General features: G+C 40.5%; 1 long non-coding RNA gene across 1 annotated transcript; it reads left to right on the forward strand.

The window, feature by feature from the left end:
- The first annotated feature begins 58184 nt into the window (after positions 1–58184).
- LOC125483213 lies at positions 58185–120621 on the forward strand. The gene is made up of 4 exons (XR_007262176.1): positions 58185–58415; positions 88970–89065; positions 89872–89949; positions 120320–120621. It is a non-coding gene; the product is annotated as an uncharacterized LOC125483213 (long non-coding RNA).
- The last annotated feature ends 11950 nt before the right edge of the window (positions 120622–132571 follow it).

Raw genomic sequence — 132571 nt, forward strand, 5'->3', positions numbered from 1 at the left:
ACCCTTCATCAGAAAAGCTTTTCTGATGAAGGGTCTAGGCCCGAAACGTCAGCCTCTCTGCTCCTATGATGCTGCTTGGCCTGCTGTGTTCATCCAGCCCTGCACCTTGTTGTCTTAGAAACAAAAATCTGTTAAGTATCGATTGATTAGCCCTAAATCTATTATTGGAAAAGCACTGGATTCAATTATTAAGGAAGCACTAGAAGAACATTTGGAATAATATAATCTAATCAAGCAGAGTAATCATGGCTTCATGAAAGGGAATCATGTCTGAAAAATTTATTAGAGTTTTTTGTGGAAATTTCAACCAGAGTAGATACAGGGTAACTAGTAGCTGCTGCATTTGGACTCCCAGAAGGATTTCAAAAAGGTGTCTTACAAAAAGTTGTCATAAAATAAGAGCCCATGGTGTTGGAGGTAGCATATTTGCATTGTAGAGAATTGGCTAATGGGTTATAAACAGAGAGTGGAGCAAGGGTTTTTTTGTCAGGTTAGTGACCCGTAACAAGTGGAATTCAAAAGGGATCAATGTTGGGGCTGCAACTGCTTGCAACATACATTAATGACTTGGATGAAGGAAGCAAATGTACTGTAGCCAAATTTGCAGACAACACAAAAATAGATGAAAAGGCAGTTTCCAAGAGAAATACAGTTTTCAGAGCGATAGATAGGTTAAGTAACTGGGGAAAATGTTGGCAAATGGAGTAGAATGTGTAAAAATGTGAAGTTGTTCATTTTGGAAGTGAAAACAAAAAAGCAGAAAACTATTTAGTAGAGAGAACCAGCTGAAAGGTCCAGAGTAAGAGGACTTAGGAGTACTTGTGCATGAAATACAAAAAGCTACACACAGGTGCAGCAGGTAATCAGGAAGGCAAATAGAATGTTGGCCCTTTTTTCAAAGCGACTGGAGTATAAGAATATTGAAATCTTATGGCAACTGCAAAAAATGTTTGTCAGACAACATCTGGAGTACTGTGAGCAGATTCAGCACCTTCACCTTAAGAAAAAGTATCATTTCATTGGAGGAAGTTCAGAGTAGGTTCACTAGGAAGATCCCTGGTATGGGTTGCCTTATGGACTAAGGCTCAACAAGCGGGACTCTATTCACTGGGGTTTGAAGAATGAGAGGTTATCGCATTGAAACCTATGGGATTTTTAAGAGACTTGACAGGGTAAATGCTGAAATGATGTTTCCCCTCATGGAAGTGTCTATGACCAGAGGGTATAATCGCAGAATAAAGGGGCACCAATTTAAGATGGAGATGAGGAGGAATTTGTTCTCTAAGAGGATTTTGAGCCTTTGGAATACCTTACAACAGAGAGATGTTGTTATATTCGAAGTTGAGATAGGTCAATTCCTGATCAGGAGGGTAATCAATGGCTACATGGAAAGGGCAAGAAAATGGACATGAGGAATGTCGAATATCATGATCCCATTGAATGGAAGAGAAGGCTCGAGGGACCAAACAGCGTACCCGTATCCCTGTTTCTTACGGTCTTATGGTCTGATTGCAGCTATCAGTTCAGGAGGACAAACCTCAAGGATGGGATCACTGTGTAGATTCTCTTGTAGCTGTGAGCAGTAGTAGTTTCCATCAGTGTATGAAGATCGACTCGCCATTGTGGTCCTGGTTTTCTGTATTTTATCATTGTTAGCTCTCTCACATCTAAATCAGAAGGTTATGAATAGAAGACAGACTTCTTATGACTTGGGAATGTAACTTAAGCCTTTGTGTTCAGTTCCCAGTCTAGGTTCTGATCCTAGTTACTGACTCTATCATTTTCCTTGGCAACAGTCTTAGATTAAGCCAGTCTGTTTGCAAATTTGGTTGTATATTTGATCTGGGCATAAGCTTCCAATATCATTCCCAAGTATTCACTTAGAACACTTTTCTCCACCTTATGGAGTCATAGAGTCAGTGTTATACAGCACTGAAACAGACCCTTCAGTCCAACTCATCCACGCTGACAGATATCCTTAACTGATCTAGTCCCATTTGCCAGCATTTGGCACATGTCCCTCAAAACCAAACCTATTCATGCGCCATCCAGATGCCTTGTAAATCTTGTAATTGTACCCACTTCCACCACTTCCTCTGGCAACTCATTCCATGCACGGACCACCCTCTGTGAGAAAATGTTTCCCCTCAGGTCCTTTTTAATCTTTCCCCTCCCACCCTAAACCTATGTCCCATGGTTTTGTACTCGCTTACCCTGGGAAAAAGATCTTGGCTATTCATCCTACCCATAGCTTTATAAGCCTTTGTAAAGTCACCTTTCTCTGTACCATTGTCCAACTTTGTCTCTGTTTCAGCTCGTCTTCTGCTGAAATCCTCAATTTTGCCTTCATTATCTCTAGCTTCATCCATTCCATTGAGGTCTTGCTTCATCTCTCACATTCTAACCTCGGTAAGCTTGAGGTCATCCTAATCTCTGCTGCCTGTGTTCTAAGTCACAACATTCCTGTTTCCCTGTCAGCCTTGGACTCTCTGACTTTTATCGATGCCTTGTGAAGCAACATCTTGATTTTAAAATAATTGTCTTTATTTCCAACTCCATCCATGACCATAGCCCTGTCTATAATCACCTCTAAACTCTGCAACTGATATCGCTATGTAGTTTCTGGCCTCTCATGCATCCTTGATTTTAATAACTCCATCACCGGTGGCCATACAAAAGCCCTAATCTTGGGAATTCTATTGCTGAATCTCTCTGCTTTCCTTTGCTACTTTGAGTTACTACTTAAACTCTACCTCCTTGCCCAAGCTTTCTGTCATTTAACATTAGATAGCCTTATGTTGCACAGTGTCATACTTTGTTTGAAGAATTTCCTGTAAAGACCCTTGTGACATTTTATTCCTATAAAGGTGCTATATGAATGTAAGTTGTTGTGTAACTGAGTGCCATACTGGAAGAATGCTGCTTTGTGTGAGTGCTATCTTTCAGGTGGAACTTTAAATTGAGAAGCCGACTGCATGCTTTGTTAGACATAGACAATTTCAAGAAATTTCTTTGTGACTCAGCAACTAGTTTGCCTTTGTTACAATGATAAGTATACTTCAAACATTCTTCATTGGCTACGATGGCTAAAGGGGTGAAAAGCGCAACTTCTTTCTTTCTATTACTGTCTATGATTGGCAGGTTAATATTCAAACTACTCAATCACTTCAATGACCGTATCTGAGGTGAGACTGGAAACCAGAATTACTGACTCAGAGGCAGGGACACTACATATCACTGCACAAGACTGCCTTTCACTCCAATGTGTTGTAAAAAAGTATATATAGTGAGCGAAATAGTTACAATCTCCTGAAAGGAATGATTTCTTTCCTCTGGAGGAACACAATCATGAATTCAACCCACAAAAGATCATTTTGAAATTAAGTGTTCACACTTTTTTAATTTGTATATTAACATCACCACACAGTGAATACAGTTTTGAGATTACAGAAATGCAGACGACAACACAACATCTGCTATGTGTTATGAGGTAGTAACACATAAAGGATTTAAGATGACACCATGAATTCATCAAGTTTAAAAGTGTTTCCGCAAATTAAGATGTGTTAGGTCTTGGAACACACTGTAGAGTGTTGTGTTCTGTATAACTCCTGGTAGCTCTGTAAGACTCCTGATGAGAAAGCTGGGATTTGGAGTAGGATTTTCAATATTTATGGCAGTGGCCATCTGCCCAATACAGCGATACAACAGATTTTGCTGAAGCAGTAGATCACAGAACCACTTGAGGTGAAATGTACTGCAAATATCTCTGAGTGGGATGTACTCAGTAATAGAAGGTAAATCATTTACCTCCCATTTCACAAAACTTCATCAGGTCAGGAACAAATTTGTTCCTGCTGGAAGCTTCCACCTTTCAATTATTTACACAGGATATTTGCGATATTTATTGCCTCCAATATCTCTCGCCATCATTGTTACTTCCATGATTGCAGAATGGACTGTTGTGTTATGTCTCCCAATGAGTACAGAGTACTCCTTTGAGAGAAATGCTTGTGATATCATTATCATATAATAAAATGCGAACTGATGGTATAAAAGTTTTAATCTGTATGGCATGATGGTGAGAACAAGTTACTGTTTGTAGCCAAATAGCTTAGTGCTAGCCTAGACACAGACATATGTGTGACTTTAATATATGCATATACCAAGAGCTGTAATAAATGTGTGTCAAATCTTTCAGTGCTACATTGCCCATATTTCCTCATCAGGCGCAAATATCTTGCTGGGGGCAAACTCTGATAACATGGAGGTACATTATGGACTTCTTCCTCTTTATGTCTCACAGGGAGTTTATTTGTTCTTGCTGTCATTGTTATGAAACTCTATCAGCTCTATTCTCCCATGTCTAATGGTCAGTGACCAGCACCTTGATGATGTGGAGGAATGAAGGAATTTCAGACAGAAAAGACCATAAGACTGTTAGGTGAGCATTGTACTTGAGGATATTGAGTACAAACACTAGCAGGGCATGTTGACTTGAATTGAACAATAGTTCTAGGTTTCATTTGGAGTAACGTATGCAGGTCTATGCCATCATCCCAGGAAGGATATCAGTGTCAAGGAAAACTGAATGATCAATTATGATGATAACAGCACCAAGAAGTCCTGGTAATGAAGAATGGCACAAATCTTACATTTCTTTCCCTGGTCCCCATTAGAATCAAGGAAACTAATCAAAGAAGTGCAACATTTCAGAGGATCTTGAGAGTATTCAGGGTAAACACATGAGTTGCTATGTGGGGAAGGAGGAAAAATTATCACAAGGAAAGTAAAGGGTCTAGTTAAACGTTTTTTGTATTTTAGAAGATGACATGCACTTCCCAAAAGTGGAAATTGAAGCAGAGACTTGACATTACTTACAGTCATTGAGGTAAGTATTTGAACTGGAGTATGGAATGCAAGGGGAAAAGATGGAGAAAGTAACTGGAATTGCAGTTTCTATCTGCAATATTGACATGATAGTCCAAATGGCTGCCTTGTAAATAGTGAATTGAATGACTCTATGAGTCTTTGTAACTGAGCAATAAATCTGGGAATCGACATGAATACAAGTGTTCAAGTTTTTCGCTTGGCTTAAGGTCTCAAGTGAAAACCAATTCTATACAGGTAATTCAAGCATAAATAATATCGATCCTCTCCTTAAAATAGTGGCAGGGAGTAGTTCGAGTTGATTTAAAACCACAGGATGAATGAATTTTTATTCAAGAGGATTTCTGCCCCGAGACTGGTTAACTGAGAAGCATGTTCTTCTCTCAGACGGGAAATATTGCATTGAAAGTCACAAAGTCAATAAATTCCTTGATCTTCACTATGTTAAATGTCAGCTCATTTAGTGTGTCAATGGTCTAATCATCATCTGGCAATGTAGCTTGTCGTGACATTTTCTGGATTATATCTTGATGTTGTATTTAACTTGCTCCTGGTTGGTTAAAATACTGTCCCTCTATTTCCTCTAATCACACCTTCTCATTATATTGAACCACCTGTTTTGGCCTTTGCTCTGCACATTGTCACTTCAAATGGGCTCTCACGCCACATCCCTTGGATGAATGTTGGGAAACTAAGTGAGACCACACAGTCTATATTGTTTATGAGTCTTGACATTGTTCAATATTTAATCAATGCTAAATAAATATTGCATAACATGTCCACCCAATAGCTTCAATGAAACTTGGTTTGCAGCTGGGAGTAGAGAATTGAAAACTTTCTCATTACTTGGTTGTAGATACCCAATCACCTCTTCAGTACAGGTCTTGCCCACCTGTTCAGTGGTCCGCTCCTCACTGGGGAAATAGAGGAGGTTCTTGGTGCCTAATGTCAGGCAGATATCCTGCCACAGTGTGGGCACATTCACATATATTGTACACGTTCTCCTGCAGAAGGAGGGAAGCATTAAGAGACTTTAGCATGAGTACTTGAGCACTATATCAGATGGAGATGTTAGTTTCCTAAGTTGTGATTGTCCGTGTGTGTTACTTGTAAAATGAACATGGTGTGTGTGATGTTAGGAGTTAAAGTTCTGAATGAAAGATGGCTCAATTCCATCAAAGAGCTGCAGGTGATGTAAACCAATAAAACACAATATGATGGTGAATGAGATACCTGTGAGGAATTTGCCCTGGGACTATCTTTTGTCATTGCGTTGTTGGCCAATGGAAACACTTGGTAAAAGGCTATCAGCTGTGTATTCTCTCAGTTGCAAAGAAAGGTCAGTGAGTTGATGGTATGTGAGATACTGAGTGTTGTTACTCTTTTTATATTTTGAAAACCTCCGCAGAAGTATAAGAAGCTGTGTGACTGTGATGTCAGTAGTGCTACATTGTAACTGCAGTGATATGACAGACATTGATTACAAATGAGGCATCTGATGGAGATGCCTTCATACCCATCTTCTATCTGACATTCGTGTGTAGTGGCAACCTTTCAATGCTAATCTGTACTGATAAATGCATGAAACACTGAATTTAGAATAGAACACATGTTGATGCAGTGCCGCACATCATTCAACAGAGCCAGGCTCTCTTGCCCGTGGGCACATAGGTACATGGGTGCATACTTCCATAGCCATCTCTGTCCAGGCTGTGTTTGTCATTCAGGACTACCTCCTAAGAAAAAAAATGTCCCTTCTTTCCTGGACAGACTTCAGGAAACCCTCAAGGCGGGTGGCATGATGAATGCCTCACTTATTTTTCAGACATTGGGACCCACTGTGACTTGACCACATGGATTCAGAATTGGCTTGCCCATAGAAGGCAGAGGGTAGTGGTGGAATGTTGTTTTTCAGGCTAGAGATCTGTGACTAGTGGGGTTCCGCAGAGATCCGTACTGGGACCTCTGCTGCTTGTGATGTATATAAACGACTTGGATGAAAATGCCGATGAGTGGGTTAATAAGTTTGCAGACAATACAAAAAATCAGTGGAGTAGTGAATAATGTAGGAAGTTGACAAAGGATATAGCCAGATATAGATCAGTTGCTGATATGGGTGGAGAAATGACAGATGGAGTTTAATCTGGGTAAATGTGAAGTGCTGCACTTTGGAAGATCAAATGTTCAGGAAAAGTATATAGTTAATGGCAGGACCTGAACAGCGTTGATGTACAGATATTTTTTTTAAATATCTCCCTGAAAGTGGCTGAACAAGTAAATAGGTGGTAAAAAAAGGCATATGGCATGCTTGCCTTTATTGGTCAGGGAATTGAGTACAAGAGTCAAGATGTTATGTTGTAGCTTTAGAAGTCTTTGGTTAGGCTACACTTACAGTACTTCATTCAATTCTGGTTGCCACATTACAAGAAGGATGTGGAGACCTTGGAGAGGGTGCAGAAAAGGTATGACAGGATGCTAAATAAAAACCAAAAGAACGGCAGGTACTGTAATTCAGAAACAAAACCAGAAATTTCTGGAAAAGCTCAGCAGGTCTGGCAGCATATGTGAAGAGATATCAGAGTTTACATTTCAGATCTGGTGATCCTTCCTCAGAATGAGTTCTGGATTAGATGGCATGAACTATAAGGACAGACTGGAAAAATCTGGGATAGTGAGAACTGCAGATGCTGGAGTCAGAGGTAACAAAGTGTGGAACTGGAGGAACACAGCAGGCCAGACAGCATCAGAGCAGCAGGAAAGCTGACGTTTCAGGTTAGGACCCTTCTTCAGAAATGGGGAGGGTGAGGGGAGTTCAGAAATAAATAGAGAGAGGAGGGATGGGACTGGGGAAGGTAGGCGGGATGGTGATAGGTGAGTGCATGTAGGCAGTGGTGGGGATTGGTCAGTGAGGTGGGAGTGGCGGCTAGGTGGGAGAGAAGATGGACAGGTTGTGTCAGGTCAAGGAGGTGGGGATGAGAGGGAGGATTGGTCATGAGATGAGGCTGGGGGTGAGGAGATTTTGAAACTGGCAAAATCCACGTTCAGGCCATTGGGCTTTAGGCTCCCAATGCGGAATATGAGGTGCTGCTCCTTCAGTTTGCGAGTGGCATCATTCTGATATTGGAGGAGGCCCAGGGAGTGGGAGAGGGAGTTAAAATGTTTCGTGACCGGAAGGTGTCACCTCACTGACGAATCCCGACCACTCACCTATCTACCCCAGCCTCACCCCTCCTCTCTCTATTTGTTCCTGATCTCCCTTCCCCCTCTTCATTTTTGAAGAATGGTCCTGACCTGAAATGTCAGCTTTCCTGTTCCTCTAATGCTGCCTGGCCTGCTGTGTTCCTCCAGCTCCACACTTTGTTACCTAGAAAAAACTGGGTTGTTTTCTCTGGAGTAGCAGAGACTGAGGGGAGACTCAATAGAAGTCTCTCAAATTATGTGATGTATAGACATGGCTGACTGTCAGAATCTTTTTTCTAGAGGTGAAATGTCTAAAACTAGGAGCATATATTTAAGGTGAGAGGGGGAAAGTTCAAAGTAGATGTGAGAGGCAGGTTTTTTTACACAGAGGGTGGTAGGTGTCTGGAATGCACTGCCGAGGTAGTGGTGGAGACAGATATGATCGGGGCATATAAGACACTTTTAGATAAGCACATGGATATGCAAGGAATGGAGGGATATGGACCAAAGCCAGGAAAAGGGATTAGCTTAATTTGACATCATGTTTGGCACAGCATCATGGGCCGAAGGGCCCATTCCTGTGCTGTACAATTCTATGTTCTATGACATCTCCAGGTGTGATAAGCAGAGGTTTAATGATGCTCGTGGGCTGCAAATAATAAAATGCTATCTGAGTGTCTTTTACAACCCAAAACATACCTGTGGTGTTGGAGAATGTCCTGCCTGTTTGCCTGCAAAATTTGTTGTTTATATCCCCCACAGTTTGGGTCCATGCTCATACATAGTTTTCAAAAAACAAGATTCTATCCAGGGTTTCCAATCTTGACCAGAAGTGTTGAGCCAATGTTGCTCTGAATTGCAGTACCTTAATTGAACACCACCTTGGCTTTCTATCATTTATTGCTTGACTGCTATGTGATACTGTTAAACACTCTCTGATTTTTTTTTCTTGGTTTAATTTAAGCTTTGATTTAGGTGTGAATATAAACTGAAGCGTTCAGAAGTAAAGTAAAACAAAAAAAAAATTTTACAGGCTGCTAGGAATTGTTTTTGTGAATTCCTTTCCCGAGATTTGTCTTCAGCCGTTTACCTCCTAGACCCCTTGGAGGGAAGGTAAGCAGCTGTAATAGAATCAGTCTGTGAGTTCTGATTAGACCTATTTGAAGTCAACTGCTTAATTACTGCCCCTGCTTAAACTTCAAAGCAGGTAAATTTATTCTAATTAAGCTCTCCCAAACTAAAATGATATTACCACGACCACAGGGGATTGGTCATAGGTTGACATGGAGGATATGAAGGGCCATGGGGAGTGAATAGAGATGTAGGCATCAGCGTTGACGGTGGGTGCAACAGAAGACATAGATAGCATGGTGTGTTGACAAATAATGACGATGATAACCTCAGATTACAGGAGAATGCTGATAGACTGGTCAGATGACCTGATTAGTGGCAAATGGAAATCAATTCAGATAAACATGAAGTGATGCACATGGGCAGGACATACAAGGCAAGAGAGTACATGATCATCGGTAGGACCCTGGGAAGCAACAAGGATCAAAGGGATCTTGATGTGCATGTCCACTGATCCTTTAACCTATCACAGCAAGTAGAAAAGTGGTTGAAAATCTATATGGGATGATTGCCTTTATTAGCTGAGGCATCAAGTTTAAGAACAGGGAAGTTATCTGGAACTGTACAAAAATTTGGAGTATTATGTTCAGTTCTGGAATCCATATTTTAGGAGGGATGTGATCATGCTGGAGAAAGTGCAGAGGAGATTTACCAGGATTTTGCGTGGGCTGAAGAGGTTCAGTTATGAAGAGAGATTGGATAGACTGGAGTTGCTTCCTTTGCAGCAGAGGAGACTGAGAGGGAGCATGATTGAGATGTTCAAAATTGAGAGGCAGGGTAAATAGGAAGAAACTTTCTTCCTTAGTGGAAAAATCAATTGCCAGGGAGCATAAGTTGAAGGCAAGAGGCAGGAGATTTAGAGGGGATGCAAAGAGATTTTTTTCCACCCATGGGCTGGTGGGACTCTAGAGCTCACTGCTTGTTTGGGTGGTACAGACAGAAACCCTCAGAACATTTAAGAGGTATTTAGACATGTAGTGGTGATGCCTGTTTATACAAGGCTATAGGCAATTGCTGAAAATGGTATTAGAATAGTTAGGTGATTGTTTTTGACTGGCGCATCCATGGTGGGCCAAAGGCCCTTTTTCGGTGCTTAGACCTCTGACCTTGTACTTGCTGGCTCCAACTTGTGACAATATCCATGAAAAAATCTGCAATGTGTATAATTCCAAGACAGCTATAGAATCACATGCACGTGGTAAGGTTTGTTAGTGTACTTCACTTGCACAACAGCTCCTTTCTCCTGCTTCACGTAAAGAATTGGCACTTGTATATTTCCCTGCCAACTCTTCAAAGATATGCTGCTGCCAGTTGTTAGCATACTAACCATACACAGGAGTTGGTGAAACAATAATGTGCCTTCTTTATTTGAAGGAAGATATAATATAAGATATTATATCATGGCATTCACAAGGAAACTAAGTATATTGAGTCTCTACTGCTGACAAGCTAAGTTCAAGTCATAGGACTAATGCACCTTCTGAAGTAGTAGTGATTAGCTGTTGTTTATAATATGGTTCCTTAATGGTGTAAATACATCATATCACATCAATGATAGTTGAGTATGGATGGGGGAAGCCTGAAATTGATATGTGAGGGATGCAGGAGCTGGTGAATGCAAGAAGGAGGCAGGCTTTCATGGTGAATTAGTCCAAGTACCATTGCCCCTCCAAGCCCACAGCAGTACTGGAAAGACACTTGCCTCTTCTGTACAACTGTCTTTGATTCTTTTTTAGTGGCTGGGATTTCTAAGTCTGGGAAATCTTGCTAACCAAAGGTCAAAAATTTCTTTTAGAAATCTGTGGTAAGGCAATTAAGGAAAAGGACATGGGGGAAAGGTGGTAATATCATTGAAATAATAGGAAGGCAAACAAGACGTTCAAATCCCACTGTGGGTGTCTGGTGGAATTTAAATTCAAATAATAAATACCTAGAGTTTACATGTCTCAGCAATGGCGTTACCATTAAACTATCATAAATTGTAAAAACACCTCGTTCACTAATGTCTTATAGACAAGGAATCCTTACCTGGCCTGACTTACATGTGACATCAGGCCCACAATAATGCGGTTGAATCATGGAAACATAGATTCATGCATGGTAGAAGAGGCCCTTCTGCCTTTTAAGTCTGTACCACCAAAAAGTACCCTTTTACCTACATTAGACACACTTTCCTGCACTAGGCCCATAGCCTTGAATGTCATGAAACTTCAAATGCTCATACAAGCACTTTTTAGACGTTGTAAGGTTTCCCTCCTTAGCTACCCTCCTAAACCGTGTATCCTACCACAACGCTCTGGGTGAAAACCCTTTTCCTCAAATTCTCTCTAAACCTCCTACCTTTCAGTTTCAAAGTATGCCCCTTTGTTCTTAGCCCTTCAACTAAGGGGAACAGCTGTTTTCTTTCCATCCTGTCCATGCCTCTCATAATCATATACACCTCAATCAGGTCCTCTCTCAACCTTCCCTGTTCCAAAGAAAACACACCAAACTTCTCCAGTCCCTCTTCATAACTGGAATGCTTCATTTCATGCAACATCCTGATAAATCTCCTTTGCAACCCCTCCAGTGCAATCACATCATTCCCATAGTGTGGTGACCTGAACTGTACACAGTAGCCTAACCAAAGTTCTGTACAGCTCCAACATAACCTCTCTGCTCATATAATTTATGCCTCAATTATAAAGGCAAACATCCCATACGCCTTCTTCACTACCCTATTAACCTGTCCAGCCACCTTCAGGGATCCATGAACAAGCACCCAAAATTCCTGTATTCCTCTGAGCTTCCTAGCATCTTGCTATTTATTGAGTACTTCCTTGTCTTGTTACTTCTTCCAAAGTGCAACCTCATATTTGTCAGATATGAATTCCATCTGCCATTAGGTTGCCCTTCTGACCAATCTATTTATATCCTTGTGTAACCTAAGACCTCTTCCTCACTGCCTGTCCAATCTTTGTGTCATCCACAAACTTACTTATCATCCTTCCCACAATCTCATCTACATCATTTGTAACTCTTAAATGGTCCAAGAAGCCACTCAAAAGTAAATTGCAATGGGCAATTTAGACCAATAGTAATGTGGCTGACTGTTAATTGCCTGCTAGGCAATTTGGGATGGGCAATAAATGCTGGCCTTGTCAGAGACACCTATTTTCCCAAAATATAGGAAAGAACAGAATAATCCTGTTTCCTGAGAAAGATCAGCTGCCTGTACACTGGCCCCCTGCCTTTCAACCACAATAACTTTTGACTCCTTGCCAGCCTAAACCCACCCATTTTTATGGGTTAGAACCATCTGTCTGATTCATTGCACAGAGTAACATTTTTATGTAAAACTTCCGGTGACTTTCTTTCAGTCTTATACGACAAATGTCATTTTCAGTAAAAGCTGTTGTTTTAGTGGCAGAAGCAAAATGGTTGCTGAAAAGATTTCAAAATACATTTGTGTCTTGACTTATTTGATTTGTCTGTTTTTCTTTTCTTGACTTCTCATAGCAACAGTCTTTTTAATTTATCACATTTCGAACTTCATATTTGAGTTTCATCTCTACTTCTTTCTTGAGCCAGTAGTGAATACAACAGTTATGATCCATTTAGTCACTTAAGATGTTCATGTATTCAATCTTAATATAGACAGAAAAAGTCCATATATACATATTTTCCCATTTTAATGTTTTGTTCTCCAGTTAAATCAATACACTTTCAATATTTTCACTGTTGTGGCATAAACAAAGGAAATCATAAAATAATAATGAAAAGCAAAATAAAAAACATAAAATTTGGTATATTGCTGCAAGTCATAATACCTATGTTGTATGATATCTCTTGAAATTACGCATCAATTTTTGTATCATTTGTTTAAATGTTAATACTTCCAGAATGGCTCATTAGCTGCCAAAATGAATCTCTAAATTACAATTTCCACCAAACAAAGACACATTTCTATGCAATCAATAAAGTCAAATCAACAATATTCTATGAGTGACACACCAACAAACATTGTATTGTGTCTATGACACAGCAATGGGCCATTTTCCTCCACTGAGCTTTTTTCTTCCCTTCTTCTTTTTCTCTCTCCATTAATGTATTCTTCTTTTTGTTCCTTATGTGGTTATCCAAGTTTACTGATTCACCTCAAACCTTCCACATTGTAGCACAAAATGTGTTCAAATTAGACTGAATAGCCTGTGCTCGTGTTCCTCATCTCAATTCTAAGTTGAAGATGCTTCAGAGCTATTACCCTAGAAGTCTCATCTATCCACTCTGTATCTCTCATGTTGCAAAGGATTAGTTTAAATCTGATTCACCATGTTCTTGCCTGGATTACGTTGTTTCCAACTTTAGTTTACTCTTTGAAGCAGGTTGGCACAGCACTGCCTGAAGCCAAAGTGGATTTACTTTTAACATATCATTTAAATTTCAACATTATCACTGTGATTTTTCACTCCAAGCCAGAAAGTTGCAGGATCTGGAATCAGAAGAACTGAAGTTTCTTAAATGTTTCATGGTGAGCCGAGATGAGCAGCATTGTCCATTCCTCAGAAGAATTTATAGGCTTCTCCAGGCCTTTGTTGCCATATTACTCCCATGAATCTCCCATCACTCAGAAGGAGAAAAAAATGGACTTTACATTTCAGGATATCTCAGTGTAGCTTTCAGCTAATCCTTCTGAAGTGTTCACGCTGTTGTGATGTATGAAGTGCAACAGCCCATTGCACACAACCAGCCACAAGAGAGAGTCATGATAAACAGATAATTTGTGTTTGTGGTGTGGGTTGAGGGATAAATATTGACCAAGACAATGGGGAAAATTACTTTCCTCAAGATGCTGCAATTGGATCCTTTATGTTGACATTAGAGGTCAGATGTGGCCTTAGTGTAGAGCCCAACTGCCGTGAATACCTTTGTGCTGTGCTGCAGTCTCCTGTGAGTGAGTAAGCCTTATCCGGTGGAACCAGAACTCTCAGGGTTGCAACAATGCCATGCCTAGCTGTTGGCCAGCCAGCAATATCACCCCTTTCAGTAGGGCAGGTGCTGGCAAGCAGATGAAGACGCGGTGCTGTTTTCTTCTGTGTGTTGTACTGGTTGACAAAGGTGTGCAGGTTGGGAGTTAGGAATTTGTCAATCACTTTCCTTCCAGCCCCAGAGTGACCCCTTCCAATTCAAACTGGGTTTGATGTTTCTGGAATGTATTTTGAATGCTTTGTGAATGGTAAAATAAGTACCAGCATTGACAAGATTCTGCTTCTGGCTTCTGACAGGAATATACATCTAAGAATTGAAGAAGGAAGTTGGTGGCCCCAATACACTGCCTTTCTGTCACATACTATTGAAAAATCACAGCTTGTGGATGTAAATATGAAACTCTGCTTTATGGACATTTTAGGCTTCTGTCAGATACTGCAGCAACATAAGCTGACCTGCCGACCAAACATATGTCAAAGAAAGCATGTTTTGTGGAGCAAACCATTTCACAATGGACAATAGATTGTACTACGTGAAAGCTTTGTGGTTTGATAGAGTTGGAAGACTTCTGAATGGTTTGGGACTTGACAACTCCAGTCCACAATTCTATCATGTATATGAACAGGAAAGAGTGTCACTTTCAGTGCTGAGTTATAAGGCAAGTGCTTATTCGGCAGGCACTGCCTATGGTAGTATTTTAAAGAAGATCCCTATGCCATTTCTGTGTAGTTTGTAAATATAAATCTCTGGGTATATCCTGAGCAAAGGAGGCTTTTCTCTGAGGCTGTGACTTGGGAAAAGTCTGTGATTATCTTGACTGAGCTTGACTATATTGAGTTAAAAGCAGGGCTGTAGCATGCCAGTTTAAAATTTCTTTTGATTACTATTAAGATAGGAGTGCTACAAATATCGAAGAGTCAATCATTTACATGTTTCTTTCTCTCCAAAGGTTTTCACCTTGCATCAGGATTCAGCCAATGTCCTCCACGTCTCTTGTGCGTGCTACTGATTGGTGATTTCCAATGTTTTACTTGAACTTTTCTAAATTACAGCGTACCGCCATAAACAACATACGAGATATGGGGAGAGTGCTATGTCATTTTCTTCCTTGCCAAATTATATGCTATTCCACTTGCCACATTTGAGGGTAATGGACTCCCAGGGGCTAGCTTGCTTCTTCATATTCAGTCTGTTTGACACTGATTTTTGAAATTGTTAATTGGATATCAAATTAACCACCATTTGTCACATCTTTGATTAATGTGGAACATATAATGCATATATAACATATATAACGTATAAACATATAATCGAAACAAATCAGATTTTTAAAATACTATTTTCTGTTTAATGATGCTTCCTTGTGTGATTGTAACTGTCTCTATTCTGAAATCACCTGTCACAGATACAGTGCAAGTTATATTATCTGTAGTGTTATTTACATTCTCTATTTATCATTGTACTTGAAAAAATGTTTAAATTGATATATCCTACACGTCATCAAATGCATTGAAATAAGAAAGATGCATCTTGTCTCCACTAAGTCAGTACAAAAATAACACCTCAGTTCAATTATCCTTGCTGAAGACACAAGATATTTTTGTAAATTCAATTTGTAAATATGACCATAATCTGCAGTTACTAATCTGTAGTTACAACAGTGAACAAAAAAGGCAACTTTAATCATTCTTCTCAGAAAGTGTTCTACAATTGAAATTACAGTGCAAAATGTTTTACTTGGACCCATCAAACAACATTCCTGATAGTTACAGTTCCTTCAAAATCTTTTCTATGAATGCATGAGCAATAAAGTGACTTTTAAGGAGGAAATGAAAGCCACTTAGAAAGGAGTTTGACGAGATTGCTATGGGAACTAGCATGTGGCTGAGTTGCCTAATGATACTTCACTTCAGTTTTAATATAAGGGAATTGAAAGTCTTTATAGGTTTGTCACTGAGTTAGTGGAACAGCAGTTAATAAATACATGCATCAATATTGTTAGGGTTATTAGGTGTCTAAAATGTTTATATTTTAGGACTTCATCTTTGAATTGAAGGTAAATGAAGGATATTCATGTAATCTGTGCAGAAGTCTAACTGATGGCAAGCTTGGGTTCTTGATTGTTAAAGGTGACAGGAAAGTTCAGATTTTTTTTTGAAGAAGGCAGCTAATATTTATAGTTAGAGACACTGGCAGTGTTCTTTGTGTATCCCATGAGCAGACCATAGCAAAATGCAAGCCCAAAAAGGTGTTGTAGTTATTGAGTTATAAACTGCTGTTCTGTAAACTGTCCCTTACTTTTAAGGTGAAAAGGAGTTGTAATTAAAAATAGCTAATGAGCATCTCTACATATAATCAAAGTTTAGCTTCATTAAAAATCTGTGAATATCACAGACAGACAACAAATTATTTGGGGTGGTCTGCAAACATCTGAAAGGGAGAGAAGAGGAGAGAAAGACGACCAGTCCTGCACATGAAGCAGGCAAAATGCTGACTTTATGTCCAACCACTTCAGTGGGGATTTGCACTTGAATTGAAGAGACCAAGATAGTGAGGATTTAATCAAAGCTGCAAGATTTCTTTAGCTTAAGCTGCAATAAATATGTAGAATTATGTTTATGCACTAATGCTGAATCAGTTTTGTAATAAGAAACTATCCAGCTGGCAAAGTGGAAGAACACAAGTTATTAGGAGCTAAAACTTTTAGGCTGGCTCCTGGACAATGGAATGCCTATTTATGGGACAGTGAAATGTACAACCAGAATGGAGATCCTCTATCTAACCAAAATTTAAATAAGGAAGCTTAAAGCATTAGTTACCTCCAAAATGAAAACAGTATTTAGTCAATAATGCAATTGAGTCTTTTATTCCAGTAAAGTTTTAAAATATGAAATCTTGCTGTGTTATCAGATTGTAACAATATGGAAATTGTAAAACAACATAGCGATATTGAACATTGAGGCCAGATGATTAGTGAGGCAGCAGTGGTGAATAAGAAAAACATCAATAAATTCATTGGTGAGAGGAGTGATACCAAAGGATCACAACTGTTACAAATATTCCCAGATTCAAGACCAGAATGAGAGAGAATTTACTTTTTAACGAAACCTTAAATCAAGATGGTGCTGTCCACCAGAGCTATTTGTTCCAGAAAAGTGTCATTTTGATCTAAGACTTTAACTCTGTTTCTCTCTCCAAAATTGCTTCCAAACCGGCTGAGTTTCTTGAGAGCTTTCTGTCACTAAAACAGAATTACAACATCTGTAGTACTTTGCTTTTATTGTAAAACCCTATGTTGATGAAGCTGGGAAAGCCCTCTCTGGTGTAATATTTGTTCCTCAAACAACATCAATTTGGAAATAAATGGTCATTATCATGTTGCTGTTCTTGCCTTCTTTTCATGTGCAAAAAAGCGATTAATTGTGGGGGAGACAACACTTTAAATGTATCCATTGGCAGAAAAGCATTCAGTATGCATGAAAGGCACTACAAAAATGCAAGTCTTTTCTTTTGAGGTCATTTCAAGGCTAACACGTTTGGTCAACAATGATGTGAAAAGGGCAGGCCCTGTTTAACTGACCTTATCAAATTTGCTTTGACTATAATGAACAGTAGAGTTGGGAAACTGAATCAGACATAACCATCTGTTAAGATTTGATAAAATGCCCACAGGAAATTGAGAACATTTTGAAGATGGAATGTTCTGACTGTGTGCTAAATAGTACAATACATGTGGTACGTTCCTGAAGTAATTATTTTAGACCGCTGACAAGATTACAAGTTATGAGGTTCAGCTCAAATTGGTATTTAGCTGCATTAATTGTAATAATTCTTAAAATTGTAAAGAAATGTTTCAAAATTAATTGTATTCCATGCACTCACCCATAGTCTTGCAATGTCTGCTCCAGAATGTCACTTTTTGTCCCTTTAAAAAAATATGGAATAGTCTTGGTTTCATCCCATAACCTTGTGACTTAACAAACTATCTTTGGTGTCAAGTTCACTTCTTGATTTTCCCCCATCTCTCGTTGCCTTCCCCTTTTCATTTGCTGCAAACTGCAACCTAGCCAGGCAGAGGTACAGGAGAAAGTGGTGGAGGCAAAACAGTCTGATGATAAAGCAATATTGATACTTGCAGACACCACCTGAGACACTCTATGTGGTTTAGAGGATATCTTCAAAGCAAGATCTGCATTTAATGAGAAACTCTATACGAGTGAGAGGACACCTTATTGAAACAAATAGGGTTCTTAGGAGACTTGACAAGGTAGATGCAGAAAGGTTTTTTCCTTTGCGGAAGAGTCAGGGACCAGAGGGCATAGTCTCAGAATAGGAGGTTGCTCATTTAAGACAGAAATGAGGTGATTTTCTTTTCAAGCCAACAATGGTTAATCTGTGTAATTCTTTACTGCAGAGGGTTCTTTATGGTGGGTTGGTAAGTATATTCAAGACTGAGATAGACAGGTATTTAATCAGTAAGGGAATCAGGGGTTAGGGGCAAATACAGGAAAGTGGAATTGAGGATTATCAGATGAGTCATGATCTCATTGAATGGCTGAGCATACCGGATGTGATGAATGACTTGCTTCTGCCCCCCACGTCTTATGAGTGGGCAGAAACTACAGCAGAGAGAAAGGGTAGTACAAGTGCAGCTCATCAGAAGTTCAACTTCAGGAGAACAGAAGGAGAGCTTCACTGGAATGGTGAGAAAGGCTAATGGGTATACACAAAAATGATTAGTGGATTGAGCAGCCTCCCATGGTGGTGAACCTCTGGAATTGCCTAACCAGAGGGCAGTGGAGGCCCAGGCATTAAGTTCAATACAGACATTGATGGATTTCTAATTCCTAATTATGGCAAGGAATGTTGTGATAGTGAGAAATGTGGTTTTGAGGTAGATTATCAGCAGGATCTAAAATGGTAGTGAAGTCTCATGGGGCTAAATGGCTTACTCATGCTCCTATGTTCCTAGAAATTCTGTTTTAAATGTTAAGGAGCAGGGAGGAGTCCAGCATCAACCTTGCAAAGGACTTTGCACAGAGCCAGGACCTAATCATTTCCAGTGTAGAAGTACCATCAACCCTTCCTCAGTGAAAGACAACAGCTATACAGCAACCACTGTGTAGGGGCACTCAAGAAAGCAAAGATACCCACAAAACCAGCACTGAGGCAATTAGTTGATATTTCTATGGAGGACAGAATGTTTGTTTGGAATGCCTACTCTGTGGTGACTTTTAATTCAGCATCATGACCAAGTGGAGTGGAGGGAAGGGAAATTCAAGGACTGGTCATGAATGGGGAAGTGGAGTTTTGTTTACTGGGACTGCATTCATATCAGCTGACTGTGATCAGGAGGTCAGAGACGAACATGTCTCCATCTCTTCCTATCCATCCTCAGCTATTTTCTATATCCTGGTAACAAGAACTGTGTCCTCATGATTGTGAGATTTTTTTAGGATGCAGACAATCATGACAAATCACCTGCTCTGCAGGAATTCTCCATATCAGGCTAGCCAGTGGGAATGTTATGCTGCTTATATGCAATGTTCCACTTAATGATACAATATATAGCAGCACAACCCTGTGGGCTAACTGACCACACATGAGTGGGTGGCATTCTAGAAACATAATGCAGGTGTTCAGCATATGGCATTTGTCACCCAGCAGCCACCTTCTAGTCTTTGCCAGTGATTCAAATGCTGATTCCATTCTATTCATTTATGGGATGTGGGCATCGCTGGCTGGCCAGCATTACTTGCCCATCCCAAGTTGCCCTTGAGAAGGTGATGGTGAGCTGCCCTCTTGAACCGCTGCAGTCCTCCTGCTGTGGGTGGACCCACAATGCTATTAGGAACGGAATTCCAGGATTTTGAACCAGCGACAGTGAAGGAATGGCGATATATTTCCAAGTCAGGATGGTGAGTGACTTGGAGTGGAATTTGGAGGTGGTGGTGTTCCTGTATGTCTGATGCCGTTGTCCTTCTAGATGGAAGTGGTCGTGGGTTTCGAAGTTGCTGTCTGAGAATGGTAAAGTACACAGCACACAAAACGAAGCATATGTAATCAATAGCAGAAAGCTACAACAATGCAAAAGCCTTATGCACAATCTGCTTGCTTCTTTCTGGAGTGAGATAATGCAATCCCATTCCCACCTTGGGATGTAGTGTGTACATAATTGTAATGTCAGTTTTGTTAGGAAATAGCATACTTCGTGTCAAAGAAATGGATGCTATTGACCTGAATTTTGTGACCCTCTTATGTTTTACTTTCGCAATTTCCCCAAGTTGTGTCCTCTGAGGGTATTAAACTGTTGACCCTTCTTTCGTTAGCTCCCATCCAAACTAAATGTCCCATCAAAATGGTTCTCATCTTTTGATTTGACCCCCCTCTATTTTTACCTACCCACTAGGACAGGTTCCAGTATTTCAAATATTTTCTCATAACCCCAATTTTACAAACCAGGTTTCCTCTGTAGAGTTAGGCTCCTTGCCACTGCAGTGTTGTGATAACCCTCAGTAAAAATGTAACATTAAGATTTATTTGATGATAGGTTCAAGTTAGAAGGAATGATTGGGCTGTGTTCATTCAAACTGAGGATGATTTGAAGAGCAACAAAATATCTGAAGAAACTTTATTGCACACAGATTATGCACTTCCTGTAATTGTCTCTGTTCCTGCCACTCCACCTTGCTCCCGATATTCAGCTGTCATATCCTGTGACTCAGCAAATTCTATGTATGGGAGATATATCATTGCCCCATTAAACCTTATGCTCCAGAGTCCCCAGAAGGGCCTTGCTGAGACCATATCTGGAGCCTTATGTGCAATTTTGGTCTCCTTCTTTGAGGAAGGATGTTCTGACTGGAGAGGAAGTGCACAAGGGTTTACTAGACTGATTCCTCGTATAGCAGATCGGACAAATGAAGATGGACTTAGATCGTTTGACATTATATTCAGAGATAGCAAGAACTGCAGTTGCGGGAGTCAGAGTCAACACAATATGGAGCTGGAGGAACACAGCAGGTCAGGCAGCTTCAGAGGAGCAGGAAAGTCAATGTTTCGGATTGGGACCCTTCTTCAGAAGACCCTGAAGATGGGTCCCGACCAGAAATGTCGACTTTCCTACTCCACTGATGCTGCCTGACCTGTTGTGTTCCTCCAGCTCCACGTTGGGATTATATTCACTGTGTTTCAAAGAATGAGCAGGGGTTTCACAGAAGCATGTAAAATTCTAACAGGATGAGAAAGGGTAAACACAGGAAAGATGTTCCTGTTGATCAGAGAGACTGGAACTGGGGGTCACAGTCTAAAGAAACAAGATAGGTTAAAGCTGAGATGAGGAGTAATTTCTTCACTCAGAGACTGGTGATCCTGTGGAATTCTTTGCCATAGAAAGCACGTGAGGTCAGAACATTGAATATTTTCATGGAATAATTACATATATATCTTAGGACTAAGTGGATCAAAGGGTATGAGTTGAAAATGCGAACAAGTTACTGAATTGGCTGATCAGCTATGATCAGGTTGAGCAGTCTCAAAAGGCTAAAAGCCTTACTCCCGCTCCTAGTTTGTGATAACTACAAAAAAAATCAAAGTGTGCAAATGGGCCATAATGTTTTTAAATATATTGTTTTCTTCTAACTGGATGGGCCCTTTTGGGGCGGCATGGTGGCTCAATGGTTAGCACTGCTGCCTCACCGTGCCAGCAACCTGGGTTCAATTCCACCCTCGGGCGCCTGTCTGTGTGGAGTTTGCACATTCTCCCCGTGTCTGCGTGGGTTTTCTCCCACAGTCCAAAGATATGCAGGTTAGGTGGATTGGCCATGCTAAGTTGCCCATAGCATTCAGGGATGTGTAGATTAGATGGGTTACAGGGCAACGGTTCTGGGTGGGATGGTCTGAGGTTTGGTGTGGACTTGTTGGACCGAAGGGCCTGCTTGCACACTGTAAGGATTCTATGAACTGGAGCTCCAATAGCATCAGGATATTCATTTCAAAGAATTGCTGTTTTATTTTCTAACTGTTCCTTTCCCTCTGGGGAGTCCAAAAGTGGAGAGAAGCATGGTGCTGAAACCTGTTGAGAAGTCATGCCAAAGGAAGCAAAACCAAAAGTTAAGGTGAGCTAGATTTTCCTTCTAGCTTCAAACTTGGCCCAGTGGGAATGCCTATTAATCATTTGAGTTTTTGCCGTGATTCCTGATGGGGGCTCCCAACTGGTAAACCTGTGTGCCAGTTCACTGGAAATGAATTCCTTTTACCAATTATTTTGATGCTTTCATGCTCATTGCATTCATTCATTCAGTAACCTGCATGGGGATATCCAAAATTCAATACAATCTCTTTTCTGCTGCCACATTTTGCCCACTGTTTGTAAGCTCTACAATGTGACCAATGTGGATATGGCTTATCTATTTTTTTTTCTTATCATTTCAAATGCATTGCTGTTCTAAGTTTTATCCACTTGCTGCACTAGTTTTGTTTATATATTTTGAAGGCAGTTCCCTGATTATCATTTTAAGGCATTTACTTGTACTGAGTTCTGCACTTATTTTGAATGTCCATATCAGTTTATTAACAGTTAATTTCTCTTTATTGTATTTTGTGTTACTAGTTCTTTTCTCAGAGGCAGTGTATGTCAAGTCACTTTATTTTGTGTCATGTCTCCAGTCCTCTCGGGTCTTGACTATAATGCCAGATAATCAATGAACACTGTGCTTCTCAGCTTTTTCCCTAGCTCTACAATCAAGCAATGAGCCCATGTGCTGGCGATCTTCCCTTCTCAGTAGGCATGCTCCTATATGCAGCTGCATTGACTTATCACTTTTCTTTCTGCAGCAGCATTGTCTCCCAGGAACCTTCCTGCATCTGTTCAATTTTGTGTTTCAGCAAAAGTTCTTCATTCTATGACTCCTTAGTGTTTTGCCATCTCAGTCCTTTTGTTGCTTGTAACAATTTGCTAAAGTGGGAATGGTTTGAATCCGTGTGGCAGTGATGTTTTGCCAAATGAGCAATGCCAAATGAAACCAAAGTAAACCATTTTCTTTTGATTTCTTTTCGCATCACCATGAATTCAGTGGAAGTATTTGTTCAGATTTAACAGCTACCCTCTTGTAGTGTGGTATATAATCAATCAGGAAGGGTAAGGTTTTCTGAGGGGTGTGGAGGTGAAGCTCAAACCAAACACGATGCCATTGAAGGACCAAAGAGACGGAAGGAGCTGGATGTCCTGGACCTGTCCTTTTGAAAACAAATGAAACTTGGCCTATCCCTTTTTACATAATTCTGCAGTGGTCAGTCTGCCTAATCAGTCACACAACAAGTAAGATAGAACCTCACTATTAAGAAACATTTAACTTCATTAGTAATTTACTAACTCCTACTCTTTTATGCTGAAAGGTCTCCTCTCACTATTATTACTTCCTGAGGTAACAAGATCTGTTCTGTAACTTCAAATAATGTTGAACTTACTTCGCGCACCACCTGTGCAGTGTAATCTGTATGCCTCATTCTGTCCAAGCACCCTATGGTATGTATGCCGTTGCCTACTATGGTCTGCCTGTACTACTCACAAATAATGCTTTTCACTGTACGTAGGTACATGCGACAATAAATCAAATCCAGTCTAAAAAAATAATCCACATGTGCTGGTCAAGTGAGAAATATGTCAAGTACAGAATTGCTCATGATGGTTCAGGTCAGCTGTCTTATGCCACATAACATGCAAAATGTTCTGAGGGTCACTGATAATACAGTGATTAATTCAGTATTTTGAAAGGATTAGCAAGGTTTAATCAAGAACATTCATACAAGACTCAAAAAATGTTTTGACTCATAGAATCATTAAGCATAGAAACAGGCCATTTCTCCCATTATGTCTAAGCAAACTATATTAAGCAAGCACCAAACTATATTAATCCTATCTACCCGCATTTGGTCCATAACCTACTGTGCCCTGTCATTTTACGTGCTCACCTATATGATTCTTAAGAGTACCTGCCTCCACCACCCTCTCACACAGTGTGATCTACATTTCTACCACCCTCTGCGTGAAAGAATATTTCTTCAGATCCTTTGTAAATGATTTAGTCCTCACCTTAAAGTTATACTGTCTGATCTTGGACACATCTGTCATGGGGAAAATATTCTCATAATCTACCCATCTATGTATCTCATAATTTAGTATAACTTTTCGTAACATGCCAGAGGAAATATTTAAGATTTGCCTGCTCTTGTTACTACTAATAACATAATCACCTCAACAGGACTTGGACACCCATTCCTGACCTATCCTTTCGTCTTTGGGATATCCCTTCCCAATGTGCTTCCTGTAATCCACACAGTCATGGTGACAGAAGGAGTGAGGAACTGCCTTAAGATTCTTCATGTTTCTAATAAAAAAAGAAGACCGCCAAAGTGCTTGAAGAATATGACAGTTGGAATTAAGCTCGTTGTATGTGGGAAGTGTGCCTTGGGATCAAATTGGAAAACATCCATGTTTAGAGGAGGCCAGTGACAAGGAGGGTAGCAGCAAAGCATGAGATAAGACTTTGGATTATATTCCTATCTGACCTGACTTGGATTGTCACAGTTTGGATGCTGCTCAGATAAATTTCTTAACTCAGAGGGTGGTATATCTTTGGAATTCTCGACCCGACAGTGTTCACTCATTGAGTATATTCAGGATAGCAATTGACAGACTCCTAGATATTAAAGATATCAAGGTCTAAGTGAATATAAATGGCAATGGGGTTGATATTCAGCCACAACCCAGAATGGAACAGCAGGCTCGAAGGACAGAATGGTCTGCTCCTGCTTTGATGTCCCTATGAGCTGAATCTTAGGCTTTTTGGATAATAGCAAGTTGTGATGAGCTCAATGGAATCATTCTTGTCATGATGCCAAGTGAGTTTTCTCATTGAAACTCACCAAACCCATTGAGCTAATTGGTGCTCACATCCCTGTGGGATGTATCACACCTGATTTCTGCGCCAACCTAGCACGCGCCATTCCAGGAAGAACTCACAACTCAATCGATAAGGCTGCACAGTGGTTAGCACTGCTGCCTCACAGCGCCAGGGACCCGGGTTCGATTCCAGCCTTGGGCGACTGTTTGTGTGGAGTTTGCACATTCTCCCCATGTCTGCGTGGGTTTCCTCCAGGTGCTCTGGTTTCCTCCCACAGTCCAAAGATGCGCAAGTTTGGTGGATTGGCCATGCTAAATTGCCCATAGTGTTCAGGGAGGTGTAGATTAGGTGGGTTATAGAGGGATGGATCTGGGTGGAATGCTCTGAGGTTCGGTGTGGACTTGTTGGGCTGAAGGGCCTGTTCCCACACTGTAGGGATTCTATGATTTCTATGATATCCATCCTAAGACCAGAAACCCTTGCATCCTGTTTTCATTTAATACCTGGTACTCACCTGGAGAAGCACTTGCATTTGGTAGCTATCCTGCTTGGTACTGCAGGCAGTGAGGAGACATGGCGAGATGGGGAGACTGATGCTATGCTGCTCCAAGAGAGACCTGGGGATCCTGTTGAATTGGGTGGTGTAACAAAGAGATATTCTCTTCTCCGAGGACTATTAGACCAGGCCATGCCACAAGATGATGTCAGCCCAGTCAGCGATCACCACTTGGACAGTGTAGCCTCAAGGGTGTGGAGGACTGTGTTAGAGTGCAGAAAGAAGATTAATGACCGTCTCCACTTCACCAGAGTAAATGTCATATTCTGCTCTCTGCTATCTCACACTCACTTCATCTCTGCCACAGAACTCACCTTCCCTCAATGTCCCTGTTCCTACAACCTTTCTGTTTTATGCTTACCCTCATGCGCTTGCCCGACAACCCTTCCGTCCCACACCACTAACCCTGTGCATTTCCACCACACTCCCACAGAATATCTGATTACATTGACCCACGTTCACCAGCACTTATAGCTCTGTCATCAATTTGCATCTTACTCAGCTGCCTCTCTTGTGTAATTGCAAATGAAGCCATCCCAGAACCAGGCAAAGTAACGACTGATGGGTGAGATACAGGTCCAGACATGTCCTTGCTTCTTACAGAGAGAAATTCTTTGCTTGCAGGAGAACAAACCACTTCCAGTGGGGATACTGAAAAGTCCATGTCCTGGCAGCCAAGGACAGGACAGTTGGTGCAGACTCAATGGGCCTAATGGCTTCTATTTGCGCTGTAGGGATTCAATGATACTGCGCTGTGTTGTGAAGGCTAAGAGCTTTTTGATAGATATTGATGAGATATTTAGGATGATTTAAAACTGAAACCATGTCTTGATTTTGACAGTTGAGCTATTGAAGAGAACAGATTTTCTCAATTTAATTTTGTGAAGTTCATAGAATACAAATCAATCTTATACTAAGTGTATGATCAGTACATTTTGTTTTCTCAAAAAGTACTTTTTTAAACTTGAAACCATTTCTCTGAAATAATTCAGATGTATCTTTCAATGCCAGCAAATGCAAAGTTAAATATGGAATATCATTTCCTTGCTCCTTCTCAAGCTGTGCTACAGCTAACCTACTGACAGACATATCAATGAAATCCATGAAAGCATGTACATTTTCCATTCTTATTCAGTAGTTGCCATTAAATATATAAGAAGATATTGGAGTTGCTGCATCGAGATGTAAATGAATTTTCAGCAGTGAGAGTTTTTATTGCTGAGTAACAAGCAGAAAACGGTAAGTTTATAAGTGTGGGCTCTCATTCCTTCACAATTTAATTGTTGCCAGAGACTGTCTAAAATTTAAAGTCATTCAGCTCCCTTGTGAGTATGCTGGAATGCCAGCTGGATTATACGTAAGAGAAAGCAGAAATGAAGCTCTTGAAAAGTAAAAGGCAAGACTCTTTTAGAAGTAACATTTACCCCAAAAATATTCATTATTCAAAAATACAAAAGATAAGCTTGATGCCACACGCAATTGGGGCAATCACTACTGTTTGCAAAATTCATCACAGCTCTGCCTTTTATTATCCCTGCAGCCAGATCATCCAGTCTAGTGGCAACAGAGATTGCTTGGTACAGCCATCCGCAGAAAGCAATAGTGACGAGTAGTGAAGAGACGTGCTGTCAGTTCAACATACCATCTACCACTCTCATGTACTGTAAATGTTTTAGTGAAGTTAGTGGGTGTGTGAGTGCTAGGGTAGGGCTTGAATAGCGGAGTGGGAATAAGTGGACACACATACTATAAGATTGATTTGCATTCTATGAACTCTGCAAAATTAAGTTGAGATAATCTGTTCTCCTCAATAATTTTACTGTCAAAATCATGACATAGTTTCGGTTTTGAATCATTCTAAATATCTCATCAATATCTATCAAATGGCTCTTAAACACCACTGACTGGAATATACAGCCAACATGCTCAACAAGAGCTTCCATTGTAGACTGAAAATTTCTGTTTGCACTGCAATGGAGACCGGTAGACATTGACCATCAGACACTATACCACTGTATGGTCTGTAGGTATTCTCATGGAGTTATTTACACTAGAAAGAATAGACCTCATGCGCTATGCAAAGCCGTTGGGCTAAGTTGGAGCCCGACTCCTCCACACTTCTCAGCAATGAGAAGAGGCTCTTTAAAGCCCTTCCAGTGTATCAAGCATTCCTGTTTGTATTCCCAGTAATATTTACCATTAAGGAATATTGCTTTACGGCAAGATTTTTAGCCCTATCGGGAGCAAGTATTGAGGAAGATAGGCACAGAAAATAGTTCTATTGGCTGGATTGCTGGTATTTTGGAATCATTCTGCCCCCTACCCACCCCCCTCCACATGTAATAAATTACTCTTTGAGACTCTTTGGCTTCCAGCTGCAGTTCAAGTCATCCCATGAAGATACTCACCCTTCTCCTTGAACAATGATGCCCAAGCAGTTGCTAATTCCATTTTCTTGATTCTAAATTTTAAATATTTGGCGAGTGGCTGACTCTAATTATTGGACATGACGTTTTCCCAGCCACCATCAGTTCTGAGGAAGGGTCACCGGACCCGAAACGTTAACTCTGTTTTTTCCTTCACAGATGCTGCCAGACCTACTGAGCTTTTCCAGCAACTTTGTTTTTGTTCCAATTATTTGGGCCCCTCTTTCTCTCCTCTCTCTTTTACCCAAGCAGCATCACTTTCCAAGTTTGTGGACTTTCACCTTTCCCCTTGGTTTTAAAAGCTCACTTGAAGATGACCAGCAGACCCATTGACTACTAATTCAAAAATTTGGATGAATGCATTGTTGAGTGACTGTTCCCTATGCAATTCAAGGTTGTGGCACTCATTTGACCCTGACATAAAAGGAAAAGTTCCTGCCCCATATGATTTGGCAGTCGTTTGAAATAAACTAAACCTCATATTCGGACTCAAGACTTCAATCCTGTTTTGAAGAAGAATGAGGTGTTGGGTTGCTACGCATCTGAGAATAAATTCTAGATTCTGCTCAAATTGGAGCTGACCCTTGTGAATCTTGCTAAATGCACAATTATACAGTCCTGCCCATGTGAACTGAATCCCACAATCAAGTGCTTATTACTGAAAGAACACACGTAGGCATGGGTAACACTTGCAGCAAGCTCTGTGTTCCTCTCCAATTGACACACTGGGAGTCATAGAGATCATGAAAACAGGCCCTTCAACCCAATGTACCCATGCTACCCAGCATTCACAGTTAAAACCAGACCCATTTGCCGCATTTCGTCCAAAACCCTCCATAACTATCCCATCCATATACCTGTCTAAATTCCATAGAATCCCTACAACATGGAAACAGGCCCTTTGGCCTAACAAGTCCGCACTGACCTCAGAACATCCCACCCAGACCCATTCCCCGTATAACCCACCTAATCTACACATCCCTGAACACTACGGGCAATTTAGCATGGCCAATCCACCTAGCCTGCACAACTTTGGACTGTGGGAGGAAACCGAAGCACCCAAAGGAAACCCACGTAGACACAGGGAGAACGTGCAAACTCCACACAGACAGTTGCCCAAGGGGGAGTCAAACCCAGGTCCCTGGTGCTGTGAGGCAGCTGTGCTAACCACTGAGCCACCGCGCCACCCCGAATGTTTCTTAAATGACAAAATTGTACTCACTTCCACCACTACATCTGGCAGTCCATCCCAGACAATCACCACCCTTTGTGTGGAACAAAATGCCCCTCTGACCTTTTTGTATCTCTCCCCTCTCACCTTAAACCTGTACCCTCTAGTTTAGACTCCTCTACCAAGGGGAATAAATTTCCGCTATCTACCTTCTCTATGCCTCTCGTGATTTTATGTACTTCTATAAGGTCAACCCTCAGTCTCCTATGCTCCAGCGAGAAAAGTTGCAGGCTGTCCAACCTCTCCTTACAATTCAAATCTTCCCATCCAAGTAGCATCCGAGTAAATTTGTTATGTATTCTTTCTCATTTAATAATATCCTTTCTATAGTAAGGCAACAAAACTGCATGCAGTACTCCAAATGTGGCCTCACCAATGTCTTGTATAGCTGCATCAAGGCACTCCACTTGCTTGTGTAATTTTGATCTTCAGTGATCAGATTTGACTTTGATGTCCTATGTAAATTAAGTTGTAGGTCAGAATCTTTTGACAGTTGCGAATTGAATGAGTTGAGATTTTCTATGAGACTCACAAAGCTGCAAGGTACAATCTGATAGAATGTGATACTGGCATGATAACACATAGGCTAGCTATCACACACAGAACCGAGATAAACATGACCAAGTAAAGGACTAAACACGCTTGATAAAAACTGTCCGGATTTTGATTGCTAAAGCACACCATTACAGCAATGGTTGAATTGTTGTAGTACAACAGTGAATAAGAATCAATAGGCCGGAAGGAGAGAGAATGTTTTTTCAGGAATTAATTTTAATAAGAGAGAGATAAATCGATATCATGTAACAAAAAGATGTCTTATGTGATAATGTCCTTCAATCAGATAAGTCAAAACCAAGCAGTTACCATTTTATTAAAAAAATGCACATGGGTATATTTTGATGTTTAATTAGATAAAATGTATTTGCTGATATTTCTTGACAATGCAAAGGAAGGTGGATTTTGTGTTCTCAGCCTTCCGCTACCTAGAAAATCAGACATAGCGTCATAGTCATGTGCCATTCATTGCAAAAATCATTGACATGATGCCTCAGATCAATAATCCAGCACATCATTTTAGCAGTGAAACTTGCATCGTCTTACACAGATCAGTTGTAAATATTGTACAGTGCGTGTATGGTAAATTAGAAATTACCTCCCAATCAATTGGATTGAGTACAAGGCCAAGCAATGCTGTGCACACAGATGGTCTGGCAAACTGTTCTCAATGAAAAAGTTTATTAAATTTCATATGACAGTTAATTGCCCTACTTACTGGCGAACATGATCATCTTGGCACAGCAGAATTCTGAAATAAGTGCAAGCATTCTAATGTCGAAAGACTGGAATGATTTTTCTGATTGCAACCCTTTTTGAGGATATGGTGTGAAAAAAAAAATACAAGAAATAATATTTAGGAAAAATAATTTCCACAATCCTGGCAGTTTCACCATCTGCAGCATTTTAGCTATCTATCACCAATTGGTTGTCACAGAGCAGAAGCAATTTGAGAGACTGGAATTTGTAGGCCTGCGGTTTTTGTAATGCTGTGAATACTTAAAATGTCTTCTTGAAAGTGAATAAAAAATAACAGTTCTGTATGGAAACTTATAGATAGTGGTATTCTGTAAAAGCTCTTTAAAAATGCCTAAATAGAAAATAGCATCCAACTGTGAATATGGAGAGAGAGTAGATTGATAGTTGACTGAGTAGAACAGTATTGGAGCAAAGAGCTCTTCGGAATCTGCTTTGAATTCAGGCATTAGAGATGGTACTAAAGAGCTCAGTGCAAAACAATGTTGGACATTTGAGGTCTTCCAAAGGAATTTGCTAGCTTTCTGTGTTTCATGCACAAGTATCTCCAAATTCCTTTGTGTAGCAGCTTTCTGCCAATTTTCTCCATTTAAATAAAACTTTGTTCCATTGTTCTCCGTCCCAAAATTTTTCACATGATACACCATTTGCCAATCATTTTCCCACTTACTTAACCTATCTATATCTCTATGTAAACTGTTTGCGCCTATCTCACAACTGCTTTTCTACTTATGTTTGTGTTGCCTGCAAATCTGGGTATCGTGCATTTGCTTCCTTCATCCAAGTCATGAATATACATTGAATAGAGTTGTGGTCCCAGCACTGATCCCTCTGAAACCATGCTGGTCACAGGTTACCAACCTGAAAAAGAACACCATATCTCCACTCCCATTCCCTGCCCATCCACCAGTTCTCTGTCCATACCAATATACTACCTCCAAACAGTGGGCTTTTATCTTATGTCTTAATATTTTGAGAGGTATCTTATCGAAAGCCATCTGGAAATCTAAATACAACACATCTGCTGGTTTCCCACTATCCACTCTGGTTGAGATTTCTTCAAAAAATGTTAATAAATTAGTTAGACATGATTTCCCTTTCATGAAGCTATGCTTTATTAGATTATGTTTTGTAAATTTGCTGCTATTATTTCCTTAATAATCGATTCCAATGCTTTTCCAACAATAAATGTTTGGCTAATTGGCCTACAGTCCTCCAGTACTTCTCCAAAACTCATAGTGCCCAGGGATGTTTAGGTTAGGTGGGTTAGACATGGAAAATATAGGGGAATGAATCTGGGTGGGATGCCCTTCAGAAGGGCAGTGTGGACTTGTTGGGCCGAATGGCCTGTTTCCACAATGTAGGGGTTCTATGATTCTATGAACCCAATAAGTTTTAGAAAATTACAATTGATGATTCCCTATGTCGGAAGCTACCTCTTTTAGGATCCCAGGATGCAAGCCATCAGGGCCAGTGGGCTTGTCTGTCTTTAGCCCAATTGGTTTGTCTAATTCTACTTTTCTAGTGATGGTGGTGGCACTTAATTCCTTCTCCATATTTCTTAGTATTAATGGGATATTCAAAGTATCTTCCATCATCAAGACTGATGCAAAATATCAGTTTAACTGCTCTGCCATATCCTTGTTTCAAAAAACCATCTCTATGAGCACTTTCAGATGACGAGGTTGGTCTGAAAATCTTGTGCATGCTAATATGACTGAGAGGGCCTTCTTCCTATGAGTGTGTAACATATCTCGGTGTCTGAAAATGCCCTGGATTTGCAATACGTTCATTTCTGCCACCCATGTGGATCTTCCTGCGGATATCTGAAACACCCATAGTCATGATAGTTGGGAAGGATAGGTTGTAGCCAGGCACGGTATCTTTGTACATCTGCAAGTTCTGAATATTTTGGCAATTATCCTCTTAATGTAAGATCCAAGCACCAAGTTTCCACCCTCTTATGGAATGGTCTCAAGGGTTCAATCATTGTTGCCTAGTGAGCCAATATTTTGTGAAGCTTATCATTTCTAGAAATCTTTGAGGGTCATTAACTGATTTCAGATTGGGAAAATCCCAGGCAGCCTTCATTTTTTGGAATCTGATTATTCCATTATTCAATCCTTGTTGTTAAAATGTCCCAAGAAGCAAATAGATTCTTTTGAAAATTTATACTGGCTGCTGATCATAAGCTCCTTGGCTTGTCAATATTTTAACATTGCACGAATCCTCTGATCATGCACCTTAACCATCTCTCCATGTATCAATGTGCTCTCCATATGGCATATGTACTGATCTAAACCTTTAAAAATATTGGACATAGTCTGTTGAAGATTATCTGCAGCTGAGGTGATCACCAGTCTGCTGAAGCAAATCACCCAAATTGAGTGATAAATGTACAAAGAAATGCGAATGACTCAGTGGCTGGAACTTACCGGAACTTACCAGAAACCACTCATCATTGAGTTTAGCAAAGACTTTAACATTTTAAGTTTGTCTCAACGTCCAAAATTAAATTGTATAGTTAACATTATTTCTCCTACCATGTCTTCAAATGGGAATACTTAATCTTTTTACCTTAAAGCTTTTAAATTTTTCAGTATCTCAGTGCTGTTGTAATCTCTTTTCCTTGAAGACTTGAATTTCAATAAAAACAATGTTATTTTATTCTCCTTGACTTAAAGTTCTTACAGTATTGCTAAACAGCAGAGTTTATTACTTAGAGATAGTAGGAACTGACGATGCTGGAGTCTGAGATAACAAGGTGTGGAGCTGGATGAACACAGCAGGCCAGGCAGCATCAGAGGAGCAGGAAAGCTGACATTTCAGGTCTGGAGCCTTCTTCAGAAATGGGGGAGGGGAAGGGGGATCTGAAACAAATGCAGAGAGAGGGGGAGGCAATGATGGAAGGTGGATAGAGGAGCAAATAGGTGGGGAGAAGATGGACAGGTCAAGGAGGTGGGGATGAAGCCAGTAAAGATAGGGAGTTGGGATGGGGTTGGTCAGTGGGGAGGGAGGGGCAAGTAGATGGGAGGGAAGATGGACAGGCCAAAGAGACGAAGGTGAGGCTAGGAGGTAAAAAGTGGGGGTGGGGGTTGGTCAGTGAGGTGCGAGGAGAGGACAGATGGGAGAAAAGACGGGCAGATCAAGGAGGCGGGGATGAGATGGGCTGGTCGTGGGTTGAGGTCAGGGGAGGGGAAATTCTGAAGCCTGTGAAGTCCACATTGAGACCATTGGGCTGCCAAGCAGTATATGAGATACTGTTCCTCCAGCCTTCGGGTGGCATTGTTGTGGCACTGGAGGAGGCCCAGGATGGACATGTCGTCCAAGGAGTGGGAGGGGGAGTTGAAGTGGTTCACGACTGGGAGGTGAATCGTTCGTCACGAACCGAGTGTAGGTGTTTCACAAAGCGGTCTCCAAGCCTCCGTTTGGTTTCCCCGATGTAGAAGAGGCCACATCAGGAACAGCGGATACAATGTACCACATTAGCAGATGTACAGATGAACATCTGCTTAATGTGGAAGGTTTCTTGGGGCCTGGGATGGAGGTGAGGGGGGAGGTGTAGGGGCAGGTGTAGCACTTCCTGTGGTTGCAGGGAAAAGTGCCAGGGGTGGTGGGTCTAGTGGGGAGTGTGGAGCGGACGAGGGAGCCACGGAGAGAGCGGTCCCTCCGGAAGGCAGATAAGGGTGGGGACGGAGAAATGTCTTTGGTGGTCGGGTCAGATTTCAGGTGGGGGAACTGGCAGAGGATGATACATTGAATCCAGAGGTTGATGGGATGGTACGTGAGGACGAAGGGAATTCTGTCTTTGTTGTTATTACGGGGAGGGGGTGTGAGGGCTGAGGTGCGGGAAATGTGAGAGATGCAGTCAAGGGCATTTTCAACCACTGTGGAGGGGAAATTGCGGTCCTTGAAAAATTAGGACATCTGGGATGTCCAGGAGTGGAATGCCTCATCTTGGGAGCAGCGGAGGCGAAGGAATTGGGAATAGGGGATGGCAGTCTTGCAGGAAGGTGGGTGAGAGGAGGCGTATTCTAAGTAGCTGTGGGAGTCGGTGGGCTTGAAATAGATATCAGCTTCCAGGTAGTTACCAGAGATGGAGGCAGAGAGGTCCATGAAGGAGAGAGAGGTATCAGAGATGGTCCAGGTGAACTTAAGGTTGGGGTGGAAGGTGTTAGTAAAGTGGATGAACTGTCCGAGCTCCACGTGGGAGCACGAAGTGGCGCCAATACAGTCATCGATATAACGGAAGAAGAGGTGGGGGATGGGGCCAGTGTAGCTGCGGAAGAGTCACGAACCACTTCAACTCCCCTCCCACTCCTTGGACGACATGTCCATCCGAGGCTTCCTCCAGTGTCACAACGATGCCACCCGAAGGCTGGAGGAACAACACTTCATATTCCGCTTGGGAACCCTGCAGCCCAATGGTCTCAATGTGGACTTCACAAGCTTCAAAATCTCCCCTCCACCGACCTCATCCCAAGACCAGACCACCTCATCCCCACCTCTTTGACCTGCCCGTCCTTTCTCCCACCTATCCGCTCCTCCCACCTCACTGACCAACCCCCACCCCCACTTCCTACCTACTAGCCTCATCCCCGCTTCCTTGACCTGTCCGTCTTCCCTCCCACCTACCTGCCCCTCCCTCTCCACTAACCAACACCCATCCCAATGCCCTACCTACACTCACCTATACTGGCTTCATCCCTGCCTCCTTGACCTGTCCATCTTCTCTCCACCTATCTGCACCTCTATCTACCTTCCATCATCACCTCCCCCTCTCTCTACTTATTTCAGAGTCCCCTTCCCCTCCCTCATTTCTGAAGAAGGGTCCAGACCCGAAACGTCAGCTTTCCTGCTCCTCTGATGCTGCCTGGCCCACAGGTTATTACTTTCTTTTTTTTAAAGCATTTTATTCGAGTTAAATTCTAACAATGTATAAGTATGCTGCTTCCTGCAGTTTTTGTCACATCTTTGTGTTTAAATTGAATGTGTCCCTCCCTCCTGGATCCAAATCGAAGATCCTGGCCTTCTCACAGACAAAATAGATGAGTCCCCATACAGCCTATATACTCAATGCGTGTCCATTACCATGAATTTCTCAAAGAAATACTAATGATTTTCAGTTTGAATCATGTTTCAATTTAGGATTTTCCACTCTCCTCACAGTCTCAAAGTCTTTAATCTTCCTCTGTTAGACCAGGTATGCTTTAATATTTAAGTTGTCATAGTTGTTGCCTTAATTTCAAGACATTCCAGTGCTGTGACCTTGTGAAATTACTTCTGTGGCCCTTGTTATCCTACTATAATTGGGTGTCACTGTTTCCGCTCAGTATGGCCACAACGTCCATTATGAAATTTGAACACTACCTTATTTACTTTGAACCTTCTCAGCATGTGTTTTCCATTTTTAATTCAAAGCTTGTCACCTTGCTCAGCAGGACTTTTTAACTTTACTCAGAAAGCTCTGAAATATTCGTTTCCTAGCCAACCTTCTAACTGAGAATGTTTCAATAGATCCTTGCTTCCATATCAAAGTGATTAGTCTTCACCTCTTCCTAGACGACAATGCTTCTCAGTGCTTCTTACTGAGTCCGAATTAAAGTTTGTAGCATGTCATGGTCTTTCTCCCTTGTTGACCTTTCCACAATTACCGACTGACTACTTGCTTGTTCAAGGACTTCCAGCTGCTGACTGTCCATGTGAGTAGTTTCAAAGCGGTATTGTCCTTAAAGTTGCAAATCCACTTGTTTTTGGGAAATTCCTTTTCCTGAATCCAAAGAATTTTTTACTGCAATCGTACCTTGATATATAGAGCAACAATACCCATCGCTGATCGCCATTTGATATTTCCAGGGGGATGGATGCTGCCAACAACCATCCTTCCTTTAACTGGGTCTGGAGAATTATTTGATTTACCTTGGTAAAGAAACAATCGCTATTGGTACTTCAAGAGAAAAGATTCTTGTTTTAATACATTGCATGGGACCAATGGGGTAGAAGTTGCATTAGTATGATTAACATTGTTGCTAAGATTATAAGGAGACCATTGATCTGCTTGCTGCAAGATTCTGAGCTGTCTGTTCATGTCAATCCAAGGCTGTGCGATATCATCAGATTGGATGAAGCTTAATGTTGCCTCTAACATTAACCCTTTCAGAAATGTTGCCTCATGCAGTCCCATGTATTTAGAAAAGAGAGGAAGCATCAACGAGTTGGAAGATTCATAGACTTTATGCCTTCACAGAAAAACATCAGTCAACTACTTGCTGTGCTTTAGTTCCTTGAAAATGTAAAGGACCGTCTGTGGGCAGTGTCTTTCAAAGTCTTTATCAAACCTTTTCATAATCTTGAACATTTCTATCAGATAGCTCATTAGTTGTCTCTTTGTTCTCTGGAAAATTCAGTACGCTGGGGAAGTTGATGATGAGCCAGAGGTTAACTATCAAGATTTTCATTTGTTTTATAAAGTAGAAAGAAAGAAGTCATGAGGTGAGATGACATTGTCAGACTCTGATTTAGGATATTTTTATATGTTGGTTTTAAAGCTCCTGCAAAGCAGTGTGGCTTAACACAATGCTAACATTGCAGTGCAACTCTGTTTCGGGATCTTCTCAAGAGGACAGTCCCATTACATTAAAATTGGGAACATGTGAAGGGATGACTGCATGCTGGACTGTAGTACTCATATGTCAAGGGATCAGAGAATGCTGTCACATCCTTGCATGCTTCCTTACGCAGATGCCTCTGAAACATAGAATGCCAGGAATATGTATTATTGGATCAAAATGGCAACAGATTGATTGACAAAGAAAATAACTCCATTGAGAACAAAGGTACGGGAGGTAATTACAGGTGCAATGAACATTTGAGACGCTGACTGAAAGACTACCTTGAGTTGTGCTCTATGGAGAACACTATCACTGAGGAAACTGCAAGCACCATAGAAAGCCTGCCTGCCTTGGCAGAGCTGGATACTGAACACTGGGTTGAAGGAGTTTAGTAATGACGTAGAACATCTGAGGATAAACTGCAGGTGCTGATACTATCCTTCCTAGACTCATCAAGCCTGGGAAGCTGGCACTCCTGCAAATTCTGCACAAACCTCTGTTTCATGATCACAGAATCACAGAAACCATTCGGCCCATTGTCCATACACCAGCTCTTCAAGTGAGCATCCTTACCTCGTGCCAATCTCCTTGCACTCTTTTTCACACAATGCCCTTTGAATGCCTCAATTGAACTTGCCTCCACACATTTCCAGGCAGTGTGTTTCATATTCTAACCTTTCACTGTGTGAAAATGTTTTGTTTTCCTCAAATTACCCTTGCTTTTTTTGCAGATCACTTTAAATCCATGCCCTCTTGTTCTTTTTTTTCTCCTTTTACAAGCAGAAAGAGCTTCCTCTTATCTACTCTATCCAGCCCACTCATGATTTTGAAAACCTCAATCAAATCTCCTCTCAGTGTTCTTCTCTCCAAGAAGGATAATCCCAACTTTTTCAATATATCCTCATAACTGAAGTTTCTCATTCCTGCAGCCATTCTTGTAAATCACATCTGCGATTTCTCCAATGGATTCACATCTTTCCTGTAATATGGCACCCATAACTGTACAGAGCTCTCCAATTGAGGTCTGGCAAGTGTCTTGTACAAGTTCAATGTTGTCTCTTGTTCTTGTATTCTCTGCCCCTATTAATAAGGCCATTAGCTGCTGTCTCCATCCATGCTGCAAACTTCAATGTTCTGTGCACATATACACCCAAGTCCTTCTGCTCCTGTCTCCCCCCTTAGAATCCCAATTTTATATTATCTTTCAATGTTCTTCTTACCAAAGGTACATCATCTCATTCTTCTCTACATTGGACATCACTAAGGATGATATCAGGGCAGTAGTGAGAGATGATATAGGTTCTACTGAACAAAACGTTGAATCCATTTGGGTGGAAATTAGGAATAGCAGGGAGAAGAAATCACTGATAGGTGTGGTCTATAGGCCACCAAATAATGACATCGTGGTGGTGCGGGCAATAAACATAGAAATAGTTAATGCATGTAAAAATGGTACAGCAATTATCATGGGGGATTTTAATCTACATATCAATTGGTCAAACCAGGTCAGTCATGGCAGCCTTGAGGAGGGGTTCACAGAATGCATCCGTGATAATTTCCTTGAACAATATGTAATGGAACCTACGTGGGAGCAAGCTATCCTAGATCTAGTCCTGTGTAATGAGACAGGAATAATTAATAATCTCACAGTTAGGGATCCTCTCGGAAGGAGCGATCACAGTATGGTCGAATTTAAAATACAGATGGAGCGTGAGAAGGTTAAATGCAGTACTGATGTCCTGTGATTAAACAAAGGAGACTATGAAGGAATGAGGGAGGAGTTAGCTAAGGTAGAATGGGAGCAAAAACTTTATGGTGTGTCAATTGAGGAACAGTGGAGGACTTTCAAAACGATTTTTCACAGTGCTCAGCGGAAGTATATTCCAGTGATAAGGAAGAACTGCAGGAAAAGAGAGAGCCAGCCATGGATGTCTAAGGAAATAAAGGAAAGTATCAGATTGAATAAAAAACACATACAAAAAAGCAAAGAGTAGTGGGAAACTAGTAGACTGGGAAATCTTCAAAGGCCAACAGAAAGCCACAAAAAAAGTTATAAAGAAAAGTAAGATAGATTATGAGAATAAACTAGCTCAGATATAAAAACAGGCAGCAAAATTTTCTATAAATATGTAAATCGTAAAAGAGTGGTGAAGGTAAACGTTGGTCCTTTAGAGGATGAGAAGGCCAATTTAATAACTGGGAATGAGGAAATAGCCGAGACATTAAACAGTTATTTCGTATCGGTCTTCACTGTGGAAGACACAAATAACATGCCGAAAACTAACGGCAAGAAGGTTATAGCAGGTGAGGACCTAGAAACTATCATCATCACGAAGGAGGCAGTGCTGGGCAAGCTAATGGGGCTAAAGGCAGACAAGTCCCCTGGCCCTGATGAAATGCATCCCAGGGTACTAAAAGGGGTGATGGGGGAAATAGCAAATGCACTAGTAATTATTTACCAAAATTCACTGGACTCTGGGGTGGTTCCCGTAGATTGGAAAACAGCCAATGTGATGCCACTGTTTAAAAAAGGAAGTAGACAAAAAGCAGGTAACTATAGGCCAGTTAGCTTAACTTCAGTAGTGGGGAAAATGCTTGAATCTACCATTAAGGAAGAAATAGCAAGACGTCTGAATATAAATTGTCCCATTGGGAATACCCAGCATGGGTTCATGAAGGGTAGGTCATGTTTAACTAATCTGGTGGAATTCTTTGAGGATATTACTTACATGGTGGACAATAGGGAACCTGTGGATGTAGTGTATCTGGATTTCCAGAAGGCATTTGACAAGGTGCCACACCAAAGGCTGCTACATAAAATAAAGTTGCATGGTATTACAGGTAATGTATTGGCATGGATAGAGGATTGGTTGACCAGTAGAAAGCAAAGAGTAGGGGTAAATGGGTGTTTTTCTGGTTGGCGGTCAGTGGCTAGTGGTGTGCCTCAGGGATCAGTGTTGGGACCGCAATTGTTTACAATTTACATAGATGATTTGGAGTTGGGGACTAAGTGTGGTATGTCAAAATTTGCAGATGACACTAAGATGAGTGGTAGAGCAAAGTGTGCAGAAGACACTGAAAGTCTGCAGAGGGATATAGATAGTCTAAGTGAGTGGGCAAAGGTCTGGCAGATGGAGTACAATGTTGATAAGTGTGAGGTCATCCATTTTGGTAGGAATAACAGCAAAATGTACTATGTTTTAAATGGTAAAAAATTGCAGCACGCTGCTGTGCATTGAGACTTGTGTGTCCTTGTGCATGAATCGCTAAAAGTAGGATTGCAGGTGCAGCAGGTAATTAAAAAGGCAAATGGAATTTTGTTTGTCATTGCTAGAGGGATGGAGTTTAATAACAGGGAGGCTATGCTGCAGCTATAGAGGGTCCTGGTGAGGCCACACCTGGAGTACTGTGTGCAGTTTTGATCTCCTTGCTTGAGAAGAGATATACTAGAACTGGAGGGAGTGCAGAGGAGATTCACTCGGTTGATTCCAGAGTTGAGAGGGCTGGATTATGAGGAGAGACTGACTAGACTGGGATTATATTCATTGAAATTCAGAAGAATGAGGGGAGATCTTATAGAAACATATAAGATTATGAAGGTAATAGATAAGGTGGAGGCAAGGAGGTTGTTTCCGCTAGCAGGTGAAACTAGGACTAGAGGGCATTGCCTCAAAATAAAGGGAAGCAGATGTCAGACTGAGGTCAGGAGGAATTTCTTCACCCAAAGGGTTGTGAATCTGTGGAATTCCCTGCCCAGTGAAATGGTTGAAGCTACCTCGCTGAATGTTTTTAAGGCAAGGCTAGATAAATTATTGAACAGTAAAGGAATTAAGGGTTATGGTAAGTGGGCGGGTAAGTGAAGCTGAGTCTCAAAAAGATCAGCCATGATCTTATTAAATGGCGGGGCAGGCTCGAGGGGCCAGATGCTCCTACTTCTTATGTTCTTATATCTGTTCTTATCATTCATCACCTACCTGCCCATTCCACCAACTTGTCGACGTCCTTTGGTAGTTCTACAATTTCCTCCTCTCAGTTTCTGCTGGAGAGAGAGTGCAATGTCCAAGCATATGTGTGATGCAAAAATTGAGACTTTGTCCAAGAACAAGCACACACACAGTGGTTGCCATGACTTAGCAAAAAATATTTGCCCCAGTCTGCCTGCAGATCCTGGTTGAAAACGTCTACCCTGAATGCCTGTATGGTTTCTGTCATGATAACCATCTCATAATCAATTGCTTAACTCCTTAAGTCAAATTAAAATGGTTACAAGTCATGAAGCATACATTAAAGCAAACCAACTAAATTTTCTTTCGCCATTGCTGAAGGGATTGAAATTAAAAGCAGAGAGGTTATGTTACAGCTGTACAAGGTGCTGGTGAGGCCACACCTGGAGTAGTGTGTGCAGTTTTGGTCTCCTTACTTGAGAAAGGATGTATTGGCACTGGAGGGGGTGCAAAGGAGGTTCACTAGGTTGATTCCGGAGTTGAGGGGGTTGGCTTATGAGGAGAGACTGAGTAGATTGGGATTATATTTATTGGAATTCAGAAGATTGAGGGGGGATCTTATAGAAACATATAAAATTATGAAGGGAATAGATAAGATAGAAGTAGAGAGGATGTTTCCACTGGCAGGTGAAGCGAGGACAAGAGGGCATAGCCTCAAGATTAGAGGGAGCAGATTTAGGACTGAATTGAGAAGGAATTTCTTCACCCAGAGGGTTGTTAATCTATGGAATTCCTTGCCCAGTGAAGTAGTTGACTCTACTTCAGTAAATGTTTTTTAAAAAAAGGTAGATTTTTTTTGAACAATAAAGGAATTAAGGGATACGGTGAGAACACGGGTAAGTGGATCTGAGTCCACGAAAAGATCAGCCATGATCTTATTGAATGGCGGAGCAGGCTCGAAGGGCCAGACGGCCTACTCCTGCTCCTAGTTCTTATGTTCTAGCTGTCAGACCCACCGCCAACTAACAGCCAGGCAGATTGCAACAGAATCCTTAATGGTGGACTTTCTCAAAGATAACGTAAACAGATCAGCATGATCTTCTCAGCCTGGCAATAGCAAGAAAAATGTCATGCAGAAAGGAGGCCATAATATATACTGCCTTTATCTATTTCACCAAGGCTTTTGACCATTTGTGGAGAGGGGTCTATTTAACAGAATTGGCCCCAGTACTGAAGCCCACTGAAGCAGCTCAGTCTGATCTTCTCTTTCTATGATAACATGATATGTAGGGCCAACTATGATGGGGCAATTATAAATGTTTAAGATCTACAGTGGAGTCAAACAGTGTTGCGTTCTGATGCAGACAATTTTTGGAATCATCTGTTTGTTGCTGCTCTATGCCTTCATGTGACGAACTGGGGATGGCTGTTTATGTACCAGAACTGATAGAGATTTGTTCAGCCTTGCTCACTAGAAATCCAAGATGAAGTACAGCAAGTGCTCATCAGTGAGTTGACGCCAGTGATGTTGCACAAGCATTCCATGCTTTGTTGCTAAGAAACAGGCTCTCTCATGCCCATAAAGAGCTTGGTTTGACCAACAACATCAGGAAGATAATGTCATATCCAGGATGTTGTTATCCCACCATCAGTCAGCATTGACAATGTGATGCTCTACTGAGTAGGCTGGGATTATACTCATTGGAATTCAGAAGAATGAGGGGAGATCTTATAGAAACATATAAGATTATGAAGGGAATAGGTAAGGTGGAGGCGGGGAGGTTGTTTCCCCTAGCAGGTGAAACTAGGGCTAGAGGGCATTGCCTCAAAATAAAGGGAATAAATCTTGCAATAAACCCTGCCCTTATTGGAGGATAAAATTGAATGTTATCACCTTGCAACTTTTGGAGCTGTTTGTTGTGTAAATATTAAATTCTCACAGAATGCTGCAAAGGGACAGGTGGGACAGGTGGTGTTTGAAGAGCTTGGCTTTCCTCATGCTCATGCTGTTGTTTGTATGTGACATCCAATTTGGCACTTAAAATGGTTGGCACCATTCTTCTTAATGCACTGTCAACAATGGTAATCTGGACGACGTGCACTAGGCAGGAGAGGCAATGGCATAGTGGTAATCTCATTAGGCCAAGTAGTGCAGAACTCCAGGTTAATGTTCTGGGGAGATGACAGATGGTGACAATTTGAATTAAATTTTAAAAATATCGGACTGCTTTTGGGACTTAACACACTGTCCCCTACATAGAACGTATACTGTTCAGCTGCCTCCCCTGCAGGACAACAAAAAATTGTTGATTCATTCTTGGCTTCCATTTGGGTGGTTGACATGGTTGGAACCTTTTGCAGAACTAATTGGTCTCGACTCACATTTTTGCCTGCCTCTGATACATTTGATGCCCTTGTTAGTTAACAGTCTACCTCCCCCAAAATAGAGTTTGCCCCACCTCCTTCTCTTTCACCAATGACCTGTGATTCTAGAATTGCTTTTCTGTAACTCTTGAACTGTCCTCAGTGATCTATTAAAAATCTTGCAATAAACCCTGCCCTTATTGGAGAATAAAGTTGAATGTTGTCACCTTGCAACTTTTGGAGCTGTTTGTTGTGTAAATATTAAATTCTCACAGAATGCTGCAAAGGGACAGGTGGGACAGGTGGTGTTTGAAGAGCTTGGCTTTCCTCATGCTCCTGTTGTTGTTTGTATGTGACATCCAATTTGGCACTTAAAATGGTTGGCACCATACTTCTAATGTAGTACATCAATCTCTATTGAAAGTACATGCAAACATATAGGTTGGGAAGGGAAGTTGGCCATTCTGTCCTTCAAGCCTGCTCTGCTCTTTGATAAAATCATGGCAGACCTGATAAGCTTTGACCTACATATTCATCTCCCTGGATACAATTTGATTCCCTTGTCGTTAAGAGTCTGTACAATTCTGCCTGAAAATAAATATTCAAAGACCCTGCCTCTACTGCTCCCTGGGGAAGAGAATTCTACAGACTCCAAATCAATTTTCTGTGATAAAAAAGATTTTCATCATCTCCATTCTTAAATTGGAGATCATTTATTTTTAAATGGTATCCCACAAGGGAACTCACATCTGGACTCCCCAGAGCCTGCCCACCATTTACAAGGCACAAGTCAATAATGTGATGAAATGTTCCCCATTTTCCCAACAATATTTACATAGTTTGACACCATCCAGGTCAAAGTGGTTCATTTAATTGGCACCCTTTACAGATATTCAACATTCATTCCATTCACAGTGGCAGCTGTGTGCACCATCAGCAAGATGTACTTCAGCAATTCATTAAGGCTTCTTTGACAGCATCTTCCAATCCCATCACCTCTGCCATCTAGAAGGACATGGAAAGCACACCAGCAACTGCAAGTTCTGCTTCAAGCCAGCTAGCAATCTGACTCGGGACTATATACCTTCAGGGCTGCTGGGTCAAGACCCTGGAACACCAATCCTAACAGCACTGTGGGTCCATCTACATCCCATGGACTGTAGCTGTTTAAGATGTCAGTTCACTATTGTAAGCTGAATCCTCACCACGGATCATCATTGCAAAAGATCCATCTGGTAGATTTGCTGTAACCATCCTCTTTCATCCTTGGTATCTACAAGGTCTGGATGGTCAGGTGTTATGGAAGAAAACCATTTGGCAGTCTAATGAGGCGAGGTTCCCATCTTAAACAGCAGCGAGGTTACATTGTTTTGATAGTGTCACCGTGACTATGAGGAACATGCCTTACTCCCTCAAAGTCCAAAGATATTCCCTCACCCAAGTCTCAGTGAGATCAGTACATATAAGGCCATACTAAATGCACTCCTCAACACTAACCATTTCAGACCCTTTCACAATGCTGACCAACATCATCTCCAAGGCAATTAGGTATGGGCACTAGATGCTGAGAAAGCCTATGACATCTGTATCCTGTGAATGATTTTTTAAAAAAAGAACTCCAGTGAGGTGAAGCATGAAAAATGTTTCCTGATAGTTGAACAGCCATTGCACATTTTCCTGTTTACTAACTGTGATGCTCGTCTAAGTAGACATGACTCCATATAACTCCTTTACAATTCTTCACATTATTTGCATTCAAAAAGCGATCACAGTAATGAGATCAGCCAACAGGAAAAAATGAGTTGAGACAGAAGTCGGCTGGTATTTGACATGGTTCTTGTTCCACCGTATGCTGGCTTCATAACAGATCTGTTCAATCTCACAGTGACCTATTGTATAATCACAGTGTCGACCTGACAGCTGTAGCCATCAGCTGTTTGGCTTTCTCAATATTTTAATTGTACTGGTGGATTAGCAACAGAATTTTGGCCTATGACCAAAATGTTTCTTGTGAGCCTTAATTTAATAGTTTACAAAAACACAGCTGTTAATTGATTGGGCTGTAGAGCTCTTCCTTCATTCAATTATGATTCAAGTTTTTAATGTTGAGATTATTCAACAATTATAATTATTCCTCCATTTAAATTAGATTCAAGTAGCTTCGGTTATAGTTCGATTAATTGTTTTGAGAAGGTGGTTGAAATGCAAATGTATTCCTGTCTTGAGGTTTCCTGGTGCATACTTTGTGTTTCTGTGATGGTCACATCTTCCGAAATAATTGGATAAAAGGACTGTAAAATCTGCTTCTCTGTCCTCAGCAGGATGTCCTTTTTGAAATCATATTTGTGTTTTTTGTTAAGTATAGAAGATTGTCTTGCTTCAAGTAGAGGAAAGATAGAGAGGAGTGTAGTAGACGTTATAAGAATGCTTCTTGGCCATTAGTTTGATGAAGAATCATAGAGTCATAGACATCTTCAGCGTGGAAACAGGCCCTTTGGCCCAACTTGCTCATGCTGTCCAGTTTTCAGAATTAAACTAGTCCTAATTGCTTGCATTTGATCCATATCTCTCCGTGCTTATCTCATTCAAGTACCTGCCTAAATGTTTCTTAAATGATGAAACTGTACTTGCTTCCACCACTACATCTGGCAGCCTGTTCCAAACAATCACTACCCTCTGTGTGAAAAAATTGCCCTTCTGGACCCTTTTGTATCTTACCCCTCTCACCTTAAACCTATGATGTTTAGTTTTAGACTCCACTATCATGGGGAAAAGAAGTCTGCTATCTGTGTTATCTATGCCTGTTATGATTTTATAGATCCCTATAAGGTCACCCCTTAGTCTCCTATGCTCCAGAGAAAAAAGTCCCAGTCTATCCAACCTCTCCTCATAATTCAAGCTTCCCAGTCCAGGGAGCATCCTAGGAAATCTGTTCTGCACTCTTTCTCGTTTAATAATATCCTTTCTATGGTAGGGCAACCATAACTGCATGCAGTACTCCAAATGTGGCCTCACCAACATCTTGCACATTGTTCTGACTGATGAAAGCAAGCATGCCTAAAACTTTCTTCACCACCCTGTCTACCTGTGACTACACTTTCAAGGAGCTATGAACCTGTACCTTAGATTTCTTTGTCCTATAACGCTCCTCTGAGCCCTACTCAGAGTCCTGCCCTGGTTTGACACACTAAAATGCAACACCTTGCATTTATCTAAATTAAACTCCATCTGCCATTCCTCAGGCCATTGGCCCGGATTTTTTTATTCATTCACAGGATGAGGGCGTCGCTGACCAGGCAGCATTTATTGCACATCCCTAATTGCCCAGAGGGCAGTTAAGAGTCAACCACATTGTTGTGGGACTGGAGTCACATGTAGGCCAGACCAGGTAAGAATGTCAGTTTCCTTCCCTAAAGGACATTAGTGAACCAAATGGGTTTTTTCTGACAATCAACAATGGATTCATGGTCATCATTAGATTCCTCTTTCCAGATATTTATTGAATTCAAATTCCACCATCTGCCGTGGTGGGATTTGAACCAGAGTTCCCAGAATGTTATCTGGGTCTCTGGATTAACCGTCCAGCAATAATACCACTAGGCCATTGCCTCTCCCATTATCAAGATCTTGCTACATTCCCAGATAACCTTCTTCACTGTCCATTATACCACTGTTCTTGGCGTTATCCACAAACTTACTAACCATACTTCCTAAATCTTGAACCTCCTAAAGAGATTTTGGGAGTTTTGTTGGAGTAGATGGACTTTGTCTTAGGAAGAGCAGTACTCTCCTGTTCAACTAAATGTGAAGGAGGTGGAGTGTTTATTTATTCATTCATTGGATGCGGGCGTCATGAGCTAGTTCTGCATTTATTGTCCATCCATAATGGTCCAGAGTACAGTTAAGAGTCAACCACATTGCTGTGGTCTGGAATCACATGTCGAGTCATAGATTCAGCACGGAAACAGACCCTCAGTCCCACCAGTCCATGCCAACCACAATCCCAAACTAAACCAGTCCCATCTGCCTGTGCTTGCCCCATATCCCTCCAAACATTTATTATTCATGTACTTATCAAAATGTCTTTTAAACGTTGTAACTGTACTCGCATCCACCACTTCCTCTGGAAGTTCATTCCACGCACAAACCACCCTCTATGCAAAAAAAATTGCCTTGCTTTTTTTTTTAAATCTTTCTCCTCTCACCTTAAAAATATGTCCCCTAGTCTTGAAATCTCTCACCCTAGAGAAAAGACAACTGCCATTCACCTTATCGATATCCCTGATGATTTTATAAAGCTCTGCAAGGTCACCCCTCAAGCTTTTACTCTCCAGTGAAAAATGTCCTAGCCTTTCCAGCCTCTCCTTATAACTCAAACCCTCCATTCCCAGCAACATCCTTTTAAATCTCTTCTGTACCCTGTCCTGTTTAATAATATCCTTCCTATAGCAGGGCGACCAGAGCTGGACGCAGTACTCCAGTGCTCTTTATAGTCTAGAGCTTACCTATCACCATGTCTCTGAAATAATAGCCTTTCCTGTTTGGAAATCAGTGACCACACAGGAGAAATGTGGCGGAGAAACTGGCAGAAATGACTTCCACTCCTAACATCACTGAAACAAATAGCAATCAGATGACAAGAAACTGGTAAAGTTTTCACAAAGATGCAGACAAGGAGAAAAAGCATGAACAGTATATTGATCATGGAGCTCATTGATCAATTTTTAACTACAAAGAAGAAAATTCCTGTTTCAACAGATTAGTCATCTTCCATGAAGCCAATTGTAATATCAAAGGTCTCCCATATAATCTTATCGGACAGCTATCTGATTCAACAGAGAAATGTTTCACTGTGACAGAAATTCAGGAGATTAAGGTTCCTCTAGATTCGTGAACCCTCTACCTGTTCTCGCAGGAACAACATCCCCAGTGAAGTGTATCTAAGAGATAAAAATTCCTCCAGTAGAACGAGACTTCACAGACTATTCAGGGTCAAGAACAGAACCAGGGCAAAGAGTTCTCAAGCCAAAAACCTACCAATCTTCCAAGTCTGAAGAGAGCGCATTCCAAGAGAATTGTGAAACATTAAGATCGCCTGAAATTGTAAAGTTGGATGCTGGAGATGAGATGAAATTATGGTAAGTATAATTATATAGCTTAAAGCATAAAGTTTAACAATGGAAATATAAAGCTTCAATAGATGTTTATGTAATAATGGTTCTGAAGTGATGAATGTTAGAGGCGACATTGAGCTCCAGCCAATCTAGTATTCTCATTTGAGCTTGGGTGTGGATAAGACAGAATTTGTGTGAAGTGAACATCCATATCCAGAAGTCCACTCATAACCTCGGTAACAGTGTTTTACTTACTAATATAGCTTATTGCTGTTCTGCAAAGAAAACTCTTGTTTAAATAAGATCTCTCTTCTCATTAAGACTCAACTGGTGGCAGTAAGCTATTCCAAACAGAATTTGACAGAAATTGGCGGCCCAAAACCAAACAGGAAATCACTCACTTAAAGTTCGGTATCCGTATGGATATTGTTCAGAATACCAGTGAACTATAGGCTTGAGGGGATAAATTCTAATGCTGCCATTTTCTACTGGGATATTGTATTCTTCTTAAACTTGAATGCAACAAATGAACAGTTTGAAGAAATGAACAACAGCAATTTCTATGTGGTATCATAAACAGCTCAAGGCATTACAAGTGAAAATTTGAAACTGAGCCACATAAGGCGATGTGATAGTAGTTAATCAACAGCTTGCTCAAAGAGGTAACTTTTTTTAAAACCAACTTTTACGGTCCCTAATTGCTAACGTCTTGTGCTGTAGATGGATCTACAATACTGTTAGGGATCGAATTATAGGATTTTGACCCAGCGACAATGAAGGAAGGGTGATTTATTTCCAAGTCAGGATGTGAATGGCTTGGAGGGGAACTTGTGGGTATTGATGTTCCCATACATCTGCTCTCTTTGTCCTTCTAGATGGATGTGGTTGTGGGTTTGGAAGATGCGATCTAAAGATTTTTGGTGACTTTCTGCAACGTATCTTGTAGATAGTACAAGAGCATCGATGGTTGGGCAAGTGAATACCTGTCACTGTGATCCAGTCAAGCAGGTTGCTTTATCCTAGATGGTGTCAAGCATTTTTGTTTGTTGTTGCAGCTGCACCCATCCAGGCAAGTGCGGAGTATGCCATCAAACCCCTGACTTGTGCCTTACAGGTGATTGGCCAAGCTGTGGGAAATCAAGAGATGAGTTACTTATTGCTGTATTCCGAACTTTTGAGATGCTCTTATAGCCATTGCATTTATTTAGCAAATTGAGTTGCTGGTCAATGGTAACCCCAGGATGTTGATATTGGGGAATTCAGTAATGGTGACACCATTGAATGTCATAGAATCCCTACAGTATGGAACCTACAGCCCATTGAGTCCACATTGACCCTCTGAAGAGTATCCCACCCAGACTGACCCCATCCCTGTTACCCGGCATTCCCAATGGCTAACTCACTTTGCCTGCATGCTCCCAGACACCATGGGCAATTTGCCTTGGGCAGTCCACCTAATCTGCACATCTTTGGACCATGGGAGGAGACCAGACCACCCGGAGGAAACCCACATAGACACGGGGAGAATGTGCAAACTCCACACAGACAGTCACCTGAGGGTGCAATCAAAACTGGGTCCCTGGCGCTGTGAGGCAGCAGTGCTAACCATTGGGCCACCATGCCGAATGTGGGGAAGTGGTGATTATGGTGTCTCTTCTCAGAGATGGTCATTGCCCTGCATTTATGTGTTATAAATGTTACTTGCCATTTGTCAGCCTAAGCCTCGATATTGTTCAGGTCTCATTGCATTTGAACATGGACGGCTTCAGTGTCTGAAGAGTTGCGAATGGTGCTGAACATTGTTCAATCATTGGTGAACATCCTCACTCTGACCTTATGATGGAGGGAAGGTCATTGATGAAGCAGCTGAAGATGGTTGGACCTAGGACATTACCCCGAGAAACTCCTACAGAGATGTCCTGGAGCTGAGATGACTGACCTCCAATAACCACAACCATCTTCCTATGTGCCAGGTATGACTCCAACCAGCAGAGAGTTTTCCCCTGATACCCATTGATTCCAGTTTTGCTACGGGTCCTTGCTGCTACACTCAGTCATTTATTGGTGGTCTGCCCTTGATGCAAGTTAAAACAGAAAGGGAAACAGTGTTTGGATAAGCACAACTGTACTGACAATAGAATGTAAGAGCGGAGCAAGGAAAATGTTGGTATAGCCAAGATTGAATGTAACTAAAGTACAGATAAAATTCTCAGTCGTAGATGAATTGAGACTGGGTGAAATATGAATGTGGGAATGGTCTGTCTCAGTGAATGTCACAGGTATTTGGTCAGAAGTTCAACTTGTGGCCAACTATCAATCAAAGATCATGAACAGTCAGCTTCATGGTCAGACAGCTAGATCAAGTAGTTGGTCAGGAAGTGGAGTTGTTGGTGGGAGGGATGCTGATAGCAGATGAAGGCTATGGTTCTCCCGTTATTTAGTTTGATAAAATTTCTGCTCATCCAGTAATGGATGTCAGACAAGCAGGCTGATCATTTCAGGTGGAAAGGGTGAGCGTGAGTCAGAGCTGGTTATGGTCAGCATACAAAATGGACAGGACTTTGGTTGATATTCTTGAGGGAAGACACAGAGGAGAAACAAGAAAGGGGCAAGTCACAGAGGGACAAAAACAATAAAAGAAACAGTCAAACTTGGAAGTTAATGTACTGGAGTTGTTAAATTCCATTTTGATGCATACAAGTCAGTATGCATCATTTACACGTTTCACTGGTTTTATCCTCCTGGAATATGAGAGGTGATTAGTGCAGGAACAAGAAGAGAAGTCTTTGTAGCTACACCACAGCTATATCTTCTTATCATATGTCATTTCAATTGAACAATCAGTCTAGTTAACTCCAGTCTTAACTCTATCTGTGGACTGCTGGAGAATTTCATTTCCTCAATCCTCCTAAATGTTTTTCCTATGTGAAACTCTATTACCAAATGAAGTTGGATTTTGGGATCCCAGCACTGCTCTTAATAAATCCTCCTTTGGCTCAAAATCCATTGTTTCACGTTATTCCAGATGTGCACTTGTATGATTTTTGTCTGTAAAAGCTGCTGCATAGTACAAAGAGCTACATTACTGAGACTGTCCCTGTGACATTACCGAAATACATTGATGCAAAGTCAGTAGCTACTTTCAATATTTGTAACAGAAACACACACACACACACACACACACACATGTAATTAAAATTACATGGCTGCTGCCCATTGAGGAACTTTATTTGTTATCTGTTCCAAGGGTTTGATCACAGTAGGTACATTGTGTTTTGATATGCTGTTCTGGCAACCATCTCAAAGGCATGATCTCAAACAATTAACCCCACTTGACTTTCAATTTACCATCCCTCAGACAAATCTAATGTAATAATACCATGGCATTCTTTTTAATCACTTGAGCTTCACAGGTTTCAGAGATTTTGATTGACATGCAATTGCACTGTAAATTATAGAGATTGATATAAAAGTGTAGCTTGAATCAAAATAATTTTGTGATTGACAGAAGAAAAGAAAAACTCTTCAAAGGACAGTTCATTTCAAGTGATTGGAAGGCGTTAAAAACGTGAAATTTGCTCACTCTTCTGGAGTCTGATAACACAGAAAGAGGCAATTTCGCCTATTCTGACTGTAAAGGCTGTCTGAAAGTGTTATGCAATGGCTCCTGCCCTTACCATGGAACCCTACAATATTTGTCCTCTTCCTTTTAAGAAAGTTACTGTTCAATTTTCTCACAATGCTCTTTCAGTTAGAGTTCATGAGTGTAACAGTTCCTTGTCTTTTAAAAAGAACTTTGTCATTTTAATTGCCATTCTGATTTATTTTGCTAATTATCAAAACTTTGTATTCTCTGTTTACAGAGGTTCCTAACTGCTCAGTCCCAACAGGGTATTACCATGTTTCAGAATTCATGAAATCAACCCAGTTTCTTTAAAAGAAAATCAGAAAGAATGATCGATTTATTGTGAAAACAGTACTTCACCAGAAATATTAAGCAGGTTAACATACAGTTTGAACTGGGAAAGCACAACAATTTAGCCTTCTAAATAATACCTGTCCCACCCTTTCTCCCCTGTGACAAATACACACACAGAGTCAAAAGGGCAAAACTAACTTTCTCTGCACAAATTCATTTTTATAAAAAAAAACCTTTTGCCAAATGATCTTAGTTCTTGAAGGGGAAAAAGGATGAGGAATGAAATCTTCAAAATGGTTTTCAGTTGGTATCCTGACACATGTACGTGGGTAGTCATTGCACCTTCAAGTGAAATTCCTTTAGGAAATATCAATATTTCAGACACTTTTCAAGAGTACAGCTGTGTCAGATTTGGGGCTGACCTTCTGCAGTGTCCAGTGAGACAGTCAAAGGACGAAATGGGTGGCTTCTCCCTCTCGAAGCCGTACCCCAACTGAACTCCAAACAGTATTCAAAACAAAGTCATAAACCAAGATTTTGATTTCTAGTAAACAAGTCAGAGCAATAGGTTTAAGCCATAAGACTTTCAAGGAGTGCCTTTAAAAAAAAAAAGTCCCAGCGTCCTTTGAATGACCACTTTAAAAAAAAGGTTTGATGGGATGAGTACTGAAAAAAATGTTTCCACTTGTTATGGAGACAAGAACTACTGTCACCACTTAAAATACAGGTCTGGATTTTCCACTGGCTAGACAGTCATTATTCCAGTGTAAATGGGAGCTGCACTTCGGGATTCTGAGGAATACCCATCATTGCAGACTCTGAAGGAATTATCCATGAAATTAAATTTACCGCAGAGCAATTTTTCAATGCCTGGGACACCTGGAAATTCTCCAATTAAGTCAGAGAATTCAGACAGTTTTGATGAAATTAAATAAGTAGTTCCTCAGGAAAAGTTAAACTGTGAGATACATAGTCTAACTCCTGAGTAACTATTCAACTCATCCCACACACACGCACCAATTGCATTTCCTCCAAACTTTACCTGAAACCCCCTTGACCTGCTATCTTCCCGCCCCGTTCTGGACTCTAGCCCCACCTACCTGGACTCAGGACCTGACCCCTTCCATAAGGGAAAAAAAGGGCATGAGAAAATTTGATTTTTCAGAGGATCATCAATCTTTCCCAGAGACTGTCGGAAGCGGAGTGATTGCATATTTTAAAGGTAGATTCTTAACCAATTAGACAGTCAAAGTTTGCCAGGGTGAGTGGGAATGATCTTATCGAGTGATGGAGCAGACATGAAGAGGTTCAATGGCCTCTTGTGCTGCACCTAACATGTCTGTGTTTTGTATGGAGTGGGAGGATTTGCCATTTCACAGTGTTTCAGATGAGATGTTAAACTGACACCTCTTAAGTGCTAAGATACCAAGGGTCTAGGCCCGAAACGTCAGCCTTCCTGCTCCTCTGATGCTGCTTGGCCTGCTGTGTTCATCCAGATCTACACCTTGTTATCTCAGATTCTCCAGCATCTGCAGTTCCTACTACCTCTTAAGTGCTCTTGGTTCGACATGAAAGATGCCAGGGTATTTGTTCAAAGAGGAGGTCTTCTGGCCAGTATTTTCCCTTGAAGCAATATCACTTAGAAAAGGCTGATTATTAACATTTAAGAAGGTGATCACATAATGGCAATGTTTTGCATTTGTAATTCAGAATCTCAGATTAATATCTCTAGAGAAGCTGAGCAGGTCTGGCACCATCTGTGGAGGGAAAGCAGAGTTAACATTTCAAGTTCAGTGACCCTTCTTCAGAAATGGCTCAGGAAGCCATTCAGTTCAAGGGCAATTAGGAATGAAAAATAAACATTGATCCAATTAGCAATCCCCCAATCCCATGTACAAATTAAAACAAACATGATTTAAGTAGATTATTGTGTAAATATAAGCTAGTGTTTTTAACATTACAACAACGTCTATGCTAAAAACTGCTTTATTGGCTGCAAATATCACTTTCAGCATGAAAGGCTGTTGCAATCATGGAATTTTTTTCCACTTCTCTTTATGTTCAGGGTGTTCAAAATCCTGATTCTATGACACCCAAATCTAGGAGCTGTTCTTAAACTGGCTCCTCCCTCCAAAAATTGATTAAATCTGGCCCATTCTCCTCTTTTTCTGACTTGGAGAAAAAATGCTTCTGAGGCACTCATGTCCCAAATGAACACATCAGCTTGCCATAATAATTAAAAAGCACTGACACATTGCTACCAAATCTGTAGGAAGTGTCTCCTCTGTCTTCTGCACTTCTCTGTGGACTAATCTTGATCGTTGGAAATTGAGTGTTTCTTCATCATTGTTGATATACTGTCAGTCATCTGAGAGTATATTTAGTTTCTGATGACCTTCAAAAGTACAGGGGGCATAGGGTTAAATGGAAACTGTATATCTAGGGTATCTTATGAGAGTTTTTTTTAAAGAAGAAAAGTAACTTATTTTTGAAAGTGCTGAAATGAGGTGGGGTCTCAGGTTATCATCTGTCCAATGTTTGCTACCTTAACAGAAGTGTCTTACTGGTTTCTATCAGAGAATGCTGCAAAATTTTAACAAATAAATTTCTATTTGCAATAATGCAGCTCTCAGGAGTGACATGTTCAATAGCGAAAAATAGTAACTGCAGGAAATTTCAAAAGCAATAACAACTTTCATTTATATAGTGCTTTTAGTGTCCCATGGCACTTCACAGAAGCATTATCAAACAAGATTTGACACTGTGCCATGCAATGAAAGATGAAGGCACATGAACTGAAGCTCAGTCAAAGCAGTCAGTTGACTTAATGTCACAAAGGAGTAAAAGAGAAGTGGGAAGATTTAGAAACGGAATGTTGCAGATTAGAATCCACATTGAAGAGCAATTTTTACCACAGTAAAGGAATAATAAAACACCTGGAGCTGACCTGGAGATCAAAGAGATCTTGGTGGATTGAAGGGATGGTGGAGCTGATACAAACAGGGAGAACAAAGTCATGAAAGAAATTTGGAAACTCAATCAAGAACTTGAAAAATGTTATAATGTTGCCCAGCCAGAGACCAAAGTAGGTCAGCAAGGTAGGGAGTGATGGGCAAATGGGACCGAGTGCACTTTAGGAAATGTTTTGGATGATCTTAAATTTACACAGAATGAACATCTGGCAGTGTGCTAGAATAGAAAAGGCTGGTCATAACAAAGACATGAACAATAGTTTTGGTGGCAGATCAGCTGAAAGACATGATTTTTCAATAGGTAGAAATAGAACATCTCAGTGATGGCCTGCAAATGTGGTTCTAAACTTACTTCAGGTCAAATAGCACGCAAAAATTGTCAGCAGTTGGCTTCAACCTCAGATAATTGTCATTCAAAGATATGGAGTCAATGACCCAGAGAAATGAGTTTATGGCAGGGACTGAAGACAGTGGATTTGATCTTCCCAATATTTAATTCGGGAAAATTTCTGCTCAACCATTACAAGATTGAAGCAGACGAGTTAGAGACAGTGAAGTGGTCCAGAGAGATGGTGATGAGATGGAATTTGGTGTCAACAACATACATGTGCCATCCAATGCTAAGTTTTCAAATGCAGAGCACAGCATGCAGGTCTGATACAGGAAGAGACCAGGAACAGATGCCTGGAGGACATGAGATGAAGGACGAAAACATGCCAGAAGCCATTGCAGGTTATGCTTTGACCCCAACTCAAACAATGATGACATAGAATACAGGAAAGAGATAGAGTGCTTGGTGGTATGATGCAAAGATATCAATCTCTCCCTCAACATCAGCTAAATGAAAGAGTTATTTCTTGACTTTAGCCTCTATCTACATCAATGATGCTGAACTGGAGATGTTCGACAACATCAAGTTCCAAGGAGTGATGATGACTAACCACCTATCCTGGTCTACCCACACTGATGTTACAGTCAAGCGAGCACAATAATGCCTTTACCTCCTCAGGAGCCTAAAGAAATTTGGCATGTCCATAAAGGTTCTTACCAAGAACACAAAACAAAAATGCTAGAAATCATGGTGTGTTAGGCAGCATCTGTGGAGAGAGAGAAAGCTAATGTTTCGAGTCTAGATAACTCGTCATCAGAGCATCTGTGCTGAAGGAGAGTCATCTGGACATGAAACTTTAGCTTGCTCTCTGTCCATGGATGTTGTCTGACCTGTTGTGATTTCCAGCATTTTTTGATTTCAATACAGATTCCAACATCTGCAATAATTTGCTCATAAGACTCTTACCAATTTTCATAGATAGCATTCTATCCGAATGCCTCATAGCTCTGCCCAGGATTAAAAGGAACTACACAGAGTTGTGAACACAGCCCAGTCCATCAAGCAAGCCATCCTTCCATCCATTGACTCCATCTATACTTTTCACTGTTTCAGGAAGACAGCCAACTTATTAAAAACCCCTCTCACCCCAGTTATAATCTCTTCCAACATCTTCTGTTGGGCAGAAGATACAAAAGCTTAAACTCCTATACCAACAGATTCAAGAGCAATTTCTTCCTCGCTGTTATTAGACTTCTGAATGGACTTCTCAAATTTTAAATTTAATGTTGATCTTGCCCTTTGTGCACCTTCTCTGCAGCCGTAACATTGCATTCTTTGCCCTGTTCTATTGCCCTGATACACTTTGCATGGTATGATCTGCATGTATTGCACAAAAAACAAATTTTTCACTGTACTTAGGTATATGTGACAATAATTGATAAAATCAACTCAAATCAAATCAACTGGACAAATAAGAATGGAAGATCGAATAGGTCTGTGTCAATAGAGTTTAGAAAAATGAGAGGAAAATCACATTAAAATGTATACATTCTGATACAGCTGGAGATTCTGGATGCAGGTATGTTGTTTCCCAGCCTGGGGACTTTGGAATGAAGGGTCAAATTCTGAGCATACAGGGTAAATCATTTTGGACTGAGATGAAGAGAGCTTTTCTCATTTAGGAGCGGTAAACCTGTGAAATTGGCTACACAGAAGGCTGTGGAGGCCAAGTCACACAACATATTTAACAATAATATGGATAGATTTCTATGAGTCAAGTGGTATGAGGATATAGCAGGATTACGGCATTTAGCTGGTGGATCAGCCATAATCAAGTTGAATGGTGAGGCAGGCTTGATGGGCTGAATGGTTTATTCTTCCTATTATCTATGATTCTCTGTATTTTTATCAAAACAGGACAATGCAGCTCCACACAGCTTGAAGTCATTGAAGTCTACCTACTTGAGCCCTATGCTATTCAATTATTCTGTTTGATTATGTGACCCTGTACACAACTGCTTCTCAGTCACAAAAGATTGGTTTGAGTTACAGGAAAGATAAACAAATCTCTAGAAAGAGATGGACGTATGGAGAAGACATTTAAAGCTCTCTGAGTACAATGTGTTATGAAGATCGAAAAAGTAACATCTCTGCAAATGTTTTAAACAAGAAAGGAGTCAGATGTTAATCCACTTTAGTCCAATGCTCCATGCCAGGTATTCTTGGCATCCCATGTTGCTCAGGCCTCAGACAAAATGAGTCAAATGATATCATCCAATTGGGAGTGCCATTGGAAGTGTCACTGGGAGCTCATTTCTGGCTGGAACATCCTGTGAAGTGGCAGTGGACTAGAGAACTCTGACAAAGCAATTCTCTGGCCTATTTTCATCAGCCTCTGAAGCTGGGAAATCAGCTTCAACTTAAGCAGAAAAGGTGATCTCAGTTCAAGAATACAGCAAGGGGGTCAATTCTTCAAAGGCACATTAATAGCCCAGAAACTTTGTCAGCCCTACTGGAAGAGTTTAATGAGCATTATTTCAGAACAGAAATGGTATTTACATAGGTAATGTGACTTTTTGTAATTTCTCTCTTTTGTATCTAAGATTTGTACCTAGGTATTTTGTACCAATGATAGCATCTCACAGAGTGACATGGTAAACTTTTCACTGTACTCCTGTGCTTCTGGACTGGAGTACATGTAACAATAAACCTAATTCAAATTCTAGCAGCCCGCTCAACCCTAGGAGGGCCCAAAGCATATTCGAGCCAATTAAGTCATTTTCAAGCATGGTCACATTGTAACCTAGCATGCAATATAGATTTAATAAGCTCCCATAAATAACAATGTGATAATGAACTGACATTCAGTTTTGGTGATAACACCTCTGCTGACAGCATGTGCCCGTTCCGTTGTTTTTCATAGAGATCATTTTTTGTTTTAAGTCATTTAGTGCTGAACTGAAAGAGAAAATGAAAACATGCCTTGACATTTAAAACAACAAATGCATTTCCACATGCACTGCATTCCTTACCTTCAACCTATAATTGAACATGCTCTTGAAACCCTCAAATTCAGAGGGCAATAAATTTTGCATCTTGCCTAGGAGAATGAGCTTACCCTGCACCTGCTAATATTTTTCTCAATGGTGTCTCATTGGACATTTTACACCATAACTCAGACTTAGGCTGTTAAAAGGATTAATAGCACAGAATGCTCCAAGTTGAAATAGCAGAAAACCAAAAGGTGATTTTTTTTTTCAGCAATATGGACCAGGATTAATGTAACAGACCCATTTTCTGCTTTATTTTCAATCAGTGAAATAATATTACCATGTGACCCAGAAATTCCTTCGGAGTAAAGAGCAATTATGTATGCTGGTTGGTCATTTGTGCAAGCACATTGATTAGAACAACCTCGCCCTGTTGAAACATTTAAAGTGAAACCATTCTAAACTTTTTTCACAGGATGTGGATTTCACTAGCTGGGTCATCATTTATTGCCTACTATAGTTGCCTTTGAGAAGATGGTGGTGAGCTGCCTCCTCAAGCCATTGCAGTCCATGTACTGCAGGCAGATCCACAATGCTAGTAGGGAGGGAGTTCCAGGACCTTGATCCATTGACATTGAAAGAATTATGAAAGAGTTCCAAGTCAGGATAGTGAATGGGTTGAAGGGAAATTTGCAGCTACTGGTGTTTCCATTGCATCTGTTGCTCTTGTCCTTTTAGGTGGCAGAGGCTGTAAGTTTAGAAGGTGTTGTTGAACAAGTCATGGTAAGGTGATGCACTATGCACTTTTGATGACACACGCTGCTGCCACTGTCCAGCACAATGGAGGGAGTGAGTGTTTAAGGTGGCCTGGTGCTAAGCAAATGGGCTGTTTCTGGATAATGTTGGATCTGCATTCATCCAGGAATAAAAACATAATTAAGGTGGCAACCTAAACAGATTTAATAGAAAAGACCAGCATTTGCATAGCACTTCTCATGATGTCCAGTTATCTCAAAGTCCTTGACAACCAATGGAAAGGTTTTTAAGCAGTTGTCAATATTGTCATGCAGCAAACATTACAGGCATTTGCACACAGCAAAGTTTTAAAAGAACACAGCAATTTAACAGTGACAAAGTAATCTGTTTTGTGTGATTTTGATTGTGGGATTATTTTGGCCAATAGACCAGGAAGTATTCCTCAAAATACTTCAAAAGATCCACTGAAGGAGGCAGGCAAGACCTTGGTTTCAGGTCTCATCCAGAAGGCAATGTGTCTGTTGTACAGCAGGGTGCTGGAGAGTCAGCATCGACTTTCAACCTCAAGCCTTGGAGTGGGATGCAAACCTGTAAGCCTGTAATTCAGAGACAATAGTGCTACCAACTGATCAATGTCTGGCAACGCACAAATTCACATCAAGTTTCCTAGGAAAAGAGGGGAATCGGGCATTTGATGAAAATGTGGTCATCATCAGCCAAAAGAAATTGCTACTTAGGATCATAAGACGGAGGAGCGGAAGTTGGCCATTCAGTCCGTCTAGTGCACTCTGTTCTTCAATGAGGTCAAGGATGGTCTGATAATCCTCAACTAAATTTTCCTGTCTTATCGCCGTAACTCTTCATTTCTTTACTGATAGATGTATATCTAGAGTAATTATAAAACTCTTGGGTTGCTAAAATGTGGCTTTTGAATTGTGACTATAAATTAGCTTTACTCCATTGTCCAACTGCTGCTGCTTTAAGGCCAGTCTTTATTTGCCTCCACCTAATTACATTTGACATTTAAAACAACAAATGCATTTCCACATGTGATCAAATATCCAAAATGGGACATAAACTAGAGAGCTTTTTGTGTGTGTGTGTGGTGCAGCTCTGTGTGGGCTTTGGGAACCAACATCATTTATGTGAATTATGATTCCCAGTAGGGTTGGATAGGATATAAATTGAAACTATGGCTGTGCTTGGAACTCCTGCAATTAAAATAAACACATTTGTAAAAGAAAGCAATCTTTCATTTTTGAGAATTTTCACTAACACTGACAATTGCTCTTCACTATGTCATAATGTAACAAAAATAGAAAATGCAGCTTCAACAGGATTTGTTAAAGAAAAATAAATTAGCACTTGTCCTGATAACAACAACTTGCTTTTGGTTTTATTAATTCATGGGATATTAGCATCACTGACTGGGCCAGCATTTGTTCCTTGTCCCTATTGCCCTTGAGAAGGTGGTGGTGAGCTGTCTTCTTCAACTGCTACAGCGCACGTGCTGTAGGTAGACCCTTAATGGTATTAGTGAGGCAGTTCCAGCAACACTGAAGGAACGGCTATGTCTTTCAAGTCAGGTTAGTGAGTGTCTTGGAGGGAAACTGCAGCTAGTGGTGTTTCTATGTATCTGCTTCCTTATCCTTTTTTGTGGTAGAAGTCACAGGTTTGGAAGGTGCTTACAAAAGAGGCTTAGTGAATTTCTGTAATGCATTTTGTAGATGATACACACTACTGCAACTGAGTGTTGGTGGTGTAGGGAGAGGATGTTCCATTTGATAACTGTGGTGCCAATTATAAGCAAGCTACTTTGCCCTGGACATCCAGGTAGGTGAACAGTATTCCATCACACTGTTGACTTATACCTCGTAAATATAAACAAGCACTGGGGACACAGGAAGTTACTTGCTACAGGATTCATAGATTCTGATCAGTGGTTGTAGCCACAGTCTTTATATGGATCATCTACTTCAGTTTCTGGTCAGTGGTAACTTCCAGTTTGTGGAAAACGGAGAATTCGGTGATGGCATTATGTGTTATGACTCATGGTCGATGTTTCAGAATACCTTTAAGAGATATGCTCATGATATCATGGAGGATGGCATGAGGTTTGAGTATATAAAAATGTCAGATTCTATCGTATCTGGGATCACTTGAAACATGACATACTATGCAAAGCATTCTGTTCCATGCAATGTAATAACTTAATACTAGCCCCCAGATGCTGAGGTACCTGAGGAATGTAATGCCTGTATATAATTGTTCACTGTAATGAATGTCTGTTAGATTTTTCAATGCCATGATATCTGGGCTCAGTTTCTTATGTTACATGGGTCAACAGGTTATCTCTGCACATCGGGTAATATACCCTGTTGGAGGCAGACCCATAACAATTGCTAATGAAAGGTCAGATCATTCTGCATTCACTGCACTATTCTCCATTATAATTCTATGAAGCAAATCAACACAGTACAGGGTGTCTTTGATCAGAAATGAATTGAACATGGCACAGGAAATATTGATTAACAAAGTTACTAAGATTCATTTGAAACTGAGTATAGCTTATTGTAGATTCAGATTTTGAAACCACTTTTATATTTTGCAAGTGCTACCAACTCCCAATGTGCAAATCCTCTTGGCCGACGGTTTTAGCCAAGTATAAAACATATTATGTGTATAATACTTGAACGTTACCTTGATTTCACTCATAAACCAATATCCCAACAATATCAAAAGAACAGAGAAGCAGAAAACTAAATATTAATGAGAGTAGTGACAACAGTTACTGATAACTTATTCTGTAACTGATTGTTCAAAATAAGTTACAATTCAGACTCTCCAAAGGGTTTTTGACATTTAGAGAGATGCTTCAACATTAAGAAGACAGCACACTCCAAGGACAAATACCTGGAGGCACATTTAATCGGGAAAAAGTACACTTAGTGGCCATTGACTGAAGGACTGCTGCCAATTGGGTAATCTAGAATAGGTGGACAAAGGGATGGTGCAGCAATCCTTGGCATGAATAGCCTGGCAAGAGGAGAGGGAAGCTGCAAGTCTCCAGGGATCAGCCAGCGTTGTGATAGGTGAAGCAGTGAGTGCTCTTCCAATCCCAGTTTCTGCCTGACTCACACCTGCTGTTCCAGCTCCTCCAATCACAGGCTCCCTCTCTGCTATTTTTACTGCTCCTCTCCATGCAGAACTTTCAGTTGGAAGGGTGATGACCAAAACAGGAGACAGGAAATCAGGGATTGGAAGAACAACTCTGGTTCTTCCATGCTGGCTGCTTTTCAAATCACACCCTTGCAGGTCACTTTCTGATCTCAGCACCTGCCTGTTTAACAAATGGGCAACAATATTTGTAACTAAAACTCACAGTTACCGAAAGCACCATGGTTCATTGACCCTTTTAAAAAAAGTAATTGCCAATTCTGATTGGATTTTTGGAGAAATGATTAATGAGGAGTTTGAGCAGTAAGAATTCAGCACAAGAGCAGTGGGGAACACATGGTGGGGTGAGGGGCAGAGTGCCTTCCTTGGCAAGAGATGAAAGGAATGGCATGGAGTGTGGAATGGATAATCTAAGTCTTACAGGAAGTTCGATATCACCCTTCCTGATATATTAGGAAGAGGAAATAATTGGATGAGTTGGACCTGGAGCAATGCTCACTCGTACCACCTCGCCAGTTAAGTCCTAGTCATGAAGATACACTGGGAGATTTTTTGAGTAACCATTAATTAAAGCTCTTATGTTCTCACTTGACAGTCAGTTAAGTGCCTCATTTCTTGCCTCTCTTGTTACCTGTTTTTCCAACAGGTGAAAAAGTGCCTGGTCTCCCAACTTGTAATCAGGGAAACAATGCTGCCACATTGAGATACTTTTATTTGCCCCAGTCTGGGGCCACTGGGAACTCTGATGGGGAGACAAGATGGAGGCTTCTGAAAGCCAACACTCTGTGCCTTCTTCTAGCCCAGTTAACACCTCTTCCTCCTCTGGCACCTACCCTATGAGATCCACCTTCTCATTGTTAGATCTCCTGAAGAGTAGGCCTCGGCTAATGGTGTTTCGGACCCAGAGGCTGCTGGTTTCAATTTGGCTGGCAGTATCTGGTGAGCTGAAATGTCACACTGAGTTCTGCAATAAGCGGAGAAGTTGTCTGATGCTTGGCTGTCAGCTCTGAACACGCTGATTGATGCACAATCTGGTAAGCTTTCTTGATGGTGGGAGTAGTGAATTAATTGCCACCTACCGCACCAGGCTCCATATAGAAAATGCCTGGAAGGGGAAAGTCATAGAAACAGAGGTCCAATAAGTCTAAGGAACACACATTAGGTGACATCAGGGAATAGGATTTAAGAGGGCTGGTTGTGGAGAAAGGTATCCAAACATCAATGGCGCAGACAGAATTATCCTGGAGCGAAGAACAAGTTTAGCCAAATGCAATATGGTGATGAGTGATTAAACATTTGAACAATAAACATTCAAATCTGCAACCCTAGAGTTTGAGAGTAGGTTTAGCTTAAATGGCTAGAGTGTGGTGCAGTGTTAAACCACCAGTATGGGCTCAGTCATTGTTCTGGCAGTGGCAGTTCATGGAGGCATGCCTCATTACCTTAGTCCAGTACTAGTGGACTGGCTATTCTAAAGCTGTACATAACCAGTTGCCTCTCTCTAATGGGTAAAAATACTATGGTCCTTTATGAACAATGACCCCCTTATATTGTATTGCACTATGGATCATACCTTTTCTACACCATAAGTATATGATCACATCTCATCATGTATGTGTCACTGAATCCATCAATTTACATACACATCTATAGTTCAATCTAAAAGTATTACTCTCAAATAAGATTTCCTGATGTAACACATCTCAAATTCTTTGGAATGTGAGCTGTATTAGAACATAGTACATAGAACTAAACAGCACAGTATAGTCCTTCAGCCCACGATGTTGTGCTGAACTTTTACCCTAAGTCTAAGGTCTATCTAATCTCCACCCCTATCTTATACTATCATCCATATACCTATCTAATAGCTGTTTAAATGCCCCTAATGAGGCCAACTCCACTACCCTCTCCGGCAATGCATTCCATGCCCCTACCACTCTCTAAGTAAAGAACCTACCTCTGATGTCTCCCCTATATCTACCTCCACTCACTTTAAAACTATGTCCCCTCGTAATAGCTACCTCCACCCTAGGAAAAGTCTCTGGCTGTCCACTCTATCTATGCCTCTGATCATTTTGTACACCTCTATCAAGTCACCTCTTATCCTTCGTCGTTCTAAAGAGAAAAGCCCTAGCTCTCTCAGCCTTTCTTCGTAAGACCTTCCCTCCATTCCAGGCAACATCCTGGTAAATCTCCTCTACACCTTTTCCAACATTTCCACATTTTTCCTGTAATGAGGCGACCAGGACTGGACACAATACTCCAGATGTGGCCGAACCAGGGTTTTGTATAGCTGGAGCATAACTTCACGGTTCTTGAACTCAATCCCTCTATTGATGAAAGCTAATACACTATACGCCTTCTTAACAACTCTATCCACCTGGGTGGCAGTTTTCAAGGGACTGTGGACATGAACCTCAAGATCCGTCTGCTCCTCCACACTGCCTAGAATCTTTCCGTTAACGCTGTATTTTGCATTCAAATTTGTCCTTCCAAAATGAATCACCTCACACCTTTCAGGGTTAAACTCCATCTGCCACTTCTCAGCCCAGCTCTGCATCCTATCACTGTCCCTTTGTAACCTAGAACAGCCCTCCGCACTGTCCACAACTCGACCCACCTTCGTATCGTCCGTGAACTTACTAATCCACCCTTCCACTCCTACATCCAAATCATTTACAAAAATCACAAATAGAAGAGGTCCCAGATCAGATCCTTGTGGTACACCACTCGTAACTGAGCACCATGTTGAATATTTTCTGTCCACTACCACCCTTTGTCTTCTAAGAGTCAGCCAATTCTGAATCCAATCTGCCACATTTCCCCCTATCCTATGCCTCCTTACTTTCTGCATGAGCCTACCATGGGGAACCTTATCAAATGCCTTACTTAAATCCATGTATACCACATCCACTGCTCTACCTTCATCCACGTGTTTGGTCACCTCTTCAAAGAATTCAATAAGGTTTGTGAGGCATGATCTACCCCTCACAAATCCATGCTGACTATCACAAATCAAACTGTGCCTATCCAAGTGATCATAAATCCTATCTCTCAGAGCCTTTTCCAATAATTTGCCCACCCCTGAAGTAAGACTAATCGGCCTGTAATTTCCGAGGTTATCCCTATTCCCTTTTTTGAACAAGGGAATGATGTTTGCCACTCGCAAATCTTCTGGCACTATACCCGTGGACAGTGAGGACGAAAAGATCATTGCCAAAGAACCTGCTATCTCTTCCCTTGCTTCCCATAGAATCCTTGGATAAATCCCATCAGGCCTGAGGGACTTATCTATCTTCAAGTTCCTCAAAATTCCTAGTACATCTCCCTTACTAACATCCACCTCCTCTAGCCTACCAGCCTGTTTCACACTGTCCTCCCCTACAACTAGGTCCCTTTCAGTTGTGAATACCGAAGAAAAGTATTTATTAAGGACCTCTCCTATCTCTTTAGGCTCAGTACACAAATTCCCTTTACAATCCTTGATTGGCCCTACCCTTTCTCTGGTCATTCTCTTTTTCCTCACGTAGGTGTAAAAAGCTTTTGGGGTTTTCCTTGATCCTATCTGCCAAGGTTTTCTCATGCCCCCTTATAGATCTCCTAAGCCCTTTCTTCAGCTCCTTCCTGGCTAACTTGTATCCCTCTAGAGCCTTTTCTGATCCTTGTTTCCTAAACCTTATATAAGCATCCTTCTTCCTCTTAACCAGTCATTCGACCTCTCTTAAGAACCAAGTCTCCCTCACTTGACCGCATCTTCCCTGCCTGCTGGGGACAAACATAACTTAACCACTATCTTACTATGTTACAGTTAGTGGATATATCTATCTATGTTAAAAACCCGAGCCATGATTTCTTTTTTACTTTGCTTGTCATGCCTGCTGTTTATTTCCCTACAGAGTCTCTTCATGTACGTACCAGACAGAAAACAGAAAAGCTGTAATCAAGCTAGGCCTTCTTCTCATGACTGTTTAAAGCTGTTCTGTTTATTTTAGGACCCATGTTGTTTCAAGATACCAGGACATTCAGTTATGACCCATTAACTTGCCAGGATGGCCAACATATCATTCTCCAGGCTGTGCAACAGAGCATGCCTGTGTGTACTGTAAAACACCACTGCTGCCAGCAATGATTGAAAAGAGAGGGCAGGAGAGGCGCAGTTGGATTACTTCTACTTATTATTGTGGATGTTGATGAATTGAAGAATATAACATTTTATTTGGAACTATAGCCCACCTTGTAGCCTTTGGGTTGAACTTTCTTAACAACTAAGAGATATCTGTCGGGGTTGATTTTGAAATGATACTTTGGGCTAAGAGGTGTAAGAACAATAGTCGAGATTTTAAATTTTACTGCAACTGATGTCTTAGCTCAAGTAGCTCAAAAAATACTTCACAAATCGTTATTTTTCTATGATACCTGAATGATTAGCTGTTTTCTAATAAGCAATTGCCCATCTTTAGTTTTTGTCCTTGTTAATGAATTAGCACTATTGCAATAGCTGTATTCTTTTGTGTGTATGATGTATTTGTGTTGAAACGTGCTAGATCATACCACAAAATATCTTTGAAGTTCACTTTTTCTGCAGCTTCCCAGAGGGTGGACCAGAAAGTATGATCGCAGAATCATTGCAGAAGTAAAAGGCATTTTTTTAACCAATGTTCATTTATGCAGTGAGGAGGGTCATGGGTATTCATTTTCAGTTCTGGGTTGAGAAATTAATGCATGGTTCATTTCCTGTTCCTAGCTTTGTGCTGCAGCTATGTCATCACAGAGTGAAATGGTCAACAGCTTAAGGAACAAACTCTGCGGTTATGTGTCTGTGCTTTGTCAATTCATTTAGCTGTGCAATATGTCCTGTTTATCTTTTTGCCTTATGTGAATCCAATCATTGCTTATCTGCAGTTTTAAACAAAGCAAGAGAAAACATATTCTTTCTAGAGTTAATAAATATGTTTGTGTACAGTGCATGTGGAGTCCAACAATCTCCATTTGCAAAAATCATGGATTTTGATGTTCTCTGTTAACACATCCTACATGAATGGTAGTATTTAGCGTAAAAGTTCATTAGGACAGAGGTGAGCTAGGAGTCAAATCTGTTGCATCATGACAGGGAGGTTGCCTGCATAATGGTTATGGCAGATAGCACCCATGTTGGAACTTCTCATTAATTGATTCATTCTCACTAATTGATTCATTTTGGAAGGTCGAATTTGAATGCAGAATACAGCGTTAATGGCAGGATTCTAGGCAGTGTGGAGGAACAGAGGGATCTTGGGGCCCACGTCCACAGATTCCTCAAAGTTGCTACCCAAGTTGATAGGGTTGTAAAGAAGGCATATGGTGTGTTGGCTTTCATTCGCAGGAGAACTGAGTTTAAGAGCAGTGAGATTATGCTGCAGCTCTATAAAATTCTGGTTAGACCGCGCTTGGAATATTATGTTCAGTTCTGGTCACCTCATTATTGGAAAGATGTGGAAGCTTTAGAGAGAGTGCAGAGGAGATTTACCAGGATGCTGCCTGGACTGGAGGGCAGGTTTTATGAGGAAAGGTTGAAGGAGCTAGGGCTTTTTTCATTGGAGAGAAGAAGGATGAGTGGTGACTTGACAGAGGTGTACAATATGATGAGATGCATAGATAGAGTGGATAGTCAGAAACGTTTTTCCAGGGCAGAAATGATTATCACGAGGGGGCATAATTTTAAGGTGATTGGAGGAAGGTATAGGGGAGATGTCAGAGGTAGGTTCTTTACACAGAGAGTGGTGGGCGTGTGGAATGCACTGTTGGCAGTGGTAGTGGAGCCAGATACTTTAGAGACTTTTAAGCGACTTTTGGACAGGCACATGGAGGATAGTAAATGTAGGTTTTGCAGGGTAGATTGATCTTAGTAGGATAATAGATCAGCGCAACATTTTGGGCCAAAGGGCCTGTACTGTGCTGTACTGTTCTATGTTCTATGTTTTATTAATGTGGCCGCTCAGGTCCTGCAGCCTTGATTAAGTACAAAAGTGGACAAGTGGTCAAATGAAAAGCAATGAGTATAACTCACAGCTTGTTCCTATAATTTTTCTAGGAATTAAAACAAAACTATTAACTTGCATTTGCACTAAACCCATTGGCTTGTGCAATAATATGCATCAGACTCATTTGTTTGCAGCGATTTACTAATTGAACATCATCTTGCTCTGGTCCATGAATAAGCTCCTCAAGGGATTTAACAGATAGTAATGGAGTTGAGGACTTGTAGCACCTTTGCACTCATTTTGGAAATTCCAACAGTTCACAGAGATGCCAGGACACCTAAGACACCATTTGGGAGCACTATTTTTAAAGCATATGCATGCCTGTTCTGGCCCCAGATCTAGAGTTTGATACCACCTCTGCAACTCTTTCTCCCTCTCATCAGAACACTTGAAAAAATTCTATTTTTTTTACATTTGCTTTTCTCCAGTGGAAATCAATTCTGGCCTCAAATGATTGCTAACAGAATTTCCCAATTATCAAAATTGAGTGATTTTTTTTTTATTGGTTTATTCTATGCTTTCTGACTTTGTACAGATCTCCCAGAAGCTTCTTCCCCCACTGTGCAATCTGCTTTCTTAATTTATCTTTGCAGCTCCTCTTAGAGTTTGCAATCCTCACAAAACACTTTTGCTAGTCTTAAGTTCTCGAGCAATGGTGTATCCCTTTGGCCAGAGAGATTTTTCTAACCTTGAGCTTTGAGAGATCTCACAAGAATCCGATATTTGTTTGCTGTGTTCCATGGCTGTTATTGTCTCGCTATATGACCTTTGAACTCTGCACCAATGAGCCTCATGAACATTAGCTTCCTATCTTGATATCCCTTCAATGCCACCTAAAAACCATTGAAAATACTATTTTCAAAAATGTAAGTTAAAATGATTTGAAAACACTGTTTATCATTTAGTTTGTTCATTTTGTAATTTTTACATATCATGAATAGTTGCGTGGTTGGAAGAATTTAATTTGTTGGAAAGGTATTGGTAGCTGTGACTACCTGAATAAAGTTGAGCGAATCAAGTGGCTGCTTGTGGCAGTTAAAGAAGTGATTCATAAACTCCATTTATCTGTGTTCTGTGAAAGTTGACACCAATGAATATTGCAGTATTCAAGACATAGGTTGCTACAATTGATTTTGCCTGCAAGTGGGTATAGAATCCTGTTCAAGTGTTTTAAAGTGCCATGCGGAACAGTTGAAGGGCCACTGATCAATAGTTCAAAAGTCAGTTTGTTCATGAAAAGTCAGAGAAGACAATACAATGTTGCTAATCTGCTGTTTGTTGGCTCCATGCAGTAGGAATGAAGGACAGCTGATAGGGTAGTAAGGTTCTGCTTGATATAACAGAGGGCTGGAATCATATCAGTGATTAAATGCTGGTGTGCAGCCTTACAAAGCTAAGTGGAAGAAGAAAATGAGTAACTGGGAGGTGAATAAGTCATTGGCCACAGCCTGGCTGAGAAGCTGAGGACTGTACCTGTGTTTAGACACTGGAGTACAGCCTGGTGAAAACAATGGGAAGAGATTTCAGAAGTATGTCAGATCTGTAGGAAAAGAAAGTCAGTGTAGCAGGATCTGGCAGCAGATCCAAAAGAGATCTGGAATATTGTGTATTTTGGGTTAGGATCATGTCTATGGAACTTGGACGCAATAGATACGCTGTTGGCTCAAGATCAAATAAATGCTGAAGGAGAGAGGCTGAAATTCCTCATGAGACCGACACTGTTTTTAAAGAATTTTTGAGACTTCCAGGGAACTCTCTGAGCTAGGAAGCTTGCTAAGAAATTTGTGAGAATTGCCTTGGTCATATTTGTCATGTGATGTGCAGTTTGTGGTGTATTTAGTAAGTGCAGTTCACTTGTTAATTCATGTTTACCTTGTTAATTAAGAATACAATTAGACACATTTTTTACTTTTCTAATCTTGTAAATAATGTTTAATATTGTTTGCTCAAAATAACAGAATCTTGTGACGTTATTCTGTCAGTAAGCACTTGGAATTTCCAACTTTGTTTACTTCAAATGAGAAAGTTGAAAAAATGAAAGAGACGAGTGCCCTGACCAGATCATACCATATATTTGGCAGTCTCATCAGTGATTGTAACAGTGTACCAAGAAAATTTGGAAGCATAATGTACAAGATTAGCTTTCTCATGCACAATGAATATATGATGATTGCAAATATTTTAATTGAGTAGGCAGAATGCAGGATGCTCAGGATTAGAAGAGTGAGTTAGCCAATGGCCTCCTGTTGGGATTGACTGCCTAACGTTGTCAGCAGAACCAGTAACATGTACATTCTACTCCAGCAATATCAATTGGTTTGAGATCATTAATTCTAAGGTGTGTAGCTTAAAAAGCAGTTCAGAGGAACTGAAGGCACACTCAGTTTAGCATTATTTTTAGTACATCTAAGCACAGGGAGTGAGCAGAGCAAAATATTGTTTTCCCAAAGGTATGCTAATCTAAACATGAAAATATTTTCACAGAATTTAAATGCCATTCCAACCCAATTACACTTCTGACTCTTTTTCTTTGGTTGTATACCACTTCTTTTCTGTACAATTTAAACTTGCTTTAAATTATACTCCTTCAACAATATAAACCTATGATGTTGTGCCAAATCTCTAAATGAAATGTGTAGCAAGATCAGTTCTGGGTTATTGACAGAAAGTGATACACAGCCATTTCATTCACTGAACATCAACAATCATTATTAAATATAATTGTATATAAGAGATGGTAACAGCAGACATCTCTGGAATCTTAAAGACTTGGATCCCAGTTGCACTTGATCCGACATCATTATGAGATAGTTTCTTATGCACTTGTTCAATATTAATTCTTGAAGTAAGGCTATAGTTAACCCTTTATTCTACAAAAGTGCACCAGTGTGGCATGTGGTTCACTCTTCCACCAGTTCTTGTTGTCCCACCTATACGACAGCTTATAGTTTCTAATAGTTGTCACCCACTGTGATAAAGAAGAGATTGGAGCCCATTGCCCTTTATTTTATCTCTCATGAATGTTGTCATCTCTGGCAAAGCCTGTATTTGTTGCCCATCCCTAATTTCCTTGAACTAGGCAGTTGAAAGTCAACCACTTTGCTGTGGAGTTGGAGTCACATGTAGGTCACACATAGGCCAGGACTGGAGATTTATTTCCCCAAAGGACATAAGTGAAACAGATAATATTTTACAATAATTGATAATGGTTTCATGCTCGCCATTAGGCAGACTAGCTTTATAATCTAGATTTATTTATTAATTTAAAATTTCATTGACAGCTATGGTAGGAATTGAACTATCACCAGGGCATTAACCTGGACCTCAGGATAACCAGTCATAAGACATTATCATGAACACACTGGCTTGACTTCAACACATAAGTCAGTACTACTTTGCTGAACAAAATAATGTTTTATTAACAGAACACCTTGCTAATTACACACAAACGCCGAAATGTGAATGACTTTAGACGTAAAAATGTCAATTTTAATTGAGACAGTCAATGTGATCAGTCTTCTCTTTGCGTTCTAAGTGTGATTTTAAGTGTAGTGAATTTGCTAATTTCACATTCACTTCTTATCTTGTGATTTACACAACCAGAACTAGAGTATTGTGTATTGTTTTGGTCTCCTTACTTAAGCAGAGATATATTAGAATTGAAAGGTGTTCAGAGAAAGTGATTCTTGAGAAGAAGAGATTGTCTTATAAGGAAAGATTGAGCAGGATGCACTTATGCTTATTGAAGTTTAAGAAATAAAGGTTAAAGTTTGAGAGGATGGCTCCCCATTGAGGGAAGATCTGGAGCTGCAAACATAGTTTAAAAATGTAGGTGTCCCATCTAAAGAGAGTGATGAGATGTAACTTACTATCCAAATGCTATTGGGCTACAATTTTCTTTCCCAATTAAGAGTGGAGGCTGGGTCATTGAATATGTTCAAGGTGAAGTTTGACAGATCTTTGCTTGATAAGGGAGATCAGGGTTATGGAGGGTAGACAGAAAAGTGTTAAGCCACAATCAGATAAGCAAGGATTCTATTGATTAGAGAAGCAGACATGATATGCTGACAGGCCTAATCCTGTTCCTTTTTAATGGTGTGGAGTTCTTCAGGATAGTATTCTGGGCCCTAGGCTCAACTTCAGCTGCTTCATTAATGACCTAATGTACATCATAATGTTAGAAGTGAAGATGTTTACTGATGAAACAAAAACAGAAGTTGCTGGAAAAGCTCAGCAGGTCTGGCAGCATCTGTGAACAAAAAAATAACAGAGTTAGCGTTTCGGGTCCGGTGATCCTTACTCAGAGGTTTTTTCATGGATGTATGTGGGCAGGGATTGGATCAGGGGAGAGATGACCGAGTCAAGGTAAAAAGAGATGAATACTGTGGGGCAGGAGCTTGCTGAAACAATGAGTCTGCCCAGACAGTCTTGTTGAGGATTTTTGGAAGGAGGTAGAAGCGAATTGTGCGGGGCTTGGAGTAGTGGGGGTGAGGTCACCAGATGAAATGAGATCAGTTACTATAGTTGATACAATGGCCTGATGTGTCATGGTGGGTTCATAGTCCAGGGGAAGATAGGAGGAGGTCAGCCTCTGCAATATAGAGTTCAGTACACCAGACTAAAACAGCACCACCCTTATCGGCAAGCTTAATAACAAAGTCAGGGTTGGATCTAAGTGTACAAGAGTGCAGTCAGTTTGGAGGGAGATAGCTGGATTTGGTGAGGGGGCAGAGAAATTGAGGTGATCAATATCATGTCGACAGAATGAGTGCCGGTAAAAGGTCGGAGGGAGGGGTCCAGGTGGAGGGAAAGTGTTGGAACTGGGCAAAGTAGTTTGTGGGAATGGGGAGGGGAGTCTCATCCAAAGAAATGGGCACGGAGGCAAAGACGGCGGAAGAAGAGTTCGACATCATGTCGTGCCCAAAATCCATTAAGGCGGGAATGCTGAGGAGTAAGTTCTGAGGAAGGGTCACCAGACCTGAAACATTAACTCAGATGTTTTCTTCACAAATGCTGCCAGACCTGCTGAGCTTTTCCAGCAACTTCTGTTTTTGTTCCTGATTTACAGCATCCACAGTTCTTTTGGTTTTTATGTTCACTGATGATTGTGCAATATTCAGTGCCATCCATGACTCCCCATTCTTGATGCAGTCCATGTCCAAATGCAGCAAGACCTACCAAATTTGGGCCAATAAGTGGCAAATGACATTTGCATGACACAAGCAGCTACTATCGCCATGAGAAATGAATCTAACAATAACCCCTTGACATTTAATGGCATTGTCATCACTAAATCTCCATTGAATTGCCATTGATCAGAAGTAGAACTGCAGCAGCCAAATGAATCTTGTGGCTACAACAGAAGAGACTGGGAAATCGGAAGTGAGTAACTGACCTCCTGACTCCCCAAAGCCTGTCCAGAATCTACTAATCAAGAGTGTGATAGAATACTCCCCACTTGCCTGGATACATTCTGCTCCAATAACACTCAGTAAGCATGACACTGGCCATGTCAAAACAACACACTTGATTGGTACCCCATTCACTACCTTCAACATTTACTTCAAACTCAACCAATGCAGAATGGCATCAGTGTGTACCATCAATGAGATTCAATATGGCACCTCACAAAGCTCCCTTGAAAGTACCTTCCAAACCCTTGACCTCTATCACCTTGGAGGGAAAGGCAACAGAGGCATGGTTGCATCATCATCAAGTTTCCCATCAAGTCACACACTGTCCTGACTTTGAACTATATACCATTCCTTCACTGTCACTGGGTTAAAGTCCCTTCTTCTCAACACTGTGGGTGTACAACACCAGATGAACTGTGATAATACACAACCAGTACACAGATTACTGGGTTTGATCAATTAGTTAATTTACTGAAGTGATATAACCAGAGATCAGCAAGTGATAACAGCTGTAAGACTGAGTAGTTAATAAACTTAATCCACAAAATTGAGCACCTTAGTTTCAATTTCACTGACTGGCTTAGATCCACCTTGACACTGGTAGCAGAGGATGGTTGTTAATAAAGATTGAAAAGTAAGAACTATTTTCAGATAAATGGTTGTAACTTAGCAACTTTTGAGAAGAATGATTGAAAGCGTGTGTAACTTATTGAGATATGATTCCCCACTGATTATCTATGAAGCTGAACCTTATGAATGGAAAATGAAATACATTTATGAATATGGGTTACATTCATACAAAAGGACAATAATGGATGGCCTTAGCACTGTTATTTGTTAAGAGGAGCAGGATGAGGTGAAGTATTCTCAAAGATATAGTCTCAGTAATTGGACATTGAGGAAAGGTGGGATAACCTATCAACATTTATAGGCAAAATTTATTTAAAAAGATAAAAACATAAGAACTGCAGATGCTGGAAATGAAAAACAAAACAAAAATTGCTGGAAAAACTCAGCAGGTCTGGCAGCATCTGTAGTCAGAAATCATAACTAATGTTTTGGGTCCAGAGACCTTTTCAGAACTTAATAACTTTTCTGAAGAAGGGTCACTGGACCAGAAACATTAACTCAGATTTCTCTCCACAGATGCCAGAGTAGCTGAGCATTTTTAACAATTTGTGTATTGTTTATTGAAAATGATTTATTCTGTTAAATCCATTCACATTTTAGAACCCTCTCTGATTTTTCAGCATTTTTTATTTCTATCATTTTCGGTTTGGAGCTGTGACCTGGGAATTGTGTGCTAAAGATGACCTTTGGATGGGAAACAGTTTGTGGTAAAAGGAAAAGAAGAGACTAAATAAGCTTTTAATTGTTTGTGAGATCTGAAGGTTAATCGAAGACTTATTTTTGATCAAAAGTGTTCCTGCAGACACAACAATCTCAGGAGGAACATTGTGTTAAACAAATAGCAGAAGTTGGCTATTAACATGACCAGTACCTTGGAATTAGTTCCAACAAGTCTGGAAGAGACCCCATATTCAAACACATGGCAGATGCTAAATGGTAATTGAGGCCTTGGGAAAAGACGGTTAGTCTATCAGGATGGTTCCAGAGTTGAGATTTTTTTGAATTGTGTTTTCTGGGGAGATGAGCTTGGCAGTTGATGACCTAGAATAAAGATTTGAAAACTCCCTGCCTAATCTCCCTTACTAACTTTTCCAAGCCTATAGATTAGAAAGCTGAGTTAGAAGTACTACTACTTTTACCTGAGTGAATGAAAAAGGTGACCTTGGTTGACTTCTCCAGAAAAGCAACCAAGAAGTCTGCATCTATGCCTGTGAAGCAATGCATTGTGAAAACCATTTAGTAATCTGGCCAGTTTTATTATTTTCTTTCCTTTATCTTTAACTGTGTTTGATTTTCTTTTGTAAAAACAAATGTTTTAGGTTTAAAACGTAAATATTAATTAGACTACTTTGTTGTTTAATCTTTCCTCAGCTAAAGTTATTGTATGTTTAATAAATTGTTTAGTCATTTGTTTAAACGCAAAACTGGTGTTTAGAATTAATTATTCACAAAGTCTAAGATTGGTTGTTCAAATGTCTAGTTAGGAAACATTGCAGTAACTGTTGAGGCTCTTAGGGTTTTAATTTTACTACATTTGAGCACAGAGACAGAAATGCTAATTTGGTTTGATTGTCTGTCTCAATTTCATAACACTAGACATGCTCAGACTTTGAAAAATTTATAAAACCAGACGGTTACTCCTCTGACTAGGTATTGGAACTTAACAAACAATATTCAAGATTGAAAACATTCTATTTCGAGATTCCCGACTCAGATCTTACCTTTAAATTATTGGACTGTGTTCAGGTGTTGGGCATGAATAAACTCCTTGTGTTAACTTGAGCTAGCTTTTCAAAAAGAACCATATTTTTGGAACCATGGAAAAACATTTATGGCAGCCTTCATGTTTCAAATGGTACATTGAGCAGTGACACGTAAAATGGACATTCAATAGTAGCGGGAATGAGAGACCACTCAGATATGGGCCAAATGTGTGAAAGCAAAAATTAAAATCACAAATACAAAGAGTGAGGTTAGAGCTACCTCTGGCCATTGTAAAAGAGGACATGGGTTGAAGGACGAGAACAGAAGAATGAAGTCTATAAATATCCAGGGTATTATTAACAGGTATTTTGGATGTGACCCCAATTCCCATTATTAATGTTGTCATAAATAAAATAACAAAGCTATTGACGTTATGTATAACACAAAGGATGCAAAGTGAGAGGATGGTAATACTGTTCAGACAGAGGGAATTGCGCAAATTATAAGAATCTTCAGCCCAGCTATGATTTGGTTACACACTCGTTTTATTGCTTTATGTTGGACAGTTTAACAGATCCACTCCACACACTGTGGTTAAAATGTTACAGAAGTTCTTTAAATAATAAGGACTGGAGTGTGACTGAGTTAAACTGATTCTCAAATGGCTGGATGGCAAGATTGCGATGCAGAGAGACAACAGTGTGGGTTCAATTCCCACACTAGCTGACCTCACCATGAAGGACTCTCCTTCTCAACCTCTCTCCTCACCAGAGACGTGGTGACCCTCAGGTTAAACCACCACAAGTCATCTCTCTGTAATGAGGCAGCTGCCCTATGGTCTGGTAACACTATGGCAACTTGAGTAGATCATCTATGACAAATGCTCAAATGAAACCAGATATGGAATATAACAAGGAGGTTGTTTTTGTGAAGTCAGTTGATTAATGTTTATACAATGAGAAAATTATTGTGAAACAACAAAAAGTGCTGGAGTAACTCAATAGGTCCAGCAGCATCTGCGGGGAGAAGCTCCAATATTGTTTTTGGTCTGGTGACTCTTCTTCAGAACTGAAAGCAGCTAGGAAAAACAGTGGTATTTATGCTGTTGACAGCAGGGATGCAAGGTAGAAAGAAGGGAACAGATAAGTGGGGACGGAGGCCTGAGAGAGAGTGTTGATAACAAACTTTGAAAAAGAGAAGCTTGTTGGGTGACAATGGTATTATGAGTAGCTTAAATGGGCTGGCTGTGCTGAAAGCAAACCATTTCATTACAGGGTCTGGGGTTGTGGACGTAGGGAATAAGCATGGAAGAAGGTGTTGATGCTTTGAAATTGCTAAACTCAATGTGGATTAGTGAAGGCTGTAGGGTACCCAAGTGGAAGATGAGGAATTGTTTCTGCAGCTTGCATTGAGCTTCACTGGAGCACTGTAACTGGCCTGAGACAAAGATGTTGAGCCGGGAAGGTGGTGGTGTATTGAAGTGATGGGCAACTAGAAGCTTGGGATCATTTTTATGAATAGAGTGAAGATACTCTGCAAAGTAGTCACCCAGTCTGTATTTCTTCTCCCAGTGAAGAAGACACCACATTGTGAGAAGCAAATATAGTGGACTAGATTGCATGAACTATAGATAATACCAGATTTTACTGTATCTATTTCACAAGACCTAACTTCTCCAATCAAAATATTGAAATGGTACTATTAGCACTGAAATTGAAGTAAGAAATGCTAATTATCTTAAAAGTACATCTGTGATTTTCAATCCATCTTCTCAGATGTAAAAGATCCCAGTAAAGAGTATGGGATTGAGGGCTAATAAGTGCACTAAACAATGATAAATATGCTAAATGTAAAAAAAAATTATACAGGAGAACTCCAACACAGCCCATTGTGAGTCTTTAATTAGCAAGAGACTTTAATGATTATGTAGCGATGGACCTGAAGGTTTGGAACAAGGAAAAAAAAATCACCTTTCATTTATTGAGATGATAACCAGATCCTGTCAGACTACTGTAACACATGGGAAAAAGAAAAGAGCACAGTGGACAAAGCAATGGAGAAACACATTGGCACTGGACTGGGGCATCAGCTAAATTTCTAACTAATAATGGGAGGAATTTGCCAAAAATGAATTAAAGGATACAGGTCAAAATATGAACATTGTGGTCATGAACACAACAATGGAAAATCTCTTCTGTAAGGCACTGTGTGAAAGAAATTATACAGTAATAGATGAGATGCTTCATAAAAACTTAATGGACCATACAAGTTGTAAATTGACATCTGCCTTGGCATTAACAATCCATGCGAAGCATTTTCTGCAAATGTTTCAGTTTACGGTCCATATCTATTGTTTTTTGGGAGAAATCCAAAATGTTCTTCAGTAATGAATGATCATCTCCCAGCTTGAAAAGGTACTAAAATTAGCTACCAAGACTTTTGAATACTTGAATGTCCTGTATGTACAGAGATGGCATTCTGGCAGCAGTTTCAGAGAAAATCTGATGAGTCATACAGTACTGAATAAAACCATCAAAAATCAATTTTAATCCAGAGACATGGCATATTGTAAAAGAAAAGGGAAGAAAGAGTGGAACAACTTAGGTAATGTTATAAGTAGTGATGAAAAAAAAGCAATAATCTTACAGCATGGGAATGAAACAGTTTTCTGTCACTGATAACGCACTTACAGTATCTGAACAGTTCATAGAAAGTGAAGTATGTTGGACAGTTATGAGGATCAGATGCTGGCAGATGAAGAGCTAACTAAATGGGGATACAGTGATACAGAGATGCAGAATGAGGTTATTTGCCCTAATCAATTTCTACCAGAATTTAGCACTAAAGTAATGTATATGCTAGAAGGGGCCAGTGAATGGAAGATTAGCAAGATTACAGATTTCCATTAGACGGAGAGAAAGGAAAGGCCAAAACTGTGACATCCTAACGTTCCATTGAAAATTTGCTCTGAAAATCATATTAATCTATTTTATTCTGCTGCATATTTCTTTGATAGGGTTATTTTGTCTGACATCTGCCTTGGCATGAACAGTTTTAATAGCTCCTTCTTACAATATACAGGGCTGTATTACCACTTACTCCAATGCATTACTCAAACTTTTTTTCAGAAAGCATTTATTACAACTGTAAAATTCCTAATAATGTTTGAAATTATATGTTTACAAATACATTTTCCAAATTGCAATATTGCAGGATAGCAATTAAATGATACAACATGTCTTGATTATTAAAATCTTTATCTGAAGGTATTAGTCTCTAACCAAAACTTTGACTTAAACGTGATGCACTTGCACACATTTATGAATCTCCTGGCATAAAGCATTGTCTTAAAGCACCTCAATGCCATTCATTTGACTGATCTGATTTTATGTTTTTCTTTGGCGCCTATCTGTTTCTGCAATGTTTTTAATTTAAAATTAATGTTATGCAAACATTGATTTAGTTTGATTTTTATACGCATGTTTATTGCGAGTGCAAATTCCTAAAAACTTGAATGAGAAATTTCTATGACATTTATTCAAGCAAATCTTACTGAGTTTTGTTTTTGTATAACCTTCAAAAAGTACATAAAGCTGATAGAGATGGAGTGTCTTTCCGCATCCTAATTTCAATGAAATTTTCCATTAAAACGGGTTGAACTTTGAAGAAAACAACCTTTGATTACATCAGTTTTGCTTTGTTAGTGCTTTTGTATGAGTGTCGTTTGACTTACTAAAATGTAATTATATTTGCCTTTCACCGATAGTAATAATTTTTCAATGTCATTGCATATTTATTGTTGATATATGATGCCACATCTATGTCAGGAACTTGAAAAGAAATGGAATGGATTTAGGTTAAACCATCAAACAGTGGAATACCATATCTTGACATTAAGTCTGTATGAGCAACAGCTTTCACTGGTTTCCTTTAATACATTTGTCCCAAAATCCCAACGCTGAAACCACTCCAACTACCCAACACAATTTGGCAACACTCTCTTTCAATTAAGCTGGATTCAAATCTAAATGCCAGATTTCAAAGCTGTTTGTGCTTTGCCAGTTTACTACCTATGTTGTGATTAATTTACTTCTCTGTACCCTGGTAATATTCTTCTAAAAAACCTGTACTCATTCTTTTTGAATCACACGTGTATTGTTTGGCTATGCCGTTGAACTGAGACGAGCAGCGTTCAAACTTTCCCGTGACAGTTGTAAATCTGTTTTCTTGTTCAAGCTGTGGATTTCTTAATTTGATGGCACCACTGGGCAAATCAGTTCTCTCAATGATAATATAAAACCGAGAACTGAGGATGCTGGGGATTGAAAACAAATACAGCAATTGCTGGTGAAACACAACAGGTCTGGCAGGGAAAAAGTTAATGTTTTGAGTCTAGAGACTCTACATCAGACTCTCTGATCACATTTGTTCAAATTTGATTGGTTTGGTAAAATGTTGGTTAGTCACTTAAGCATAATCATTAAAGGCTAAATATGTTCTTTTACAATAGAATAGAGATTTATTACAGAATAAAGAAGAAAAAATAAGCAATATTGATATGGAAGGGTTTAGCATGTTCTTAGTACAGTGTACAAAATAAAGTTTCATCTTGTTTCCCAACGCTACCCATAACAGAGACTGAAGTCCACAGAAATTATACTCCTAGCTTATCTTTAAATTTCTACTTAACTGACACCTTCTAGTTTATATTCTGTGGGCTGTGGAAATTTTATGATTCCTTTCAAAGTCTGTTGGTCTGAATCTTTCACAATTCTGAATGCCAAAGCTCTCTCAGTTCTAACAACTTGAAAACATTTATTTAAAATCTCTCTTGCCAACTCCACAGACTAAAAGATATTTCTGCTGGGGTGATTAGTTCCCTTGAGCTGAACTATATTGTTTTCTCTGAACTGACTGGACTGAAAAACTTGATTAGGCAGCTCTGAAGTTGAAATAAATCTCATGGCTTTATTTTGTTTACTCTACCTGTCATAAACTTGTCAGTATAAACATCTTATCCAATAACAGTCCAGAAGGCCTCCCAATCACTTAATTGTAGTCACATTCAATCTTAGCACAAGAAAAGTCATCACAGAGCTGAGCAAAACACCTTTACCTCTATGCTCAAGTGTTACATTTAATATGATAAGTTGCAGTCCCACCAGGTACAACTCTAGGACATCTGTGCAGAAGTCCTTTGGGTAGTGCCCTAGGCCCAACAGCCTTCAGCTGCTTCACTGCCAGGCAATGAAGATCTCCATCAAAAGAGAATCTAACTAACTCCCACTGACATTCAATTGCATTGCCATCACTGACTCCCCCACTATCAGTATATAGAAAGTTATCATTAACAAGAAACCACTCTGGAGCAGCTGTATAAATACTGTAGCTACAACAGGAGATCTGAAATTGGGAATTCTGTGGTTATTAACTCACTTCCTGACTCCCCAAAGTCTGTCCACCACCTTCAAAGGCACAAATTAGGACTGTGGTGGAATATTCTCCACTTGCCTGGATTGATGCAGTACCAAAAATGCTCAAGACACTTGATGCCATCCAGGAAAAAGCAAATACTTTACTGGCATCCTATCCACCATCTTCACTATTAACACTCAATAGCAACAATGTGTACCTACAAGTTATGCAGCAGAAAATTGGCTAGGCTCCCCAGCAGTACCTCCCAAACCTGAGACTTTTACCACTTAGAAAGACAATACCAAGAGATGCGTGGGATCACCATCACTTGCATTTTCCTCTCCAATCTAAATACCACCCTGAATTAGAACTATATGTCCCTCAGTGTTGCGGGTTTAAAATCCTGGAGATCTGTCCCTAACAGCACCATGGGTATACGAGCATTACTTGGACCACAGCGGTTAAAGGAGACAGCTCACCACATTGTATGTAGTGTACAGGACAGTTAATATTAGGAAGTGTCAGTAATACCCAGTCACTATGATGACGTTGTTTTTACTTGGAGAGATGTCAGAGCAGCAAAACCTTCAATCTAGATTTTTCACACAGTGTCTAATAATGTCTATCTTAACAGCCTAACCTGTATACATTTGCTAACATGTGATAAAGTATATATTGTTTAAGAGAAAAGTCTCTTCTTATTAAACTAACAATTAAGTTTCCTCTGTCATACCAGACCAAATGAACCTTTTAAAACCCCCCTGAGATGTGGTTTGTGGGAGCAAACCTACCCCATAGTGAGACAACCTCATTCGACATGGTCTTTAACAGCAGTAAGGATTACTCATACAACAACCACTACCTTCTCAAGGGAAATTAGATGGGCAGTAAGTGGTGGCCTAGCCAGTGATGCCTACATTGCTTCCACAAATGAATTTTTCAAAAATGTAACTCAAGCACCTATCATATCTCGTGTAATAATTATCCTGAAGGGTTATAACAACACTTTAGTTTCAGAAAAAGATTTTCATTTTGTAAGTTACTCTATCAATATGTTGAGAAACGAGTGGAATCTGTGTATTGTCTGTGTCCGTTTAATTTAATTTAATTTAATAATTTAATTTATCAGTTAATTCACATTGCATTTGACATTCAAACATTGTAAATCTAAATTAATTTAACAATTAACAATTTGGGCATAAAAACAAATAATATTTTCAAGAACTGCATTTTTAGAGAATCCTAACTGATATTTATACATGGATTTGATATTGATTTCATGTGGATTTATACCCTCATGCTGATTCATCATCAGTGTATAATTTCTTACCAATGTAACATTACTGTTGTGTTGCCATGTATTCTCAACATGGTATTTAAACAAAGGGTATGTTGACAACCTAATTATGTTATGAACTGACCTTGCTTCAATGCGGATCACAGCTTACAAAGTGACACAGTAATTTACAACATGTATATTATCCAGGGAATACTGTGAGCGTGTAAAAGTTCAATGAAGAAACACCAACTGCTTTCTCTATTAAGAATTACTTCTATTTCCTCTCCACCACTTCAGTGTCCTTGGATGGTCCATTGCACTTGTGCATGTGCATGCCCTCTAATCTGTAATAAACTATTTACTATTCATTCATCTTAATTGCTCGATATTTAGCCCACGGTGAATGAGCGACAACATGTCTCCCTGGCTTGGTTATATCTTTGAACTATGTTCCAACAATTACTTTCAAGAAATATTTCCCACCATCTCAAAGTTTTTTTTTTAATGCTGTCAGTAGTGTTCAGAAGTCTGGAAATTTGCTCATTAACATTAACCCTGAGAAGGTTGGAGCAAAAGTTAGCACCTGGATTTTAACCTAGGAAGTACTGAAGAGCAGATGAAGGCAACTGAATACATTCTGGTGGAGATAAAAGAAAAAAATAAAATCAAACCCTGGAATGAAACCACTTCAAGCTTTCGTAATCCAGAATGGGATTATTAACATGGAGATGGAAGCAATGAGTTTGAGAGTTGAGAGTGAGAGGTTTGACAAGAGAAATTGTCAGGGTGTAGTAGAGGCCCCTAGTTAGAAGCTTTAAACTAGAGGATGGGTTGGGGAGCAGGAGAGGCCACACCACAATGGCTCCAACATGGGGCTGATTAATCTATCTGACTAATGCAAAATGACTTGAACACAAAACTTGAAGCATTAAACCAGAACCCCAACTCCATGAATGAACTAATGAAACAGCAAAAGTGAAATAACCTATAAAGGACACCATTAAACAGAACATTAATTCAAAGTAATCTACAGGGCGTGGGTGATACTGGCAAGACCAATATTTATTGCCTATTTGTTTCAAACTGATTAAGCCATTTCAAAGGTTGGTACAAGTCAACCATATTGGGTGTGAGTATAGTCACACAGACACCAAACTAGATGAGATGACAGGTTTCACACCTTATTGTGCAGGTACAATTTATTGTTACCAGATTTATTTAAACACCTAAATTTCAATTGTCCAGCTGTGTGGTTCTATTTGAACTTGTGTCTTAAGGAACTGTCACTGCCTCTGTGTGCTCTCTCATCTGTGACTCTGTAATTCCAATGGCTAACAAGCCTAATGCTCTCCTACAAACACATTTAGACATCTTGACCATCTAGAGAGAGCTTCATCCAGAGTGTGCACTTGGTCAAATGGACCATAATAAAGAACCATGTCAATGGACAGAAGAATAGATTGAAAGCCTGTGGGATCAATCTGGATGTGAATAGTTTGCAAGGCTGGCTCCTGAGAGCTTCTCTAAATTGTGACTGAAGACTGACGATTATCTTGGAGTACAATACTGAGAACGAATCATTCCTCTGCCAGTTGCTGTTATGCACCTGGAAAATAAAGTTCTGCTTGGGTACAGGGATAGAATTCACATTCCTGAACACTGTTACAGTGAACCTGAAAATCATTGAAAAATCTTATTGAAATAAAACGAACAACTGTGAATGCTTGAGATCTGAAACAAGAACAGAAATTGCTGGCGAAACTTAGCAGGTCTAGCAGCATCCGTGGGAAGAAAACAGAGAAAGCATTTGGTGACTCTTCATCAGAACTGTTCGCAGCTGTGGAAAAAAAGGTGTGGTATTTATAGTGTAGACAAAGTTAAGGGCATGGAGACAAGGGAACAGGTGAAAGGATAGGTGAAGATAGAGTCCAGTGAGAGAGAGATACGAATATTTAAAAAAGACATTATGAATAGCAGGCCAGGACAGAAAAAAGGCTGAATGAGTAATTATAAGAGCTGAGAATAGGAGAGAATGGTAAGCTGTACTGAAAGCAACCTCCCTGTAAGAATCTCATTGATATTGGTTGCTCTTAATATGGACATATGAGGTTTGAACAGCCGATGCTCTGGATGTTAGCAGAATAATGATTCAGAAAAAAATGAAACAGACAGGATTTTGCATTTGTGAAAAGTGGGAAAAGTTATGGGATTCATAAACCTTAGAAAACACCCGGCTTTCTTTGATTTATCCCTAATTGCCCTTGAACAGAGTGGCTTACTCAGCCATTTTTGAAGGCAGATAAGAGTCAAATACATTCCTGAGTGTCTGGTGTCACATGTAGACCAGACCAGGTAAGAACAGCAGATTTCCTTCCATAAAGGATATTGGTGAACCAGATGGGTTTGCACAACAACTGATAACAGTTTGATGGTCGTGATTACAGTCACAAGATTTATAATTACATACTTTTTAACTGAGTTCTAATTCTACCAGTTGTCATTGTAGAATTTGAACCCAAGTACTCAGAGCTTTAGCCTGTTTCTCTGGATTGTTTGTTTTGTGATATTACCAATATTCCTCGATTATTAGCAATTTGACAAGCTAGGAAGTGTAACGATTTGAGGTAGAAAGTTACATAATTTAATGATTTCTTTATCAGCCAGAATGTGTCATAGTTATAACTGTCAAGCATGGAAAAATAAAAATAAGTGGTCAGCGAACACGAGGACCACTAAATCACTGATCAATTGTGACTAACTGCAAGATCAACAAATCAGGTAGAAATTTAAGGTGGACAGAATAACTTCAGATTTACAGCATGGAAACAGCTTCTTTGGACCAGTAGTCCATGTGATGTATTATTTAATTGAGCGCCCTGCCATACATCTGTATCTAACCCTATTGATACTTCCTCCCTGTTGGCATGATTCAAAGTAAGGAATCCCATTAAACAAGAAAAGATTCAACTTTAATTTGAAAGTTACTGTTTCATCATGTTCTGCTTTGGGTTCTTTGAATCTTGATACAAGCTCATCTCTGACATATAACTGTTAAGCTATGTTGACTGTTTTACTATTCATTATGGCAAAACTACAGAGCAACATGCTCAGAATTGGGGTCAACCTTCTAATTCAATTTGGTACTATTCAGGTCATACATAGAGATCACAGTTTATCTCAGACATTCATCCACATACTTATTTAAGCCCTAACCCCACCGTTACCAACCACAAACTGTGAAGCAGTAACAAGCAACCAATCAAGTTGCTGGAAGAACATTTTCATCCAGGAAAAACTTACCAGTACTATTCAAAGCAACAACGTGAAACAATTCAGAATAAAATAATTATTTCTAATTTATAGTAGTAACTAGACAATGTTATCTTGCAAGTAGCTTTGGTCCTCCCAACTGTGTGCAAAGCATTCGGACATAAAAACAAAATAATGCTAATGCTGGAAATCTGAAAATTAAGTGGAAAATGGTCAAAATACTCACCAGGTCAGACAGCAGCTGTGGAGAAGGCAAAAAAGTTAAAATTTCAGGTCGTTAACATTTTTGTCAGTGTATGTAATTCATATGAACCAGAACAAAGTGGTGGCTTCGCTGGCTTTCTTCAGTGCCTCTGCAGAAACTCCAGTAACCTGTCTTGCTCCATTCAGTGCCCAGTATCCTATGCTATCCATGGGCTCAACAGCTTTCTGGTCCAACCTATAATTGACATGTTCTGGCATTTTCTAACAACCATAACAGTCCAGCTGGAGTGCTTAACTACTTGGTTCGACCTGCTTGTGGAGATTTCCAGTTTGGAGCTTTCATTGTTACCTGGAAACTAGCCATCTCATATTGACCACTTTGGCATGACTGCTTAGCCAGATCTGCGTTCCCAGTGATCTTTTCAAATGCAGATCATCACCGAGATCTGACGCTGGATATTCATGTGCAAATTTACTAAACTTACTTCATCAATAGCCACCCTTAATTGACCTAAGACAGTATATTTTTAGAACATTTAGGTATTGTGACCTTAAAGGGAAATGTCACTTAATGCAGCTACATCTTAGCAGTAGAATAGTACATTGCATCATCTATCAGATCCCTCATTATCCAACCACCTTATATGAATGAGTAGAATGTACTAGATATATTGCCTACAGCTGTCTGTACTTTGATATAAAGCTGCTACAAAACCATTTTGGGTTTTGTCAATTTGTCATTTTTTTTATTGAATTACAGTTTCAAACTCCTTGTAGTTACCTCTCAATCTACTATTTAAGTTCAGCCAGATAGCTGACACATATAAAAACTTTATTGCCATGTCTAAGCTAAATGAGGCTGTTTCACCGATAGGACTGTGATATGGGCTGGAATCTTCCTGGAATAGCAGTTTAGTGGCAAGTGTGGAAGTGAGTCACTTCAACTGGGGGAGGTTGTCTTTACTTGAATGGTTGTGAGTTCATTACAGATGAATGCATGAGTGAACATTGTGACATGCAGACATGAATTCAATGTCCCCCATATTTCCTTCCAGGATTGAAGATCCTGGTGCCATATTCAACCAGCACTGGACAAGCATTAATTCCCTGCAAGACAGGAGCATATCCCTTGGGCTCTTGAGCGGACACTCACAGTAAAATGTTTTTGACCTTCTACTCTTCTCTCAACAGGCTGCCTCCTTTCCTTGGTCAGTGTGTCTCCCTTCTCAAGACACACTTCCACCCTCACTCAGCCTCCATGACCTGTGTTCATTATGGTCCAGCTTCCCTCCTTCAGTGATAACACGGTGTAGAGCTGGGGAACACAACAGGCCAAGCAGCATCATAGGAGCAGAAAGGCTGACGTTTCGGGCCTAGACCCTTCTTCAGAAATGGGGGAGGGGAAGGGGCTTCTGAAATAAAGAGGGAGAGAGGGGGAGGTGGATACAAGATGGATAGAGGAGAAGATAGGTGGAGAGGAGACAGACAGGTCAAAGAGGAGGGGGTGGAGCCAGTAAAGGTGAGTGTAGGTGGGGAGGTAGGGAGGTAGGGAGGAGATAGGTCAGTCCAGGGAGGACGGATAGATCAAGGGGGCGGGATGAGGTTAGTAGGTAGGAGATGGGGGTGGGGCTTGAGGTGGGAGGAGGGGATAGGTGGGAGGAAGGATAGGTTAGGGAGGCAGGGACGAGCTGGGCTGGTTTTGGGATGCGGTAGGGGGAGGGGAGATTTTGAAGCTTGTGAAATCCACATTGATACCATTGGGCTGCAGGGTTCCCAAGCGGAATATGAGTTGCTGTTCCTGCAACCTTCGGGTGGCATCGTTGTGGCACTGCAGGAGGTCCAGGATGGACATGTCGTCTGAGGAATGGGAGGGGGAGTTGAAATGGTTCGCGACTGGGAGGTGCAGTTGTTTAGTGTGAACCGAGCGTAGGTGTTCTGCAAAACGGTCCCCAAGCCTCCACTTGGTTTCTGCAAAACGGTCACCAAGCCTCCGCTTGGTTCCTTCAGTAATCTTTTACTCCCCGAACAAAACAAAAATGAATAAAGCAGTAGCTACTCCCTCCAACATCCGAGGTGCAAGCATGTTATGTGCAGAGACTGCAGGAGAAACTCAGCAAGTCTAGCAACATCTGTGGAGACAGAAACAGAGTTAAAGTTTACAGTTCTGGTGAAGAGTCATATTGGACTCGAAACAATGGCTTTTTTTTTCTCCGCCAATACTGCTAGAGTTTCTCCATCATGTTCTGTTTTTATTTCAGATCTCCAGTATCTGCAGTGGTTTACTTTCATCACATCTTGCATGCTATTAGGATTTGGAAGGCACGTATTTCTCGCATGTGGATAAATTAATTGAGGTGAGGAAATTAATTCCAGTGAGCTGCCCGTTTAATTACACTTAAGGAATGCAAAATCAGCCAAAAACAGCTAACCCTAACCCATCTGTGGGATGCTCAAACTAGTTTCTTTGTTCCAAGAGCTTAATTTTAAACTTTCTACCCGCCATCGAAAACCAGATTTTTGGTTCTTCACACAATTAAATTCCCTTCTTGCCTCGATTCTGGCTTCCAGAAGAGTTAATGATTTTGCCCATGGAGTGCATACACTTTAAGAAATAGCTTTGGTAAAGTAGGCTATGTTCCTTGGATCACCTCAAACATTGATAGGGTAAAATGTTAAACTGATACAAAGCATTCATACACTTTCTGTTGCACATACAGCAAGAAAATTCTACCTATTAAGGCATTAGCTTGGAGGTTAGCTGAGATCAAGTGAAAAAATTTAGAATACGGTTCTATTTAACCAGGTTTTATTATTTCTTAACCTGACTGTTGAAACATCAAGATTGTTCTGGAGTACTCAAATTTGGCCTGGAATCTTCTTGTTCTTGTCTCTCCATAACTCTTTCCTGCTTTCAGAGCACCATTACACCCATCCTCCTAAGTAGTTTTTGGGACATCTCTTCTAATATGCATTTATGTGGCTCATCTTCACATTTTTGTTTGATAGTGCACCTGTGAAGCACCTTGTAAAGCTTTGTGGGGCTGTATAATAATGAGTATTTTGTTTTGTTTTGATGGACAGGCTGACCACAGCTTAGAAATATCCATGACTGGTTGCACTAAATTGAAACTGTTGATCTAAACATGAACTCTTCCAACAGGACCTTGTACACTCTGGAATTTCGTGGATTGGGCGAATGTGGCAGGGCACTGAACTAGCATGGGAGAACGGCAGGAAAGTAAGATATTCAAAATCTTTTCCATAGCACAAAAATGGAGGTTTCAGGAACAGTCAATTGAAAACATCTTTTTTATTGCTTTCAGTGACCAGCTGAAATCTATCCTTCTCTATAGCAGTCGTTCTATTATTCTGTGTGCTGTTCCTTATTTCGATACATCATTAAAATTTATTATTTTAATAATGGCCCTCATCTTTTTTGTAAGGCAGCTTATTTGCATTCAGTCCTCATAATCTGGTTTCTGAGGACCTTGCTTGTTAATTTTATAACATATGTCTGTGCTTCTGCGAACAGTGGGCAAGCCGGCCAAAGCAAAAGATTGAGAGTATGCTATTAATAATTAATTACGTCTGGAGGTGCAAACACTTTGTGTATTTAGTCATTTTAATATCTAATTCCCTCCTACAAGCTGCTGCATACTGCCCCTCATCTTGTTTTTTTTTCAACGTTTGCCAATATGTGCCAATATTCTGTACTAAGGAGAAAGAAAGCTTTAGACATAGTGATGTGCTTGAACAATTTAAGACCAAACAAAATGTAGGTGTTGTCAAGTACAGAAGAATATATTATGTGCCTTTTATCTCCATGATGCTTTTGCAAGTAGTTTTAATTAATTTCTTCAATATTATTCTGTTTGTTTCTGTTCAGGTTAACTCTTGCCAATCAGGTATGGCCTGTTATAGATAGATGTCCCATACCTTTGATAATGTAAGAGACTGTATATTTTCATTTTTGAGGACTATAAATTGAAAGGGATGTAGGATTGTTATAACCAGAATACCAGGAAAGTTGCTACAACTTGAAAATTAAATGTTGCATATAGTTGAGCTATGAAATACAATGGTGCTTTATGGAAATGGTAAGATGGAGAATTCAAGACTGAATGGCACCAACAGTCTTCCGAGTTAAGGAAATTCTACCTGGCACCAGTCCTCTGATTGGATGAACTGCAAAGTAAAGTGTAAATGTCGAGAGCAGAAGGGAGTGGAAAATAGCCAGTACTTGAAGATGGAAAGCTCCTCTTCCTCTATCTCTATCTTCCTCTTTCTCCATCCCTCTCTTTTACGCTATCTGTCTGTCTTACTATCTCTCTGTTTATTTCTGTCTGTCTCACCACCATCACTTTACAGACAACAGCATCTCATTATTGCAAGACCAAAGACAATCTGAAGAAAAAAATAACTATCCATCTTATGGCCTGGATGTTTGATTTTTGGAGTTTTGTTTACCCTGTATATATTATTTTTACATCTATTGTACAAGTATTATACTATCAAGACTCATCAATAATTCCAACAAAAATCATTCTCCTATGAATTGTTATTTTGTAGCTCCATAGTCTTGGGTTTCTACTAAGTTATAGAGATCACTAATTAAATGATCTGGATTCCCTTGAATGCTGAACTCTTCTGTTCAACATTCCTTTGCAAGAACTCTGTTCTCAGATTGAAGTAATTATCAACATTTTTTCAAACTTTGTCAGCAGTATCCATCCCTTCTTTGATATTTTGGTCAGTTATAATACCTTCCACTATAGGAGCTACTTACTACATCAATATATTGACTTGTTGATTTTCAGATGGCATTCTGTAGCTCCCAGTAATTGTTCCTCCAAGAAGTCCAATCCGATCTCATTTTGGCCCATCTCCTATATTGAATCCTTTGAATGCATTATCCCTCCTTTCATTTCTTCCTGATGTGTTCTTACTACTTTAAAGTTGTTCTTCACTGTGTAGTAGTACAATGCTGGTCGTAATATGTTGCCTTTCAGCTTCCATTCTTGTGCTAAATCGATTATTTAGAATTATTTTAATTCTGATATCTTGAAGTCTGAATACTTCTGTAATATAACAATACTGTGGGACTATCTTTTTTCATCAACCTTTCAAATTCTATGATAATATTGTATAAAATTCACTCAATAAACCTTAATGTTCTATTAACTAGCAAAACTGTATTGTGTTACCTTTAAGATTTAAATTGTACTGCATATCATATTATATCCCTGTGCTGCTTTTTGTGGTTTTGTATCTTTTATTAGTGATCAGAATGGTGGTTTCCACATTCTGGAGTGTTTTCCCATCTTCTGAAGCCAAGATGATGGTTTCTCACTTCTTCAAGAGCAAAATGGTTATTTTCGTGCTTTTCATAGTTGAAACCATAATGCCTACGATTGCACAATTTTGAAATAAATTTTCATGGCTGCAGCCACAGTAAATCATTTGGCAAAAATTGTATTTCAACTCATGTTTTTTCGAAGTTCTTCTTTCTGTCACTCTTCCTTCAACAATTTTAAATTTTCCTTTTTGTTCCTTTGACTAAACTGTGTCCATTTTCTGATACTGCAACCCCAAGATATCCTTGCTGTGTTTATTGGAGCCTACTTAAGATTACAGCATAGCTTATTTAAAAAGGTATGTACAGCCTGGTGTTTTGCAAAGTTATTGTAATGTTTTTCCCACTTGCCCTCAGGGCTCTCTAGCTTTACCTTGGGAGCGCGCAATTGCGCTCACAAGTTTTTTTTGCCCTTAAAAAATTCTGCCTCTTTGCCAGTGTTGCTAATTTTTACTCTCTTTGCTGTTTTTATTGCACCTTTCACCAGCTCTGAAGTCAAAGTTTTCTTCTAGAGTGCTGCTTTACCATTCCTTCAACTCCCATGTGTTACTGACTGCTTGACAATTTAGACCTTTCAGCTGCTGACTGACTGGTTTTACCTTTTTAAAATAATAATATATTCAAAATGGTAAACAAATCTGCCTTCAGAAGGTGTTTTCTCCAGGCTCAAATAGATTCTGTCCACCATTGTTACTTTGATGGTGCTTACTACTGATTGCCATGTCATATTGGGCTCCAGGTTATTCAGGTGTAATTTTATCATCAAGCCTCCCCTTTACAACTATAACGAAAGCATTTCAACAGGTAAATGAAAACTTACAATGCTCACCTATCAAAACCAAATCAAAATATCATTACCAAGAGTGATCATGCACCCCAGCATTTCCCTATACTAAGTCTGAGGGCATTACTGATTATTGATGATTAAGGATAGGCCATTGCTAATTATTAAGAAGAGGTACTTGTCCAACATTACATTGTCAATTGCATTATAGCAAAAGACACAATGTAAGTTGATTTGTTCTAGATAATTAGAAAATCTGTTGCTTGATTCTCCATCCAAAGACTGCATGAAATCATCTGAATCGGTGGGAATTTTATGCAACTTCAACATAAACTAATTTGGAATAACTACCTTATGTAACAAACAGAATTCTAAAAAGTGACATTCAAAATGGAAAATGTATATGCTTTGACAATTTGATTGGAGTTGAAAAGGCACAAAGACCTCTTCTTGAGAGTCGGGAGGATGGAACAGAAAGAGGGCAACTCCTTGGTATGGGAGGATGATGGATGTCATAGAGAAGCTGCAGTAGATGTGCAAGCATGGACCAAGGCAGGCGATTGTGGTTGTAGATAACAGCAGATCTCCGAGCCCTGAAAAGCAATAACAGTTCTCACTTTTGAATGATATGCTGATTCTCACTGGGAATTATTTGCACCTTAGTCTTTACATTGGTGTCCTGTTGAATATTCCTTCAATCACTTGGTACCTGGATATGGAGGAACTTGCAAAATTTGGTTAGAGTCATAGAGGAGTCATAGAGTAATACAGTATGGAAACTGTCCTTTTGGCCCAAACTGGTCTATGCTGACCATGGTGCCCACACAGCTAGTTCCAACTGCCTGCATTTGGTATGTATCCCTCTAAACCCTTCCCATCTATGTACCTACCCAAATGTTTTTTCAATGTGCTATTGTACCTGCCTCAACCACTTTCTCTGGCAGCCCATTCCATATGCGCACCATTCTCTGTGAGAAGAAGTTGCCCCTTAGGCCCTTGTTAAACCTTTCCCCTCTCACCTTAAACCTATTCCCTCTAATTTTCAATTCTCTATCCCTGGGAAAAAGACAATAAGCATTCACCCTATCTATGCCCCTCATGATTTTATACACCTCAATAAAGTCACCCCTCATTCTCCCACATTCCAAGGAATAAAGTCCTATCCTGGCCAACCTCCATAAGCCAGGTCTACTAGTAAATCTGCTTTGCACACTTTCCAATTTAACTATGTCTTTCCTGTAACAGGGTGACCAAACTGCTCACAATACTCCAAGTGTGGCCTCACCAACGACATACAATTGTAACATAATGCCCTAACTCCTATGCTCAATGCCTCAAACAATAAAGGTCAGTATGCTAAATGTCTCCTTCACCACCCTGTCTACCTGTGATGCTGCTTTCAATGAACAATGTATTGTACTCCTAGGTCCCTCTGTTCCACAACACTCCTCAGGACTTTACCATTTACTGTATAAGTCCTACTTTAATTTGACTTTTCAAACTTATCTGTATTGAATTGTATTTGCAATCCTCAGCCCACTTCCCCATCTGATCAAGATCCCTCTGTAATTTTTGATAACCTTCTTCACTATCAACAATACCTCCTAATTTTGTATCATCTGCAAACTTACTAATCATGCCTTGTACATTCACATCCAGATCATTTATGTAAATAACAAATAACAAAGGGCCCAGCACCGACCCATGTGACACACCACGAGTCACGGGCCTCCAGTCCAAGAAACAACCTTCAACCATCACCCTCTACTTCCTATCATTGAGCCAATTTTGAATCCCATTAGTGAGCCCCTCCTGGATCCCATGCGAGCTAACCTTCATGACTAGTCTGCTGTGTGGGAACTTGTCAAAGGCCTTGGTAAAGTTCCATGTTGGCAACAGCCATTGCTCTACCCTCATCTATCCTCTTGGTTACGTCTTCGAAAAACTCTGAAAGATTTGTCAGACTTGACTCCCTGCGTGCAAATCCATGCTGACTATCCCTAATCAGACCTTGACTATCCAAATGTTTGTTGATTCTGTTCCTCAGTATCCTCTCCAATAACTTGCCTACCACTAATGTCAGGTTGCTGAGCTAGAAAAAAAATGAGAACATTGATAGCAAAGTGTACCCTTTCTGACAAAGAATAGGGTACTGCTCTCGATACTCTGAATTTTTGAAAATGTAATTAAGACTGTACCTGCTGCTGGACCTCAAACTGCCAAGCTGATTCTTAAACTCTGAAGAGAGACAAGTATCACACAATGACAGATCGCATCACAAAAGACTTGTTAGTCAACATGGACACAAAAATTATTTTATGGTTTATCTTACTGGACCATTCTGTGATTGCTTTAGGTGAACATACGGTTTTCACCAAATCAATGATATTTGTGTATAAACAGAGAGATGGCCACAACCCCTCAGTTGAGGATGTTGGCTTTGTCCTCATGAGACACAATCCTGTGGCTGAGGTTCCTCACTGAATGAGTCAGATTAAGGCACATTATACGAGCATAGAATCAATGGTTTCATTGTCTTCCATACAGTGCACAGTTTTTGGGGATCTGATATGAAAATCTATAAAAAGGATTCTCTAATCTAGTTGACAATTTTAGTTATATTTCTAAAAACAATGTTAGCACAATCTACTAGACATTGGCAAAAGGCTTAAAGTGGTGATCAGAGAAGGACAATCTCTCAAATACCAGCTGTTTGAAAACCAGACATTATTTGGAATGTGGCATTCATGTTTTATTTTTAAAAACTCTTCTGTACAACTTGCTAGATTTTGCATGGCACTGAATTTATCTTTTTCTGTTTATATTATAGTCTATTCCTTTGCTTAAAGTCACACTTGAGCTCACTCAACCAGCCTGGGTTAGCCTGAGCTATTCACTGCCCAAAACCCCCAAACCCAGCAAAGTCCACAATCTAGCCCAGTCTCAGTCCCATGGCTAGTTGTTTTGTGAGCATGTACTAAAGAAAATCCAGACGTTATCTTCTCCCACAGTTGGTGCTGCTGTCATGCACGTTAGATTGGATTTTATTGTTTCTGGTGAGTGAGGAAGACAGAATGTGAGGCACAGGTTCTAATTGTTTCAGCACCTACTGTTGCAGCACACCACATGGAATGTTGTCCTGCCATCAATCATGTGACTGTTGGGAATGTCAGCCAATTAGTGTTATGAAGAGACTGTAGCATTGAGTCTAGTCTGATATCGAAGGCAGGACATCTGGTGGGAAAGAGGTTAGGCCATGTTTTGCCAAGTTATCAGCAGAGTTAAATAATTTCTTATGCAAAAACAGAAATAGCTAGAGAAACTCAGCCGGTCTGGTAACATCTGTGGAGAGAGAAAGCATTATCAACATTAAGTGTCCAGTCCCTCTTTTTGGAAGAATTTCTTATTGGATCTGCAATCCGTGGCTGTCAGACATTATGAGGTGACTTTTAAGCCCCAAAAGTAGTTGAGATCGAGATTAAGGTATCTAAATGTCAAACCAGCCCCAACCCCAAACTTCCAAGTTAAATGCAGCAAAACCAAGAGACTTTTTTATCTTATTCATTCAGGGTGTAGGCATCGCTGGCTTCCAGAATGCAGATTTTTAATTTAAATATTTTGATGAGGTTGGCAGTCTCTGATTTAACCTGTACTGCAGATTTAACCTTGGCTGCTTCTTCACTGTTGGGTCAAAGTCCTGGAACTCCCTCCCTGACAAATTTTGGATGTTCCAACATCAAATGGACTGCACTGATGCAAAAGGGCAGTCCACCACTGTATTCAGAAGTTATATGATGTCAGATTATAGTCCAATAGGTTTATTTGAAATCACAAGCTTTTGGAGCGCTGCTCCATTGTCATTTCACCTGTTACAGATGGATAATAAATAGTGGCCTTGTCAGGGATGCCCTCAACCTATGAATTAATTTAGTTAAGTGGAAACATTACCACTTTAATTTGCCTACAAATCTGAATGCAGTAGCACTACTATTTGTAAAATGCTAAATTTTGATTGTGCGTTTTTGACATTCAAATTAAATAATACAGTATTCACCCTGAGGAGATGTTTCAATATACTGGTTGGTGCAATATCTCACTGCAAATTTGGCTCCTCTGATGGATGATATTGCTGGTGTCCCTGACAAAGTATTGATCATGAATGAAGCCAAACTCTCAGTAAAACTGTAATTGCTTCAGAACAGAAGGAAAGTACTGTCTTTGAGGATATAAAGGACTCGAACTGGAGACTTGACTCATTTTCTAATTAGTGGATTCATTGTTTTAGAGACAATGATGCGAACAGCCAGAAAAGCTTCTGAAATGCATTACCTCATATTTTTCCAAAATGAACTCCATCTTCCATCTCTCTGCCCAAGTCACCAAATGATCTATATCCTGCTGTATCCTTTGACGGCCCTCATTGCAATCTGCAATTCCACTAACCTTTGTGTCATCCGCAAACTTATTAATCAAACCAGTTACATTTTCCTTCAAATCATTTATATATATGACAAATAGCAAAGGTCCCCACACTGATCCCTGAGGAAAGCCACTAGTCACAGCCCTCCATTCAGAAATGCACCCTTCCAATGCTACCCTCTGTCTTCTATGACTGAGCCAGTTTTTTAATCCATCTTGCATGTTCACCTCTGACCCCATGTGACTTTACCTTCTGTATCAGCCTGCCATGAGGGACCTTGTCAAAGGCCTTACTGAAGTCCATATAGACAACATCCACTGCCCTACCTTTATCGATCATCTTCGGCTCACTTATTTCCAATTGGGAGTAAACCCCATCTCGAAGAATCCTCTCCAATAATTTCCCTACAACTGACGTAAGGCTCACCAGTAATTAGCTGGATTAACACTGCCATCCTTCTTAAATAAAGGAGCAACATTGGCTATTCTCCAATCCTCTGGCACCTCCCCTGTAGCAAGTGAGGATACAAAGATTTCTCTCAAGATTGAGCAATTTCCTCCCTTGCCTCTCTCAGTATTCTGGGGTATATCCCATCAGGCCCTGGGGAATTATCTACCTTCATGTTTTTCAAGACCCCTAACACTTCCCCCTTTTTGATCTCAACATAATACAAACTATCTACACACCCTTCCCTAGACTCATCATCCACCAAGTCCTTCTCTATGGTGAATACTGACGCAAAGTACTCATTTAATACCTCGCCCATTTCCTCTGGCTCCACACATAAATTCCCTTCCCTGTCCTTGAGTGGGCCAACCCTCTCCCTGGCTACCCTCTTGCTCTTTATATATGTATAAAAAGCCTTAGGATTTTCCTTAATCCTGTTGGCCAATGACTTTTCATGACCCCTTTTAGCTCTCCTGACTCCTTGCTTAAGTGTATTTTGACATTCCTTGTATTCCACCCTTGCTTCGTGTGTTCCCAGCCTCCCAGCCTTGACAAATGATTCTTTTTTCTTTTTGATTAAGCTCACAATATCTCCCATTATCCAAGGTTCCCTAAACTTGCCATACTTATCCTTCATCCTTACAGGAACGTGCTGGTCCTGAGTTCCTATCAACTTACACTTGAAAGCCTTCCACATACCAGATTTTGATTTGCCCTCACACATCTGCCTCCAATTTATATTCTTCAGTTCCTGCCTTATGTTGTTGTAATTAGCCTTCCCCCAATTTAGCACCTTCACCTGACAACTACACTTATCTTTATCCATCAGTACCTTAAAGCTTATTGAATTGTAATCACTTTTCCCGAGCTACTCCCCTGCTGAGACGTCGACCACCTGGCCAGGCTTATTCTCCAATATTCGGTCTAGTACAGCCCCTTTCTTAGTTGGACTATCTACATACTGTTTCAAGAAGCCCTCCTGGATGCTCCTTACAAATTCTGCCCCATCCACACCCCAAACACTAAGTGAGTCCCAGTCAATATACAGGAAGTTAAAATCACCCATGACAACAACCTGTTACTTTTACATCTGGCCAAAATTTGCCTACGTATCTGTAGCAAAAATGTATTAGGCTGGGTTTTCATCAAACACAAGGGGTGAACAGCAGGAGTTGAGAAATTTCCTGGCTCAGCCCTCATGCCTTGGGAGCAGGTTCCTGCAATGACAGCATTTTGCTTGGTGTGGAGTGAGTGCTAACAAGAATCAGGCTTGCTATCTCTGGAAAATGTTTGGAGCTGGTTGCAAAGCTTTCAGGTGTGGGTATAGGCCTTTTATCGGTGCTTAGGAATTCACTCCAGTTATAGTAAAACCAATAAAACTGAAAATAACTCTCTAATGCTCACAGTTCACAAGGCCGCTTGTGACCTCTCCATTGCAACCTATGCCCTTCGAACACTCTTCGATACCTTCATCCTTAACTACTTACCTCCATACCTTCTAAAACCCTCCCTGTGAATCTGATTTACTTCCATGCCCATTTACTTAGTATACAGATGTTATAACTCCACTCTATAGTAACATGAAAATCTTTCTTTTTCAAATATGATTCATTCATAACTTTCTTGAAGAAACTTGCAGCCCTACAAAAAATATCAATTTAGCAGACATTTAAAGAACCAGTGGCAGAAACTGCAAGCATTTGACTCTTCAATCAATGAATAATTTCCCTTGGTTGCAACTGTTTTAACAGATGAATGGATGTTCTGGCTTTCAGCCAAACCTTATCATGCATTCTTGGTTTTTAAAGATATGTTGAATGTCCCCATGAAAACCCATCCCAGCATACTTTTCTCAATAGGATTTAACATCTACCACTCCTTGTATCACTGAAAATAATTATTCATTACTAAATGCTATACCAATTACACGTCTTACATAGGTACTTTATAATCCCCAAACTCTAAACTACACTAATCCCATTATCTGCACCAAAAATGCCCCAACTATTTAAGTATTCATCCAGATGCTATATGAAGGTTGTGAGACTAGCTGCCTCTAACATCCTCTCAGGCAGTACGATCCATATGTCAACCACCCTCTGGATGAAAAAAAAATCAGCTTTCCTCAGAACCACTTGCTCTTCTCCTTAAACTTATGTCCTTTGGTCTGCTATTGGGAAGAGATTCTCTTGATCTACTCTGTCTATTTCTCTCATAATTTCGTATGCCTCGATCAGATTCCGACTCAGCCTCCTCTGCTCCAAGGAAAACAAACTCAGCCTATCCAGTCTCACCTTATAATTGAGACTTTTCATCCCAGGCAACATCCTGGTAAATTTCCTCTCCAGTGTAATCATATCCTTATAATAAAATGGTGACTAAAATTGCACATAGTATTCCCTCTGTAAGTTGCACTTCTTTCAATTTTGTCCACTGTGTTGGTTGCTCACAATGTGGTTCCCTCTACACTGGCAGGACCAAATGCAGACTGGGCGAACACTTTGTGTCACCACTCTGCCCTGTCTGTAAGAATGATCCTGACATTCCAGGCACTTAGCATTTCATTACACCATCCTACTCACATGTTCTTATTTTTATCTTGGGCCTGTTTTAGTGTTCTGATGAAGCCCAGTACAAGCTGGAGGAACAGCGCCTCCTTTCATGCTCAAGTACTTTACATGCTTTATGATCCAACACTGAGTTCAATAACCTCAGACCATTAACTCTGTCCTCCATTTTGCTTTGCTTCCATCTGACCCTTGTACTTCAGTGTCTTATTTTCTTGTTTGAAATGTTAACTCTGCTTCCTTCCTACAGATGCTGCCAGACCTGCCGAATTTCTTGAGCAATTTCTGTTTTTGTTTCAGATCTCCAGTATCCATACCTTTTAGTTTTATCTTATTTTCTTGTTTTATTTTCAATGGGGTTGACCTACATTCTGCTGTTAACACCTACACTGGACCCAATTCCTTTCTCTACAACAATTACCATTCCCTTTTCTTCTTTTTGTGACATGTGATTTCTAATCTCCTTCACCCTTTAATCTTTGTCTGACTTTCAGTTCCCCTTGTCAATCTGCACCTTAGGTCTGTAGAAGCCCACCACTTTTCCAGTTCTCTTTTCTGTTCCAAAGAAGAGGTATACTGGACTTGCATATTAAATCTATCTCTTTGTCCACAGATGTTGCCACACCTCCTGAGTTTCTCCAGCACTTTCTATATTTACTTCAGATCTTCAGCATCCACAGCACTTAATTTTTGACAAAGGAGCTTATAGCAACGTATTACTGTGAAATGAGCAGAGAGTTACTTTTATCAGTCATTCTATCAAGGTCACGTTGTGTAGTGAGGGAGAAGAGAGGGTAGAAGGGAAAGTGGTGAAGGGACAGTGAGGTGATAAAAAAGATCCAAGCAAGGAAAAGGGATAGAGCTGAGCAAACACAAAGCAAAATAAAGGCAATGGAGAAGAAGCAAAGGCATTCAAAATACAGGAAGAATACACGTGGTTACGTTTTATGTGAGTCAATGTCTTTCTCATGTACAGGAATAACACCAGATCAAAAAAGAAGTTGCTAGTCCACCTTTCCTCATATGTTTTATCAATACATTTGAAATCCTGAATATTCTTGCCTTGGGAGTATTCCAAAATCATCTTCTATCAGAGTGGCATGGTGGCTCAGCGGTTAGCATTGTTGCCTCACAGTTCCAGGGACCCAGGTTCAATTCTGCCCTCAGGCAATTGTCTGAATAGAGCTTGCACATTCTTCCTCCAGGTACTCTGGTTTCTGCCCACAGTCCAAAGATGTGCAGGCTAGGTGGATTAGCCATGGGAAATCCAGGGAGAGTGTGGGATGCTCTTTGGAGAGTCAGTGTGGACTTACTGGGCTGAATGTCTTGTTCCCACACTGCAGGGATTCAATGATAATCCTTTTCCTGTCAAGATCAGAAAGAGTCAAAGAGTTTCTGCTTTCAACAAATCAGCAATCTTAGCTCAAAGTCAAATTTATTTTCTGAACTCATTTTATGATTTAAAATTTCACTCAAACTTGTTTCAATAATCATAGATGTGAATCTTCCAGTGCAAGCATGATCAATCTACATTTTAAAACATAATTGCTTTTTTTTGCACTAGAACAGATTCTTTGATAGATTTAAGAATGGTAATCTGATCCAACTTTATTAATTCTGCTGCAAAGACTATATCACAAAGAAAAGCATGTTTAAAACTATCCAATCCATCCATTGTGTATAAACTGATTATAAATCATTGAAAGTGGCTTTAAAGAGCTATACTGAGCCATTTGCTAGTTTCATTGTTGTACTGTAGACAGCTCCTTCTTAAATATATTTTGGTGTGGTGTGTCTCCTGACAATACACTTGAACAGGAGGTTAGTGCTGTTGACATCATTGTACTCCTAGACTGCACTGGAACTCAAAGCAGTGCTGCCATTGTTGCTGGCTATTACTCACTGTACCATTGGCCACTTCTTCCTGCTTGTCCTGCCAACCATCACCCTCAGTACTGGCCATCCCCTTCCTGTTCTTCTCATTGCTCAAAATACGACTTTGATGAAGGAACAGGTCAACGAGTAAGGCGGTGGGTGAGGCATCAAAGGATCTTTGAGAGCTCCTCTGGGTCAGTAGTTTACTGATTTGTTTCAACAGTATGAGGCTACTACATCAAATAGACTTCATAAGTGAAACCATCATTCAAGTCCTTCTTTGTTGCTGGTGGTGAACTCCTAGGCACTGGGTTTGTGAGGGCACTCCCTGCTGTCACAGTGGCACCAAACACAGTCATTTTTTTGTATTGCAAAGATTTCAAAAGGTTCACTTTACTTGCACAGAGGAAAAAAAGCCTTCATTTTAGGAGTCACTCCTGAGCCTTATGAGCTGTGGTTCAATTGGCAGATTTTCTACCTCTGAGCCACGAGGTTCTGGCTTCAAGTCCCACTCCAGGTTTTGAGTACATACAAATCCAAAGCAGATACTCCGGTGTGGCATTCGGAGCACTGGAGTGGCAATATATCATCTCTCAGATGACCCATTAAAACAAGGCTCCATTTACCTGTTCAAGTAAAATATCCCATGCCTCTGTTTCAAAGCAGAATAGAGGAATTATCACCAATGTCCTAGCTAGTATCTATCCTTTCATAAATATCATGAAAAATAGATTGATTATGATCAACTTGTTAACCACATTCATAAATGTTGGTGGAATAAAGATGTTCATCTATGAAACCAGCACAACCAAGTAAAGCAGGAAAGCAGGAGGTTGGGTGTAGCTAACGTATGTGTCATGATACAAAATTCGATCTGGAGTTTGACCAGTTTTATGGTCAAGGGCAGCTTCCAGTGTGACGTTTTAAACTGGTGCAGTTTGTAGAAATTTGATTCGCCCTCAGGATAATGGGGAATTGAAATTCCCCCTTTTTTTGGACTGGGTTGTCTGAATTCATATGAATTATGTGAGCCTTGAGGAAGGGTCACTCGACTCGAAACATTAACTCTGATTTCTCTCTACAGATGTTGCTAGACCCACTGAGCTTTTCCAGCAATTTCTTTTTTTTCTGTTGCTCATGTGAATTATGTTGTCGCTGCTTTGGAATTTTGACCAGTTTATGTATTAAAAACACTTTACCCAAATGCCCTTATTGGTGAGGCGGACAAAGGGGTACAAAATTCGGTTTGTGGTTCAACTCAATTTTATTAATAAAATATTCCTTATTAAAACACTCTGTGTGCATTCCCAAATGCCCACAATATTTACTCTCTATCTAGCTCAATCCACTTGAGAAAGAATGTCAACCACAATGATCCACGTATTTGAGCTGGACAGTAGGAATCTCCTTCCTCTCTGAAGTGGGACTGGCTCTCTTCCATGAAGATGGGTCTTGCAGATCAGGGCGGATCTTCCCTTGGTCTTCTACCATTGCCACAAGGTCTTCCATCACGAATCTTGCTGCGAGTATTCACGGAGGGGGTGACTTCCAGGTGTATACTTTTACCCCCTTCACCCCTACAAATCCAAGAGAGTTAGCCAATATTGTGGTCAGAAGCTCCACAATGTCTACCTTTACTCCTTCAATAACCAAGGATAGATTGAATCATGACTATCTAGCTCTTCTATTTTGAGTATTGCTGATGTTCTCTTTATCTACTTTTATCCTATTGAATATTGTTGTTATCTGCTCCAATGCGGTTATGTTGGTACAATATATACTCTTACAAAATTAGATGTGAAGTGTGATGAAATGCCTCAACAGTATCCCCTATCTCAACATGAGTGTCTGCATTTTGGAAACAAAAACAGACAGTGCTGGAGAAGCACAGCCGGTCTAGCAGCATCTGTAGAGAGAAAAACAGAATTAATGTTTTGAGTCCAGTGAAATGTTTCTGCATTACCATTACCATTAAACCATTAACTCTGTTTCTTTCTCCACAGATACTGCTAGATTTGCTGTGAGTCTCCAGCACTCTGTACTTTAATTTCAGATTTCTAGTGTCCTCAATTCTTTGTGTTCAACTTGTGTTCAACCTTTCTAATTCTGAATCTAAAATGAAGCTAAAACAAATGGCAAAATCTAATAGTAATTTGGTACGCAAAGTTGCCGTTACACAGTTGAAATATGAGAAGAACCCAATACCTGGAGTCCCATGTTAGTATAGTATGCACAATTACAAAAACTGCTGGAGAAACTGAACAGATCTGGCAACGTTTTTGGGGAGAAACAGAATTTTCATTTTGAATCCGTATGACTTCTTCAGAACTTTAGTATGGATAATTATTTAACGTAGGCCTTCTGTAGGATATTATAACATCAACTTGAAGTAAATTGACTTTTGCCTGTTAGTGCAAATTAAAGTTTGAGTTAAATGCAAGTTATAATTTCATTAGGGCAAAGGCCTAACTGTTCAGAATTTGCAACATGCCTAAAGTTAATTGGAATTACTCCAAAATAATTGATTGAATGATATAGTCCACTGTAAGAAAACTTTGGCGTCAATTTAATCTCATGTCAGTATCAGTTGGAACATTCAAAATCACGAACAAAATAGGTTATTTGATCATTATGTCTACTGTGGACAAATTAGCTACTGCATTTCCCTGTATTATAAGGAGGCCTTGTTCATCATCCAAGAATATTTTCTGTCTTTTTGATGCACTATCAAGCTGGTATTATACGATAGCTTCCACTTAACACTGTTTTGCAGATGCCTGAATAATATTAGCAGTGTATTGTGTTTAGACCATTGGATATCTAATTAGGTTAGTTAATCTGATCAGTAATACTGTTTGCCTTTTATTGATCCTCAACAATTTATCGTTAAACAATCTTTAGCTGCAGTTATCCCAGTCAGGAAAAAAAAACGGAGTGCCTCTGTTGGAAAATATATTTGAAAATATGTTGGAGATAGCAAGAACTGCAGCTGCTGGAGTCAGAGACACATTGTGGAGCTGGAGGAACACAACAGGTCAGGCAGCATCAGAGGTGTAGGAAAGTCGACATTTTGGGTCAGGACCCTTCTTCAGAATTGTTTTGAAGAAAGGTCCCAACCCGAAACGTCGACTTTTGAAAATATGTTTATGTCGTTAGTTGATTGATGTTAAGATGAATTTTAGGAAAGGGCTTCAAAGGGTCTTGGTGCTCACTCTCGGATTATGGAGAGAATTTTTTTTTTGTAAAAATGTTCTTTCATAGGGTATGCCTTTGCTGGCAAGGACAGCATTTGTTACCCATTCCAATGACACTTGAACTGAGGGTAGTTAAGAGTCAACCACATGAAGAGACATACAAAGACAAGATTGAGTAAGTATGGCAGATTTCCTTCCTCAAAGGGGACAAGATGGGCTTTTACAACAATCAACAAGTAATTGTTTTGTGGCCATTATTAATGAGACTAGCTTCTAATTCCAGACGTTAGTAGTTAAGCAGCTGCTACACTAGGATTTGAACCCTTGTTACTAGAGCTTTAGACTGGGCTTCCAGATTACTCATCCAGTGACATTATTATTTTTGATATTATATCCTATCTGATGACCCAGTGGCTGATTACTATCCGATTGTGCCTGTTTTAAGATGTGGTCACATGCCACTGGCTGAGGGCAGGTCGGGGTTTGTCTCTGATATATCCAGGGCCATGCTGGCAACCATTGTGTGTGCACACACATGAAGTAAGGCTCTCAGTGTCTATGAAACTGACTCCTCGAGTGTGTTGAAAGTAAGAACAGCAATAATGATTTAAAATAATGGCCAAAATTGCAGAAAATATTTCCATTAGTTGACATATCCTGACATAGGATTGCGGTTCGATACTGTGCCTTTGAGTAAAGAGAAAAGGAAATGCAGCGGAGCTGCATTTGCAGCTTTCAATTGGGTGAATTAGCTGTGTTTGATTCTTCCGGTGAGACAAATCAGACGTGGATTCAGACTTCGTTAAACAAATATTGCTGAATGTACCAAATTTCATGAGGATTTAAGTTGTCATCCATGGTAAGCTACCCTTGGTGACATCTGTGATTTTGACAGTAAGTTCATCCTCTGTTTTCTGTCTCATCTGAGGCATCAGTCAATCAAGGTGACATTATGTGTAACCTACTGAAGCAAAATAACTGCGAGATTACCTTTGCAATGGTCTGGCAACAATGACTGATAACTACAACAAACCTCTGAAGCTACTGCTGATTTTCTTCAGTCTCAATTATTCTACAAGTATTTTCAATAATTCAAAACCCAAATACACTTTTATTGTCCTTACAGAAATTCGCTGTGACCACAATTATTTATGTATATCCATAGAAAGTAGTAATTACATTTGAAATATAACAACCTATGCCACGACAGTGCAGCATCAACACCCTAACCTAAAGAAAAACAGAGAAATAGAAAATAGAGAACAGAATCTTAGGTCTCCATTCTCCCTCCCAACACATGTGTAACCAATGGTTATCTCTAAAACTGCTAATGGCCTTGCTCTTGAAGCTCTTTCTTGTACCATGCATCAATGTGTATGGAAGGGAATAGAAATGTGACAAATCCTGAGTTTCATGAATCTCCCCAATTGCATGTAGTCACAGACGTGGACACTCAGCCATCCTTGAAGTCCTGCCATTCTTGTGCTTCTGGAAAACTTCAGGTCAAGATGGCTGTGAAAGAAAATTTACAGAATCTTCTGGGGTAAAGAAATGCCTCACTTTCTTGAAGAAATATCTTACAATGGCTTCACTTTATCATGAGGCTTCAAGACAGAGTAGGATCATATGACACTCCTTTGATATGTTGAACAGTGACTCATTAGTAGATTACGCAGTCAGACTAAATGCCATAATACTGTTACAGAGAGATCATTGTTCAGCCCTTAAAATAAACAAGATGATTTCTGTTTCAAATCAGTGCCTTTTTGTGCAGGTGCAATAGAATATAATGGACCAATTTACCAAGTGAGCTGATTTCAGATCTATTTCAATTAATTCTAAACAATTGACCAAATGGTTCTGTTGCATATACACTAAAACTGAAATATGAAGCTTGAATTCCAAGTGCAATATGTGCCCTGTTATTAAGAAAAATAGAATTATATTCCTTGAGGCAGAGTGAGGGTCTCACTTTGCTTTAATTTGAAGCCACTTTGTTCTTTACCTCCACATTTGCATCCCCAATGCTTAATAACAGTACTGAGCAAAATGTAAGGTTTCACACTTAGAATAAACAAAAAGAACAAAGAAAATTACAGCACAGGAACAGGCCCTCTGACCCTCCAAGCCTGCGCCGATCCATATCCTCTATCTAAACCTGTCGCCTATTTTCCAAGGATCTGTATCCTTCTGCTCCCTGCCCATTCATGTCTCTGTCTAGATATATCTTAAATGACACTATTGTGCCCGCTTCTACCACCTCTGCTGGCAACGCGTTCCAGGCACCCACCACCCTCTGCGTAAAGAACTTTCCACGTATATCTCCCTTAAACTTTTCCCCTCTCACCTTGAAATCGTGACCCCTAGTAATTGAGTCCCCCACTCTGGGAAAAAGCTTCTTGCTATCCACCCTGTCTATACCTCTCATGATTTTGTAGACCTCAATCGGGTCCCCCCTCAACCTCCGTCTTTCTAATGTAAATAATCCTAATCTACTCAACCTCTCTTCATAGCTAGCACCCTCCATACCAGGCAACATCCTGGTGAGCCTCCTCTCCACACTCTCCAAAGCATCCACATTCTTTTGGTAATGTAGCGCCCAGATGTGTACACAGTATTCACTGCACTTAGTCTAAATCTTTGGTATAAATCCATCTTAAAAGTACATGAATTGTTCTAGTTGTTTGAGTGATACATCAATGGCACTTCCAGAAGTATGCATGCAACTCAATTGCACTTGTAGACTAAAAAACAAAAGGGAGATCAACAGGTGTGGTGATGTTAAGATCACACAGAAATTATGATGAGGGATTTATTCTTTTAAAGGCCTTGCTCCTGTCTCCAAAATTTCTGATCTCAAAGTAATTGTCAAGCTTTTGTGCCAGTTTTTTCTGTTCTGTTTGCCAGCTTGCCATCTTCTACTCTGCTAGAGGACATCCATATTTCATATTTCAGCTTACATCTAGTCTCCTTCACCTAATATCCTTGTAACTCAAAGACTTGCATTAGGTCTTGGTCCAGAAATATCTTAATTGAAATAATCTCATTCTTATTTACAAACTCCTCCATGGGGTCATCCTTTTCTTATCTTTGCAACTTCCTATAACCTCACAACCCTCCAAGATAACTGTGTTCTGCCAAATCATACTGCTTACGCATCCTTTGTTGTCATCACTTTACCACTGGTGGCTAGGATTTCAGCTTCCAAATCCCTTGAGGCTCTGGAATAACTTCTAAATCTCTCCACCTTTCTATCCCTTTACTTCTCTTACCTCCTTTACCAGGCTTCTGAACATGTACTTTTCTCATCAAGCTTTTGCTCATCTGTCCGAATATCTCCAAATGTGGCTTGTAGTCAAACTGTGTTTGACACTTCAGTAAAGCGCATTTGAAAAGTTTCTCTTTGTTTAAAAACTCAGTGTTGATGTATGCTCCAGTTTATATCTGTGCATGATATATGTAATTTTTTTGCACCAAGATAATTATTCTGTTCATGAATGCTTGAATCAAAGTGTTTTGAGAGAAAATCTGCAGTTTTTGTGTAATTTTCTTCTCAAGCCTGCAGTGTAAACCAATCATTGATGTACATCATGACATGGAACTTTGCTCCAAAGCTTGTAACAGAATGTGTTTTATGATTTTAAGAACAGCATATTATGGTCACTACTCCATGTGCTTGACCCAGCAACACTGAAGCAGCTATGGTATATTTCTAAGTCAGGATGGTGTGAGGCATGGAGGGAACTTATGGTGACGGTGTTCCCATGTATCTTCTGTCTTTATCCTTCTAGTTGGATGTGTTTATAGGTTTAGAGGGTGCTGTCTAAGGAGGCTTGGTGAATTTCTGCAGTGCAATTTGTAGATGTTGATGCACACTGCTGCTACTGAGTGTCGAGTTTGGAAGGAGTAATTGCTTGTGGGTGTAATGTCAATCAAGCGGGCTGTTTTGTCTTGGATCGTTCCAAGCTTATTAAGTATCTTTGGACTTGCCCTTATCCAAGAAAGTGGGCAGCATTCCATCACTTCCATCATTTCCATTCCATCACATTTCCATCATTTTCTGAAGAAGGGTCTAGGCCCGAAACGTCAGCTTTCCTGCTCCTCTGATGCTGCTTGGCCTGCTGTGTTCATCCAGCTCTACACCTTGTTATCTCAGCATTCCATCACATTCCTGACCTTTAAAAGGTGGATAAAAAGGCTGAAGCCTTTACCTCCAACAACTAGAAATAACCTGGTCACTGACACCCTGCCAGGACCACTCAGCTCCTAAACTCATTATAGCTTTATTCCAGCCAAAGACAAAATAGCTGAATTCCAGAGGTGATGTGACAGTGACTGCCCTTGAAATCAAAACTGAATTTGAATGCATGTGGCATTAAGAAGCCCAAACAAAATTGGAGTCAATGGGAATGAGGCGGAAAATATTCCACTGATTTGAATCATGCCTGGAATGAATAATAGATTTTGTTTTTGGATGTCAGTCAGCTCCACTCCAGAACATTTCTGTAGGAGTTCCTCAGGGTATTTTCCTAGGCCCAACACTCATCAGCTGCTTCAATAGTGAACTTCCTTCCATTATTAGGTCAGAGGTGGGGATGTTCCCTGACTACTACACAATATTTACGACTTCTCAAATACCGAATCAGTACATGAGCCAGATGTACTTCTGTTTCTTTATACAATATGTTTATTATTTTTTTAAAAAGAAATCCTGGTTTTTCTTATAACATGATGGATAAAATTGACATTCAATAAATATAATATTACTCTTTCAAGGCCAGTAACGTCTTGGCAGTAATTATAAAGTTAGCACATGCTAAAACCCAATTACATCTAAATCAACAACAATTTCAAGGATACTTACAGCTAGGCTGTGGATATAAAAAGTGAAAGTCCTCATCAGTTCAATGATGTCTAATTGCAGTCAATGAACAACACATGCTTAGGGCTTTTGTTGAGCAGTGTTAGTATCCCTACCTCTGAGCCAAAAGATTCTGGTGTAAGTTCTACTTGCTCCAGAGGTATGTCATAATAACTCTGAACAGATTGATTAGAAAATATCTGAACAGCACACCCTGGAGTGAAGCATAACATCTCTAATTGACAATTCTTAATTTCCTTGTTTTGGTACAGGAGAACCGGGTTTGAATTAGTGGGACATTGGCACCAACAGTGGGGAAAAAAGGGAACTATTCTGATGGGATGGGCTCGACCTGAATCACACTGAGACCAGAATACTGGCAAATTCATAACTAGGACTGTAGATAGGGCTTTTAACTAAATACTGAGGGGAAGTGAGATGTACTGGATTCAGTTGCATGGAAAATTATGGAACAAGTTGGGGGACTGGGAATCAGCAGAGGTTATTAATGTTTCCAGAACAGGTAATAGGACAGAGCGCATGAAAAGACTCCATAATCTACCTTTAGACACAGCTGATAAGGGGGAAAATATGAGAAGAGGTCAAATAACAGGATTGAGGGTGTTGTATGTAAATGCGTGCGGTATACAAAACAAGGTAAATGAGCTTGTAGCACAGATTGAAATTGGCAGGTATGATGTTGTACATATCACAGAGATATGTAAGGGATCAGGGCTGGGAACTAAATATCTAAGGATACACATCCTATTGAAAGGACAAGCAGATGGGCAGAGGTGGTGAGGTTGCCTTGTGAATAAGAAATGGATTTGAAGCGATAGCAAGAAGTGATATAGAGTCAGATGGTGTAGAATGAATGTGGGCAGAGTTGATGAACTGCAAAGGATAAAAGATCCTGATGGGAATTGTGCAAAGACTTCCTTGCAGTAGTCAGGATGTGGCAGCAAATAAATCAGGCACAGAAAAGGCATGTAAGAAAGGAACTTTTGCAATAATCATTGCTGACTTCAATATGCAGGTGGTCCTGGGAAAATCAGATGGGCATTAGATTCCAAGATAAGGAATTTATAGAATGTCTGAGAATATTTTTTTGGAGCAGCTTGCCTTAGAGCCCACTAGAGAACAGGTAATTCTAGATTTGGCAATGTATAATGGGGCACACTTGATTAGGGAGCTTAAGGTGAAGGAACACTTAGGAGACAGTGACGACAATATCATAATATTCACCCTGCAGTTTGAGGGATGAAGGTGAAATCATGTGCAATGGCATTACGATTGAGTAAAGGTAACTACAAAGACACAAGGAAGGAGCTGGCCAGAGTTGATTGGATGGCACTCCAGCAGGGAAGACAGTGGAGCAGCAATGGCAGGGGATTCTGGGGGTAATTTGGGAGGGATAGCAGAAATTCATCCCAAGGAAGAACAAACATACTGAGGGGAGGAGGAGGCAAACATGGCTGACAAGGGAAGTCAGGAACTGCGTAAAAGCAAAAGAAAAAAACATACGATGTGAAGATTAGTGAGAAGCCAGACAATTAGGAAGGCTTTAAAATCTATCAGAGGACAACTACAAAATCAATAATGTGGAAGAAGATGAAATATAAGGGCAAACTGGATAGTAATATAAAAGATTGCACAAGTTTTTTTAGATATATAAAAGGTAAGACAGTGGCAAGAATAGACATTGGGCCACTGGAGAAGTAGAAATGGGGAACAAAGAAACCATGGAGGAACTGAATAGGAACTTTGCTTCTGTCTTCATGGTTGAAGATTGCATACCAGAACTTCAAAAGAGTCAGGGGCAAAAGTGAGTGCATTAGACATCACTAAGGCATTGGGAAAGCTGAAAGGTCTGAAGGTAAATAAATCACCCAGACTATATGGTCTACGTCTCAGAGTTTTGAAGGAGAGAGGTAAGAAGGTTGTGGAGGTATTGGTGATTTTCCAAGAATCACTGGAGTCAGGGAGAGTCCAAGAAGACTGGAAAATGGCTAATGTATCACCTCTGTTTAAGAAGGGAGGGAGGCAGAAGATGGGAATGATAGACTGGTTAGTCTAACCTCAGCATTAATAATATTTTAGAGTCCATTGTAAAGAATGAGATTGTTGAGTACTTTGATATGCAAGGTAAAATAGGACTGAGTCAGCCAGCTTCATCAAAGGTAGGTCATACATGACAAATCTGTTCGAATTCTTCAAGAATGTAATGAGCAAGTTAAACAAAGGAGAGCCAGTAGGTGTGATCTATTTGGATTTCTAGGGCCTTTGACAAGGTGACACACAGGACGCTGCTAAATAATATGAGCGTATATGATGTTACGGCCGAGGTGCTAGCATGGATAAAGGATTGTCAGACTGGCAGAAGGCAGAGAGTAGGGATAAAGGGATCTTCTTTCAGGATGGCATCCAAATAAGCCATGTAGAGTTTCACAGGGGTCACAGTTTGGACTACAACTATTCACGTTATATATTAATGATCTGGATAAAGGAACTGAGGGCTATGTTTGCAGATGATGCATAGATAGGTGCAGGAATGGATAATGATGAGGAAGTGGGGAGGCTGCAAAAGGACTTGGTTGGTCTAGGAGATTGGGCAAAGAAGTGGCAGTTGTAATACAATGTGGAAAGTGTGAGGTTTTGCACTTTGGGAGAAGAATAGAGGCGAGGACTATTTTCTAAACAGGAAGAACTTTAGAAACTTGAAGCATAAAGGGACTTGGGAATCCCCATTCAGGGTTCTCTTCCAGTTCACCTGCAGGTTTAGTTGGCATTTAGGAAAGGAAATGTAATGCTAGCATTCATTGTAAGAGGGCTAGAATACAGAGCAGAGGTGTACTGCTGAGGACTGGTCAGATCGCATTTAGAATATTGTGATAGATTTTGGGTTCTATATCTAAGGAAGAATGTGTTGGTGTTGGAGGGTTCCAGAGGAGGTTTACAAGAATGGTCTCAGGAATGAAGGGCTTGTTATCAATGGAGCTATTGAGAAATCTGTGTCAGTACTTAATAGAGTTGAGAAGGATGAGGGTGGATCTCATTCAAACTTACAAAATACTGAGAGGCCAGAATGCGTAGATGTGGAGAAGATGAATTGACTGGTAGGACAGATTAGGATCTAAGGAGATAACCTCAGAGTGAAGGGATAAACCTTTAGAACTGAGATGAAGAGGAATATCTTCAGCCAGAGAATAGTGACTTTGTGGAAACCAAATCATTGAGTGTATTTAGGATATAGATAGATAAACAGACAGACAGACAGACAGATAGACAGATTGATAGAGATAGTAAGGGGTCAAGAAAAAGCAGGATAACGGGGTTGAGAAACATATCAGCCATGATTGAATGGTGAAGTAGAATCAATGGGCCAAATGGCCTAATTCTGCTCCTATATTTTATACATAAGGTCTCTCTGTTTATAAGTGGGGTTGGTTAGCTCAGTTGGCTGGGCACCTGGTATGCAAGGCATAGTAATGCTAACAGAGTGGGTTCAACTCCTGCGCCAGCTGACTTACCATGAAGGACTATCCTTCTCAACCTTTCCCCTTGCCTGAGATGTAGTGACTCTCAGGTTAAGTCACCATCAATCATTTCTGTCTAATGAGAGACCAGTTGTATGATCCATTAGGACAATCGTGACTTTTACTCAAACTGCAGATGTTATTTTCAGCTTCAGAGAAACAATGACAGTAAATGCTGGCAGTTTAATCATCATTACTATCACAAACTTCAGGCAGTTGTGCCCAATATTGCCTCATTTAATTGTTGCTTTTTCTTCATTAATTTCAGTTGCAGAAAACAATTCAATGAAAACAAACTAATCAAAGGACAAATTAATAGAAATCTAGAGCCTTATCCTTTAGCTGGTGCAACAGCACAGTGAAAAAGTCATTTTGAAGCTGTTTTATTTAAAGGGGTTTAACACTGCTGAAGACACTGACCATAAAAAGCCAAATTCAAAGAACAATATATTGTACCAACAGAATACTGTCCAAAGCCTACTGTAAAGAATTCTTGAAGCTATTTCACAGGAAGCAGTTAACACAGGACAAGAAAAGCATTATTTTTTTGGATGGAACATATTTCTCTCAGCTGATTGCAGTCAGCATCTTTTGCATCTTAAGATGTTCCGAGATTGTGATTTTATCTTTTTTGTCACTTTTCTTGCCTGAAGACAGAAAAGTAGATAACTCTGCTGATCGGGTGAGAAAGATACATAAGTAATACAATTTTGGAGGAAGTGAAAGTTGTGCTATGTAACATGAAAAAGAAATTAATCTTTTGGTCATGGTTTTTCTTGTTTGTCTTGTTGTCTGTGCTTTGGACACTTCGACCAGTTTATGTATTAAAAAAAACGCTTCAGCCACGCATTTTTTGATGAGGTGGTCAAAGGATCAAAGAAATTGCTTTGCAGTTCAATTTGATTTTATTAACAAAATATTCCTTATCTAAAACACCTTGTGTGCATTTCCCAAGTTCCCACAATATTTGCTCTCTATCCAGCTCTATCCATTTGAGAAGGGATGCTACCCACAATGATCCCTGCATTTGAGCTGGACTGTTGGAATCTCCTTCCTCTCCAACGTTTGGCTGGCCATCTTCCCCAAACGTGGGTCTCGCAGGTCAAGATGGATCTTCTCCTGGGTTTTCTTGGATTGCAACGTTATCTTCCGTCACGGGCCTTACTGCAATTTTTCGCTGAGCAGGCAGATTCCAGAATAGGGTTTTTATTTGTCATCACCCTGGACTTTCCTGAATTAGCTGTGGCCTTTGGCCAATGTAGTTATGAGCAGAGTTCAAAGCATGCAGTGGGATTGCACCAACACCCTTCACTGTTGCCGTACCAAGGAAGTGTAAAGTGCACGTGCTCGGGCATCAGCTAGAAGTTAAGGTTCCAGGAAGTCTGATCAATACTTCACAGTCCTCGATTAGTTGTAATTGATCCCCCCGAATCTTTATGATCTCTTTGTTCTTCATTACCACTGTCCTCTGTAGCCGATAGCTACTGGTTGCTGTTTAATTTAGTTCAGCCAATTTTCTGTCAGGTCCAATTTCTTCAGCGGTGGTTCAAATTAGAATGTCAAATTTTGGGCCCATGATCACTTGTCCACAATCTGCAGGGGAAGCCCCAACTTGTCAAGCTCCCAGGTGAAGAAGGACCTGATCAGGTGTACCCCAGAACTCTATGGGAAGCTAGGTAGTGATTGCTGGTCTCCTTGCTGAGATAGTTGTATCATCAATTACCACAGGTGAGGTGCCAGAAGACTGGAGATTGGCTAGTGTGGTGCCACTATTGAGGAAAGGTGGTCAGGAAAATCCAGGCAACTATAGACCGGTGAGCGACATCAGCGGTGGGTAAGTTGTTGAAGGGAATCCTGAGGGACAGAATTTGCATGTATTTGGAAAGGGAAGGATTGATTAGGAATAGTCAACATGGCTTTGTGCATGGGAAATCATGTCTTACTAACTTGATTGAGTTTTTTGAAAATGTAACAAAGAGAATTGACGAGGGCAGAGTAGTGGACATGATCTACATGGACTTCAGTAAGGCATTTGATAAGGTTCCTCATGGTAGACTGGTTAGCAATGTTAGATCACATGGAATATAGCCATTTGGTTATAGAACTAACTAGAAGGTAGAAAGATAGAAGGTGCTGGTAGAGGATTGCTTTTTAGACTGGAGGCCTGTGACCAGCAGTGTGCCATAAGTACTGTTGCTGGAGGGTCCACTGCTTTTTGTCATTTGTATGAATGATTTGGATGTGAACATGAGAGGTATGGTTCATAAGTTTGCAGATGATGCCAAAATTGGAGGTGTAGTGGATAGCAAAGAAGGTTACTTCAGAGTACAATAGGATCATGATCAGATGGCCCAATGGGCCAAAGAGTGGCAAATCGAGTTTAATTTAGATAAATATGAGGTGCTATATTTTGGAAAGGCAAATCAGTACAGGACTTATGCACTTAACAGTAAGATCTTTCAGAGCACTGTTGAACAAAGAGAGATTGGAGTGCAAGTTCATAGTTCCTTGAAAGTGGATTTGTAGGTTAATAGGATAGTGAAGGATAGATATTTGGCAGGCTTACCTTTATTGGTCAGTCCATTGAATATAGGAGTTAAGAGGTCATGTTGTGGCTGTTTAGGACTTTGATTAGACCACTTTTGGAATACTGCATGCAATTCTGGTCTCCCTGCTACAAGATGGATGTTGTGAAACTTGAAATGGTTCAGAAAAGATTTGCAAGGATGTTGCCAGAGTTGGAGGGGTTAAGCTATAGGGAGATGCTGAATAGCTTGGGGCTATTTTCCGTGAGTGTTGGAGAATGAGGTTTATAAAATTATGAGAAGCATGGATAGAGTAAATAGACAAGGTATTTTCCCTGCAGTGGGAGTCCAAAGCTAGACGGAATAGGTTTAAGGTGAGAGGGGAATGAATAAAAGGGACCTAAGGGACAAAACCTTTTCACGCAGTGGGTGGTGCATGTATGGAATGAGCTGCCAGATGAAGTGGTGGAGGCTGGTACAAGTACAACATTTAAAAGGCATCTGAATGGGTATATGAATAGGAAGGATTTAGAGGGATATGGTCCAAATGGGATTAGATTTACTTAGGAAATCTGGTCAGCATGGACAAGTTGGACCAAACGGTCTGTTTCCATGCTGTACAGCTCTATGACTCTATGTCTCTTGCAAAGACTAATCTTTCTTCTACTATCATGTTTACAATCTGAGTTAATTCACTGGAGATCACATTTTGGTCAGCAGTGCATTTACCTTTTTGAAGTCCTTCTCTTGAAGCTTCTTTGACACCCATCAGACATTCCATTCCAAGGTATCATGCAAAGCTAAAGATACTCTGGTACTCTCGACTCATGCCTTTCATCCAGATAATCCACCTTACCCTCATACATATACCAATGTGGACAGCCTCTCAACACTTCCACATAAGCCACCTATTCACCTGGGCCAGGCACATCTCCCAAACACATTATGTTACATTCAGTGCCACTCTGCCACCTCCCAACCCCCACCCCGCCTTGCTCAACAAGGTGCATAACAGAGAGAGGGTGCAGAGAAGAGCCAACGGAGATCAGGGATGCCTCCTATTCACTTGGCATACTTCCCACTTTGTGCCTTACCCCTCACCGATCTGGCACTCTAATCTCTGGCATTCTGCTTCCTATCCAGTTGGCAACCTACTGAGCTACCTGGCACCAAGGTCACTCTGATCATCAGTACTTTCCATGGAACTACCATTTATCATGTGATCCCCTACCTTGTCATTCCTCTCAAAATGCATCATGTCACAGTTTCTTGACTAAACTCCAACTGCCATAGTTCTATTGGCCAGTCTGTCTATATAGGCTTGTAGTCTCAGGCTTTCCTTCTCATCATTCACCACATGGCAATTTTTGTGTTAGGACTAAGCTTACTGATCATACCCTCTTACATTCATCTATAGATCATTAATGCACAGCACAAATAGCAAGGTACCCAGCACCAAACCCTCTGGTACACTACTGAACACAGGCTCCCATTGACGAAGACAACCTTCAACCATTATACTCTGCTTCCTGCCTCTAAATCAATTTTCGATCCCGTTTGCTAACCTACTCTGGATCTCTTGGGCTCTGACCTTCTTTATCAATCTCCTAGATGATACCTTATCAAAAGCCTTACTGAGGTCCATGTAGTCTTCATTACCTGCATTACCCACATCTACACGTTTAATTATCTCATCAAAAAAGGTCAATTAAGTTTGTTAGACAATAATCTGCCCTTTTCAAAGGCAAGCTGACTATCCTTGATTAACCCTTGATGATTAATATGAATTGAGAGGAAAGAGATATTAACAGTTTTAGCAGGCTTAAAATTGGATGAATAACCAAGTGCAGAAAGATGTATCCTAGGCTGCTATGAGAGGCAGGAGAAGAAATTGCAGGGGCAAAAACAGAAATTGCTGGAAAAACTCAGCAGGTCTGGCAGCATCTGTGAGGAGAACGCAGAATTAATGTTTTGAGTACAGTGACTGTCCATCAGCTCTCAAGCAATTTTAGATTTGGTTCAGACGTCCAGCATCTACAGTTCTTTGTTTCATATAAGAGATCGCAGATTTTTTTTCCAATGACACCCTACCACAGATTTAGTACTCACTGTCCTGCAGTTTCCTGATTTATCCTTACCACCATTCCTGAATAATGGTACCACCTTTACTGTCTTCAATCTGCTATCCCTCCTACGGCCAGCGAGGATTTGCAAATTAATGTCAGAGTCCCTGCGATCTCATTTATTCAAGTGAAAGACAGGGAGACTATTAGCTAGAGCAACTCTGAGGAATACAGAAAAAGGTAGTATCTTTGTAGAACTTTAGCTACATGGGCATCTCATTATCCAAATTCCAATCTTGATTCAAATGAACTTCGGAAACAGATGTCCATTCTAGGTAATAGGCTAATATTATTTGTGTCTTCTTCACACAGTAAAGGATAATTTAGTCTGGCACTGTTTTGCCATTTTCCTCATAATTGTCTGTCACCTCTTGGTCTCTAAATTTCTTCTGATTCTACAGCCTGTCTGGAATGTTTTGTTAATACTAACTGTTGTTTATACAGATTCCTGCTGACACTAACCTCTAGGCAGTACAATGTTCATCTTTTATAAGGTTCATATTGAGATGTCTGCTCTTTGCTTTTTCCATATTTAATGCTTACAATTTAATTCACTCTAATAGATCTCTAAAATTAGGCAGAGCACTACTCCTCTTTTTAGGATTTTCTACATGCTGGCTTTAAAAGCTGTTCTGGATAAATTTTAAGAATTCTGCATTCCTGTTAGCCTTTATCACATTGTCTGGTCCAATTAATATGTGGGAAGATGAAATTCCCCATTATTACAGTTTTATTATTTTTACAGTCATCTGAAATTTGCCTATCTATCTGCCTTTCCAGCTGTCCTTAACTGTTTGGGGGTATACGTTACGCTGCCAAAAATCTGATTGCCCCCTTTTTTTTGCATTCTACCCATTTGGTCTCAATTGTGGAACCTTCTAAGACACAATCCCTCCAATGGCAGGAATTGACTCCTTGATCAATATTGTGACACCACCTCCTCCTTTACAATTCCCTTGTCTCTCCTGAAGATTCTATACCCTGAAATATTGAGCTGCCAATCCTGTTCTCTCCTCAATCATATCTCTGTGATACCAATGATAATACATTGCCATACATTAATCAATGTCCCGAAACACATCTGTCTTACTCAGAGGACTCCTTGCATTAAAAGAAATTCTGCCCAGTCTTGCCATGATCCTTTGTGCTGTAAATTGCCTATGTTCACTCTGACTTCCATTCTGTTTTTTATTTTGATTTTGATTTTGATTTTGCTTTTGATGGTGATTTTTCTGCTACATTTATCTATGCATTAGCCCCTAATACATGTCCACTAAGTCCTTCCAACCTCAGGCAAACCACTTTAAAACCCTATCAATAGCACAAACACCCTAACAAGGTTGTTGGCCCCCTTCTTGATTCAAGTGCAATCCATCAGACTTGTAAAGACCCCACATTCCCTAGAAAAGGACCCCGTGATCCAGGAATCTGAAGCTGCCCAAATGAACATTCATGTGCTCCATCCGCCTGTTCCCAAACTTATCAGCACTTGTGTCTTCTGGATGGTGGACAAACATTAGGGAGACACAAAACGAGTTATTTGCTGCAAAATTCCCAGCTTTTCACCTGCCCTATAGCCACAGCATTTGTGTAGCTGATCCATTTCAGTTTCTGGCGAATGGCAACCCTAGGAGAGGGGTTGAGGAATGCAATTCTGGTTATGCCATTGGATATCAATGGGTGATAGTTATTAGAGATGGTTAATGCCTAGCAGTTGTGTTGGTGAGAATTTTACTTGTCAGTTATCAGGCCAAGCCTGGATATTGCTCAGCTCTTGATCTAAGATGGCAGTGGAGTAGCAGCGCAATCTATTACTTCCACTTTTACTTCTCTTTTTACTGTTTTTTTTCCTCCTTCTGCTTTTTAAAAATGTTTCCAGTCATTATAGTTATTATCAATATTCATCTTACCGTTTTTTAATAGCTTTAGCGGAAGAGTTCTCCCAGCTCAACAATGAGATGGCTTCCAGTGGAGTGGCAGTCTTGGCCCGGCATGGTGGTCTTCTTCAGCAGACGCTTTTGGCCCAGTATTCCAGCAGCCCGCATGGCAGTCTCATCTCGGTATGGCATTCTCATCAAGGAATAGTGGTCTCATCCTGGCTGTGTGTTCCAGGTATTCCATCATTCCTTAATTGGTTTTCCGCGAGCACTGGAGCCACTTACTGAACTGTGATGAACTTTGTCTTAATTTTACTCTGTTATTATTATTTATGACATCTGTCATTAATGTAGGCACCATGATAGGGTGACTTATAAAACTTTTTACTGTATGGTTCATGTAAAAATATATTTGACAATAAATTTCTTTCTATTCTATTCTATACTTGGATTTGGGCTGCTTCAGTAGCTTAATGATACTGAACATTGTGCAGACATCAGTGACCATCCCGACTTCTGACTTTATGATGGAGGAAAGGTCATTGATGAAGCAGCTGAAGATGGTTCGTCCTAGGAACTCCTGCAGAGCTATCCTAGAGTTGAAATGACTGACTTTCAACAAACAACCATTTTCTTTTATGCCAGGTATGCTTCCAACCAGCAGAGATATTTCCCCCGATTCCCATTTACTCCAGATTTGCTTGGATTACTTGATGTCATACTTCATCACATACAGCCTTGATATCAAGGCCAGTCACTCTCACCTTACCTCTGGAATTTTGCGCTTTTTTCCATGTTGGAACCAAGGCTATAATAAGGTCCGTGGTACTGGTAGAATCCAAACTAGGCATTAATGAACAAGTGTTTTCTGAGCAGGTGCTGATTGATGGCACTGTTGATGTTGATGACTTTACTGATGATCAAGAGTCGACTGATGGGCCAGTAATTAGCCATATTGGATTTGTCCCATTTGTTGTGTAAAGGACATACCTGTGTAAGTTTCCGTATTATCTGGTAGATGCCAGTGTTGTAGATGTACGAGAACAGCTTGGCTTCGATACAGCAAACTCCAGAGAATAAGTCTTCAGAAATATTGTCTGAATCTTGTCAGGGCCCATAGAGATAGCAATATCCAGCTCCTTCAGCTTTTCTTTTATATCACATGGAGTAAATCAAATTAGCTGAAGTTTTGGCATCACTAACGCTGGGAATCTTTGGAGGAGGACAAGATGAATAATCCACTTTCTGGCTGAAAATTGTGGTGAATGCTTCAGTCTTGTCTTTTGCACTAAAGTGCTGGGCTCCCCTATAATTGAAGTTGGGGATATTTGTGGCTCTTCCTCATTGAGTGAGTTTATTTGTCTACCACAAGTCAGGATGGGATGTAGTAGGAACGCAGAGTTTAGAGCTGATCCGTTGGTCGTGGGTTTTCTTAGCCATGTCCATTACCTGCTGCTTACGATATTTGGCTCATAGGTTGTCCTGTTTTGTAGCTTTATCGGGTTGATTCATTTTTACATATGCCTGGTGCTGCTCCTGGCATATACTTGTGTATTGTATTCTTCATTGAATCAAGCTTGATCCCTGGCTTGATAGGAATGGGATGGCAGAAAATATGCCAGGCCATTAGGTTCCAGATTGTGTTGGAGTATGATTCCATTGTTGTTGCTGATACAAGAAGAGAGGTGGAACGTCATCAGGGGTATGAGAAAATCAGATCAGCCATAAACATATTGAATGGGGCAATATGTTCGAGGGGCTTATTCCTGGCCCAAATTTGTTTGTTCATTCATGCAAGACTTACATTGTGGCTTCATGTTTGTGAAAGAGAATGTGGAAATTGAACACATGAACTTAGCTGATCCAATATCAGTATCCTGGCATCAGATCAATTGGGCGTGTTATGTGATCTGTGAATATGTCTCCATCATACCTTACATATAGACACTAGTGAACACTGGCACTAGTTTATGGTCATCCAGTTATAAAATCATACAGCACTGAAACAGACTCTTCAGTCCAACCAGTCCATGCTGAACATAATCCCAAAATAAACTAGACCTGCCCGCTCCTGGCCCATATCCCTCCAAACCTTTCCTATTCATATATCCATCCGAACATCTTTTAAACATTGAAATGGTGGATAGTGGGTACAATTACATCGGGAAGTTCATTCCACATGCAAACCACCCTCTGTGTAAAAAAATTGCCTTTTATGTTTAAAATCTCACTCCTCTCATCTGAAGAATGTGCCTCCTATTCTTGAAATGCCCCATCTTAGGGAAAAGACAACTACCATCAACTCTATCTATACCTCTCATTATTTTATAAACTTCTATCAGGTCACCTCCTAACCTCCTACACTCCAGTCAAAAAAGCCCCAGCCGATCCAGCCTTTCCTTATAACTCAAACCTTCCATACTTGGCAACATCCTGGAAAATCTCTTCTGAACCCTCTCCAACTTGATAATATCCTTCCTATAAGTGGGTGACCAGAACTGGAAACAGTATTTCAGAAGAGGCCTCACCAGTGTCCCGTACAACCTCAACATAACATCCCAACTCCTATACTCAAATGACTGAGCAATGAAGGCAAGCGTGCCAAATGCCTTTTTAATAATCCTGTCTGTATGTGAAGCAAGCTTTAAAGAATTACGTACCTGCACCCCAAGTTCCTCTGTTCTACAACACTACCCACGGCACTCCCATTAATTGTGTAAGCCCTACCCTTGTTTGTTGTACCAAAATGCAATACCTCACATTTATCCAGATTGAACTCCATCTGCCATTTTTCAGTCCATTGACCAATTTGATCAAGATCCCTTTGTGATCTTAGAAAACCTTCTTCACTGTCTACAATGCCACCAATTTTGGTGTCATCTGCAATCTTACTAACCATGCCTTCTATATTCTCATCCAAATCATTTATATAAATAACAAACAAAAGAGAACCCAAAACCGATCCCTTTGGAACACCACTGGTTACAAGCCTCCTGTCCAAAAAGCAACCTTCCACCATTACTCTTTGTCTCCTGCTGTTAATCCAATTATGTATCCAATTGACAAGCTCACCCTGAATCCCAAGTGACCCTAACCTTACTAATTAGTCTGCCATGTGGAACCTATCAAAAGCTTTACTAAAATCCAAATAGACAACACCGACTGCTCTGCCATCATCAATCTTTTTGGTAACTTCCTCAAAAGACTCAATCAATTTTGTGAGACATGATTTCCTTCACACAAAATCAAGCTGACTTTCCCTAATCAATTTTTGTCTCTCTAAATGTCCATAAATCCTATCTTTTATAATCACCTCCAACAATTTACCCACAAGCAAAGTCAGACTCCTGGTTTCTCCTTACAGCCTTTCTTAAACAAAAGTACAACATTAGCCATCCTGCAGTAATCCGGCACCTCAGCCATAGTTGTAGATGATGCAAATATTTCTGCAGGTGGTCTCATAATTTCCTCCCTTACTTCCCACAATGTTCCGGGATACATTAGATCAGGTCCCGGAGATTTATCCAGCTTTATATTCTCCAAGGCCTCCCGAACTTCCTCCTCTGTAATGTGAATTATTTTTAAAACACCAATGTTTATTTCTCTGCATTCTCTCGACTCCATTTCTTTCTGCACAGTAAAAACTGACACAAAATATTAATTCAGTATCTTTCCCATCTCCTGGGGTTTAACACAAAGATGACTTCCTTGATCTTTAATAGGCCCTACCCTCTCTCTCGTTGCCCTCTTGCTCTTAATGTATTTGTAGAATCTCTTTGGATTACTCTTAATTTTATATTCCAATGCTATCTCATGTCCCTTCTCTGCCTTCCTTATTTCTCTGTTAAGAATGCCTGTACACTCTCCATATTGATTAAGAGATTCAATTGAGCCAACATGTCTATATCTGAAAAAATTTCTCTTTTATTCTTAACTAGAATCTCAATATCTTTATTCATCCATTGTTTCTTAATCTTACCAGCCTTACTGTTCGCTGTAAGAGAAAGAAAATGCCTCTGAACTCTTGTTCACACTGTTGAATGTCTCCCATTTGCCAGACGTCCTTTTATCTGCAAACAGTTTACTCCAATAAACTTTTGAAAGTTCTTGTCTCATTCCATTAAAATTCCTGAACAGATTGTGTCACAGGCTGCACTAAGTTCATTCGGATCCTTAGGGTACATGAACAGAACAGTACTTGGAACATCTATAGCACGACTGGAAGCTGCACAATGGAGATGATTTTCTCTCCCAAAGTTCAATGTTGGTTACTGAATCAGACATATACATGTTTGCTGTCTTATTATCAGCTGTGAATTGCACTAAAAATGTTGTTAGCATATTTCTTGAGAAAAAGCAGGAAATATAGCCAGCATGTGTTGCTGTCAAATCAACGAACTAAAGTCTACCATAAATTTAGTGGCAGGAAAAGTCTGTTTTGAGTTTTGTGCAGTGAGCTAGGAAAAAAAGACTTCCATCAGCAAAATTGATTTTCCCCAATGTTTTGAATATTGAATTAAACGTTGTTAAATTATGTAAGAATACATTTCATCAAATTATTTGTGAACATATTAAGAGAATGGAGACCTTTTTCAGTGAAAGTGTAATAAACTAGTGCAGGTGAGAAGCATATTAAAGAGGACAGCATGAATAAGTTCGATAGATAATAACACACATTACTAATAGGCTGAGGATTTTGTAAAATGGGAAGACTGCTTTTGTTGCACTGTGTCTATTCTTGGTCTTCACTCGAACAATTCAAAGCCCATGCAGATGCTCCATGTGCCTTCCATATGCTTTCACCACTCTGTGAAGTAAGGAAGTGCTGTATGAAATGGTTAGACAGCAGGCAAGTCGAGTTTATCAATATGAGGCAGGCCTTGGTTAGCAGCTTTCAGTAATTAACAGAATATGATTGTTAACTTAGCTGGTGAACTGAGCCCTCATTGAGCAGATAACTTCAAGTTCCTCCACACATTCTCATTTTTGTTTTCTAGCAACAATTTCTCTTATAGCAATAAATTTACTGATGTGCATACCTGACTTGGTTTGGGTCACACCCGTTGGCTGCACCAAGATCAAGAAACGGTGCACAGTTCTCCCAGTGGAAAACTCTGAATTTGGATTGAACCTTAAATCTGGATTCACTGGGAAATATTTCAAGTCATACATCACACAAAAAATTAACTAGGACTCTCGTTTTTCACAATATCCTCTAATGTTTTTTCATTGACAGAATATGAGTGTCACTGCCCAGGTCAGCATTTTTTCTCATTCCTAATTTGCCCAGAGGGCAGTTAAGTGTCAACTATATTGCTGTGGGTCTGGAGTCACATACAGGCCCAGCCCAGGTGAAGGAAACACTTTCCTTCCCTAAAAGACATTTGCGAACCAGATGTGTTTTTTAACTGTTGCAATCATTCAATGGTCGCTATTAGAATCCTAATTACAGATATTTATTCAATTCAAATTCCACCATTTGCCATGGCAAGTTTTGAACCTGGGTTCCCAGAACATTATCAGAGTCTCTGGATTAATAGTCCAGCAATAACAGCACGAGACCATCACCTCCCAATATCTGGCTAACTATCAGTTTCTCGTTTAACACAATACCATGTATTACCTACAGACTCCCATTTACCTCAATACTCTGTACTAACGACCAGCATCTCATTTCCCAGGAGGAGGCACATGTAAGAAATGAGTAACACGTATAAATGAATGTTGTGGTCACACAGGTCCTCTACATTTAAGTATATAAGACAAGTTGGACCAGTATGTCTCATTCACCAGTTTTACTGCATTTTCTTCCGAGGTAAGCATGCAGAGATTCAATTTTTTAAAGAGGATTCCTCAGCAGGGAGCACATGGAATTGAGTACAAAACCTAATTCGGGCAAGATGGCAGCAGGGTAAATTGCTCCATTCGGAGCTCCACTCTACTTGCCAGTTCCCTTTCCTTTTCCTTTTTCTCTCTTTCGTCTCTCTCTGCTCTGCAGTAATTCTATCAGCCCCCTCCATTCTCCCGCCCTTTTAACTACCTACCTAAGGAGTTGGGAAGAAGTCAGGTCACAACAGGGAACTGTGTGGCCGGAACTGAACGTGCGGGCCGCATCCTGCAGCAACGATGGATCGAGCGTAGGCCAGAGCGATGGCGGCAGATCAAGAGTGGGCCGGTCATGCGGCAGCAATCGGCGGCGAGAGCGGGCCTTTTGCATTGTGGCGGAAGCAGCGGCAGCCTCCTGGGTGTCCTTGCAATTGGAGCAGCGCCTGCATCATTGTGGAGATGGGACTTCGGACTCTGAGATCTGGACTTTTTCTTTTCTTGCTTACCTTTTGGCTCTGTTAAATCTTTTAATTCTGGTATTTGTAACCGAGTGGGTACCAGTGAATGGCGACTTTGTACACTTTTCGCTGTACTTATGTATTCCTATACTTAGTACATGTGACAAATAAAAAGATCTAAATCTAAATAAATCTAATATTGACATTAGAGATAGTAGGAACTGCAGATGCTGGAGAATCCGAGACAACAAGGTGCAGGGCTGGATGAACACAGCAGGCCAAGCAGCATCATAGGAACAGAGAGGCTGACATTTCGGGCCTAGACCCTTCATCAGAAAAGGGGGAGGGGAAGGGGGTTCTGAAATAAATAGGGAGAGAGTGGGAGGCGGATAGAAAATGGATAGAGGAGAGGATAGGTGGAGAGGAAACAAACAGGTCGAAGAGGCGGAGATGGGGCCAGTAAAGGTGAGTGTAGGTGGGGAGTTAGGAAGGGGATAGGTCAGTCCAGGGAGGACGGACAGGTCAAGGGGGCGGGATGAGGTTAGTCAGTAGGAGATGGAGGTGCGGCTTGAGGTGGGAGGAGGGGATAGGTGGGAGGAAGAACAGGTTAGGGAGGCAGGGACGAGCTGGACTGGTTTTGGGATGTGGTAGGGGGAGGGGAGATTTTGAAACTTGTGAAATCCACATTGATACCATTGGGCTGCAGGGTTCCCAAGCGGAATATGAGTTGCTGTTCCTGCAACCTTCGGGTGGCATCACTGTGAATGAACAAACAAACAAACAAACAAAAGCTGCTTTTGCCTCCAGGAACAGGCAGAGCAGTTTGCTTTTTGAGCACAACAAATTCACAGTCAACACAGTGTGGAGCTGGAGGAACACAGCAGGCCAGGCAGCATCAGAGGAGTAAGAAAGTTGATGTTTCAGGTCGAGACCTTTCTTCAGAAAAATCAGAAGCATCGGCAGTTCTTACTATCTCTAAATTCACAGTCATTGAGTGGTCACTGCACCCAGCTCTCTTGAACTAGGAATGGCTGTTACTTTCCTTATCTGGCTGGCTGCAATACTCTGTCATGGTGAAAGTGATGGTCATCCCACTCAATGTCCTCACCTTTCACCTGAGAAGACAGCTGCCACTAACCTAGATCTTAAGAGACCATCATACTTCCTCTTTGCTTGCACCAGTTGTGCAAAGCACGCGTTGCTGGAATCATATGGCAAACTGTCTGGAGCACACTGCAAGGTCTTCCCAGACTGATCCAAACATCAGAACTTCATCTTCAGAAGACATATCATCTGCTGCACTACAGTCCTGGTGGAAGAATGGGTTGCATTGTACTTATACTGAGCCTCAATCAGGGATTGTGTAATGGAGTCATCAGCCATTGTTTCAGAGGTGACTCTTGTCTCCATGCAACTATCCTTGAAAGGCACCCGGTCCTTGATGGTTTAGCATGCTCCTCCATTGAGTGGGACTTGGAGGAGACTGACAAAGAGACCAAGGAATGCCTCTATATGGACCTTTAACATCGGGACTCATTCTTTTAAGTGCAGCACAAGCCATATCATGAAAATATTGTTGGAGATTGTCGGTCAGAGATCATCACTAATACCTTGTTACCCCCACCTCCTATATCACCCAAGAAAGGTATTATTGCATATAAGAATATCTTGGCGAATATTTACAGTTTTAGATGAGAGGAAATCAGCTCCATGCCTTTGTCCAGCCAATAGGATATTAGGTTAACTTTGTGAATTGTGTTCCACAGTTGAAACTTTAAAGGTCACGTATGATTGCTTCTGTTTCACAAAGATCACTATGATCAAACAGGAATGGCCAATGACATGGTCAGGATTGTTTGGGATCACGATTTTTACCTGACAGAGTTTGACACTGCGTGCAGGAGACTATGATTACAAATGTCTTCGCCCTGTACTATACCTGATTAATGCCATTGCCCCTGAAGGATCTCACAAAGGATCCCGTGTGCTCAGGAAGAAAGCAAACTTACTTTACCCACTCCTGCTGTGGTCACACCATTTTCTATTTCTAGACTGTATTTACAAGTTACATGAGTACAGAAGGCAAGCACTAATCACATTTTGTTGACTCAGGTTGTTTTTTGTGCATCCTGCTGCTCCAAACCCTGAGCCTCCATGTCCCCTTCTTTGGGCTCTCCCTGGCAAGGCCATTGGTACTTAGATTCCGCACATTGCCTCCTAGACCTTTGCATTGCAATTTCATTCCTGTTACCTTGTAGTAGAGACATGACAACCATTGTGAAATGTTGGCACCACTCCTATTGAATGTAGGGTGGTTGTGACCGTCAATGACACCCTCTCTTGTAGTAATCCATGTCCTCTGATTCATTATTGTCACCCCCTCATTAATGTTGAGTCTCATCCCTTCTGAATTATTTTTCTCTCTGCATTCCAGCATGCTATCTCTAATCCACACAACTGAGTTCTACAACTTCACAACCATAGAACTGACCCCTGCAAACATCCCTTGTGTTTCACTGAACTGATCCTGAGGACTCATGCACTCAACTGACTTGTACAGATAGCCCTGACTAATGACTGATCAGATCCCTGACTGATCTGTGTGCAGCTCCTCAACTGACTTTGTGGGTCTCCCTGGATTGGGTTGTACTTATGTCCTGGCAACAGCAATGAAAGGTGCCAGTGTTCTCTAGGGTGCAGCACAGAAATGCAAAGGTGATGGCCGAGTGATATTATCATTTGACTTATTAATTCCGAAACTCAGGTAATGTTCTGGGAAGCGTTCGAATCCCAACACCACCACCCACCCGCTCCCCCCGCCCCCCACCCACCCCCCCCCGGAGATGGTGGAATGTGATATCAATTTTAAAAAATGGTATTAAGAATCTACTGATGACCATGAAACCATTGTTGATTGTTGGAAAAATTCATCTATCTCACTAATGGAGGGAAGGAAAATTGCCATCCTCACTTGGTCTGGCCTACATGAGACTCCAGAGCCACAGCAATATAGTTGACTCTCAACTGCCTCTGAAATGGTCTAGCAAGCCACTCAGTCGTATCAATCGCTACCAAGTCTCAACAAAGAAACAAACCCTATAGACCACGTGGCATTGACCTAGGCACCAGAAAAGCAAACAGCAGAAACAGCTCTGTCAAACATGCAAAGTCCCCCTTACCAACATCTGAGTTAGTGCCAAAATTGGAAGAGCTGTCTCACAAGCTAGTCACGCAACAGCCTGACATTGTCATATTCATCAAACCATATCTTACAGATAATGTCCCAGATGTCACCATTACCATTCCTGAGTGTGTCCTGTCCCATTGGCTGGACAGACCCAGCAGAGGTGGTGGCACAGTGGTATACAGTTGGAAAGGAGATGCCCTGGGAGTCCTCAACGTTAATGCCAGACCTCATGAAGTCTTGTGGCTCCAGGTTAAATATGGGCAAGGACATCTCCTGCTGATTGCCACGTACTCCCTCGGCAGATGAATCAGTCCTTCTCCATGTTGAATAACACTGGGGGTAGCAAAGGTTCAAAATGAACTTTGGGTGGAGGATTTCAATGTCCACCACCAAGAACGAATCGATCGAGCTGGTCGAGGACTAAAGAATATTACTGCTAGATCTGGTCTGTGGCTGGTAGTGAGGGAATCAACAAGTGAAAAAAACATGCTTGACTTCTTCCTTACCAATCTGATGGCTGTGGATACATCCGTCTACTGCAGTATCAGTAAAAGTGACCACTGCACAGTCCTTGTGGAGACAGAGTCTTACCTTTACATGGAGAATACACTTTATCTCGTTGTGTGGCACCATCACCATCCTAAAATGGGACAGACTTTGAACAGATCTAACAACTCAAGCTGGGCATTCATGAGACGCTGTGGGCCATCAATAGCAGAAGAATTGAATTCCAGCACAAACTGCAACCTCATGTCCTGGCATATCTCCCACACAAACATTGCCATCAAGCCAGGGGATCAACATTGATTCAATGGAGTGAGCAGGAGGTCATGCCAGGAGCAACATTAGACATACTTAAAAATGCATTCAGCCTAGCAAACAGTATTACTTATGAGCCAAGGACCATAAGCACCAAGTGGTAGACAGAGCTAAGTGATCCCTCAACCAAAGGATCAAATCTAAACTCTGTCGTCCTGCCACATCCAGTCATGAATGGTGGTGGACAATTAAACAACTCACTGGAGGAGGAGGCTCCACAAATATCCCCATCCTCAATGACTGAAGAGCCCAACACATCAGTGCAAAAGGCTGAAGCATTCACAGCAAGTACTCACTTCATCAGACAGAAGTGCCAAGTGAATGATCCATCTTGGCCTCCTCCAATGATCCCCAGCATCACAATACTGGTCTTCAGCTAATTTGATGCACTCCACATCAAGAAACAGTTGCAGGCATTGGATAATGCAATATCTAGAGGTCCTGATAACATTCCAGAAATATTATGAAATACTTGTGCTCCAGAACTTGCCGTTCCACTAGCCACACTCATCCAGTACAGTTACAACACTGGCATCTACCCAACAAAATGGAAAATTACCCAGGTGTGTGCTGTACATAAAAAGCAGGACAAATTAAGTCCAGATTGCTACACAATGTTCAACACCATTCACGACTCCTCAGAAGCAGTCTGAGTTCAAACTCAATGAGACCTGAATAATATTCATGCTTGTGCTGATCAGTAGCAATAATGTTTGCACCACACAAATGCCTCGCAACGACCATCTCCAATACGAGACAATCTAACCAACAACCCTTGACATTCAATGGTGTTACCATCACTGTATTCCCTGCTATCAACATCCTGGGGGTTACCATTGACCAAGAACTCAAATAGAATAATAACTACAGTGGCTACATGAACAGGTGAGAGAATAGGAATACTGCAGTGAGTAACTTAATTCCTGACTGCCCAAAGTCTGACGACCATCTCCAGGGCACAAGTCAGGAGTGTGATAGAATACTTCCCACTTGCCTGAATGGGTGCAACTCCAACAACACTCAAAAAGCTTGACACCATCCAGGACAAAGGACCTTGAATGGCATCACATCCCCAAGTATCCAGTCCCTCCAGTCTGTACAATCTGCAATATGCACTGCAAAAATTCACCAAAGACCCTTCAACAGCACCGTCTAAACCCAAGACCACTTCCATCTAAAAGGACAAGGGCAGCAGATACATGGGAACAGCACTGCCTATAAGATCCCTCCAAGCCACTCACCATTCTGACTTGGAAATAAATTGCTGTTCCTTCACTGGTGATGGGTCAAAATCATTGAATTCCCTCTTTAAGGGCATTGTGGGTCTAGCCACAGTAAATGAATTCAGCAGTTCAAGAAGGCAACTCATCACCATCTTCTGAAGAGCAAGCATGAATGATATAAAAAGTAAAAACACTTTATAAGTGGATCGGAGATGTGCCACAACGGTGCGGTGAGGCTCGTAAAAGTCTTCCGGATGGAGGTGGGGAAGAATTCTCTGCCAAGGATCATACTCTGTGATGCTGGTACCTGGTGTCAAATATGGAGGGCCAGAAGTGTAGGAGTCACCGGGTTATTGCTTTGACTTTCATGTCAGGAATTGTTGCTGTCTATTTTCTTTCAGATGAGTAGAATATGGAGACCTGCATATCAATGAGCTGAGATTAATAAATAATGAGATATTGATGCCTGCAAATTGTCATCTTGTCAACACTTGATTGGAAAATAACAGTATTTTCTCTCAGCGTCAATAACCTCCTTATTGCCTATCTCACTCTATTTTCCCAGCTTTCTGGCCAGGTCCCACATCATTCTAATGGCTGGAAAGATTCCGTACTCAGTTTCCAAAAACTCAGAGACAACAAGGTGCAGGGCTGGATGAACACAGCAGGCCAAGCAGCATCGTAGGAGCAGAGAGGCTGACGTTTCGGGCCTAGACCCTTCATCAGAAAAGGGGGAGGGGAAGGGGGTTCTGAAATAAATAGGGAGAGAGTGGGAGGCGGATAGA

The sequence above is a fragment of the Rhincodon typus genome, chromosome 5 (genome assembly GCF_021869965.1).
Source record: "Rhincodon typus isolate 14 chromosome 5, sRhiTyp1.1, whole genome shotgun sequence".
Lineage (NCBI taxonomy): Eukaryota > Metazoa > Chordata > Chondrichthyes > Orectolobiformes > Rhincodontidae > Rhincodon > Rhincodon typus.